This window comes from Salvia hispanica, chromosome 5 (assembly GCF_029641045.1).
Source record: "Salvia hispanica isolate PSC_SH4W2 chromosome 5, Shi_PSC_v1, whole genome shotgun sequence".
NCBI classification, from domain to species: domain Eukaryota; kingdom Viridiplantae; phylum Streptophyta; class Magnoliopsida; order Lamiales; family Lamiaceae; genus Salvia; species Salvia hispanica.
The window spans coordinates 19022014-19141237 of NC_142696.1; the positions used below are offsets into that span (position 1 = coordinate 19022014).

The 119224-nt window shown below is 38.6% G+C and overlaps 13 protein-coding genes and 2 pseudogenes across 21 annotated transcripts; 6 read left to right on the forward strand and 9 right to left on the reverse strand.

The window, feature by feature from the left end:
- Positions 1-19984: 19984 nt before the first annotated feature.
- LOC125186248 (floricaula protein-like) lies at positions 19985-21948 on the reverse strand. Its single transcript, XM_048082601.2, has 3 exons — positions 21544-21948; positions 21108-21403; positions 19985-20423 (listed from the first exon to the last, which is right to left on the reverse strand). Exons 1-3 carry the CDS (start codon positions 21902-21904, stop codon positions 20058-20060), a joined length of 1023 nt encoding a protein of 340 aa, XP_047938558.1. The 5' UTR covers positions 21905-21948; the 3' UTR covers positions 19985-20057.
- Positions 21949-27071: 5123 nt separating this feature from the next.
- Positions 27072-31891, forward strand: LOC125189071 (Tetratricopeptide repeat (TPR)-like superfamily protein). Of its 3 annotated transcripts, none has more exons than XR_016130680.1 (3): positions 27072-27327; positions 28158-30890; positions 31175-31891. XR_016130680.1 is itself a non-coding variant. In XM_089058914.1 (2 exons), exons 1-2 carry the CDS (start codon positions 27207-27209, stop codon positions 29672-29674), a joined length of 1638 nt encoding a protein of 545 aa, XP_088915040.1. In that variant the 5' UTR covers positions 27072-27206; the 3' UTR covers positions 29675-31891. The 3 variants fall into 3 exon arrangements, 1 of the variants encoding a protein (XP_088915040.1); XR_016130681.1 differs by having other exon boundaries at positions 31359-31891; XM_089058914.1 differs by having other exon boundaries at positions 28158-31891.
- LOC125189072 (uncharacterized) lies at positions 30505-35264 on the reverse strand. 2 transcript variants are annotated; one of them, XM_048086263.2, is made up of 6 exons: positions 35021-35264; positions 31472-31766; positions 31362-31398; positions 31109-31214; positions 30901-31011; positions 30505-30816 (listed from the first exon to the last, which is right to left on the reverse strand). In XM_048086263.2, exons 1-6 carry the CDS (start codon positions 35168-35170, stop codon positions 30700-30702), a joined length of 816 nt encoding a protein of 271 aa, XP_047942220.1. In that variant the 5' UTR covers positions 35171-35264; the 3' UTR covers positions 30505-30699. The 2 variants fall into 2 exon arrangements, with proteins under 2 accessions (XP_047942220.1, XP_047942221.1); XM_048086264.2 differs by having other exon boundaries at positions 31472-31730; positions 35021-35258.
- A 1172-nt stretch (positions 35265-36436) lies between these two features.
- Positions 36437-39171, forward strand: LOC125190594 (putative beta-1,4-xylosyltransferase IRX10L). Its single transcript, XM_048087926.2, has 4 exons — positions 36437-36709; positions 37320-37708; positions 37855-38096; positions 38458-39171. Exons 1-4 carry the CDS (start codon positions 36604-36606, stop codon positions 38969-38971), a joined length of 1251 nt encoding a protein of 416 aa, XP_047943883.1. The 5' UTR covers positions 36437-36603; the 3' UTR covers positions 38972-39171.
- Positions 39172-39489: 318 nt separating this feature from the next.
- LOC125189154 (Rubredoxin-like superfamily protein) lies at positions 39490-40414 on the forward strand. 2 transcript variants are annotated; one of them, XM_089058691.1, is made up of 4 exons: positions 39490-39816; positions 39900-39958; positions 40044-40165; positions 40252-40414. In XM_089058691.1, the coding sequence occupies exons 1-4, from the start codon at positions 39590-39592 to the stop codon at positions 40342-40344; spliced, it is 501 nt and encodes a 166-aa protein (XP_088914817.1). In that variant the 5' UTR covers positions 39490-39589; the 3' UTR covers positions 40345-40414. The 2 variants fall into 2 exon arrangements, with proteins under 2 accessions (XP_088914817.1, XP_047942357.1); XM_048086400.2 differs by having other exon boundaries at positions 39502-39816; positions 40044-40161.
- Positions 40415-40634: 220 nt separating this feature from the next.
- CRL (crumpled leaf) lies at positions 40635-44947 on the reverse strand. The gene is made up of 9 exons (XM_048086399.2): positions 44669-44947; positions 44535-44584; positions 44167-44227; positions 44044-44079; positions 43787-43837; positions 43590-43682; positions 41231-41335; positions 41028-41120; positions 40635-40933 (listed from the first exon to the last, which is right to left on the reverse strand). The coding sequence occupies exons 1-9, from the start codon at positions 44873-44875 to the stop codon at positions 40796-40798; spliced, it is 834 nt and encodes a 277-aa protein (XP_047942356.1). The 5' UTR covers positions 44876-44947; the 3' UTR covers positions 40635-40795.
- Positions 44948-45673: 726 nt separating this feature from the next.
- LOC125187350 (uncharacterized protein At4g14100-like) lies at positions 45674-46559 on the reverse strand (annotated as a pseudogene). The gene is made up of 2 exons (XR_016130568.1): positions 46042-46559; positions 45674-45954 (listed from the first exon to the last, which is right to left on the reverse strand). The product of XR_016130568.1 is annotated as an uncharacterized protein At4g14100-like (transcript).
- Positions 46560-50809: 4250 nt separating this feature from the next.
- Positions 50810-53657, reverse strand: SDHAF2 (succinate dehydrogenase assembly factor). Its single transcript, XM_048083002.2, has 5 exons — positions 53412-53657; positions 53229-53330; positions 52955-53081; positions 51331-51399; positions 50810-51228 (listed from the first exon to the last, which is right to left on the reverse strand). The coding sequence occupies exons 1-5, from the start codon at positions 53498-53500 to the stop codon at positions 51082-51084; spliced, it is 534 nt and encodes a 177-aa protein (XP_047938959.1). The 5' UTR covers positions 53501-53657; the 3' UTR covers positions 50810-51081.
- Positions 53658-56286: 2629 nt separating this feature from the next.
- LOC125187635 (NAD(P)-binding Rossmann-fold superfamily protein) lies at positions 56287-59489 on the reverse strand. Its single transcript, XM_048084257.2, has 4 exons — positions 58057-59489; positions 57646-57904; positions 57299-57493; positions 56287-57063 (listed from the first exon to the last, which is right to left on the reverse strand). The coding sequence occupies exons 1-4, from the start codon at positions 58146-58148 to the stop codon at positions 56668-56670; spliced, it is 942 nt and encodes a 313-aa protein (XP_047940214.1). The 5' UTR covers positions 58149-59489; the 3' UTR covers positions 56287-56667.
- A 1990-nt stretch (positions 59490-61479) lies between these two features.
- Positions 61480-62253, reverse strand: LOC125189736 (secreted RxLR effector protein 161 pseudogene; annotated as a pseudogene).
- A 4067-nt stretch (positions 62254-66320) lies between these two features.
- LOC148926401 (Pentatricopeptide repeat (PPR) superfamily protein) lies at positions 66321-69136 on the forward strand. 2 transcript variants are annotated; one of them, XM_089058849.1, is made up of 2 exons: positions 66321-68586; positions 68690-69136. In XM_089058849.1, exon 1 carries the CDS (start codon positions 66349-66351, stop codon positions 67981-67983), a length of 1635 nt encoding a protein of 544 aa, XP_088914975.1. In that variant the 5' UTR covers positions 66321-66348; the 3' UTR covers positions 67984-68586; positions 68690-69136. The 2 variants fall into 2 exon arrangements, with proteins under 2 accessions (XP_088914975.1, XP_088914976.1); XM_089058850.1 differs by having other exon boundaries at positions 68776-69136.
- A 1142-nt stretch (positions 69137-70278) lies between these two features.
- LOC148926402 (uncharacterized) lies at positions 70279-71550 on the forward strand. Of its 2 annotated transcripts, none has more exons than XM_089058851.1 (4): positions 70279-70502; positions 70583-70716; positions 70781-71092; positions 71323-71550. In XM_089058851.1, exons 1-4 carry the CDS (start codon positions 70485-70487, stop codon positions 71375-71377), a joined length of 519 nt encoding a protein of 172 aa, XP_088914977.1. In that variant the 5' UTR covers positions 70279-70484; the 3' UTR covers positions 71378-71550. The 2 variants fall into 2 exon arrangements, with proteins under 2 accessions (XP_088914977.1, XP_088914978.1); XM_089058852.1 differs by having other exon boundaries at positions 70343-70502; positions 70805-71092.
- A 5162-nt stretch (positions 71551-76712) lies between these two features.
- On the forward strand, positions 76713-79080 carry LOC148926403 (inositol polyphosphate multikinase alpha-like). 2 transcript variants are annotated; one of them, XM_089058340.1, is made up of 2 exons: positions 76713-76802; positions 77960-79080. In XM_089058340.1, the coding sequence occupies exon 2, from the start codon at positions 77983-77985 to the stop codon at positions 78898-78900; it is 918 nt and encodes a 305-aa protein (XP_088914466.1). In that variant the 5' UTR covers positions 76713-76802; positions 77960-77982; the 3' UTR covers positions 78901-79080. The 2 variants fall into 2 exon arrangements, with proteins under 2 accessions (XP_088914466.1, XP_088914467.1); XM_089058341.1 differs by lacking the exon at positions 76713-76802 and having other exon boundaries at positions 77550-78108; positions 78244-79080.
- Positions 79081-85000: 5920 nt separating this feature from the next.
- Positions 85001-89516, reverse strand: RHD2 (NADPH/respiratory burst oxidase protein D). Its single transcript, XM_048086214.2, has 12 exons — positions 88711-89516; positions 88462-88630; positions 88311-88359; positions 88108-88221; positions 87592-88017; positions 87061-87444; positions 86893-86988; positions 86687-86802; positions 86502-86604; positions 86064-86137; positions 85413-85969; positions 85001-85277 (listed from the first exon to the last, which is right to left on the reverse strand). The coding sequence occupies exons 1-12, from the start codon at positions 89306-89308 to the stop codon at positions 85168-85170; spliced, it is 2796 nt and encodes a 931-aa protein (XP_047942171.2). The 5' UTR covers positions 89309-89516; the 3' UTR covers positions 85001-85167.
- A 5171-nt stretch (positions 89517-94687) lies between these two features.
- Positions 94688-103225, reverse strand: LOC148926404 (uncharacterized). Its single transcript, XM_089059119.1, has 5 exons — positions 102771-103225; positions 102209-102320; positions 101195-102082; positions 100229-100477; positions 94688-95284 (listed from the first exon to the last, which is right to left on the reverse strand). Exons 1-5 carry the CDS (start codon positions 103223-103225, stop codon positions 94688-94690), a joined length of 2301 nt encoding a protein of 766 aa, XP_088915245.1.
- Between the last annotated feature and the right edge of the window lie 15999 nt (positions 103226-119224).

The window sequence follows — 119224 nt, forward strand, 5'->3', positions numbered from 1 at the left end:
GATCATAACCAATATCCATATGTGGTAGTTGAACTACTCTACCACCCCATTACAAACTCACAAATACCTGCATGATTTCTGCATCAAAAATATTTCCGAAAACAACAATTAGGGACATTTTTCCTATAAGCCTTAATTTAATAAATTTGGTAAAACTAACAAATGAAAGTAAAATAAACATGAATAATGATGAATGTAGCTAAATTGAAGAACAATTACCGAACCTTATGGATAAAATGTTGGAAATCGACCGAAATCGCCGGACGTCACCGGAAATCGCATACACCCGAGAGAACTCGCATAACCAAAAATCTTCTGTTCTATGCGCTGATTCTTCACGACTGCTTTAAAATCACCCAAAGACGTATAACCATTATGCGTCACTACCTAAAGACGCATAACCATTTTGCGTCACTGTAAAACGCATTATTCTTATGCGTCACTAGGTAAAAACGCACAACTCTCATGCGTTTCATTAATAGTGACGTATATTGTTGATGTGTCACTCCCTGAGTCGGAATAAATCGATTGTTCTTCATTAAGATGGAATGCAATTAGCATCCTTGAACAAAAGAAGAATTCTCCCTCATTTTCTCTAAACTGATTCCCAGTAAGTGAGAGATAAGGGACTAAAGTTGGCCATATTTGCAAGCCAAAAAGGAGCTATGGGAAGTCCAAGGAATCAATTAAGTCTCCATCCCCGAAAATTAAGAACTTTTAAAACGACACGTGTTTTAATACACAATTGGTAAAGAAATAGGATAATAATTGATAAAGTAAGAGAGATGAAGAGAAAAATGAGTAAAGTAAGAGAGAGAGAGGAAGAAAAAAAAAGTTAAAAGTAGTGTTAGTGGATTGTGGGGTCCACATTTTAGAATAGAAAGTTAAGAAAGTTTCCATTTTTAAGGGACAGACAAATATTGAAATAGTTTCTAATTTTAAGGGACGGGGATAGTAGTTTATTAACTATCCCACATTGGAAGAGAGAACCTAATTAAAGATGTAGTACTAGTATTTAATTAGATGAGTTACTACATGTAATGATTCTAGTGGACCAAGTGGGGCGAATGAGCCCACACGCGCCGCCGCAACCGCCGCCTCACTTCGTTGCTGCCGCAAGCCGTGCCCTGTGTGCCGAGTGTCTTGGCCTTGGACTTGGTAATTGGTCTTTGGGATCTTCTTCGGGCCTGGTTTTTGGGCTAGGCATTTGGGCATGCCCTTGTCCCGAGCCCAGTCTAATCTTTTAGACGACCTAATGCGCTAACTGGTCAAGCGGACCAAGTGCCCTTAGCACTACAAGTGGTTAATCCACCTAGTCTGAATGAAGTAGTGAACTATACATGGCTGTCACGTAATGAAGTCCACATGTCGTGAACGAACCTCGATGCAAGGCGTGTTCAAATACGTTGCGTCCAACGTCAGCCTCCAGCTCTTGTAATGGCGAGTAACCCATGAGGGTTATTGATAAGGCTCGTTTCATGGATTGGTTATGGAATGGATTTCTGTACTTGCAGAGAGCTAATATGTAATTTTGAGTTCAGGTGCGTAGAAATCTGTCGAGTCCAGGAAAATTGTACAGATCGACCAGGCAGACGCGAAATCAAGCAGAATTTGATGTGAAGTACCACAAGCCACCAAAATGACCAAGGAGAATCATGAAGAAAACGATAGGAGCAGAAGTGGGAGAAAAAAGAGTAAATTCCAAAGATCCCTCTTTAAGGGCATAAGCGTCAAATCAGAGAGAGGGTGCCCTAGGGATTAGAGCCTCAAGCCTCCCTATATAAAAGAATGGATATTTGAAGAGCAAGATTTTCTCATGTGTGTGTGTAATAATAGTCAGACTTCGAATCCGCTAGATCACAGGGTCTAGGAACTCAGAGAACCTTTGAAACCTTCGATCGTTGGGCACACAATCTTTTCCTGTTTTTCAAAACCCTCAACCCACAGTACTAAAAACTAGTATAAGGAAGTAGGGATCGAATCCCACAGAGATGGAAGCGTAAGAAAACATGCAAGAGATTTTGGACATGGGTTTTGGCTGCTGCCACGCATTTTGGGTTGAGAACATAACTACTATACTCCGGAAATATAGTGATCTATTCTAACAGCTAGACCTAGGAGAACATAACGGACACATGCATGATGAAAATAAAAAGGCAGACAGAATAACACTCCAACGATGAAATTTTACCAGACCTAGTGAATAATTTTTCCTAAAGTGCCTAGACGGATGAAGAACAGATCGTGGGGACCATTTCGTAAAATAGCAAGGTACGAATGAAAAGCTGCAATTTACTAACTAAGGATTTAACCAACAATTAACTTTATCTTCACCAACGATTCTCGATCACGAAATGCAGAAAATAGAGTAAACCATAAATCAAAACATAGCATATCACATTAGACTATAAGATTACGATTAACTAAGGAAATAAAATAGATCTACTACTACTAGACGAGGTAAATGAGAAAACAGAAACTAAACATCAAAAAACCATGCAGAAATATAACAGATCTAAACATCGGACGCTTCATCCACTCCAGATCCAAGTCATCCACAACAAACCACAACAATTCCCATCTCCGATCATAATGATCCAACCAAATTTCAACCGATCAACTACAATTCAACACCGTTCAACTCAAACCAGCAGATCAAGTGCGAAAAGCATCCAAGGTAAAGTAATAAGCAACATAGGCATAAAATGAAAACATAACGTAAACTTCCATAGCTAAACGAACACGAATTCAATAGAGATTCACAGAATAAGGCCGAGCTTCGAACAGCGAAGACTCGGAGAATTCACGACAGAAATTAAAGAACAGAAAACGGTAAATTGTTTTTTCGCCTCTCGTAGAGGTGGTGGTACACGACGATGTTGCAAACTACAAACCCCGAATCCCTAATTGGTACCCCTAATGTGTGTGTAGAGTGTGAGAAGTGAGCTAAGAGCTAAAATGGATGATGGAACGATGCCATCAGGCGTGTTGCGTGCTCTTATTTATAAGAGTGGAGTTGAGCTTCTAGATCCTTCTATGAATTCTCCATTCTGCCCTTCGTCTAGTGATTTTTTCTTCCTTCTGCTCACTTTCTCTGCCAGACTCCTTCTCCAGGCAATCTCCTTCCTTCTTCCTGGATCTGACATTTTTCTCTACACACCTGGATTACAAACTGTGTTAGACCCAAGAAACTACAGAATTTAACCCCATAACCAATGTATGAAATTAGCCTTATCAATATTGAAAAATGAGGCATATCTCTTCTTCTTAGCTCTCCTGATGCTCATTTTCACTTCAGTTCTTAGTTTTTAGTTCTACGCACTTGGAGGGGAGTTCATTTCTGGCTGGTGGTTTGTTTTTAGTCCGTGATACTCGTGTCCCACCGCTCTGAGGAGTGAAGAAACAATCTCTACTTCCTATTTTAGTTTTAACTTTCATGTGTTGAGACGTTTGTAGTTGTTTCGAACACTTGTTAGCTGATTTACGTAGTTGTTTTCGTTGTTGAAGTTGAATGTCAACGCTGGATTATGTGGATAATTTTTTATATCTGAAGTTATGAATGTTTTTGCTGATGTCTCGTTGGATCTCGTCTTATTAAGCTTCTATTATGTTTTGCTTTGATGCGTTTAGCAACTGTAAGTGGTAGGGTGTTGGAATCTGTTGAATTCTCTGATTTCATGGATCTAAGTTTGGTGGTGTTGGATTTCGGTAGACTTATGTCAAATCGGAGTTTAAGTTGGTAGATCTAAGTTGTGTTGTTTTGAATCTGCATGAATATGGTTTGTTTCTCTCCGTACGTCGATTCCACTAGGTCAGTTAGAGTAGATCTAGTAGTTCAAGTTTTATTTTCGCATTTACGGTTAGTTTTCAAGTATGCTCTGTTTTGTTTTATTGATGATTGTTCTATGCTCTGTTGTTACTCTGCTTTCAACTGGTTACATGAGGAAGATGAAGAAGGAGGTTGTTAGAGATCCAGATTTGAGTATGTTGCATACCTTTTCACTTTTCACAACTTTTCTGTCACTTAGCTAGTTTAGAAATATTGGTCCCCACTTACTTTTGCAATTTTGTCTGTCTGAAGTTCCAGCATGATCCTTTTGTTACAGGTGCTCTAGGTAGTTTAACTTCAGTTTACAAGTTGTTTCATGTTCAGTGTCATGCATGCCTCCTTAATATTTTCCATCTCCTAGGTAGTTTAACTTCAGTCCTGTCATTTCCTCTTAGTCAAGTAGATTTAAACTTAACTCACTTGGTTTGCGTGGCAACAGCCAAAACCTTCCAAAATGTCTCAAAAAAATTCTTAGCACATTCTTCATCGTGGGATCGATCCTTATTTTCCTATACTAATCAATAGTATTGTGGGCTAAGGTTTTGATAGCAACTCTTATAGCGCGTCCGACGACAAGCGATTAGGTCTAGATTCTGCTTGACCAGTTTGGTCTGGTAAATCTGCTCGACCTGTTTGCATTCCCGCTTGTTTACTTTTAGAACGCGTAAAGAGCGAGTTTTAGTTACACTCTATTAGATGCAAACAAGTCTAATTCTTTTGCTTAGTAAACTGATTGTGCGCGTCGTTCATACAAGGTAACACAATCGGTTCCATGCAATGCTTTGCAAAAGAGAAATATAATTTCACAACCTAGGTAAAGCTTTGGCTGCCTATTGTAAAAAGTTGCAGTGTTAGTCCACAATTTCAATCGTCTTTAGGAAATAATCTAACAATTAGATAAGTATTTTTTGCTATTTACTGAAAGACGAGGTTTCAGTGATTGTTATTCTTTAATCATTGTTGACATAACATTGGTCATACGATATTGGTTATGCACTATTGACTTATCAAAAGGTGCAAATTTTTCGTAACCCAAGAGTCCTGATATCTTGGGCAGTGGTAATCAATATCTAGATGTGCTAGTATTGTTAATGCAATGAACCATGCGCTAGGTGAGTCTAGTTTGATAATATCCTCAAGAGATGTTCGAAATAAATATTTATTATTCAAGAAACTCGGCCGGTTAGAATATATTTCATGAATGATAAGTATACTTTTCGATCTAGACCACTTTTGGAAAATGATGTTAGTTAATCAAAGTCAGTAACATACTTAAATTAATCAATGGGTATTTATATATTAAGCGCGAGCAATAATGTAATTAAAAAGGAAAGCCCAAAATTACTCGTAATTTAGGATTGGACGGACAGTCAATATTATATTAGTCCCTCCGTCCAACAGATGACACACTTTCCTTTTTACTTTGTTTCAAGCAAGATGTCACATTTCTAACTTTCTATCTCCAATTAATACACTCAACCACTTTTTTCTTTCTCCTATTAAATATTCAACTCTATTTCTCTCTCCATTTAATACCTACAACCACACTTTCTCCCTCCAATTAACCACATTCAACAACTCATAAAATCGTGTGCCGACTAAGAAATGTGTCATATTAGCCAGGACAGAGGGAGTACTATAGTGGCTGATTATAATATTTTGTTTGGCCTTGAATTAAATTGAGGCTCAATCTATACATATATAAAAGGCGAGTTTTGGCCTTATTTTAAAATATTTATAAATTACGAGATAAATTTGCAAATTTATAAAACATGTCATAATCAATGTAGAGCATAAAAGGTCATAAAAATTAATTATAATTGTGCATTGATAATTCAGCCATGGATATCAATTTATAAAATAGGGTTACGACTTACGAGTCCTAAAATCAGCTACAAATTTCCAACTGCATTCTACAACACAATTATAATAAATGTGCATGGAAGTTTAGTAACTATCATTTAGATTTAATAGGTCCTATACAATTCAAAGTTTCAAACAGTGATTTCAAAAACTAGCAAAAAATAGCAATAATATGTCATTTGTCATACTTCAAAAAACAGTAAAATAAAATAATGTGGTTTAATTAGCAATATATCATTAATCCTTAGCCACATTATTTGTAACCGCCAACAATCGCAGCAATATATGTCATTTTGTCATATACAAATATATAAATTAGTCGTTTAAATAGCAATTACAAATTCATAATCCTAAAAAATAAATTTCATTTTGACTTTACAGTACAACATAATGACCATATTAATGACCATTGATGTTATAAATAATGGCTAATGTTGAATGCACGACTCTATAAATACAAGTCCAAAAACTTAACTCAAAATCATTAGGAGTGAGGTTAGCCTATCTACATAACAACAAAAATTGATGGATGCTCAACGCCGTCGCCATGGTTCGCTCAGAGAATGTGATCTCCTCAAGTGAGGGGTAGGACATGCAGAATCAAGGAAGAGTCTCAAACATGCAGAAACGAGTAATCGAGAAAAAACTCCGATAATGATCTCCTGAAGAAAGGACCGACGGTTTTAGCGTCCTACCTACGTTGGGGAAACAAATATGAAGAATGAAATGACAGTGGTGGTGGTGCAGAGGTAGAAGCCGTGAGTAAGGGCTGGTGGCAACGAGCTTTACCTATTGCCGGCAGGTTGGATTGGCGATGGAGAGAGAGTTTTGAGAAATAGATGAGATGTAAAATTTGAGATTCTATATAGTTTTGAAATTTGAGATTTTATTTTTTTCAAAATAAGACGGATTTAATGGATGAAATGTTGACTGATTGACAATTAATGAGATTAGTGGGTGTCAATCCATTCTTAATTTATGGGATTGATGAATGAACAATTTAATATGTCCATATATGATTATATTTTGAATTTTCTATCTTCCATAATATTAATAATGTCAATTATGTTGTTTGAATGTTCTTTCTAAAGTTTTTGCCGTTTTTTATTCTCCATAATTAAATAAATTACCTTTATATATACTACTCTAGTTTTGCAATTTATTAATATTTAATAATTAATTAAAATAAATGTATTATTTATTACTTCGTTGGTGTTTAATTTAATATAGTAAAAAAACTCACCAAAATTTTTGTTAATATTTAAATTTATTTTATTTTATTTTTAAAGTTCGTATAACTATATTGTTTTTCATATTTTTTATTAATCAACAATATGAATATTAACTCGAGAAAAATAAAATGGATCGTGCAACGCACGGGTGTGATACTAGTTTAATAGTAAAAGCCAAACATGTTTGGCCCAAGTCTAAACTTTATAGATCCCTGACTGGCCCACACAAACTTTGTCAATAGGTTCATACATGAGAGACATAGAATAATTCTCTACAGTTTCGTCCCTTCTCTCTGTGATTGGCGATTTGAACTCTCCTACTTCTGTAGGAATTCTCGCTCTTCTCTATTCAAGACCTAGACAATTTTGATAGGCTTAGTGATGAGGCTCGTTTCATGCATGTGTTCTGCGATAAAACTACACCCAAATTATGTAATCTAACATCTAATTGTGAGCCAGGTGTGTGTGAAGTCCGCCATATTTAGAGAATGAACAGATTAGTTGGGCGGACGAACGGATCAAGGAGAGGGAGTTAATTTGCTGCGCAAACGGTTCAAGTCAGACTAGATGGCATGCGGCAGGAGCACCCGATTAGGGGATGGAGCGCAACACAAGAAAGATCCCCAAAGGAAAAGGGCAATCGGGACTTTTCGAAGGGCAGTTGCCCTAGGGATCAAGACCTCAAGCCTTCCTCTAAATGGAAATAGAGAAGGAGGAAGGAGCAACACTCATTAGACTTCAGCTCTCTCCTGGGGTTGAAATGGGGGCTCCCAACACTCCAAACTCCTGATTTTCGTCGCATGCACACTTGGTTTTTAGTTTAGTTTAGTTTAGTTTAACAGTGGTTGGGTGTTGGTCTAGCATTTTCGTTAACTTGCTTCTATAATTCTGTTCCGAGAAGGGACAATGAAACAATCTCTGTTTTGAATTTTACTTTGTTTCATTTGGGTTTACGTTTATGCTGTAGCAAACTCTGGATGTCCCTAATGCAATAGATTTGGTTTTATGATTTTGGTTCACATTGAAATTTTTCGTTTAGCATGCATGAATCCTCTGATTTACTTTTGATTTCCGATTTTGATACTGATGCACTATTTCTTAGCACTATTAATACCTGCAAGTATACAGAATAGAAATAGTATAGCCAAAGGTCAGTACTGGATATCGAACACGGGGAAAACAAACACAGACTGTCTATCTTCTACTAAGACTTAATTACTATGTGGAAGAACCGAAAGGTTTTGAAAACTTTTGAAAACAGAAAACAATTGAAAGTAAATAATAACTAATTGCGAACAAATCACGGAGATAAAATATAGAGATAAGGGAGTTCCAGGGATGTGCGTTCACAGTTATGGTTATACAATTTCCAAACTACAATACCCTAGCACAGTTATTACTTTGATAGGACGAGTCACCTAGCTTATGCTCATGCGATACAAACGTTGATTACAATATTAGGATTGTCAATCCTAACACGTAACTCCAAAAAGCTCCTAAGTCCCTTGAAAAGTCCTCATTCTCAATTAACAGTGCCGTTTTAAGGGAAGCTAACTGTAGCGTCTATTAAGTGGGTCTAACTCGCTAGAACTCTCTCACAGTTATGAAGCAAGTTATATTAAATCATGCAAGATTGTGTCACTCAATCATGCAGCATCATAATTACTTAGGGAAGAAATAAAGTAAAAAAAAAAATGGATATTAAATAGAAAAATGGAAATGTATAACCAAAGTCGTTACTAACACATCCCTAGAATCCTATGAGTTTAGTTACACATAACAGAATAAGCTAAACACATAGATTGAAGGGAAAACAATTTGAACATAAAACTAAAGCAAATAAAACCCGTAGGTTGAATCCTTGTCGTTCTTGATGTTATTGAAATCCTTCTTCAACTCCTTGCACAATGACGTACTCTAGCTTTTAGTCTCTGGGAATTATTTTGCAAAAAGAAGCTCTCATTTGATGAAGCTTGAGGTCCTATTTATAGGGGAAAGTCAATCCTCATTATAGAAGGAAAAGATCTTCAAAATATGGTAAATCTTGGAGCAGATCTAGGGCAAATCGGATTCGCCGCCTTTCTCCGGTGGGCCGCCGCACCTTGGCCGGCGGTCGCCACGTTAGAGTCCAGAGACTCTGTCCTTTCAGCGGCGGACCGCCGCATGACTTCCGGCGGTCGCCGGGCGAGACTCGATTCCAAGCGTGAGTTTGTGAGGCGGGCCGCTGCATAACTCTGACCGCCGGGCGCCGGCGGTCGCCGGTCGCCGTCTGGACTCCGAATTTCCAGACTTTGCGTTTTGACTCCCTTTTTCGGCTCAAATATGCACATTTCTCACAAAACACGTCAAAATACCAAAATAGATAAAATATGCAAATAATCGACATGTAAAGTGACTTTAACATAAAAAACGGACCAAATAATGGCCTTAAAACCGTGTAAAATCCGAGCGTATCAGATACGTGCCTTAGGTGAGTGTTTTAGCTACTGTTTAATCTGTTGGATCTAAGCTTCAACTTACGAATTCTACTTGACTGTGAAGAAATCGTAGATGAAATGTGTTATAATGTTTAGATCAGGGTGTTTACAGAATGGTAGAGTAGATCTGATGGTTAAGTTTTAATTTCTGCGTGAGCATGACTCGATCTGTTTGTCTACATGTTTATAGTCGTCTCTTTCGGCTTTAATTCGGAGTTATGCGTTAGTTTTGTAAGTTTGTTTCTTCTTGTGAGGTTTGTTATGATGGAATTTTCTACAGATCTGTTTTACTCTGTTATTTGATTTGGATGAAAGGAAGACGATTTTGTTAGTAAAGTTTTGCTTTATCGTACATTTTGCAGAATTCTTACACTAGTTCACTTTTATTCTGTTTGGCCATTTCAGGAAATTTTAGTATGAGTTGATCAAACAGATTTTTATTCCGTTTAACAAGTGGATTAATTTAGTTAGTTCAGTCTTCCAGTTCGTAGTTAATCTAACCCACCCTGTAAAGCGTGGCAGCAGCCATTCCCATTTTGTCCGCAACAAATGTAGAACACATCGTCTCGGTGGGATCAATCCTTACTTCCCTATTCTAGTTAATAGTATTGTGGGTTAAGATTTTGAAATGCTCTGAGTTCCTCCATTTGAGCACTCACGTCGGATTAAGTCAAGTTGATCAGTTTGAAATTCCACTGGATCCACTCACCGACATTCGCGTAGAAAGCATACATTTGGCCAGCTGGATCAGTTTGACAATCTAACTTGAGCAGTCCACAACGACATAAGTAAAGCAACCAGATAGTCGAACAAAGAGAAAGAAAACGCATTTCACTCAGCCCATCCTAAGGTCAAAACTAAAGTATGGGATACAATCAGAAGATCTGTGGTCGAGTTCGGAAGGTCATCACATGGAGGAGGCGCAAGCAAACCAAAAGGATTGTGCAATCAAGCTTGATGATTCCTTGTGGGCATATAGAAGGACCTACAAAACGTCTATCAAAATGTCACCCTATTAATTGGATTTTGGCTAATCATGTCACCTCCCGGTTGAGCTATAAACTTATCTTATTGGGCGGTGAGACAAATGAACATGAATTTTATAAAGGTCGGAAAGGAGGGGATGCTTCACTTCAATTTACTTAAAGAATTTAGGAATGAAACTTAAGTTAATTCCTCTATATACAAGGCTAGGATGAAGACTTACTATGATATGAGGATTGAAAAAAGGGAATTCTCCCGGATGATACAGTATTGCTCTTCAATCAAAAGTTGAGGTTTTTCGCGGGAATACTTCAATCTAAAGTGTCGGGTCCTTTCACAATAAAGAAGAAGATGAGCAATGGAACAATAAAGATCATAGGACCCTATGGAAGTACGTTTACGGTTGATGGTCACATCATCAAGGGGTTCTTCACCGAGGAGCAACAAGATGAGGTCTTTGCTTTGACCTTAACCGAGTAAATTGAAGCTTGAGGAATGTCGGACAAACGACATTAAACAATTTCGCTTTAGGGGAAGCAATCCCTAGTAGTTACTTGTGTTATTTCAATTTTAGTGTGAGTTAAAATGTGTTTTTCCTCAATTTTTTAGTTTTGTTAGTGCTAATTGTGTTCGTTTCATTTTGCACTTGTTTGTTATGCGCAAATGATTTTGAATTGGGTATGTTTTATTTTATGGTTGTTGGAACAAGAAAATAGGTCCGTGATAAGGCTCATTTCTTGCATTGGATTTTGGGTGGCTTTACATGCTTGCAGGGGAAATAATGCACAAATCGTGAGTTTAAGAGTGCAGGATGGCTGCTGGATCAGTTAGATAGTGCAAACTAGCCAAGCAAATGCAGATGATGCAAAATGGAGTGGAAATGCAGAAAAGCCGCCCAATTGATCAAGAGGAGTTATTATAAGGAGCGGACACATTGCAAGGAGTACGAGAGAATAGAGAGAATTCGAAGATACCCTTTTGCTGTAAAGGTAAAAATGTCAAATCATGGAGGGTATACCTTATGGATTGGAGCTTCGAGCCGTCCTATATAAAGGAATCAACACTGAAGAAGAGAAGTGGGTACACAGAGAGCTGAGTTCTTCTTTACACTGGAAAACTTTTTTCCTCACTTCATACTGTAGATATTCTCTGCCTCCTAGCTCGGTGGGGGAAGCATACGGAGTGAAGATACAATCGTTTAATTTCTGTTTTGAATCACTTTAGTTTTTATTTTTCCAAGTGTTTTGAACATCCTTGTTTGAGAAACTCTTCCGTATATTTATTGTGCTAGTTAACAACTCATTGTTCCGAAGTTGGATCTTGTTTTATTTTGAGATTATGGAAGATTTTGTTGGATTTTGTGATGTTTGGTTCGTTTCTGTTTTGTGGGATGCTTGGTGCAATTGTTAGTTGCTTGATTTCGTAAATCTAGTATATCAGCGTTTGATTTAGTATATCTGGTTTACTCTGTGTTGGAATGCATGAGTAGGGCCCATTTCCTGTTTTATTCGCTGTCTAGTTAGTCAGTTAGTTTAGATCCAGTAGTTTCCAGCTTTAATTTTTTTACATTTGGTTATGAAGCATACTCTGTTTCTTAAAGTTCGTTTATCAATGGTGTCTCAAATGCTCTGTTTTGCTTAGTTACTTGAAGAAGATAAAGTAGGAAATTAGTGAGAATCATATCTGAGAGTTACTTTATGCTTTTGCTTTTTCAGATTTTTTCTCTCCACCTAGGAAATATGATCTCCATTTACTTTTTCACCTTGTCTGCCTATTTTAGGAAATATACAGTATGGTCTGTTAGCTGCAGGTGCTCTTAGCTACTTTAGTTTAGATTTAAATATTCACTCCCTTTTTCATTCTTAGTCGTTTATTCATGCTTCCGTACATTTCTAGTCTAACTGATCAGTATTGGTAGAATCCAATCTTTCGAGTCAAGTAGATAACTCTTAACCCACTTTAGTTGCATAGCAGCAGCCAACCCTCCCAGAATGTCACTCGCACATGCTTTAACACCTCCATCCTTGTGGGATTTGATACTTACTTCCCTGTGCAAAATTTTAGTTTCTTGTGGGTTAAGGTTTTAAAAGTAGTCTCAGATTGCGTGTCCGACAACATGTGGATAGGTCTAGAGAGTCTGTCTGGAAAATTCACGTATTTTTCATGCACATGCACAAACGTGGATTGGTCTAGCTGGGCTACTTGATCAGTCTGCAATATTATTTTAGCATACGCATCAGAGATCACGTAACTTTCAGTCTGATAGGGTGAAAAAATGAAGATGTGTCGGAAATGAACCGGAGTGCAGAGAGTTTGTCATGTCGGGATTTTTCAACATGGCAAAATGCCCGACCGAGCATTCTGGCGGAAAATTTTTTGAAGATACAAAGAATATGCCCGGGTCAAGCGTTTTGGTAGCATCACTTCAAAGACACAAAGAATTACCCGGGATGAGCGTTTGAGTCGCTCGGTCGGGCATTTGGAGAGAAAAACAGGGTCCGGAAAGAATGCCCATCTAGGCATGTTTCAAGTGTCCAGCACACCATCATCGATCCGCTAAAAGCGGGCAGCGAGAGCAGTTTGCCATATTCCTATCCAAGACTTATCGTTCTGAACCAGAAATAGTATCATGTGGAGAAAAACGCCCACAAGTCCATATATACTCTGCATACTTTCATCATCGAAGGAGAAATTGTTTTTACCTAAGAAATTCTTTCTAAGAGATTATTAATTGAGAAATCAAATATCATTCTACACTTGAATAATGGAGCAAGAGAATAAAGAGGAGACTAGAGCCATCAAGATTCTACTTCGGGTTTTATCATAGATAGTTTTATGCTTTCTTATTTTAATATAGATATTGTTACGTCATTCATGAGTAACTAATTTGTTAAATTATCAGGATTGGAAAATAACTTTTCATGTATATTTGATTCCTATTTTTTTATATCCAAGACTTATATTTACTTTGTTCAATTCTGTTGTATAATGCTTCAAGTTGTGTGACACATCTTGTCGATTTATTGGCATGTGGAGGAATCGAGAGAAGATCCATATGTTCGATTCTGATTGATGAAACTGTAGTTAATATCCAAAAAAAGGGAAACCTAATTAGAGTGAGGGCATTATAAAGGTCTATTTGTGGTTTTAGGATTTACTAATAATTAAGATTAACAACCTTAATGCTAGTAATCCACGTTGTTCGGTCAACTGAAAATTATTAGGTGGCTCACCCTAGTAACTCTGAAGTTGTTTGGATATCATAATTGTGTTTTGAATAAACTGAAGTAATGAAATCATATCCCTGAAATTCCCCTTTTTCAAATCAATTCATTCTCTGCATTAAATTGTTTTATTTATTTAATTACTTTTCTTGTTTTAATTGTGTTTTCAAACCAAATTCAGTTTGTCCAGATAGTATTTGAACCTAAGTACTTGGTAGTCAGTCTGTGAAACTATTTTCCTTGTTCGATATCTTGTACTAACAATTAGCTATACTATCTCTACATTGTATAATTGCAGTTAGTTTTAGTCTAAGAGCATCCACAATGGGGCGGAGGATGCGACAGACGATGCATCCTCCGCCCCTTAGTCCACCACTGCAGCACCACGGACTATGCAGATTTTATCCTCCGCGCCCTATGCATCGTCTACAGACTATGACACGGAGGATGCATCCTCAGGCCTATCCTCCGCCCCTTAGTCCGCCATTGCAGGGGGTGCGGACTATAGGGCGGAGGATGCACAAATTTTTATTTTTATTTTTCATTTTTTTGTATTTTCTTCTATATATATCATCAATATTTTTACTTCATTTCACACCTTTGACTCCACTCTCTTCCTCATCTCAATTTCTCTCTAAATTTAATAATGAATTCCGACAATTTTTCATTTTTGTAAGCACAAAAAATAAAAATTAAAAATTAAATATTGACAATAGGATTTGCCTTTAATTTATAGTGTTTTTATATTTATTCTTGCTAATTGATATGTTTGCAAACATAAAAAATAAATATTGTAGTATTTATATATTTAAATAATAAATAAAATACTTAGGGCGGGGCTTAGGGCGACCTATAGTCCGCCCCATTGCAGGTAGAAGGGGCGGAGGATAAAATGCTGATGTAGCAGCGCATAGGGCGGGAGGGCTTCGCATCTTCCGCCCCATTATGGATGCCCTTAAGTGCATCAATAGGTAATGAACTCCATCAACTATGGTATGAAATGTCACTTTGTCAATAAAGAATAGTATAGAGAGAGAAAAAAGGAAGATGCGAATTTGATACATAAATGCCAAATTTATTTTGCATTCATTGAAAGAACGTAACATTCCATTATAGTACAACATAAGCATTTTAGGTCATTCATTCATATAAACAATTGATGTACAATCAATTTAACTACTCCACAAAAGAATAATTTCAAATGCAAAAGAAATCATTTTCCATTTAAAAATCACCAATTATAGGAGTAAAAATGCATACATACAATCTTAAGCTGTCCAACCATACGGGTAAATCACAATCACAATCACAATCTAAACTAGGCAAATAAAATCTAAAAATATCTACATACACTAATTTGGAGGAGTAAAAATGTTAAAGCGATTGGCCCATTTAAAACTCTGACAACAATTAAACAAACTCTAAAAATCAAGGGTTGGGATCCCCTGCTGTGATGAGATACGCAGCAGGGTGCAATTCCTCACACCCTATTATTTTATTAAAAAAAAAGTTAATTTTATATGATGAATAAAATAATGGGTGTGAGAAACAGCATCCCCTATTGTGCACCGCTCCACAGCAAGGGATCCCATCCCATAAATCAATCTGTGCAAAAAAGGAAAATCCGAAATAACAAACATAAATCTAAAAAATAAAAAAACAGTCCACATTTCCACTCAAAATAATAGAAAACTATACACAAAGTCCACATTTCCACTCAAAATAATAGAAAATTATACGAAAGAGATAAACTTGCGTAAATTGAGTGATTGTTACCTGTGGTGATGGAACGACAATGTTGATTGAGATGCGAAGCCTGGGCTAGGGCGGGAGCATAGGGGTTAGATGGAATGGAGAGAGAACCAATTGTGTAATTGTATTTTTATTAATTTTGTATCTAGAAATTCTTAATTAGGGATAATATTTTAGAAGTTTTTTTAATTAATACTTTATAATTATAGGCGCAGCCATTAATACGTTTTGGGTCTTCAATTTAAATGATTTGTTTAAACGTGAAACATCATTTTTGTCTAAGACTACCATATTTGTTTAAACAAATACTCGTACAATAAGTTTGGACGGGATTATATTTATGTAAAACTTAAGCCAATTGCAAAGTTTATTTCTATTTTAGTTATCTACTAATCTCAAGAAACTGTTGATTATTGATAAAACTTACTCCCTTCGTCTCAACTAAATTGAGTCATATTCCTTTTCGGGTATTATTATCGTCTCAACTAAATTGAGTCATATTCCTTTTCGGGTATTATTATCATCTAAAATACTCCCTCCATCCACGAATAGGAGTCCCGTTTTTCCATTTTGGTCCGTCCACAAATAGGAGTCCCGGTTCATAATTATCTTAAATAGTAAAAAGACCCCACATTCCACCAACTCATTCCACTCACATATCATTTAAAACTATTATATATAAGTGGGACCCTATTCCACTAACTTTCTTGCACTCACTTTTCTTAACATTTCTTAAAACCCGTGTCGGATAAAAATGAGACTCCTATTCGTGGACGTGGACGGAGGGAGTATTCAATATAGCTATGATAATAGTAGTAGATTTTTTCGTCCAGTAAGTACAATACAAGTTATAAGAGTATAAAGGCACTAATTTGAAAGGTTATTTTATTAACTGTCTATGACCCACAGCATATGCGATGAAAATAATGCAAATATATACTTAGAGATACCATCCATTTAAAGCGTCCTAAATTTAAATACTAAGAGATGCGATTGAGGTCATCCACAATGGGACGTCCTAAGCGACGCTCTATACACCGCGACGTCAGCATTTTATCCTCCTTCTATTCCACCTGCGTCCGCCCTAAGCGACGCCCTAATCATTTCACTATTTTGTATTTATATTTTTATTATATTTGCAAATGTAAATAAAAATAATAAACAAATAAAAACAACACAATTAAAGGGAAATTCTAATTTTACTTAATTAAAAAAAAAGTTACAAAATAAGAAATAAAAAAAAGCACTAAATAAAAAAAAAGGAGGCTAGTCTAGAGAAGTCCCAACTTGCAGCTGAGGCCATCGATCATCCGCTGGATGCCCTCGATTTGAGCTAGGTTGGTTGCCTGCATGAGGGCGGTGTGCGCGTCCAACAACGTCCGGTAGTCGGAGGAGGCCGCCAAATCCGCATACGCATGGACCGCGGTCGAAGTCGCGGACGGCGTCGAACTCGGGGTCGGCGACGGGGCTTGCTCAGGCGGCGCGACGGAGGAGGATGTGGCCTTGCCCTTGCCCTTGGCAGCCTTGACGCCGGGGGACGCCGTGAGGACATCGGTGTGCCGGAACTCTCATCCTCGAACACCGGACTGTTGAGGTCCATCGGAGACGCGCCGCTATCGCTACTTGTATAATCATTGAAGGTGCGCTTCGACGCCCTCCTCCTCGCCGCCGTCGATTGGGGAATCACACCACCAACGAACTTTTGCTTGTCCCTCAAGAGCGCCCAGGACTGGTAGTGCTTGAAATCGCCGTACAATGAAATGTACGACTGCATCGCTTTGTCCCGCACATCCGCGAGACTCTCGCCACTGGCCTGCTCCCTCTCGCACTTCTCGTACTCCGCCGCGAACAAATTTACCTGCTTCTTTATTTGATCCCAGTGCTTGCGGAGCTGCTCCCTGTGGCGCTTGTACGCGTTCGCCGGCTTGGCGGCGTTGTATTTCTCGGCGATGCGCTCCCAATACGCAGTCACCCTCTGGTTGTTGGCGTACACCGGATCCTCCGAAACATCAATCCAACATCTCGTCAAGACGATGGATTCAGGGTCGGAGTAGTTCGTCCTTCCCGGGACGAACTCTTCACATACCTCCGTTGTAGGCAACTTCTGGGCTCGTGCCTTGGTCCGCTTCTTCTTGGAGGCGGACCCAGAAGCGGCGGCGGCAGAGGGAGCGGCGGCGGCGGTGGCGGAGGGGCGGTGTGGAGACGGTTCCATGTCGGACAGCCCATATGAGTCGGTGGAAAAGTCGGGATCGTACTCGGCGTTGGTGTCGAATGGCCGGTATTCGTCGGGTTCTGTACCCGGCCATCGTGCACCATCGAACATCGGACTATTCGGATAATCTCCGGAATCCATTTTGCTTGAAAATGTAGTGAATTTGATGAGAGTGAAGTGAGAAAAATGAAGTGTGAAAAATGAAGTGAAAGAGGAATATATAGGTTTTAAAAATTTAATAAAATTAAAAAAAAAACTAAACCGTGTCGCATCGTCCGTGACCCATCGTCCCCCTCATCCACAGTGGCGGACGATGCGACGGACGATGGGTATCCTCCGCACATCGTCCGCGACGATGCATCGGGCGCGGACGATGGGTTACCCATCGTCCGCGATGCTGCAGTGGCGGACGATGCATCGTCCTCCCCATTGCGGATGCCCTAATTAATGCATTTTTAAAAACTAAGAGATGCAATTAATTAATGCATCTTTAATTTAAGGATGTTTATTTCCGCGTTTTCAATTTGGTTAGTTATAAACAATTTCCATTGTGTCCTTATAAAATATATATACTCCACGCATTTTTATAAAATATAAACTTTTGAAACTAACACTGATTTGATATTACTACAAAATTGGAATCACTACAAAATTGGTAAAGTAAGAGAAAGACGCAAAGAAAAAAGTATGTTAATGAAAAATGGGTCCTACCTCGTAGAGAGAGAAATTTTCTAACTAGAAAGTTCTAATTTTAAGGGCGTGTTTCATAAATTAGTAATACCAAGATAGAAAATTATATATATATGGACATTTCTGATTGTTTGATATCATAGTTATTAGTTAAACTTAACTCAAAGCCCAATATAAGACAAGGGTCCTCCCCAATCTTAGGGGTGGGGAATTATACCAAAATATCGGAATACCGGACTTACCGTACCGAAAAATACCGAAAATACCGATTTTTCGGTATACCGTAGTTTTCGGTACGGTATTATACCGCACCGAAAAGATTCGGTACGGTAACGGTATTAGATTCCCTATACCGCGGTATATCGTGGTATACTGAATCTTCGGTATACCAGTATATACCGTCATACCGAATCGTCAATATATGCCGACACTTTGGTATACCACGGTATATCGGTATACCGATTGATTATTATATATATAAACATACTATATGGAGTATATGTTTATGTTATATATGTATACTCAAAATTTAAAAATAGAATTCTCTATTATACAAAAATAAAAAATAGAATTGTTTTTTTTTTAATATTTTGGGTATAAATATATTTTTTCCGGTATAATAGGTATAACGGTATGTCGTACCGCATTTTGGTATACCGTACTTTTGCGGTATACCAAACTGCGGTACGGTATTATCGAAAACACGGTATGGTAACGGTATCAAAAACTACCTTACCAAATTTCTGGTATACCGAACTCCGGTATACCGAAAAGTTCGATACGATATCGGTTGGGGTTTTGTCATACCGTAACTTTCGGTACGATATACGGTATGACACTCACGGTACGGTATACCGTACCGAACCACCCCTACGGCCAATCTTACCAAAATTATAACTTTAATCATGTTTATGTAACCCATCAATTTGTCAAGTTAAGCCATGTTATTTAATATACTATATAAATTTAGATAATTTCTGTTCTATCAAACAACAACGAAAAAAAAATCATATCTTTGCATATCTTGATATGAAGCCTGTATTTCTTATCTTATTTTATATATCTTCTCATATCCCATCTTTTTTATCAAACAAGTCCTAAATATATAGGCATGTAGTCGTTTACAAAATACTAGTAATATTATTTCTTTGGATGATAATTGATTACACTACAAATTAAACTAAAAATTTTGTATATATATGATGCACTCATTTTTTATAAGTAGAAAAATTATGCATTTAATGTATGTTATATATGGAATTGTAAAAATTTTGCATATATATGTTATATATGGAATTGATTGCTAAATCGTTTCCTAATTGTGTAAATATTGATTATGCTAAGCTTAATTTTCCTGAATGATATGCATTATGTAATACATTAAATTAAGTAATAATCATAAATTCATTATAAATATAAAATACATAAAATATCCAATTTCATATATACAAATTTTGTTAATTTATCACTACTCTTTTAATAACCGGATGGAGTATTTGCTGTAGTGTTAGTAGACTATATTTAAGGGATAGAGAGGGTATATTTTTGTGATAAGTAATTAAGTATTAAGCTTTCTAGTCATTTAGGGGTATTTGTAAACTGTAAGTTGAATAAATAAGTGCTGCATTATAGGCATTACCAATTGCAGACATATAACTGGAATGGGAGTTTGGGATTGGGACTAAGTGATTAACAAATCTAAGTGGATTGCACTACTAATAATCAGCAATTTCGAATATTTGAAGCAAGCAAACCTCAGGCAGAAAATGTAGTAGTAATAAATACTCCTACTAGCTAGAAGGGTAGATGATCGACTCCGGCGGCGGTGATGGAGCTGGATGCGGCGGCACTGCTCCTCTCGGCGTGGCAGAGCTGGCGGAGCTTGGTGGGGACATACCAAATGGAGAGGCGAGGATGGGCATTGAAGATGGCGTCGATGTCCCATCCCTGCCTCGCTGCAACCGCAACCAACGGCTTGTAACACGCTTGCCTCCACGCCCCCACATTCTCCCCGCGCTCCTTGAATGCACGACGCAGTGCGTTCGACGTCTCCTCGTCCAGGCAGTGCAGCGCGTAGCAGTGCACATAGTGCCGCATCTTCGGCTTGTTGATGTAGTTGGCTCCCGCCTTCTTCGCATACCGGAACACTTGATTCGTCACCTGTTCGTTCCTCAAAATTAGTTCACTTTTATTTATGAAAAGTTTTTCACCGTACATAATACTACTAATAATATGAGTGTCACTATCCACTACTATTATTTTGTGATATTTTATATTTAATCAGGTTATATTTTTTTATGATTTCAGTTATTAATTCACAAAATAACATAACATAAAATCTTAAAAAAAAACAAATGTTTCAATTAAAATTGGTAGGATGAAGTATAACCCTAGAGGGAAGGGGAAGGTAAAGAGAGATAGTAGTAGGAACTAGGAATCATTATGATTTTCAATGATAGACAGAGTGATGAGAGAGAAACAGGGGTCAGTAATGTGCGTTTTATGGATTGATGTGCATTGAATTGATTCTTGTTTGGGCCCTTTTATTTTTGTTGCAGAGAGGCCCAGCAGTTCCGTACGCAACCTGTCGAGTTCTCATGTGGACACCTGCTTCTGCAACCTGACTTAATCAGGCCCTTTTTCCCCTAAGCCCAATCCTAAACTCATTTCTCACTTCCACGATATTATCAATTTTTTATTACAACCTTGTACTACTACTAATATTTTTTCTCAAATTCAAAATACGACTCCGTTCTACCTACATACCAACATTTTTAATCAAAAAAATAGCAACAACAATGATAATTAATTGAAACTTAAAAGTAGTAGTATTAACTGAATTACCTTGGTGGGACACTTTTCTCCTCTGTCCTTGGCTATGTTTTGGACTTGGATCAAGAAATCGCGGCATTGCTCATACAGATGGAATAAGTAATCGAGGCCGTTCTTTTTCCCACGCGCCACCTCCCCCGGCTCCGTCACGATGAACGGGTGCTCCCTCTGCCGCTCATTCCCTCCATCGTCCTCGGTCTCATCCGCGTCGTCCTCGTCCATGGACGCCATCCTCGACCTCCGCCTCTGCTTCGCCACCACCATCTCCCACACTCCGCTCCCCGCCGCCTCCTTCTCCTCCGACAAACCTACACCCCACTCAAACCCACACATTATTTTCTTCATGCACATGCAATTATTATTATAGTTATAATAAAACGGATCATTATCAAGTCGATGAGAGATAAAAATGAGATTTTTTTAGAAGAAAAACCTAATATGACCCGACCTTCTTGTGAAAGCGCGTCGAGAGCGTGGGACGCGTCGGCGGAGAGGAGGTGGCGGCGGCGCTCGGCCCGGACGGCAGCGCGGATGCCGTATCTCTCGCCGACGAGAAGGTCCCAGCGGAAAATCTGGCAGAGGCTGTTCATCATGTCATCAAGCTCCTCGTCTCGCATGTCCAAGAGAGTGTTGACGGTGAAACCGAGCTCGGCTATCTTAGCAGCTGTGAAGTATCGTATCCCGTACGCTTGGAAAAGCTCCTCCAATCCGCCCAGCTCCCGCGGGGGAGGAGGAGGAGGAGGAGGAGGCTGTGGCGGGGCGAGACCGCCCCACTTGAACATATTCGCCGCGAAGCCATCAGGGTCCATTTCTTGATGATATGGTGATAGCTATAGTTGGAGTTGGAGTTGGAGTTGGAGGTTTGTGGTTGGGGTGTAGGGAGAGGAGCTTTAAATTCTTAGTACTACTTCATTTAAAGTACTAACAAATGGGATTTCAAAAAAAAAAAAAAAAACTATATTAAAATATGAGAGAGCAAATTTGAGTGTGTTTTACTAGTGACGCGGTCTTAAAAATATAATTGGACTAAAAACATTATTAACTTATACTAACATTATTGGAAAATTCTGAGTTAAATTTGCAAACATGCATTATATATTATATATAGTACTAGTATTATACTCCCCCCTTCCATCATATATGACCCACTTTCCTCTTTGGTTTGTCCCAATCAAGATGACTCATTATAAAAAAGGGAAACATTTTTCTCTCTACTTTATTCTCTTTCTCTTACTTTACTCTCTCCACTTCACACACAAAATAAAGTTGCATAAATTCTCGTACTGCCCAAGGAGGGGACCATCTTCCTTGGAACGGAGGGGAGTAGTAATACTAGTAGTAATACGTAACTAGGGAGTATAATTTGGGGGGTATTTGAGTTTTATTGTTTGTGGTAGTAGGAGGTATAAGTGAATAGGAAAGTGCTTTATTTCTGGGGTTTGCATGATCTGATGAAACACTGTACTGTAGCAGTGAGCACTGTTGTATTGGCTGGTTGAAAGGTGTGATTCAATGTGCCTACTGCATACTATAAGTGAAATTGTCCTTGCTGTAATTATTCTCTTCACACTTAATGTACTTGCTCACTCCATGCATCTTTTGCGTTGTCATTTATCTCTCTCTCTAGTCTCCACTAATCCTCATCACTTGATGCTTCCTTTCAATTTAAATCTATTCCAATCTTTAAATCTTATATGCACGTGTAGTTGATTAAAATATACATGTAACAAGTTGATTTCTATTGAGGATGGTCTCCTCATTTCTAAATTTTTCCAATGTAGTACTCTCTCCGTCCTAAGGAAGATGACCCATTTCTTGGGCGGCACGGGATTTTATGCAAATTTATTTTGTGTGTTGAGAGGAGAGAGTAAAGTAAGAGAGAGAATAAAATAGAGATAAAAGAGTTTTTATTTTACGTAATGGGTCATCTTAATTGGGACAAACTAAAAAGGAAATTGGGTCATCTTCAATGGAATGGAGGGAGTATAAAGTTGCATAAATCAGCAATATGCTGCTCATCACTTAACTATTTTGTTCTAATACGTCATAAATTGTTATCAAGACCATTAAATTTTACTAAGTAAATAAAAATGAAAACAAAGTTTCATACTTTCATTTCATAATTATTTTCCTCTAACTTAGTGATTAATAAATTAATGAATTAATATTTGATTTTTACGTAATTTTTAAATTTAATGATCTTGTTAGTAGTTTAGGAGGCCTTACAAACTAAAAGGAGTATCCTAGAGAAAAAAACTTTGATCACAAGGTTGAATATAGTAGGAGTATGTCATAAACCTAAACCCTAACATGTATAGCCAAGTACATGATTCTTTGTTAGTGGTGTAAATCTGTACGTAGCAAAACACAAATCAATGGTAAAGTAGACTAATCAAAATATTTTCGCAAATTAGAAGGCTTGATATATAAATAAGAAAAGTAATCAAAATATTTCGGCAAATTTACATAGATGTTTGAAAAACTTAATTACTACTCCAGTTTTCGAATTTAATTAATAGTAGTTACCAAAGTAGTTCATGCACTACACTAGGTACGTTTTTCTCACCCTTGATGTTTGAAATTGTGTCGACTGTTAATTTGAGTTTTTATGGTTAGCAAGCACCGTTTTCACACCCATATTTCAAATATGAATAAAATTGAAAAACAGTGAGATATTGAGGAGGAGGGATGTTGAATACAAAAGGGACATTTAAGAATTACTATTCCTTGGCAACGTGATAGCAGACAGAGTACAAAAGAAAGTCAGAATTGTTATCAGCCAACAAGACAGTGAAGAAGCCAACAACTGGCCCCCCTTCTTCTTATTCCTCCCTACATCCCATGCATCTTACCATTCTTTATTTCTTTCTATCTATCACATATTCTGCTTCGTACTGCTCCCTCCTTCCACCATTAGAGATCTCATTTCTTAGCAGCACGGGTTTTAAGAAACTTTAAGAAGAGTGGGTAGAAAAAAGTTTGTGGAATAGGGGTCACACTTGTATTAGTTTTAAATGAAATCTAAGTGAAATAAATTAGTGGAAGGTGGAAACTCTATTACCATTTATGGTAAAAATGAATCGATCGAGACTCGTATTTGCGGACGGACTAAAATAAAAAAAAATGGGACTCCTATGGAGGAGTAGTCATGTGTTATTATTACTCATTCTACACTACTACTATTACAAAAAATGAAAGTTATATGAGTAGTATTTAGTTTTATTTAGTTTTCACGAGAACCTACTCCTATATCTATATTTAGTGTTCCTTTGCAGCCAATTTAGAGGTTAAGCATATACTCCTCTATCCGTCTATAAAAAATAGTCTTATTTTGCTATTTTGAAGTGTCTACCAAAAATAGTCCTATTTTTCAACTATGAATACTTTCTCCCATATTTTAACCAATACTTTGCTCCTTCTCTCTTGAATTACTTTTTCTCCTTCCTCTCTTATTTTATCTATTTTTCTTCTTTCTGTCTTTCACTTTACAAATTTCTCACGACACTTAGGTCATCATAAATTGAACTATTTTTCGTGTAGGGATGGAGTATATCTCTAAAGCTTGTGCATGCACTATTTGAATATAAGTATATATAAAACGCCAAAATAGATCTAACTTTTACATAAGTCTAGGCAGCAAATTTGAATCCAGCTTTTGCAGGGGAGATTATCCTTAAACAAGATGGGTCAAGCTAGGTAACATAGTTATGATAACGGTCTTTTGCATCATCTGTATTCAATTGCTGATATCTGTTTTCTTCCACCTCGGACTTAACGATCACAGCGATCGGATATAAACTACTCTCTCCGTTCACAAAAAATAGGGCAACTGATGTATAGCACGAGTTTTAATGTAGAATTAGTAAGGTAAAAGAGAAGGAAAAAAAGTAAAAGCGAAGGAGAAAAAGTAAGTGAGAGTAGTGTTAGTAGAATGATGTGTACGGTTATTATTTGTGGAAAACTTTCCATAAATGAATGTGTTTTATTTTTTGTGGACGACCAAAAATGATAAATGTGTCCTATTTTTGTGCACGGAGGGAGTATCTAATTAAATTTTCTATTTTATCACTTATTTTAACTATTGAATTGTTGCCATCAAAATACGTACTAGATCCTAGGAATCACTACTTTTACGGAGTACTAGTATAAATTAGTAACAAGGAGTTATAATTGGTCTCACCTTATTAAATTGAAAGGAGTTTTTAAAATTTAAAAGTGTATATTCTAATGGAATAGAAGGAGTACTAATTAAAAGAAGTGCTTCAACTTTGATACTGACTTATCTACAATATTCTCGCTTTTACTTCACTATATCTCCACTTTAACTATTTATTACTCCGATTTTTTCAAATCGAGTGCAGAAAAGAAGCGACTCAACTTTCTTGGGACAAGGGGAAGAGTACTATTCATGGTTATTCTCGCTTTTACTTTACAATATATCCACTTTAACTATTTATCACTCCGATTTTTTTAAATCGAGTGCAGAAAAAAAGTGACTCAACTTTCTTGAGACCGAGGGAGTACTATTCAAAGTGCAATTGTTTTTGCTATAATTGACATGAAAATATGCAATAATTTTTAATTGTAATTTGGACTAGGGGTGGGTAGGTACCGGTATACCTTATCGAAAATTCGGTATGCGACAAAATCATACTTTTACCTTACCAAAATTTTCGGTATACCAAACTTCGATATACCTTATTTTTTGTATGACGAATTTCCATACCGATACCTTACCTCATTTTCGGTAATACCATACCGAGATCCGGTATACCGTAATTTTCCGTATACCTGACTTTCAACATCAATGAAAATAGAATATTTGAGTTTTTAGAATATTTGTATTTTATAATTTGATAAATATATTAAACATAATTTATTTATTATTTATATTTCGCAATAGATTTTATGGTTTGTGTTAAAATGACAACCCCTCTTAAAATGACACCGTGACACCACTTATACAGCAATATTATAAACGCTACACAGCAATATTACAAACACTACACAGCAATCTATAGATTGTTGTATAGTGTGTCCGATATTGCTGGACAAGAAATATTGCTGGATAAAGACCAGCAAATTGCTGACCGTCTTTTTCAGGTTTTTTTTTTTGCCACATGGCAGCTTATTATTCGTCCACGTGTACAAATGATTGGCTAGGAATGGTGGTATGGTGTTATTTTAAGGGGTGGTGGCACCCTAACATGCCCCTAGATTTTATAATTTAAAAATATATAAAGTATATTTTATATTTATATTTTACAGTATATACCTTAATTTACGGTATATATCGAATTTCGGTATGTCGCTATATACCGCGGTATATGAAAATTCATACTGTTATCTTACCAAAATTTTCCGTACTGAAAATCACGGTATACCAAAAATTTAGTATTTTTCCAGTACATGCAATAAGGATGATATTTTAGTATTTTGGTATTTTTCCCTAGCTCTGATAGGACCTCACTATAAATCATGCTTCCGACATTTTAGAATTAAGCTACAGGCAGGCAGCACACAAGTTTCCTGATATTACACAAATCATTAGAATTGAGCAATAACCCAATCCAATAAATTTTGATTTCTATAATATATATTTTGATTTCTCATTTAGACAAAAGAAGTAGAAAATTCTAAAGTTCATGTTTTTTATTCAAAAATAAAATTTGAGAAAAAAATCAATAGGAAGACTAGAGAAAAATTAGGTGAAATGAAAATAGATGGAACAAAGTTGATTTTGAAAATTGAAAGATATATCAATGGAGTATTGAATATTTGAATATTATCATGAGCAGATTTAATCCCTAAAAGCAGGCTCAAATTCAATATATCAATTACATGCGTTTATTTTTAAATTAATTGAAAATTAATCATGATCAATTTAGAGGGAAAATTTGATGGTAGAAAAAGAAAATAGCACTGCTTATATTAGATGTGGCCTTGTTTACATTTTTTATGATCCAACTATTTCGATCCAGTAAAGAATAAAAGCTCACGCTTCGCCTATCCTAATTCTCTCTCCTCCAAATCTAAGTTTGAGCGTTCTCTCTCAGATTTTCGGCGGGAAGCGGCAATCAATCACGATTATGAATCAAATAATTCGGTAGAATGGAAGTTGTGAGGAGATCACATTCTCTAATGCGCCCATTCCATCGGGGATATGCCGCCATTTTCAGCCCTAATTCTTACTCCACTGCTGCTTCTCCTCAAACCCTTTATCCATCCACAGGTTGTTCTCTTCCTACTTTTCTACTTCACCTTTTGATTTGATTTTATTTTGAATTATGCATACTACTTTCGCTTATTCATCTCTGATTATGTGACAATGGTGGATATATTATTCAAGTTTCATAAGTAGCTCGTTCTTTTGCATCCTCCTTTATACTAGTCGGTGGGGTGAGCCTATTTGAATTGGCTAATTTCCTAGTAGAACAAAGATACTTAAACCAGACATTTATTTTATTTTGTACTTATAATTATTGGCAAATAGCCTCTTTTTTTGTTCATTTCTCATTTTATCAAAGTAATTAAACCTATGAACTTGAATACTAGTAATCATCCTTTTGAGATGATCTAGCTATGTTGATCTGACTTATATACGCACCAGGCAATTTCCAGAAGTTACCTATGCAATCTTGTTGTTATACATGCTCAAATTTTTAAAAACCTAAAATTTGAAAATCCGGTTTGATATTTTGTGTTTTGGTAGTGGCATGACTTTTGTAAGTTGTAATCTGTAGCCTCTGTTAGTATTTGTCTACTTTAATTCACAAGAGTATCATATTTCAACATTACACGTGTGTCCCTTTGGGTTGAGAGCTCAGTATAACATTCTTAGCTATGATAATATATAGTGATTTTTGTTACTTATTGTAACTTGTTTCATTCTAACATTCTTAGCTATGATAATATATAGTGATTTTTGTTACTTATTGTAACTTGTTTCATTCTAACATTACTAGTGTTCTATAATTCCATTTGCTCAATATGAAAGAGCGCAATACATTGCAGCTTGGCTAAGCTCTGAAGTGATTTTACCTTTTCTGATGATTTCTTCAGATGATCAAACCCTTTTCTGCATTCTTGAATCATGCAAGCTTCCATCCAGTATAAGAACTGCAGCTACTGTGCACTGTAAAATCTTAAAACAAGGATATGAAATGTGCCCCTCAATTTTGTCCAGTTTGATGAAGGCATATGCAGCTTGTGACAAACCCAAACATGCTCACCGACTGATCACTGAAATATGTTCACGGAGTTCTAATGTGAACTCTGCCAATCTGTTGATTGACAGTTTTGTGAAGAATGGAGAAATTGATACTGCCAAGAAAGTGTTTGACGTGTTACCCACTCGAGATGTGGTGGCATGGAACTTAATAATTGGAGGTTACATAAGAAGCGGATTGTTTGTGGAAGCAGTAGGTATGTTCGAAGAGATGCTGGTAGCAAATATTGACCCGGATGGATATACTTTTGCATCTGTGTTAACTGCATGCTCAAAGCTTGGCGCTCTTAACCATGGAAAGTATGTGCATGGTCTAATGAGGGAGAGAAGGATTGAACTTAATTACATATTGTCATCTGCCCTGGTGGACTTGTATTCAAGATGTGGAAGAATTGAAACGGCAAAATCTATATTCGACACTGCTGATAAAACTGATGTTTCAATTTGGAATTCAATGATAAATGGATTAGCAATGCATGGTCTTGCTGCAGATGCAATTTCAGTGTTCTCGGCCATGAAAGGGGAAAATATTACACCTGATCCTGTAACATTCATTGGAATCATCACAGCATGTAGCCACTGTGGTCTTGTTCAACAAGGTCGCAAGTATTTTGATATGATGAAGAAGGATTTCTCAATTCAACCACAACTTGAGCATTATGGAGCAATGGTTGACCTGTTCGGACGGGCTGGACTTCTTGAAGAAGCTAATACTATTATAAGTGAAATGCCAGTGGAGCCTGATGTGGTTATATGGAGGACTCTGCTTAGTGCTTGTAGAACTCACAAGAACTCTGCGTTGGCTGAATTTGCTGTTGGAAAAATGAAGCATCTCTCTAGTGGAGATTATGTCCTGTTGTCGAATATTTATTGCTCCGCTAAGGAATGGGATAATGCGGAAACTGTAAGGTACTCCATGAATAAGAAGAGAGTTCATAAGAGTGTCGGAAAAAGTTGGGTTGAATTGCATGGTGCCATTCACTACTTCAAGGCAGGCGATAGGTCACACCCAGACACTGAACCAATATACAGAGTATTAGAAGCTTTGTCACATCGCTCTAGAATGGAAGGATATGTCCCTGCACCAGACTTAGTTTTGATGGATATATCAGAGGAAGAGAAAGAAGAAAACTTGAACTATCACAGTGAAAAACTAGCTTTGGCCTTTTCTATCCTAAAATCCAGTCCTGGAACTGAAATCTCAATTTCTAAAAACCTGCGTACTTGTCTCGATTGCCACTGTTGGATTAAAATTGTATCGAAGGTACTGCATAGAGTAATCACAGTGAGGGATAGAATTCGATTTCATCGGTTTGAAATGGGCTCCTGTTCCTGTGGAGACTATTGGTAGCTAATATTTTAATGTTGTAAGTCAGCCATGCTGTTTCGAATTATGCATATGAGGGGAAACGGAGACCACAGTGGCCATCAGATGTGGTACTCTAGTATAATTTGTAAACTACGTAGTTGAGGGCCTTTTCGTTGGTTATGTGATAGCTGCTGCAACTAGGACCACCAACCATGGCTAGAGTCATAGAATCTATGATAAATCATGTCGCTGTTGGAGCTCAATGAAATGTTTGGAGGTCTTGAGCGGAATGAACTTCTCATAAGTAGGAAATGTGGTCGTCACTGAAGAAAATAAATCTACAGTGATTGCAAACTGTAGTACTTCATACTGTGACCAACAAGACTGATGAATAAATGAATGGTTACCCTTCACCTACAATAAATTTGTTTACCCCCAGGCCCATCCTGCTAATGCAGGATACAAGGTCTGCCATTACCAACATACTTCTGTCCGAAACTCTTCTTCTTGTGTAGTTTGAGTGAACACTTTTCTGCCACCCTGGCACTTGTAACCTTATGGAATAGTCTTATTTCTGACAGAACAAGTGATCTCTTACCAATTGGCATAATATTTTTGTGTCTGGCGGATCTTAATTGTATAATAGGAATATTAAATGTCGCTGAAGATGCAATCTGCATTTGTTTAGAATCAATCTAGATTGCTCTTTGTGGTTTTAACTTTTAAGTTCCATGTAGGACTTCATGATGCCTTCTTCATTGTTTAGAAAAGCAATTAGCTTTTGCCTCACCTGTATTAATCCATACCACATCATACTTAGCATTTACTACAATTTAAAGTCAGATTCCTGGTCTTGTTTAAGTCAGTGTCCGGATGTCCAAGTAGATACGTAGTTGTGCATATAATGCCAATATCTCCGTTTACAATATCATTCAACATATACTGCTACTTTTTTGTTTCTGGACTAGCAAAGGAAGCTGGAAAACAACATCAAAGGTACTCTATCGATATAGCCATGTTCCAAGTACGAATTACATAATTTGTGATCTGGGATGCATCGGGATCAACTAGGCATTTTGAATTGGAACTAGCTGCAATTTACCTCCATAGATCTCCGGCAGCTGGTTTTCGTCTATGTCCTCCAGCAGAGTCTCATGCAGTCTCTTATCATCAACAAACACGACCTTGTACAATGGGACACCAAATCAAATGACCGCGCTATGCACTATGCAGTAGAAGAAGCTTTCAGTAAAAACAGGTACTCTCACCTTCTTCCTTGTTTTTTTGTCGATAAATGGGTAGACAAGCTTCCACATCGTCATAAATATATATGGTGCGTGAACAATGAAGAGTTTCCCTAGCCTTTCTGGGTAGTATTCCTGTGTTGAAAGATCAGTATTAGGAAGAATCATTCTTCTTTTTTATCAACAGCTATATATTTCGATTTGACATGTTAACTGGTAGTATAACTCTAACCTGTAAAATGGTAATAGCTGCGAGGTTTGCACGCAAGTCGCTGTTACAGAATCCGTATCCTTGCAGGTCTCCGATGATCGTGAACTTCTCCACTCCATCAGGAATCCTGCTTTCAAGAAACAGACTCAAGCTTACTGTGTTGATTATTCTTCAACTATAAAAGAATTCATATGCCTATGTGTGATTTTGAAACTTGCACCAACAATTTCGTTACAGTCAAACGAACTCATTGTGTGATGGAAAAATGCAGCACCTTTGACACAGCTTATCAAGGGCAAACACCAAGAAACCTAGAAATCGAACCACGGCATGTCAGAAACGAATAGTTGAAGAGGAAGAAGAGTAAGAAGAAGCAAGACGCACGCTTGAATTCCTCGAGGCCCCCTTTCCTGGGAAGATGTCTAGAACCAAAGACCAGGGAAATCGGGCGGCCTTTCTTATCTGTTCCCTGCAGAAACATCTTGTTCTGAGCAAACTCATTTGGCACCTCCGATTCTGAAATGAAACCCTTTGGAACGAAGGATTGTCTCCAGCATAAGCACTTGATTAGCATTGCCAATGCTTTCTCCACGTCCAGATCGCGCGCCCGGAGAAATCTTCTCAGCGTTGACTCATCTACATCCTGCAGCTTATCACACTTATTGCTTGCATCTTGCAACTGCCATGACTTAGTTGCATTACAAGCTCTATCGATCATAAATTAATTTGCATTTTTGTATCATCTATTCTATCATTACAAGCGTATCACATGCGAAAGTTATGATTGTCTATTCATTTTGCCAAGATCAATTGTTTTAACTTTTACTCACAAATTGTTTTTCTTTAATTACTTTAGGGGGAAAGTTAATTTCTAGTTGATCCCATATCTGTATATGACGTTCAAATTACCACCAAATTTATGTTTGTGATTAAATCGATCGAATAGGGCCCGTTCGGTCTGATTATAAAAATGTTAAATTGATAGCCAACATTTATTCATACTATGTCAGTATAAGGGGGAAGTAAATAATTCAACTTAAGAGATCCAAAAATATATGTGCAGAAATTTCCATGATTTAAGTGGAACTTATTAAAAGACATTTGGAAAAAACTAAGAAATTCAAATATAAAATACTATCAGCGTATATGAACAATTTTGAAGGGCGTATCCACCACAGTGAATATTAACTTTTTTATGATTGCGTTTCTTCATGTATTCAATTATACGTTTTTGTTTTGGTAATGCTTCTTCATAAATCGTAATTATAGTTCTTTTATGATAATAGCTGATCATAAAAAGATCAATGATGCAAATTTCTAGAAAAATTGGTCTATTGGTCAAAGAAATTTGCTCACAACCAATTCCTAAAAAATAAAAACTCATGTATTTATGAAAAAAAAGTTTGGCTATAAAAATTAAATTTTGGGTGTATTTCACTTATTTATATTAGTATAACTTAATTTTTCGATAATTTGAAACAATCACTTAGAAGTGACTAAAGGGTGGTAAGCTAGCTAGCAAACCCCAATGAAGAAATTTAGAACACGATAGAGCAAAATAAATAGGTGATCCAATCCTCACAAGCTACTTCGAAAATGATATGTATAAGTTCATTTCAAATAGTTAGTTTTGATTTTTCATAATTTACAGGAACAGTTGTCATTTAAATAACAAAGTTTTATTATCTTCTTATCAATTCCATAACTTTTGAAACTAGATAATAAAATCATAAATTTTTTATTTTTTCAATTGTACTACAATCAAAATTGAAACTAATATATAAAATCAAATATGCTAGAAAAAAAAATAGCGTTATTATATTTTGAATGTTAATTAAAAGGTGACCATATATCTAAAGAGTAAAGGCCAAAATTGGTCCTGAACATATGGTCATTTTACGTTTTTGGTCCTAAACATTATCTTTTGGATTTTGTGGTCCTAAACATATGGAAATTTGATCATTTTGGTCCTCCGTCAACATTTCTGTTAAAAACTAACAGTCAACGGGTTTAATCCCGATTTTGACCAAATTAATCTTTTAATTCTGATTTTTTAATCCCTAATTAATTCCCTACTTATTTTTACACTTCAATTTCATCCTCTTCCTTCTTCTACTTCTTCCTTCCTCTTTTAATGTGTTAAGGAAACGTTTAATTGTTTTCCTCAATTTTGTCTTTGGAAACCAAACCAAAAAATTTAAGTTTCCAAAACGCATTTCTTCGTCAGTTATTCTTCCAGGATACAGAAGATGAATCCAAGGGTTTCCTCTGAAGTTTCCTAGATATACTTAAATGGTGTGGCACGTGACAGAAGCTCAACAAATAAAGAATTTTCAGAACCCAATCTGTAGTAATTTATTGGACAGAAGTTTAAATCAGGACCCATAGCTTTGAAGTAGTAGGCAGGGGTGAAACATCGCAATATGAGTTTTTTTTATATAAATATGTGGTCAAACAAAAGCAACTGGAGGAAGAAAACAAATAGTACTAGACCCAAATTAAATTTAAGGAAGAAGATGAAAGATGAGAGGAAGGAAGATGAAATTGGAGTGTAAAAATAATTAGGGAATTAATTAGGGATTAAAAAGTCAGAATTAAAAGTTTAATTTGGTCAAAATTGGGATTAAACCCACTGATCGTTAGTTTTTAACGGAAATATTGACGGAGGACCAAAATGATCAAATTTCTATATATTCAGGCCACAAAATCCAAAATATAATGTTTAGGACCAAAAACGTAAAATGACCATATGTTTAGGACCAATTTTGGTCTTTACTCTATCTAAAAATGATTACTATTTTGTGGTCATATAATATTTGATTTTGTCATATTAATTCAATTTTAATTATTATGAGATAATTGGAAATTAAAAATTTATATTAATTTTAAAAGTTATGAAATTGACAAAAATATTAAAATAATACTCCCCTCCGTCCCAACTAAGTTGAGACATAACTTTTGGACACAGAAATTAAAAAATTGTATTGAAAAGTAGGAGAGAAGAATAAAGTAGAAAAGATAAAAAAGAGTAAAGTAGATAGTGGAATAAAATAAGAGTAATTGAATATTTTGTTTTTATATTAAAAAAAAAAATAACTCTAACTTAGTTGGGACATAAAAAAGAATCGACTCAATTTAAATGAAAATAATGACTCAACTAGTTTATCATATTAATTCGGTGGCCTCCACACAAGTGGCTAAAATGTGATATCCACCAACCTATGGCTGCAACTAGTCATACATTGTACAAATATTGGTAGATCATTTTTATACTATTTTTTCTCTCTTTCCAAACATCTAGGAAATAAATACTGCAAGTAAAAACATAATTAATTCCACATTGGATCTTTTACTGCACATAAGTCAACCTCTTGTTCGTCCTACATAATACCCATATTTCGTTTTGCACAATTATTTATTTATTATTTGAATTACCAGGGTTATTTATTGGCAGACCTGATAACTATTTTCCGCGTTGATTTATAGGTACCTCAATGAGTGAAAGATGATGACCCAAGGATTTAAGGTTGATTCATACCCAAAGGCAGGGATAGATCCTCTTATACCTTTTGCACAAGTTTTTAGAGTGTAAAATAAATCTATAACATTTCAATATCGTATTTGGTACTATAACAATTTTTGTACTTAAACGTCCATAAATGCTAGTACTATACTAATGAATTTTGCATACCTCCTCTCCCGTGATATAAAAATCCTAACTATAAGTATCTTTAATTTTAATTAATAATTCTGTCAAATAATTTATAATACGGAAAATATATTCAATACTTTTGTCTTTACAATTGTCACTTTAGTTCGCTAGTAATAATGTTTTCATGAAATGAGTTATGCTTTCAGAGTTCAAACCATATGCAACTAAAAAATCACATAATATTTTTCTTTTATATATGAACAAACATAAATCTATTGTACCTTGAAGGAGGGAATTTTCATTTGGAGAGCTGTTCGCATAAGCTCAAGCTTCTTCTTTTCGTCTTCATCATCAACTTTTTCATATCTATCTTCCATTGGGTTTTCTGGAGCATGAAAAACATCCTTGTCTTCTTCCATCGCACATGCCATATATTTAATTTCTGAACCAAACTCTAGTCCAAAAGAAAAAACTAATACTTCTTTGAGGAAATATAGCTGCTATTGAATATATAGACCAAAATAGATGGATAGAAAGCTGGTGCAGTTGACGAATTTAATGGCTTTATCATTATTATATAATTATAATAACAATAATTCCATATATATTAGTACTTTTTTATTCTTTTGGTCTTTTGGATGATGAATCTAAATATCGTCTTAATTTGGTGACTTTCCAATCGGATGTCAGTCTTGATCTGATCTACTGCTCTATTCAAAGCATGTAGTATTCATTTTAGAAAATATTGATCACTTAGATTGAATATTAATTATATGGAAAATTCTAGAAATATTAGTTGGCCCAATTTACTCTGGCTGCCGGTATATGGTTCGAGCTAATTAAGTACTCCACTACATTATCTCTAAATACTACTATTAAAATTTGAATCTTAACCTCTTTTTCTTGGGTCAACTTGTTTGGTTCAAGTTGAATTGACGTCTAAAAGCCAACTCATTTGATTGGGACACTCTAACTGATAAAATTAAAATGACATCTCCAAAAAAAAGTGATGAAATTTGAAACTTACATATCCAAGGGATACATAATACTGTATTGTAGTAGTAGACTAGAAATAATATGACAACTTCATGTCTTTTTTTTTTATTGAATTTGATATCAATACATGATTTTACTTTTGGGACAAGTTTTACACAACCAAAAAAATTTAATGATGGAAAAATCATCATTTAATCAAAACAAACTTAGCACGTATGTTTCCGGTGAAGGAAAGAAGACGCCGTGAAACATCTTGCTGTTTACCGGCAGATTCTGCACCCAACATTTATTAATGTTATCGATGGACTAGCGACAACCTTTTCCAATAGGCAATAGTACGTAAGCATGACATCGCTACAGCTCGCCGACAGACTACGTTCGATTTCCTTAATTTTGTTAGACGATATGCCCATCATTTTACAGATGGTGTCTAGACTTGCCCAATTTTAATTAGATTTACAGTTAACTCTGATTCTGATTAAAACGAAAATCTAAGATCAACAGTCATTGCACTTTTTAATTATCATAGATGACAACTTCTATCTAATTTACAAATAAAACACTGTTATATATAGTGTTCTTGAATGTTTTAAAAAAATATAGAATAAAATAAAAATAAAGAATAGAATTAATAAAGTTATTTTTTATTTTGAATGAGATATCTAAAATATGTGCAGTGCGACAACAACACATTGGCAAAATAGTCAAATAAGGAAGTGTTTAGCGGTAATTACAGATTAGTTACAGAGTGGTAACAGCTGTGGAGCTGCGGTGAGTTCCACAAATCGGAGTTTTGAGCTCTCTTATAATTGTTCATCGACGCAGTCTTCTGCTTTTTGATTCGTTCAAGACAGGGGAGATTTAAAAAATGAGGAAACGCAGATTGGTATTTGCTTTGCTTCTTTGTTTTTCAACCTTTTGGAGGATTGAAGCTTTCAAGTTCCACAGAGCCCAGAAAACTGAGAGAATCTCCGGTAAGGATCTCTTTCTGCTGCATAATCGATTGCAATTTCGTGCCTCGCTTTGTTGAGATATGATGCTGAATCTTTACCCTAATTCTGGTGCTTGCCTCTGAAATAGTAGGTCGGGTTTCCGCTCTGATGCGGTCTAATGTGATGTGATTTGATGCGATTGGATTGAAATTAATTAATAAAACATCCTAGTACCAAAGAAATTATGCAGATTCTTCATATCACCAAGCTTTTATGTTTGTTGCTTAATGAAGATGTAATTTCTTATTCACACTGGACAATCAATTAGAGATTGCAGTGTTTTACTCTACTTAGTTAGAGCTGTAGCTAGTTGTGCAGTTTCAGTTATGTTGCATTTTTCTTCAATAAAATGACAACAAGTTACTACTTAGTTAGTTATATACTTGAAGTTTTGCATCTTCTTCAATAAATTGACAATGATACAATTCAAATCATGCTCCATCGGAGCACTAGTTTTGTTTTCCGATCATTATCTTGTTTCAGCAGATAGGTTAGAATATAAGGATGATGTAGGAATGTCAAGCAATCTGGTTTTGTTGCAAGATTTAAATTATGCAACTCATGCATTTTTTGTTGCATTTTCATATTTTAGGGAGTGCCGGTGATGTACTGGAAGATGATCCTGTTGGAAGATTAAAAGTTTTTGTTTATGAGCTTCCTAGCAAATACAACAAAAAGATTTTACAGAAAGACCCAAGATGCCTCACCCATATGTTTGCAGCAGAGATTTTTATGCACCGTTTTCTCTTGTCGAGTCCAGTTCGTACTCTTAATCCCGAAGAAGCAGACTGGTTCTACACTCCTGTGTATACAACTTGTGACCTGACACCAAATGGCCTCCCACTGCCATTCAAATCACCTCGTATGATGAGAAGTGCTATACAGCTGATCTCTTCTAACTGGCCATATTGGAACGCAACTGAAGGAGCCGATCACTTCTTTATTGTGCCTCATGATTTCGCGGCGTGCTTTCACTATCTAGTAAGTCGCATGGTCTCTGGATCAATTAAAATCACAGAGTTCTCACTCATTGTCAATTTACATGCATGGATTATACAAAATCTTTTACAGATAACGCTCTTTGGAATTTAGATATTTTCTGATCGAATGTACTATATGTTCTGTAGGAAGAGAAAGCTATTGAGAGAGGAATCCTTCCGTTGCTCCAACGTGCTACCTTGGTTCAGACTTTTGGACAGCGTAACCATGTTTGCTTAAAGGATGGATCAATCATAATCCCCCCATATGCCCCTCCACAGAAAATGCAGGCTCATCTAATTTCTCCTAGCACTCCTAGATCCATCTTTGTTTACTTCCGAGGTTTGTTTTATGATGTTGGGAATGACCCAGAAGGTGGTTATTATGCAAGGTATGTTTCATAACCTGCAAGTTGATGTAATATGGTGGTTGTTCTCATATTTTACTGCTCTGGTTCTTCTTCTACTCAATGCTTAAACAAAGCGCTTGTTATTTGATTTACATAATGTACTTTAGGAAAGAAGAAAGTGCTTGTTTAGTAGAATATTAATGCCCAATGAGCACCATAAATAAGTCCTGAAGCAGAGTAGAGGCGCATGATATTTGATTACTTAAGTCTCTTTTGCATAGTTGAGTATCCAGTCCGTTTGAGTGATATAACACATCTGCCACTATCTTGCAATCCCAAATTTCGGAAATAATGGATAGCCCAAAAACTGACATGTAAACTAAATTTGCTTTGGATATTGCAGAGGTGCACGAGCATCAGTGTGGGAGAACTTTAAGGACAATCCCCTCTTTGATATCTCCACGGAACACCCAACTACATACTACGAAGACATGCAGAGAGCTATCTTCTGTCTTTGCCCACTCGGATGGGCCCCATGGAGTCCTAGACTGGTTGAAGCAGTTGTATTTGGCTGCATCCCTGTTATCATAGCTGATGACATTGTCTTACCTTTTGCTGATGCAATTCCATGGGAAGATATTGGTGTTTTCGTAGCAGAGAAAGATGTCCCTAAGCTTGATACAATACTAACCTCAATTCCAATTGAAGAGATACTAAGGAAGCAAAGAGTACTGGCCAATCCATCTATGAAACAGGCGATGTTGTTCCCGCATCCTGCTCAGGCACGGGACGCCTTCCATCAGATATTGAACGGGCTCGCTCGTAAGTTGCCACATGACAGGAGTATTTACATAAGAAGTGGTGAGAGCGTATTAAACTGGACTGCAGGACCTGTGGGTGACCTAAAACCTTGGTAGCTAGTCTTCTTGTCATATGTTCAAACTCACCTGTATCAAATCCATTTCCCATCAAATGTACTGATTAATGTAAATTTCCCATTCAAGTTCAAATCTTGATGTAGCTGTGGTTGGTTTGTTTTAGAGACAATACTGATTTTGATGTACAATTAGTTTTTACTCAATTTTTATGATCTATTACATCGTGAGATTCATTATCAGTAGAGTTCTGGGATTTAATTAAAATTATTAATGTTATACCACAACTTTCCAAACAGGCTATGATATCGTCCAGGTGCAGAAACCAATTCTTGAATGGCTTCTAAGGTGGACAGCCAGTACAATAAATGGCTTCAGAACCAAATAATAACAGCCACATGTTTGTAAACACAAGTTGAATTTTGGAAGGGCATTTGGGTATAAGAAAAAAAACAAAAAAGGTGGGTTGAGAAAGTTGTTGAAAGAAAAGTAAAAGGTCCAAAATTGGAGGTATGTGGCCAGTTTTGTGAGGGAGTATGACAGCCACGCTTCCACACAATATTACATACCTAAGTTTTCTTATCATCATCAATATCCATCACACTACATTCATTATTCACAAACACAGACTCAGACTCAGACGTGCTACCAAAAACAGAAATGGCCACAAGTCTTCATGGAGCCAAGACCATGGCGCCACTATCTCCCCCGCCGGGAGCTACCACCGGCCTACGGCGGGCGGCCGACCGCTTTGCGCTGAAATCATCCTTCTTCTCTCCATCCGTTCACCTATTCATGCCATCTCAACTCTCAACTGTCCCAACCACTGCGCCTAAATTCTCTATGCGTGTTGCTTCCAAGCAAGCCTACATCTGCCGTGATTGCGGGTCATCTTTCTTTTTTTGTTTCTCCCTTTATGCTATGTACATGTAGTATGTTCTTAGCTAATATGATTAATATCCTAATGCAGGTATATCTACAATGACAGAACGCCTTTTGAGAAGCTGGCTGATAACTATTTCTGCCCTGGTATACTTTTACTAGTCTTAGATTGCCTTGATGAAATTATCTAGGACTAGGAGCATTTATATAAGCATGGATGTGTTGGTTGTAGTATGTGGTGCCCCAAAAAGGAGATTCAGGCCATATGCGCCAGATGTTTCCAAAAATGCAAACAGCACAGATGTTCGAAAAGCCAGGAAAGAACAGATTAAGAGAGACGAAGCTGTTGGGTATGTGAACATTTTCAAATACTACCAAGTACTATACTTATATTGTTAGTTTCAAAAATCCTTTTTTGAAATGCAACTCTATTTTTGCAGGCAGGCATTGCCCTTCGCGATAGCACTTGGAGTTGCAGCATTGATTGGCCTATATTTCTACCTCAACAGCACCATCTAAGATTAATAGGATAACTCATTGTACTACATTTTTGTTACACTTGTGCATTCCTCTATTTCAATTCATCTTTCAATTCCTTTTTCACCATGTTGAATTCCTTTACCCCCATTTATGAAAAATAGGGAGTGTTACTACTACCAAAGTTTACTATCCCGCAAAATTCCCAATGGTAAAAGGGCCTCAAGTCCAAGCTGCACGCAATAACATGTACTGTACTACAAATTTAATCAACTAATGTATGCTCATATCTGCGCAACGCCGAGAAACATATGTAACATTGTTCACAAATGATAAGAAGAGTCTGTTAATTGTAAAATTTTAGATGAATCTTCTATAAGCTAGATGGAGTCGAACATTTCTGTACACATATTGAAAACAAATAAAAGGTGGGAGAAAAGAATATGTATACTAGGGTACCTCAAAGGCTAAGTTAATATACATTGTGTGGTTCTATGACAAAAGGTGTCAATTTTGGAGGACAAATGAGCCCTCGATCCGTTTCTCTGTGAATTGGGGAGGGATAGTTAAAGAGGAGAATGGGTCACTAAAACTTGATGCCGGAGCAGGTTTAAACTCGTATGGACCACCCTTTACGCCCCAAACCTGGAAATGAAATGAAAGAGGGGATCCAGGTGAAACAAATGTGTTATATATGTCGAAAAGATAATTTCAAAGAAACAATATAGCTGAAACTCACTTGATTTCCCTCGTAATCATAGCCTCTGTCGGACGTGTGTATTTCGCTGTTTTTCAATACTGTAAGTTCAGAGGTACAATATGATGCTCCATTCTGCAGTATATAAAAAACATGCTCAGAAAGGAAATTACTAAATTGGTAACTTTCAGGGAATGGAGGGCGATGTTGATGTGAGGCAGTGAAGAATGAAAAGGTGGGCATACCCATGTATTAGGAAACCCATCTGCAGGAGTTGAGCCTTCATATAAACAACGCTTTCCTCTATCGCAGCGCTTGAGATATATGGTAGTCAAATGCTCTGCAATATCCTGCATTAAAGTTTCAATATTTGATGTTTTAAAGCTTGCCAATCCATAACAAAGGTGACCAAATATCTAATGCCTGAATCAGTAACTGAGAAACCAGAAAAATAAAATAACATAACTGATGCACAAACAGTACCTTCTAGTTTTAACTACTAAAGCTCACCAGAGACGAGCATTCTGCCATATATATACATATAAAGGAATGCTACCCTAGACACACCGGGACAGACACCAATATGTGCACATAGTGTAGAGTAGTGATTAAAATGTCATCAATGCACTAAGTACTCACAAGCTTCCCAGACTGCGTCTGTAGGCTAACATTACACTGACACACTCACACACACACATATTTATACACACACATAATTAGATACATATGAATGACCTTCAAGGGTAGTTAAAAGCAGAAAAATACAGATAATAAGAGTGTATGTGGCATAATAATTTTTACATGTAAAAGGACAATTTAGGCTTTACAATTCTACTTTATACAAGCTAATCTGAAATTTGAAAATGCTCAAACTGTTGAATGCAAGTAAAAAATCGAAATTTCTGTTTATTTAAGCTTGAGTATGCACTCACTTAATGGAAATAGACTAAAGTTTATCACTTAGCCTTGATATGGATGTTCTTCTCTTAACCCACGTTTACCTTGAGACCTAGGATTGATAAATGAAAATAGTCCAAGCTAATCCACTATAGTTTGAAGGATTTATTAATTTTTCACTTGTTTGACCATCTTATCGTTCAACTAGTCAATCTTATGCATTATCAATCTATCCAATCACTCAAAGAAAACACCCTCTAGGGACATTTAAATATAATATAGGTTAATCCATTGTTTACCAAGATAGATTGAAAACTTGGGATATCCTGATCACCTTGATAATAATTTGCTAGATTCATATCCTCTTGAAAGGGGTGGGATTGGAGAAATCCTTGTGATGAGGATAAAAAATACTCAATTATGTATATTATCAATCTTGAATAGTAAACACGCCCTACGGAGTTATTCCGATGCTGCATGAAAAACTACAACAAGAGTCTTACAATTAAAAGAATCTAAGCCTCAGGGTCTTGTGGCAAAAGATGTTCACATGTTGAAAATAAGAAGGTCCTCATTACACTTCTCTAATAGGGTGTTTTTTAAAGAAAGTGTTACATAAACTCTTACTACTATTATCTCAAGCCTTTGCTGCAGGTATCTAACCTGCACACTAGGAGCATAAGTGACCACATCACTTCATCCACTATTTCTAGAACTCTGGAGCTTGTGTTGCTTAACCACTATTTCTATAACTCTGAAGAAAGTGTTTTTTACTTGACTCCGAAGCTTGTGTTGCTTATCCAAAATGGAATTTATGCTACCTTACACAATCCTTACTCTTTCCCACAACACAATGAGGCAGCTCTTGGATGGACTAAAGGGAATCAAATATGAACCGAGAATATAGCAGCAGATGACTGAAGTTGTAAGAATATTGGAGTATGGTTTTCCATAGGGTGTACCTAGTATGTTGTTATCTTATGTTTGATTTGTATATACTCCTTGTCCACCAAGAAAGGAAACTGGTTATATTCTCCTAACAAAGACAGATATTGAGAGGTACACAATAATATTTTGCAATATTTGACGCCACCTACAATTTTCTCTCTAAACTTCATGTGTCCCAAAAGTTATAGTTTCCGCTAACAATGTAGCAGTTACCACAATTTGCAACGAGCAACTATTGAGACAAAAGTCAAACCCACCTATCAGTACGTGGTGAATTAACTACCCTACAGTGCCATTTCAGCTATAAAATGCCATTCTCTAATTGCAGTATTGCACTAAGTTGTACTTGGTTTCCTTCAATAAATTTGCAGCTCTGTTTATTCAATCAAAAGCATCTCTATCTCCTCTCGCGGAGAGGAAGATCTATATCCGGCATATTCTTATTAAATGACGAAAATATAATAAGACTGCTTTTCTCTCTCATTAGACAAGTTATTCCAGATGAGACCTTTTGAACCTGATGAGCTAAAGTTAGATGCACCTAATTATGAAGAATGATTTTACATCAAAGAAACAAGTAAATAGATGAATTTGTGTAGATTGTAGAATGATTTTACACTATCGAACATAACACACAAGCCAGTAAAGATGGTCACTAAGACTAACAGAGGGGGACTACAACAAAAATTCATATGAATATGGTACACTTTGTCAGATCCAGATATAGCTTCAATCAGTCTAATATGTAATCGCACTTACACCAATTACTTCTTCAGGCTGTGGCCTTTGATCCCTCGACCGATCACAAAAATTCCTGTACTCCTCTGAGTCCCGGATAGCGTAAGTACTCATCTATCCAAAGGGAAGGGGTAATTTAATGAACATCAAATAAGAAATACTCTGTAGCAGCTTATAAAAGCAGATAGATGAAAATAAAATTACGCACTAGGCCTAACCTCAACATCACATTTCATCTCCTTTGAGCAAGGCTTTACCATGAAAAATCTCTGCATCGAGATTTCTGTTAGAATAGTTAATTAGTAGAAAGATATGCAACATATCCAAACTGACAAAACATTCATATTTTCATCAGTGAGAATGTTCATTTCTATATGGGATGAATTCCCAGGATGGTCGCTAGACAAAATGCTGCCAAAACATAGACATCAACAAGATCTAAGGTTCAAACTTTCAAAGTAGTTTGATCAAGTACCTGTCGAAAAGGTTTGTGAGGAGTTCTCCAGAATGCCTGTCACAAAGTAATCTATTGAAAATCTTGAAGATAAAGAAATCTTGCAAAGTTAAACACATCCAATACAATATTGACATATTCAACCTGTTCAAAGTACAAAACTCTTGAACCGTCAACCATTTCTGCTGCTGGACATGAGAGCCATCTAGAAATAACACAGAAAAGTGTAAAATCATTCTACAATCTACACAAATTCATCTATTTAAACAACAAAATAAAGGAACACTTATGCTCAGTATAATCAACAAACCAATAATTCAGTACAGGTAAAGAATCCTCGGAAACACGCGACACTGACATACACTCCTCCGCAGCTCGGAATTAGACTATAATTTACCCTAATTTCTTACACCAACAATCCTTAGACATTATATTCCATACACTAATCATCACCTCGTGCAATCAATCCCATTCCAAAGCAGATAACCGAAGACGAAGCAACAGAAAATCACCTCAAATTGAAATAGTTGTCCGGGTCCCTCGAAGCCTGCTCCCTTGAAAACTAGCAATCCAAAATAAAAATAAAAATCAAAATCAAAATCAAAACAAACAAGTTGAATTTTGGAAAATTGAATAGAAAAGTAACCTTCTCGCCGGCGAGTGAGTCGGCGACGATGCGCGCATGGTCCCAACGGGTGGTGGACTTAGTGAGGCGCTTCAGCAACAACGCTCCGCCCATTAAGACCAGAGTCTTGAGCACTACTCCGCGGGCTTTGGTCCATCCGTTGGAGCCCGAGTCCGAGCTGGTGCACATGCTGGGTGTCGCTCGCTCTGCACTATCTGAATCAATCATTGATTCTTCTTCTTTTTGGGGGAAAAGTTAAGGGATTTTTTTAATTGATTTTGCTACATGTTGTGGCTGGCGTTGCACTTAGGGTTATCATAACTAGTATTTTCTTTTTCAATATATAATTAGATAAAATTAATTTGGGGCTTCTATAAAATACTGTCATCCATTTCCTTTTTGTTAGGTTTTTATTTAGATCCTAAAATCAAATTGATGAATAAGAAGCTTGAGCAAGTTTTGAAATGTTACAAAATGTTTCTAGTAACATTATCTATCTAGTATCATAAATATCAAAATTAGGAATAGTTTGTTAGTATTCATTAACACAAATATATTCACCGTTATGCCATATCAATATAATAAAATTCAAAATTTTCATGAATTTTATTATCTAAACTTTCATTTGCTACTAAATTAAATTGTTGGTGTGTAATTTGAGCTCATAAAATAGTAGTAATGTATATTGATTAATCAAGTGTAATTAAAATTTTAAGTTACAAGAACTCAACGGTTATCTTTTGAATTGAAGTAGCTTAATGGCATAAGCATAAGCGCCGGAGAAACCACAAATGCAGGTTTCTTAGACAGACTTCTCCGATGTAAGTCCTCTCCCTTCTCTCGCCTAGGTAGGGCGTGGGAGAAGGAGAAAATGCAGTTGATTTGAAGAAATTTTAACGGTATACATCCCAAATTGAGGAATAATTGTTCAATGCACCCTCTTTGTTTCTTTGTTTGCTAGCACAATGGTTTTATGATGTCAACCTTGTCAATGTTTAAGTTATTTGATTAATTTATGGGCACAGATTATCAGAAAAATAAACATGCGAATAACAATTTCAGTTGAAAGTTAATCGAAGCTGGTGAAACTGATACAGAAGCTAGAGATAAACAGCAGTGGCATCAGAGGAAATTAGAACTGAGTTAAATAAACCCAATCAGGAATCTCTCTCATCAAAGTCAAACCATACGTTGATTGACGAAGAAGAGGTGCGTCTCCTTGTTCTCGAAACAGTAAACAGGGGCCTGCCAATTGGGATCATCAAGCACTTTCCCAACCTCAAATGTCATCACATGTGCCCTCGTTCCTACAGATTACACACAATCACCTCATCAAAGATTTCTAATTCATGTGTGTAATTGGGGGAAAATGGAAACACAAATAGGGTTCTTACCGGAGGAGATGAAAGTCCAGGAAACGGGCCTCTTGGTGTCGACATCTTCATAATAGCGGATGAAATCGACCTTCTCCCACACATTGCAAACGAATCCGTCAATGCGCTCTTGGCCGGTGTAGGCTGCGCCGTCGAGAAAATTAGGGCGGAGAATCCCCACCGGAAAATGCACGATTTTGCACTCCTTGTTGGCGTCCAGCGTGTAGTAGAAGGAGGTGCCGTTGTTCCACTCCAAATCGTAGACCTTCTTCCCGAGCTGGTGCTGGATGATGTTGAAGTTGCGGCCGTTAGGCCAGTCGTACCAGAGGTCCGTCACTTGCAGCCCGCTGCTGCTGTTGATATACAGGATCGAGTGGAATTGGAGCGGCCATGGCGATGGCGATGGTGATTGTAGCGGCGACGCAGCTGCGCGAGTTGACAAGAGAGAGAGAAGGGAGAGGGAGAGGGAGAGATTGGGATAAATGCGGATTTTCTCCGCCATTTTCGACTGTGGATGAGATTTCGCGGTGACCGAATAAATACTCGTTGCAGTCCCCACACCTTTTTTTTTTTTTCCCACAGTGCTATACTACTCCTATAGTATTTTATTAATATTTTAATAATTTCTACTCAGACACTCGAAGTAAAAATAATAAGCTTTTATACTTCCTCCGTTCCATAGTAATAGAGGAAAAACTTTTCGTCACGAAAATTAAGAAAAATTGTGTTAGGTGAGTTAAGTAAAAAGAGAATAAAGTGGAAAATGAAAAAGGTATAGAGATGAAGAGAGAAAAAAGTAAGAGAGAGTAAAATAAGCGTGGAAAAATGTAAAAGGGAAATGACTCTATTACTATGAAATGAACGAAAATGAAAAAAATGCTCCTATTACTATGAAACGGAGGGTGTAGTACTAATACTAATTAAATGGTGGACTGAGGAGAGTATTAACCTTCTTACAAATGAGTGTATTGTGCAAATATATTTTAGTCCCTTAAGCGACCTAGTATTTGGCGTCTTTGTGAAGCCAAAAACCCAAATTTGACTATCACTAACAAGATATAATGTCTGACTATCGAACTAAAATGGAGTAAGTTTATTATTTGATAACACATGATCTTTGCATATATAAAAGCCGTTTGAGCTTTATTTTTAATATTTAAGAATATTTGGCTAAATTTTAAATATTTTAGAAATAAAATTGGCCGTAACCAATAAAGTTGCATTTTCTTTTAAAGTAATTAATACAAATTGAACTATGACGTGTAACTGTCAGAATTGTATTTGTGATCGGATTATTACTTCTATTAATTCTTTATGAATATTTAATAATAATTCCGTTTGTCATTGCTGCATAATTCGTTGTTATTTGTAAAATGAACTAAAAATAAGCAATGGAAGTATGGAACGGTTACACAGCTACACTAATTAGAAATTTGTAACAGCTCCATTATTTAGATTTGTATTGACAATAATTAGAATAGCTTCTTCATATATTAGGCCTATAAATATATTAGTTTATTTCTCATTACCATATTACCTACTCCGGTTGCATTATTAAATTTTCAGCAATTTTTTTTCTAATAGGATTTTTACTTTTCACCAATAGTAATACTTTAATATTCATATATTCACATTCCTTCATTTCTTCATCAGTCATGGCATGTTGTCTTTAGGTTTGGACATAAAAAAACGCGAATGTCGTCAATTTGGGATGTGTTTTCATGACCATATGGTATGTATTTTGTTATTTCTTATTTTATTTAATTTTTTATTACTTATCAAAAACCATTATTGTTACTCTTTTTTCCGCACATGGCATTAGTATTCAAGGAACATTTTTCCACAATTTTAATTTCTATAATATTGCACTCAAGTCCTAAGAGCACTCCCAATGGTTTGGGGATAAACTCCCTTATTTCTCCCTAACTCCTGCCACATCAGCGCCACATCAGCACCAAAATTTATCCCCAGTTTTTAGCCAACTTTTAGCCAACCTCTGCAATGGTTTCTCCCTTATTTCTCCCTTATTTCTCCCTAACTCAACATTTCATTTTTACATCATCACTAATTTAATTGTTTTATTTTTATATATAATAAAGCTAGCTTATTTAATTTATAAGATAAAATAAATAATAGTAATAAAGTTCGTTGTATTAAACACGGGTACACATTACAACGAAGAAAATTAAAAAAAAAAAGTACACGAATGGAAAAAAAAATCAAAAAAAAAATTCAAAGAAAAAAAAATTCAAGGGCAGTGGGCGCGGTTTCTATTTGCCCACAATTCTTCGATGATATCGTGTTGTAGTGCTTGATGGGCCTCCTTCTGGTGTATGTCCATGAACGCCTGGAACCGTTCATGTTCGTTGTGCGGTACACCCTGGCGGGCGGACTCGGTTGAGACACCGTGACTCGATGATGCAACACTTGGGTCGTTGGTGACGTCGAGGATGCCTTCGTGTTCATCATCGATGATCATGTTATGCATGATGATGCACGCATACATGATATCGGCAATATCCCCCTGGTAGAAAAAGCGCGTCGGGCCCTTTACCAGTGCAAATCGCGATTGGAGCACCCCAAATGCCCTCTCCACATCCTTGCGCGCAGACTCTTGCGCTCGGGCAAAATACCTTCTTCTATCTCCGAGTGGGCATCTGATCGTCTTCAGAAACACGGGCCATTGCGGATAGATGCCGTCAGCCAGGTAGTACCCCATGTTATGCACATTGCCATTGGCCGTGAATTCGATGGAGGGGCCTAACCCGTTGATCCGCTCGTTGAAAAGGGGCGAGGAATTGAGAACATTTAGGTCGTTGTTCGACCCGGCTATACCAAAATAAGCATGCCAAATCCAAAGCCGTTGGTCGGCAACGGCTTCAAGAATGATGGTGGGATGCGTACCTTTGTAGCCGGTAGTGAACTGGCCTCGCCACGCGGTTGGGCAGTTCTTCCACTGCCAGTGCATACAGTCGATGCTGCCGAGCATCCCCGGAAAGCCGTGGGTCCTCCAGTGCCAATCCAGTAGGAACTGGCAGTCAGCTGCGTCCGGCGAGCGAAGGTAGTGCTCCCCAAATATCTCTCACACGCCCTGACAGAAATTCTTCAGGCACTCGTTGCCAGTCGTCTCGCCGCATTGCAGATACTCATCGAACATGTCGGCGGACCCTCCATATGCCAACTGCCGGATGGCAACAGTGCATTTCTGTAGGGGCGATAGTCCGGGCTTCCCTGCTGCGTCTCGCTGGAGCCGGAACTCGGGGTAACGCGCGGACAACGCATTAACAATGCGCAGGAAGAGGGAGCGGCGCATTCTGAACCGGCGACGAAATACATCTGCCGGATAACGTGGTTCCTCCGCGAAATAATCGGCGAACAGCCGATCGTGCGCACCAGTGTGGTTGCGAGGGATGTATAGGCGCCGCCGGCGGATTGGCCGTTGGGGGGGTGGCTGCTGCATTCGAGCGATCTCGCTTTGTATGTAGCGGGAGATATAGTTGTTGATTGGGTTGTTGGCGAAACCCGCTACATCCCATCCGGTGGGAGCGGGAGGTACCTCTTCTTCGGAAGAAGAATGTGATATTTCCTCGTCGGACTGAGCACGAGACGATGAATCAGAACTCATTTAATAAAGATGGAGAGAAAAAAGATTGAAAATTTGTGTGAATGAAGTTTGTGGGTGATGAATGGAGGAAGAAGATGAAATATTTATAGGGGTGGAAATTAGAATATGACCGTTGAGGAAAAAAAAAAAAAAAAATTGATCATCGCCGAACAGCTCCCCACAGTGGCCGGCGATGATCCGGCGATAGCCCGGCGTTAAAACGCCGCTTGGCGTAAAATCGGTAGGAATTTCGCCGAAAAATCGCCGAACTCTTCCCAATGGCCGGCGATAAGTCGGCGATATCCGGCGAAAAATCGCCGGATTTTCGCCGTCGCCATTGGGAGTGCTCTAAAGCTTAGTTTATTTAAAATAAAGAGATAGGGAAGATATTTATCTTGCCGAAATGTAGGAACTGAAGAAGAATTCGCTGGAAAGAAAGATGAAGAATATGAATAGTGCGGCGCATTAAAGGAGCATATAACTCATGTGTATGGTTGTATGTCTAGTTTTGTTATTATGGATGCTTTTCATTAATTTAATTTAATTTAATTCTTTATTTGTTTAATGGGTAATATTTATGTTTTTTAAGAGTATTTGTATAATGTTATTATTATTATTTTATCGCCCCATATTGTTTTTTTAATGCATATAAACTCATGTGTATGGTTGTACATCTAGATTTGTTATTAATGCATGAAGCATTATTTTAATTTAATTTAATTCTTTATTTGTTTAATGAGTTATTTTTAATTCATTTAAACTAATTTTATTTAATTCTTTATTTGTTTAATGTTATTGGATTTGCCGATAGTAATTTTATTTAGTGTTTTTTACATAATTCATCTCAATAGATTTAATATTTTTAATATTTTATTTGTCTAAAATTTTATTGAATAATGTTTATTAATTATTGTTTATTAGTGAACTATAAAGCAAATTAAGATATGTGCATCACACAAGTGGTACACCAGTTTATTTTAAGATCTTTTTAATTCAGTCTTTTTCTACAATGATGTAAAACGGTCAAATAATGAAGTTAGTATAAAATGAATAAAACAAACTAAAAATGAAATATATCATTTGCAGGATTTGTTTTATCCACTAGATAAAAAATCTTATCTAGATGCCTAAGTATAGACTCTAGTTTGGTTTTTAAAATTAGAATATGCATTTAAAATAACAGAATAGAAATAAACCGATGAACTTAAATCATACTCTCTTCAACCATTACATCGAAAGAAAGGATGGTGCGGTGGGATATCCCACCCTTCGATTATTTAATTTTTTTCATTCCCTATTTTATTTATAGGAGTACATAAGAAGAAAGACTAAGTCTAATAGTTCAATTCAAATTTTTTCCCTTATTCTTCTGAAATCAAATTTTATGCAATGAGATTTCCTCACACAATATATATAGAGTTCCTATCTGCTGCTCAAGACACCTTGAACTTGTGAAGCTACTGGTTTCCAGAAATAGGGCTGTCTCGACCCTTCTTGAAATCATCCCAGCCTCTCACCCAAGACTGACCAGGCGTAGCACGAGTTCCTGGTGCAGCATGATTCTCAAGATTGCTCGTCACCTTTTGCCACACAGCAATGAATACCTAACACAGATAACGAATTTGGTAAATGAACAATCTATTGGAAAGCATGAAGAGAAAAAGAAAAGAAAAACAGTTAGCTCGGTCTAAACTTCCTCATCTTACAGGATTTACTTTCACTGCCTCAGGGGGTTCCTCCTGGCTGGTCAGCCACTTCCACAGATCGGGATTTTCCTGTAGAGGATAAAGAACAGATATGATTAAGCAAGAAGAGAAGTGCTAGCTACCACAAGTAATCTTCAGAAGGCCAAATGCGGACTTTTGAGCTAGTTGGGGCAAGTTTTCTAAAACATGAAACACATTTTTTGTACCTTTCATAAGACCAAACAGTTACAAACATGGACAGATAAATCTACATCCCTGAAATGAAATCTATAGTGGCTTTCAGCCTTGGGAGACATTCTTGGAACTTCAACAAATTACAGATGGCATTCAGTTGATGGGGTTAAGCAGATGTTAAAAGGGGAGCCATGGTCTTTGAATGACAAGCAAATCAATTGTCTATTCTTATATTCTCAGCAAGTCAGATGGGATGAAGGTAGGAAGGAGGATGAGGTTAAAGTGAGCATCACTGTGACTTCTGACTACCATTGAAGGAGTCTTCTTCTCATGTAATAACTTGCAGCAAGAGAAGCTTTGGCTAGAGTTAGAGCAGTTATTGGGAGACTTTGCTGATATCTTTGAAGAGCCAAAATCTTTTCTGCCTCAGAGACTACATGACCATAGGATCACCTTGATAGAATGAAGGATCTGAGCCAGTATATATACGGCCATATAAGTACGCTGCCTCACAAAAAAATGCAATTGAAGGAATGATCAAAGAGATGCTAGAAGCTGGAGTGATCAGGCATAGCTATAGCCATTATGAACGTCCTACTGTGCTAGTTAAGATGATGAATCTGACCTAGAGGATGTGTGTGTGGATTACAGAGCCCTATTACTCACTGTTCAGGATAAAATATCCTATTTCTGTTATAGAAGATCTACTGGAAGAGGTGGGGAGTGCTACAAGGTTTTCAAAGATTGGTCTCAGATCTGGGTACTGGCAGGTGAGGATGGCCCGTGAAGATAAACCCAAAACCACTTTTAAATCTCATAAAAGTCATTATGAATTCATGGTGATTCCCTTTGTACTTACATATGCCCCAACAACCTTCCAGAATTTGATGAACTCCATATTCAGATCATTTGTGAGGAAATTCTTCTTGGTCTTCTTTAATGACATTCTAATATATAGTGGTAGCCAAGAAGAGAATATTCCACACCTCAAAATTTTCTCACAACTAATTAGGGATAATAAGCTTTTTGCTAAGAAGTCTATGTGTAACTTTGGCAGCTGCTTATATAAGCCGAGAGATGGGCTGCAGAACGGCATTCATTTTCATGTTTATTGTGTGAGCTTAGATCATTTCGAGAGTCAGGAGATTCTCCATTGAATGTATTGAGGGTTATCGTTCCTATTGTTTTAATTTATCGTTGTTATTAAGTTCTATCAATTTAGGTCCTATTTTTGCTGCTGATTTTTGTGTGAAAGAGTGATCACGAGAGTATCATATCATATCATAAATTCATAATCCATAATGAAAAGTGTAACTGAAAGAAATTTTGGAACATGATACTCAAGCAAATCATATTAGGGGAAAACTCAGAATATAGCAGGCTAACATTTCCCTTTATGATCAGGCAACAAATCAAGAAAGGTAGTAAAGTAGAGAATCAATTGTTTTACCAAGTCAAGGAGATGAACTAGGGATTTAATTCCATTTTCATCAAGAGAATGAATGTGAGCTTCCACCCATTTCCCCAGAATCAAGTCCAGCTCAAGGTACCCCCTTTGTTTACTCCTATACAGCAACCTAAACATTTTCCATAGGCAGAAAATTACATATTAAAAAAAAAAAAAAAAAAAAAAAAAACTAAAGTAGAAGAAAAGAAGAGAAGTTGTAGAAGAAAAGAAGAGAAGTTGGAATATGATCGCAGGCGAAAAACAAAAATGAAGAAACCTGTTAAACAAGCGCCTTTTGCTTTCTTCATCGGAAAGATCGATATTAAGGGAATTGGCGCTTCCATCTGAGTAGAAACGGGCGAAGGAACCCAAAATAGGCCTAAAAGCATTCCAAAAGTTAAATAATTAAAAAAAGATATAAAAAATCAATAAGAAGAAGATGAAAGGAAATTGCAGTTACCTGTGAAGAGTTTGGGGGTTGGGGAGCGGCGAATTGGAGCTGAGGATGCGAGGGACGGTGGAGAACAGGATTCTTCTCAAACTCCCCATATCGGTCACTGAAAACTAATCAATAGTGATTAGTTATCAAATTTTGGTTGAAGAAGAGGAGAGGATGAATTGATATCTGGACAAAATTCTTCGACGTATGAGGCTTGCTGGCCCCTAATTGAATTGTGCTAATTTAGAAATTGATGGGCTGGTCCAATGAATTAGCCATTGATTATTTGTTATTCAACCACCTTACCTATTTTTAGATTTGATACTTGACATACTTCTGCCATAATTTTTGCGTTTTGAATAAAAATGGTCTCTCATTTTTTTTATATTGTTTTTGGTATCTCGTCACTAAAATATTCTTTCTGAATGAACCTCCAACTCCGACGAAGGAATCTCTCTCTGCTTTCCTTCTTTCGTTTTTCTTTTTTTTTTTCCGACTGGATTTAATTTTTTCTTAGCAATGTGTTCTATATTTACAAGATAGAGTTTTGTATCATGTGCCAACAGTGTAATTTTAGATGTTTGGTCTACTAGTTAAAGGCCCGAGAAATGACCATGGCCTGTCGCATCAGCGTTCATCTCTTACCTCTATACTCAGTTCACTCTCCCATCTCCTACCATGGATTCCGGCAATAGGAGTGACTTCCGCGACCACCGTAACTCCTCAATCAATTGAGTTTGCAATTTGCATGAAGATTAGGAGGCTATGGTTTTGATTATGAATTGTCGTGAATGAGTTGATTGGTTGTTAGTTGGAGTCAATGAGTTGAATGATTGTTGGAAGTTAAAATTGAATTGAATTATTTCATACAAAAAATATCAATGGGCATACCCACACTCCATTATAATAACATTTAGACTGAACTATGCAAATAGTCTCTGATCTTGTCAAAAAATACATGATCCCTAAAAAAATTTTATATCCTTTTTGATTCATTTAGACTAAAATAACCCTAAGCACTAATAATGTATATATTTGATGTCTGAGGACATATTAGACCTTTCAGTTTAAAAAAATACTGCAATTTATTTTGAATTGCAAATCTTAAGAGTCGTAGGATTCCTTCTCTCTCTACCAACACTAAAACTCCATAGATTTATTACCGTATATGTTTCTTTCTTTGTTTTGAGATTTTCAAAGAAAATGGTGAACACCACTATAGAATTCACGCTTCAATATACGGAGGATTTGAAAAAGGTCAATTTAATTTTGAAAATGGATGTGTATGTCGTCGTTTACAAGACTAAAACACCGGTCGATCACGGCGGCGACGCCAATCCCACCTGGAATTTCCCGATGAAGTTCGCCGGCGGTCGAGGAGCTCCTTAAGCAACAGACTCATCGGCCGCCTCGTGCTGGACTTCAATATCAAGTCTTGTCGTGCCTTAAGCAACAGACTCATAGGCCAAGTTCATGTCCCTGTTAAGGATCTTCTTGGTTTTCCGACTAAGGCACGCGCCGCCACTGCCAAGAATTTCATCAATCAAATTAGTTTTTATCAATCAAATATTTTTCCCATCATTGGGTCTTCACCAAAAGTATTAGCACAAACTTGTTGAACTACTAACAAGGTCATAAAGGATCACCTACCACAGTTCCTCCTCCATCTCCTAATACATACACACAAGCACGTGTGATGGACCCACCATCATTTATCATTGATGGACCCACCATCGGGGAGAGTTGGAGAGAGAGAGGGAGGCATGGAAATACTGTACAAAAACTAAATGAAATGTCCAAAAAATTTGCACAACCGAATAGGTACCGAAAATGTTATTTTGAGAGACTGAAAATACCCTCCATGTCATTTAGGAGATTTTTCAAATATAGAAGGGTATAAAAGACCTGCAGGTATCAAAAATGTAATTTCTAGGGACCAAAAATGATATAAATTTTTTTTAGGAACCATTGATGTATTTTTTGACAAGATCAGGGACTATTAGCGTAGTTCACTCTATCATTTAAATGTAGTGTAAAAGAACAAATATCATATACAGATGCGTACTATAAATATCATTTCTGATATCCACATCATATGTGTAAATAGTACAGTACCAAAAGTATATTGTCTTGAATACTACTCCCTTCGTCCCACAAAAGATGTCACACTTGTGGGACGACACGAGATTTTAGGAGGTTTTGTTTTGTGCGTTAAAAGGAGAGAGAAAATATAATTTTTATATTCATGTGAGTGAGAACTTTTTTCAAAAAAGGAAATGTGACATCTTTTGTGGGACAAACTAAAAAGGAAAGTGTGACATCTTTTGTGGGACGGAGGGAGTAATATTCATGTGAGTGAAAACTTTTTTCAGAAAAGGAAATGTGACATCTTTTGTGGGACAAACTAAAAAGGAAAGTGTGACATCTTTTGTGAGACGGAGAGAGTACGATACATTATTTTCTCTCTTACTTTACTCTCTCTCCACTTTAACTATTTAGACTCTCTCTTACATTTTTTTTGTAAAATGCAAAGATCGAGTACTAGTTTAAATTTACAATTGATTGGAATTTTGTTTAGCAATTGTGTACTAGTTTAAATTTACAATTGATTGGAATTTTGTTTAGCAATTGTCTTTGCCGTTGTAGCATAAATATCCAGGGTCACATGTCAACATTTACCGCTGTCTTATGGAGAACCGAGAAAGGATGAACGATTGTTCTCTAAAAGATATGACAAAGTATGGGATAAAGGAATTTAGGGGGAAGAACGACTTCGGATTATGGAGATGTAATATATGTAAATGAATAGATAAGCTGTTGTAAAAGCAAATCATAATCATCTTGTCACGTGGAACACATCTGCTGAAGTTACTGAAGCAAGCAGTATAGGCCAAACTCACCAAAATAAAACCTCAATAAATTTGTTTCGACATATTTCAAATTTGAGCCTATCAAAATGCAAAACAAAATATTAGTATCAAAAACAAAACAAAAAATGACCTTGCTTCCCTTGTTGTAATTGACTGTTGTTCCAGCATCAAAATCAGAAAAACAAAGCTACCAGTTCTAAGTCTACTGATGCAAAGGAATCTTGATTTCAATAGTAAGAAGATCAGAAAAGATGCAGATAAACCATGTTGCTCTTGCTTCTTCTCCCAACTCTTCCCATAATCAAACCAGCCAGCAAAATTCCACTCCTATGTTGCCTGTTTCCCTGAATGCTAAACTTGGAAACTGGTGCAACAGAAATGTGGTCCACAGAACACCATCTTGTGCCTCAGAAATTGATCTCACGCCTCTCGGAGAAGAACTTGCCAGTTACAAACTGATCGGGAAGCAAGGCGAGCCACACGGCAGTGTCAGCCCCTTCCTCAATGCTAATGTGTCCGGCCCAACTAGTCATAGCGGTCCTCACCCACCCGGGGCAGTAGCAATTTATGTATATCTTTTCGCCTTCTGGACGACTAGCAAACTCCCTCGCCATCAGCCTCGTGTAAGTGTTAACCGCCAGTTTGGACAAAGAATAGTCTGTGAATACATGAGGCCAGCCACCTTCTTTCCAAGTCCCATCCTCTGCTTGTTTCAAGAAGGTAGTCATCACTTCATCAATCAATTCCTCAGACAGCAACTCGTCCTTTTCTAGCTTTTTTCTTATTTCAGCATTCTCAATTCTCTGCACAATACAAAAGAATGAAGGCCATTTCAGAAATTCAGAATCACAATGTCTTCGTTTGACCCCTGAAGAATGCACAAGTATAAACACCACAAATTGAAGTGACAACCAGATATAGCAGAGATGCTATGTTCGAATACTTTCTATAAAAGTAGGGATAATATTCGACACCATGAAAATCAGTTACAAGCATGAATACGTGTATAAAGTTTAAGAAGCTTAGGATGCCACTTACATTTCTCCGGCCACTCAATCTTCCCAATTTGGAACTGACATTTACAATCCGAGCACCAGGTTCCGAAGGCCTCATAAGAGGAACCATTGCTTTAATCATATTTTTAGTTCCATAATAGTTGGTCTGAATAACTTGTTCAGCATTTTCCACAGAGTTATCTGATCCAGCATTGTAATTCACTCCAGCATTGTTTATCTACGAATTCTCACACCATCAATGAAAAAAAAAAAACAACTAATCAGAAACAATAATGCTACTATTTGACATTTCAGTGCTTGATATCATTTCATCATCTAAACACCCCAATCTAACAATGGTAGAGTAGTTAAGGGAGAGAGGCACAATACCAATACATCTACGCCACCATATTCTTCCTTGACCCATTGAACAAAGGATTCAATTGATGCAGGGTCAACGATGTCCAATTGGTGAAACACTACATTCAAACCTCCTTCCTGCAACACCTTTGCTGCTTCTTGTCCAACACCAGTCTCGCGTGATGTGAGAATGACTGTGATCCCGTGCAACGCGAGCTGGTGCACGATCTCAAACCCGATCCCCCTATTCGCACCCGTCACCACAGCTATAGTTTCCGAGGTCCACCATCTGCACAATAAATAGAAACACACAAATTATGATCAATATTATACTCTACATAGATGTAATAGAGAATTGAAAAGTAAAGCAAACAAAGGTATCTGATTTAAGCCCTAGTTAATGTAGCATTAAATTGAGCTAAAAATTGGGAATGTGAATACCTTTGATGATCGGAGTAAGGGATGGTACGGAGGAGAGAGATCTCTTGGCGCCTCTTTTCCTTTTTCTCTTTTGCCTTTTCTTTCTTATCCATAATAACTACTGGAGATCGATTCTCGTTTTTTCTGATTTTTTCTTCTTTGAGTTATGCGTGTAGAGAGAGAAATGGAGAAAATATGGTATTTGTGTTGTTTTCCGGGAAAATTGGAGGGAGCCAAACTCGGGTCTCATGTTTGAACAATCATATGCCACGTGGCAACTCATTTCTAATATTTAACATGATTTTTTTTGCATATTAACATGAAAATTATAAACTCATTATAATCTTGGACTGTTCAAATGTTTTTACTTTAACTTCATCATCTTTATATTCACTATTCACGGATCCTACGATATTTATTTTTCATCTTATATTCTATTCCCTCTGTTCCATAGTAGTAGAGTCATTTTACCATTTTAGTATGTTCCATAGTAATAGAGTCATTTTCCGTAAAAATCAACACATTTTTTCACACCTATTTTACTCTCTCTTACTTTATTCTCTCTTCATATCTCTACCTTTTTCATTTTCCATTTTACTCTCTCTTTACTTAACTCACCTAACACAATTTTTCTTAATTTCCGTGCCGAAAAGAAACGTCTCCATTACTATGGAACGAAGAGAGTATATTTTATAATTTTCTTGGACAGTACTATCAGCTAAATATCGTATCAACATTATACATGAACTTTATCTCATATTTCAAACATTTTCATTAGTGAAAATGTGATTAATATAATCAAGATACGTTAGATAGGTTTTCAATTTGTTATAGATTTTCAATTTGTGGAATGAATTACAATAATAATTCCAATAATTGGAGTCACCCATCCCTACACAAAAATGATGGGGAATTTATTAAATTTCTTTCATTTGAACTACAATATATACACTCCTAATTGTCAAAATAAACAAACAGAGTCTCGATTGATAATGATATATATATCCAATAGAAGGAGACGATGTGTAACTCTGCAAGTGCAGGAAAAGATAAAATGACAGTAATTAATCCAACTCAAGCATACATTAATTCAACAAACATATCCCAATATAATAGGATATCATACACTAAACAAAGTAGGGAAACAAACTAAGAGAAAATTAGAAAAAGCCTGGAAGAAAGGCATCACCTTCCCTTTGCCTCTATTGACTTGCCTTGAGTGAGAGAAAGAAGAGTGTAAATGTGTGAGATTCATAACACATATACACTCATCACTCTCCATTGTCACCATCTAATTTCTTCTTCTTCCTCCTCCTCCTCATGTTGTGTTTCTTGATATGGTTTTGTTGTTGTGGGAAATCCTAGTAGGTGTGTGGATATATATAAATAACTTTGTGGTTGTAATCACCGGAATCATATTAGATTCTTTCTTAGTATTATTAATTGTGTGTTAATCCACGTCTCATAGCAACTAGTATTTGCTAGCACTTAAATAATTCACAATGATTATTTTATTTTGATTAATTGGTTAATGGTGTCATGGTCCCCTACCCCTCTCCCCTTTCTCTGGTTAGTCAATATGATTATATAATACTAAAACGTCGCACTTATCCACTACTACACGAATACTTTTTTGTTCGATTAAATCACATTAAGAGATGGGTCTCATTCCTTCATGTGGAATAAAGTTAAGAAAAAGCTATTTGGATTTATCGACTATCGAGGGAAATAAAGGGGAAGATAACACGTCTTTAAAATGTTTTGTACTATTGTATGGAATGCATTATTCTGGATAATTACATCTTTTATTCCACCATCAACATTGTTCTTACGTTCATTTTAAAAACTAGATTTGTCCTTAAGTTTTTAAACAATTGTTTAAAGGACGAAATTGGCAATTTTTCTCTTTTTTATTTTATTTTTAAAATTATTCCAATGGTTTCCTTTAATGTTGTTAGGGTTTTGTACCACTTATAAATCAGACAATTGTCTTTTTTGAAGTCAGACTAGATATTGAAAGAATTACTTATAAGATTTCTAGAAACTAGGATTTCCTTAAAAATTTTGTTAATCGTTCTATCTCGTGGTCGATTGTCATCATTTTATGTTTAGTACATGATTGTTTTTCGGTCCATAAGTCTTTTCCTATAGAGCCTCTTGTCATCGAGACATAATTTTAGTCTTGTGAAATATTTAGTGAATTATTGTTTTCTTTAAGATATATAGAAAATTTTTATTGTCAAGTTATGGAGATTAATTATTGGTTTCATTAAATGTTATTTCTAAGCACCATGGAAGTAACTTTAGTGATTTAAACAAATGGTTGGAGGTGTTAGTACGTGTAAGTATGAAAATTTGAGAACAAGATTCGATCAAATTAATGATGATGAGTTGGGTCGGTTTGGTGGATTTTTAGGATATGTCTGTTTTGCTTGATCCGATGAGTTTTGAGTGGAGCCAAATGAATGACTCGAAAGCAAGTATGGTGACAACCATCTCACATGGATTCAAAATTGGTAATGAAAGTCTATAATAAAGTGGTTATTAGTTTATATTCTTGAGCATATCGACACTCTTTATCCTTCAGGGACATAGTACATTCACAAAGCACCGCAAGTTTGTGGACACCTCATTCTCAACTTATAATGAGAATCCAAATCAAGTATAAAGATGAGATTGTGTGGAGTGGGGGCATTAGATTTATCCTACACCCTCTTCATGGACCTAACTCTCAAATAAATTACGACTAATAGATGACAAATCTATTTATCTATCATATTGTTTAAAGATGGTTTAGACTATCATAGACTTTATATTAACATATGTGGTAAGATAAAAAGATGGATTTGTTTTTCTCCACATCTTTTGGCGCGCAGGACTCGAGATGAGTTTTGCTGATCTTCTAAATTAATTCTCCTGAACTTTCGTCAAATTCCGATTTTGTATATCAGTTTTAAAACCCACTGATGAACGAGAATCTTGATTCGATCAAATGTAAACGACACAAAGAATTAACGTGGTTCGATCCACAAAAGGATCTACATCCACGGACGAAGGATGGGACGATTTTATTCCACAAACACAATCAAAGAACAAATTACAACAGCTCACAATTCCTCAAGCTAACTACTCAATCGAAGAACACAGCTCGATTGTGAAAACTCACTTAGCTAACTAATCTTGAATTGTAACTGAGATACAGAGAAGAACTACTCTAGAAACCCCTAATTTCACAGATTATATACCGTAGGAGAAAAAGGGGAAAACTCTCTCAACTGATGTAACTAAATGAGCTGCTTAGCTTACTTCAACAAACTCTCTGACTTGGGCCCTAAGTCTGGGCTTGTTGCTATGGGCCGAATAAAATGGATCAGTCACTCTAGACCCAACAAAACTCCACCTTGACTGCATCCATGAACCATCTCCACCTTCATCTAAGTACCCTCATCTTCGAGCAATCAAGTTAACCAAGTCTAAGCAATGCTCAAACTTGGCACTTGGTAGAGCCTTTGTCATCATATCTGCTGTGTTTTCTGATGTGTGAACCTTTCTCACAGTCACCACACCTTTTCCAATCTCATCTCTCACAAAGTGCAGCTTTATATCAATATGCTTACTTCTCTCGTGAAAAGTTTGATGCTTGGCCAAACTTATAGCGCTGTTGTTGTCACAAAGTATTGTCACTGCCTCTTGAACCACCCCAAAGTCTCCCAATATCCCCTTCAACCATTTGACCTCTTTGACTGCCTCTGCCATAGAAATATACTCTGCTTCGGTTGTGGAGAGGGCAACCACTGATTGAAGATTGGACTTCCAACTAATGGCAGTCCCAAAAAGCTTGAATATATATGCAGACTGAGACTTTCTACTATCAATGTTGGCTGCATAGTCTGCATCACAATACCCAATAAGACCATCTTCACCATCCTTTGTGCAAAACAACAACCCAAGATCCTGTGTGCCCACTAGATACTTCATTATCCACTTCAGAGCTTGCCAATGTTCGTTACCTGGATCAGCCATAAATCTGCTAGTCAAACTGATAGCATGTGACAAGTCAGGCCTTGTACACAACATCATGTACATTATACTCTCTACAATGCTTGCATAAGGGATCTTAGACATCTGTTTCCTTTCCATCTCAGATGATGGCTTCTGACTGGTAGAAAGCTTGAAATGTTGGCTTGTTGGAGTTGATACCTTCCTTGAATCGATCATCTGGAATTTGCCAACATCTTCTTGATGTAGCTGTGTTGTACCAGCCACAACTTTCTAGCACTTCTCTCTCTAATGATATCCATGCCTAGAATTCTTTTGGCATTCCCCAGATCCTTCATTTCAAAAGCTTCTTCCAAATCTCTCTTTACTCGATTGATTTCAGCCTTGCTTGGTCCTGCCACAAGCATATCATCTACATAAAGTAGTAAGTAGGCAACAACAGTACCCCCCTTGTATCTTATATATACACAGTTGTCAAAGGCTGATTTTCTGAACCCCGTTATTTCCATCTGCTTGTCAAAAGTCAGATACCATTGCCTGCTGCTCTGTTTGAGCCCATATAGGCTCCTTTTTAAACAACAAACCTTATCTTCATCTCCTGGCTTAATAAAACCTTGTGGCTGCTCCATGTATATAGTCTCTTCCAACTCACCATGCAAGAAGGCTGTCTTGACATCCAATTGTTGAAGCTCCCAGTTGTTCTTGGCCACAAGTGCAAGTAGGATTCGGATAGAACTGTGTTTAACTACAGGTGAGAAGACTTCAGTGTAGTCAACACCTTCCTCTTGAGTGAAACCTCTTGCAACTAGCCTTGCCTTGAATCTGACATTATCATTTTCAGAAGCCTCCACCTTCTTCTTGTAAATCCACTTACAAGATATTGGCCTCTGCTGAATCTGTGACCTCAAAACAAGAACCCAGGTCTTATTCTTCAATAAGGAATCTATTTCCTCATTCATGGCCTTTATCCACTTATGCTTGTCTTTGCTTCCTACGGCCTCTTTGTATGTACTAGGCTCAGAAATCTCCAACTCCTCAGCAACACATAGAGCATAGTAGACAAAATCAGCATCCATGTATCTAGCAGGTGGCCTAATGTCCCTTCTTGTCCTGTCCCTGGCCAGCAAATAGTCACTGAGATTCCCAGCACCTGATGGGTCTTGGTCTGATTCAGACAAATCTGCAGGTCCATTAGGTTCTGGTTCCTCACTTTCCTCTCCTGAGAGGATATCTTCTTCCACTTGAGCAGATGGTTCATTACCCTGGTTCTGAGAATCATGGTGCTCAAAATCAACTTCTGAATTTGTTGGAGGTTGCTGAAATCTTTCATTCTGATCAGCAGTCTTGTATGGCATTGTTGACTCATCAAATACCACATCTCTGCTAATTATAATCTTTTGATTTCCAGGCTCGGTGCTCCATAGTCTATAGCCTTTTACTCCATCTTGATAACCCAAGAAAATGCACTTTAGAGCCCTTGGCTCCAATTTGCCCTGTCTGATATGGGCAAAAGCCCTGCAACCAAAGATCTTCAGTTTCTGATACCCACCAAGGTTTCCATACCACCTGTTGTCTGGTGTGTCATGAGCTATGGCTGAACTCGGACACTTGTTGATTAGCTTAGCTGCAGTTGATACAGCCTCTGCCCAAAACTTCTTGGGTACACCTGCAGTGAGCATCATGCACCTCACCCTCTCAAGAAGGGTCCTGTTCATACGCTCTGCAGTCCCATTTTGTTGAGGATTGCCTGGTGCGGTTCTGTGCCTTTGAATACCCTTCACCTTGCAGAAAGAATCAAATTCCTTTGATAGAAATTCTAAGCCATTATCTATCCTTAAGCACTTTAGACCATAGCCTTTCTCAACCTCAACAGCCTTGCACCATGTTTTGAACCTATCAAAAGTTTCTGATTTCTCTTTTAAGATCCATACCCAGACTTTTCTGCTGAAATCATCAATGATGCTCAAGAAATATCTTCCACCCCCTGTGGACTTCTCAGAACTTGGTCCCCAGAGATCACTATGGCAATAGTCAAGGGGCTTGGTGGAGGTGTGCTTGCCAGAGCCATAGGGCAGCTTCTTTCCCTTTCCTAGCAAACAAGACTCACACATTTTAACAGTTTCTTGATCACTGAACTTGAAAATGCCCTTCTTAACAAGCTCCTTTAAGCCCTTCTCTCCTACATGGCCAAGCCTCTTATGCCACAAAGCCATACCAGAATCCTCAGAGAAACAAGAATTCCCAACAACAACATCAGCATCAAGATAATACAATCTATTTCTTCTAGAGGCCATCATAACAATAGTGCCCCCAGACAATACTTTCATACATCCACCAGAAACCACAAATGAATACCCCTTCAAATCCAGCATGCCCAGAGACACAAGGTTCCTTTTAATACTAGGTATATACCTCACACCAGTCAACACCTTCACTGATCCATCATGCACTTTAAAACGAATATTACCAATCCCTTTAATAGTACATATCTGATTGTTGCCTAGCAACACTGTCCCATCAGCATCAGTGAGGTCTTCAAACCAATCCTTGTGCGAGCATATGTGGAATGAGCACCCGGAGTCCATGATCCAGGAGTCTGATATCTGCTTCTCAGCCACATTCATAACATGGGCTGGCTCCAATTCCGCTGTACAATCGGCAGTGTTCTGATCATTATTGGACTCAGCTTGTCTCTTCTTCCATGCGAAGCAATTCTTCTTGAGGTGGCCGGGCTTTTGACACCAGTGGCATTTTCTTGTCTCCTTACTTTCATCCCCAGACTTTTGATTAGAGTGTTGGGGCTTGAAACCTTGATTCTCCTTTCCCTTTGATTGCTTCTTGTGCTTGAATTTCTTCACAATGAGGGCCTCTGGAGCCTGATCAGAGCTTACATTACCAGAGGTCTTCTGCAGCTCCTTGGCCTTCAAAACGCATTGAACTTCATCAAGGGTGATGGCCTTCTCTCTCCCATATAACATAGCATCCTTTAAGTGATCGTAAGATTTTGAGAGAGCATTCAGAAGCAAGATGGCCTTGTCTTCGTCTTCAATCTTGACATCTATGTTTTTAAGGTCATCGATGGCCTTGTTGAATTCATCGAGTTGCTCTCCCACCGGCTTAGATTCAAGAAACCGATAGGAGTATAGGCGCTGCTTCATATAAAGGCGATTCGCGAGAGACTTCGTCATGTATAGTGTCTCTAGCTTCGCCCAGACGCCCATCGCGGTAGTCTCCTTCGCGACTTCTCGAAGGACTTTATCTCCAAGGCAGAGAACAATGGAGCTGTGCGCCTTTTCCCAGATCTCTCGCTTCTTCGCCGCAACCTTCTCATCTACTCCTTCCTCGATCACCGGCGATTTCGATTTGATTGCATCGGCTAACCCTTGTTGGATTAGCAAGGCCTTCATCTTGATGCGCCAGAGCCCAAAATCGTTGTGACCCGTAAACTTTTCAGCTTCCATTCTTGGCATCGTCATCGTTCCCACAGACGGCGCCAATTTGATGAACGAGAATCTTGATTCGATCAAATGTAAACGACACAAAGAATTAACGTGGTTCGATCCACAAAAGGATCTACATCCACGGACGAAGGATGGGACGATTTTATTCCACAAACACAATCAAAGAACAAATTACAACAGCTCACAATTCCTCAAGCTAACTACTCAATCGAAGAACACAGCTCGATTGTGAAAACTCACTTAGCTAACTAATCTTGAATTGTAACTGAGATACAGAGAAGAACTACTCTAGAAACCCCTAATTTCACAGATTATATACCGTAGGAGAAAAAGGGGAAAACTCTCTCAACTGATGTAACTAAATGAGCTGCTCAGCTTACTTCAACAAACTCTCTGACTTGGGCCCTAAGTCTGGGCTTGTTGCTATGGGCCGAATAAAATGGATCAGTCACTCTAGACCCAACACCCACTTATAAAGTACTCCATCAAATTATTGATTTTTTTCTGTTTAAAATTTCATCACTTAATATAAATCATAAATCAACAAACGAATACGAAGTTGATTTGCCATATGACATCGTTTTGAGGATATTTGATAGTAGCACATAAATATGTCATCAATTTATGTTAGTGCATTTCAATGTTAATTAATTGCAAAAATCAAAAGAAATAATTAGTTTGATTGCAAGTTAAGAACAAATCAATCGTTTTGTAATTTGTACAGATTTTAAACAAGAATTGAACGAAAGTTAAAGAATTTTTAGGGAAAGAAGTCTTAGATTTATTTTTATGTACGGACATTTACTCAATATCTCCAATCACAAAAAGAAAAGGGAATGGGGATTCATGAGAAATGAAAACTGAAAGCATGGAGCAGAAAATCCAAATGCAAATAATATGCATCCAAACATCTCATCTCATATCCACACTCAACCGTAGCTGCAAAACCATCGCACACATCCACCAAGTCCACGCTCAAGCCATCACCAGAGGCCTCTTCTCTCTCCACCCCTCTCTTCTCCTCTCTCACATCCTCCATTCCTTCTCCTCTTCACTCCTACATCACTCCACTACCACCAATCATGACCACACCATTTACTTCACCAGGATTTTCACTCTCATCCCAAACCCCTCTGCTTTCAACTACAACACCATCATCCGGGCACACACCGCCCTCCGCTCTTCCCGCGCCGCCTTAAATTTCTTCCTCCACATGCGCCGGACACCCATCGCGCCCGATTTCCACACTTTCCCCTTCGTACTCAAAGCTTGCGGGGCTCTGCACAACTCGCTTCCGCTTGCGAGGGCTCTCCACGCTCAAATTGTGAAATTAGGGTTTTTAATTGATGTGTTCGTGCGAAATTCGCTTTCTTCCGTATACTGCAGGTTTGGCGATGTTGATGGGGCGGAAGGGGTTTTCGAAGGAGGCTTGTTGAGGGATGTCGTGAGTTACAATGTGATGATTGATGGGTTCGTTAAGGCTGGTGACATTGATCGTGCTCGGGAACTGTTCGATGAAATGCCTGAACGAAATGCGGTTTCTTGGGGTACACTTTTGGCTGGCTATGCGAAGCTGGACCGGCCCGCTGAGGCTATTGAATTGTTTGACAGTATGATTGCTTTGCAGGTGCGATTCGACAATGTTGCTCTGGTTTCGGTGCTCTCTGCGTGCTCGCAGCTCGGGAAGATGGAGAAAGGGAAGGCAATACACGAATACATAGAGAGAAATGGGATTGAGCTGGACGCCTATATAGGAACCGCGTTGGTTGATCTCTACGCAAAGTGTGGGCTGGTTGAGACGGCTAAGGAGGTTTTCGCGTCGTGTCGTGAGCAGAATGTTGCTCTGTGGAATGCGATGCTCATGGGATTGGCCATTCATGGCGATGGCTCATCACTTCTCCGTTATTTTACAAGAATGCTAGAAGACAGGGTGAAGCCGGATGGGGTGACGATTCTGGGCGTTCTGGTTGGATGCAGCCACTCGGGGATGATCAGTGAGGCTAAGAGTATTTTCGCAAAGATGGAGAGCGCGTATGGCGTTCCAAGAGAGCTGAAGCACTACGGATGCATGGCGGATCTTCTGGCGCGAGCAGGGCTGATAAGAGAGGCTGTGGAGATGATAAGGGGGATGCCGATGGGAGGGGACGTGTTCGTGTGGGGAGGGCTGCTGGGAGGGTGCAAGATACACGGAGACGTGGAGGTGGCTGAGGAGGCTGCGAAGCATGTGATGAGGGTGAAGCCGGAAGATGGCTCGGTGTACTCTGTGTTGGCGCATATGTATGCGAATTCGGGGCGTTGGGACGACGTGGTGAAGGTGCGGAGGTTAAGAGAGAGCAGATGGGGGATCAGGAAGAGCGCTGGGTGGAGCTTGATCGAGCTGGATGGGATGGAGCATGAGTTTGTTTCTGGGGATTGCTTGCATCCTTGCACCGAGGAGATATACTTGGTCTTGAATGGTTTGCAGCTCCATCACTACGAACAACTCTGAGAGTCAGAGAAACATTTTATTGGTGCGATTGATGACAAGTGTTGACGAGATAACTACTGCATTGTCAAATGGAGATAGAAAGCATTTACTTAATTATATAAATCAAAGGCCTACTCTGAGAGGGGAAGGTAGTTTTCGGTAGGTTTTAATGCGTAAAGCTACTAACGGTATCAGAAATAATCATACCGAATTCTCGGTATACCGCGGGTATGACATTTTCCTATACCGCAATTTGCAGTACGATATGCGGTATGATATTCTCGGTGCGTAATACCGTACCATCCCACCCCTAACTGGACCCTTATCAGGCGATGGATCATTCAATCTCCAGCAGAGAAGTAATTGTCCGTTCAAGCAGAGGGTTGACTGAACCTGGGACACTCTTCAAGAATTTGATAGCAATCCTTAGAGATGTTGTCATATGCTATGATGGTAGTGTGAGGAATACGTGCAACAACTCCATCGTTCAGTTTGATTATTGCAAGTGAATTCTGTGCTAGTGATCCTGTTAAAGTCTTAGCTGCAACTGTCATGTCCAATCCTGCTTACAAGGCTGTGCTAGATTCATCTCTAAGTAGCAACTCATCCAGGGATATGATGAAGGTAATTGAAGTTTTAAGGAGATGTAACATGGTTATATAACAATATTTATATTCTTTACTAGACTCGTGAGAAAATGTTTCATTAAATATATGTAACAATTCAGGAGATACTGCTTTGTGGAGTCGGATTCAAGAATGATATTGCTGGTCGTCCGGTGATTCTTTATCTGATTAACTGTGATTGTGGCAGGAAGCTGCCAAGAAAATGCTGCACTCATAGTCAAGAATCACTTGAAGAAAGTTAGTCTAAAGGACCCAGCAATGGAGTTCGTGATAGAGTATCTCTCTCTATATATATGTTTATGTCAACTTAACCACTCACCAAAAGAAAATTCTCTTGAAGACTAAATTGTCTTCATGTTGTCTTTTTTGTTTGGGGAGTTCATCTGCTGTTCCGTACATGAGGAGAGAGAGTTGGATTTGGTTACTCAAAACATGTCATAGTATAATAATGATGATTTTTTATTTTTTTGTAAAGAACTACTAACATTCTGTACTGTTGCACAACGTTTATCAACATCAGTGACAATGGTTACGAAAGGTGTTCTCAAGGATCATCTTGTTTTGCTGGGTAATAGCATGAACAATGATTGGTTTTAATGCTGGTGGTATCAAGTCGCTATCCAAATCACTTGGCGTTCAAGTACCATTCATGAATGCAACATTATTTGTAAGTAGTCTTGCTTGTTCGTATTTATAAGTACTATGTCCACGGCTCTTCTTTTTAGTTAATCTTAATAAACATTTTTTGTTATCTATCCTCAGACTCCTAGAAAGAAATGCAACACTGACAATTTGTCAAGTATTGTGGGTTCTTGTGCTTGGGAAAAGCATGAATCTGTGGGAACTGAATCTCCTTTCGAGATTGTTTGGGAGCTTAAACATGTACAGTAACTGCCTATCTTCTTTCATCAATCCTCCGCTAAACATACTGCTGAAACTGATTCATGTTTTCGGTTGTCTTGTTAGGATGAGCTGATGGAGGATGAAGAAATTGATGTATACAATATCCTCCGCACTCAAAGCTGGAAGATACATGCACTAGTTGCTTGGGAGCTGAAATTCAAGATTTGAACCAGGATGAGTATATGGATTTTGATCTGTCTCCGATTAATGCAGAGTTTTGACTAAAGCCACAGGCAGCAACATTACTGCTCCCACTGTCCACCGATGATCGCCTCATTTTTTATTTTCCCCTGATTTATTCAAGATATCTACACTCTTAAATATAGAAAAGTGATTATATATAAGGAGATAAGGAGATAGGAATTTATTTCTAAATATAGAAAATGAATATTTTGAGTGGGATAAATTAAAAAGGAAAAATGAATATCTTGAGTGAGATAGAGAGAGTACTATTTTTGGTCTATTCCTCAAAATTACGTCTAAACTATAAAAAACTTTTAACCAATTACTCATCGTTAATAATGAGGACTCTATGATACATTAATACTATTTTCACTATTTTTTTTCTATTTCTTATTATTTGTAAATTTTATCTTTTATTTTATCAAGTGTACGTTGAGACTGTCTTATTTGCAAATCTGTTTAATTTTAGCTGACGGCGAAATACTAAAATTGTTGCTATTTTTAGAATTTTATTTTTAGAAAGGAGGGAGTATGTATTTTCGGGCATTCGGCACATAAAACATTAATTCAAATATAAAATCACGAGTTATGCAGTGTGGATGTAAAAGTGACGTGTTGGTCGGACGTGCATCCACAGCGGCTGTGTGAAGTTATATGATTGACAAGTGGCCCTCTCTGCATGCTCACTACTCACTAGAAACTTCCACATTGATCTACATCCAACACTATAAATTGCTTCACTAATCCTTATCCAAACTCCAACTCAACCACAATTATCAATTCTAAATCACACTATCCAATTTCTCAGCAATGGCATTTCGCACAGCGGTATGTATATTTGCGCTTGGATTCAATTTTGTTACCTCACACGATTCGGTTACATCGTCGTTGATCTTGTTAATTTGCAGAGCCTCTTGAAATCAATGGCCAAAGCACTTGGCGGAGGCCCCAGCCAGAGTTCGAGTTTCACGACATCAACTCTGCCCAAATTGAAAGCCTACGCCCCTGCCGCCGGCCATGTTCACCCTGAAGCTAAATCAAAGTAAGCTTCTCGTTTATTGTAATGAAATTGAGTTTTCGGTTGTAATTGAATAAAAAGAGGTCAGTCTTGGATTCTTGAAAATGTGTAGGTGGGGTGTGAAAGGGGACATGTTTCCGGTATTCATGGCGGTGGGGATGATAAGTTTATCGGCGGGTTTTGGAGTGTTCACAGCGTGGCATCAGCTGGGCCGGGGGCCCAACCTCTATGTGAAGAAATCAAGGAGGGAGACCGTCCCGGAGGTGGTGGAGCCGGAGCACGTGGCCGAGGAGGCCGACAAGTTCGTCAAGCAATCCTTCTTCAGGAAAGTTGCTCATATTCAGGACATTGACCGCCAAGAAATCATGCATGATCCCCTTCGTGGAGATATTTTCACAAGGTACTATATTAGTGTCATCATATAGTATTTGTCTTGGTACAACTTCTCTAATGAGAACATTAGAGTGTCCATTTCATCCTAGACAAATTAGTCATTCCTATGTCTGATTTAATCTAAGACAAATTCTATTGTAGATTATTTTTTATTGCGTCTCAATTGTTATTTTGCTTGAAAGCTGAAAACTATTTTCTTGTTATTGTGATATGTTGAATGCATCTTGGTGGTTGCAGGCCAGTGAAAGTGGAGACACTGAGGGACGTTGGTGTGGATCCTGCAGCCAAATAAAATCCAGTTGCTTTTTTAATATTTGAGACATATTGTAAGGTTTGCAGATGTTGTTTGAAATTTTCTTGCACACGTCGTGAAGAAGTTGTTGTAGTTGTATATAAAGCGACTTAGTTTCTCGGTCCTTTTTTTTTAATAGTAAAGGGCAAAGTACAGCATGGTTTCAATGATTATCTTCATTGTCTTATATATGTGACACCTATACGTTGTCTTAAGAATTTTCAGTTGTTTAAAAGAAATAAATCATCTAGTGCTAGATAGAGTTGGTTGATCTATTCATCGCTCAGAACAGTTTCTTAAAATTCCACGTATAATTCATTAAAATATTAAATAATTTGTGCTAATATAAAGGACATTTTTGGAACTATTTTCAGAAATACTAGTAAGCTTTGTTTGGGGAAACATCATAAACAATTTGGTAATTAGTTACTGTTATTCTCTTTATTTGTTTGTGAATATGAATTTCGTTTTTATGTTTTAGTCCATTAGTAAAATGTGAGTCATGGCAACCTTCCACTAATTTAACATATATTTATTTAAATTTAATTTATATAAGCGAGATTAATATTTTATTAATTTTAGTTCAATTACTTTTCTTATTTTAACTAATATTCCGTTTAAATTTAATTTTATATGAGTGAGATTAATATTTTATTAATTTTATTTCACTCTTTTCTTGACACGTTTTAAAACTATTTCATTTGAAAATTTAATTATATACTATTTCATTTAAAACGTGAGATTAATATTTTATTAATTTTATTTCATTCACTTTTCTTAAAATTAATCCCACCAATGGGACTCCTATGTGTGTAATAATTATTTTGAAGTTGAACTATAGATTTATCAAAAGAATTGGATATAGATTTATTAAAAATAGGGTCTCGGTGTGATTAAGCAGAACCACTGTCGCGGAATTAGGCAAGAAAGATAACATGTCTGATACGTAGTATAATTGGCTTTCTAAATAAGTTTTGAATCTTTAGAAATATCATACTAAAAAAATGAATAGGAACATAATATATAATTGAAACCAAATCAATTTGATCATAAACAACATCTAAAAAACTAGATTAGAATACTTGGATCAAAGAAAATCAATTTGATCATAAACCCCACGAAAAAACCTAGATCAGATTAGATTGAAGAAAATCAATTTGATCATAAACCACACGAAAAAACCTAGATCAGATTAGATCGAAGAAAATCAGTAATTGTTATACTAGTACATCACAAATCGATTTGATCATAAACAACACGTAAAAAAAACTAGATCAGATTAGATTGAAGAAAATCAGTAATTGTTATACTAGTACATCACAATGAGCCTGGCAAAGTAGGCTAACAGCGAGGCAGTGTGAATATGGCGAAGCAGAATGCAATAAGACAAGGTATGGCGATGTAGTAGCGAGGGAGGCTAACAGTAAGGCAGTGAGGTAGGCAAGGCTGGACAGAGGGAAGATAAAAAAAAGAGAATGTCTTCTTCCGATATAAGAAATTCTTCCAATAATTCTGAGCCTAATATGTGGTGGGTGAGACAATCTTTATAAGTTTGAAGTGGTAGCATATATTTGAGAGCGAAACCTATTTTTTTTTGCTTCGGAGAACCTACTTCATCTATAATTTTTTGATTTTTTTTTTGGAAAGAATGATCAATAATAGTTTCCTAGTATTTATTTCCGATGACTTGAAATTCTAAGATTAACATCTACTAAGCTACGCTTTTTATCTTCTTATTTTAGTATGTTTATTGTACGAAATGTGTTCAAATAAGTAATAAGCCTGATTTTTGAAATTAACATTTGAAGATAATTTATAATAGAAGTATCTAAGAATAAACTAAATATATAAGAAAAAAATAGAGAATTCTAGAAAAAAAAGTAGAATGAAAACTTTAGAACAAATATATATGTGGCCTATATATGCTTATGGAAAATATTTTGTAGATGTTAAGTTTTGCGAGCTTAATTTTTTTTTTCCAAATTCAAGTAATGATACTTAAATTAGTTTTCAAAAAGTTAATTGAATTAATCGCACAAGAGCAAATGCTAGCTGGTAATAACCGACTGTTAGATCATAAGTTTATTCGTTCGAAACCTAATAACCAAGATCTACTAATACACACTGTCATTGAGATCATAAGTTTATTTGTTCATATCCTAATGAACAATACCAACTAGATTCACCCTCATTAGCGCTTGAAGCCGGTATAATTAAAATGCAACCGTCCCCTTTGTTCTATTTTGTTTACTCACATCTTCCTGAACTCTTTTATGATATGTCACTGAACTCTTTTATGATATGTCTTGGGCCTGTTGTCCATGTCCTGGACTCCAAGATGACTAGATGAGTATTACAGTTAACTTCAATGTGCCTCGCTAGTCTTACCCTCGTTTCACTTCAATGTGCCTACTTACCCCGCTAGCCTTACCCTCGTTATAAAGTCCATATGCGATGGCTGCACTAGCCTTACCCTCGTTATAAAGACCATATGCGATGGCCGTCAATGTAGGCTCATTGAGGCAATAGGGTGGCCTAACATTGTGCGTCACTAAAATAAGCAGGCACATCTTCCTCTTATTAACAATGTTGGACAATTATGTAAAAAAATTATGTAGCAAATTTTTTATAAATTATGATTCTTTATTTTGCTTATATTTCTTTAAGCTTGACATGCTCATCAAAATACAAATACAATACAGTAAAAGATCTTATTATTAAAGTATTTGACTTTAATAAATTTTCTGTACACAAAATTTACAAGATCTTATTATTAAAATATTGACATTAATAAATTTTCTGTTATACAAAATTTATGTTGTTAGGGCATTTTCAACCATCCCTTAAAACGCAATTTTGTAGTTGAAAATACCTCCTACAATACACTAAAATCCATCCCAAATTGTCCCTTTTTTTTATTTTTTAAGAGTGCTACACACTTTAGAGTTTAGAGTATCACTTTAGCATGACACAAATCTTCTGAAAACTGCAACTGCTCCCTTTCTTTTAATTTATATTCGAAGAAGATTACCTGGTAGAAGACCACTGCTTGAACAAGAATACACATAAACTAGGAATGGAGAGACGCGATTAGGAAGAAAGTGTTTAAAGCTTCGTATATTATTTTAGGTTTTATTAACTATTTAAATGGGCTTCAAAGTGATTGATAATTGCGGTGTTGGGATAATTGAGTAAATTGAATTTAAAGATGAATTAAGTTATACCTATACCGCTACACGATTATATAATTTTAAAGATGAATACATATTGTATCCAATTGAGTTATTTGCGCTTATTTATGTATTTGTCAAAATGTTTTCTTTTAGAGCATCTCCAATAGCAGCTAGCCCACTGGCTAGCCGATTTGCAGCGCTAGCCGGTCGGCTAGCCGAACTACTGCGATCGGCGAGCGCCGAATCGGCTAGCCATTAGGCGAGTGCACGCCGATTTGAAGACGCTGGCCGATGCGCTGGCCGCCATTGCAGGCTAGCGATCGGCGAGCGATCGGCCAACTGTTTTTTTTTTTTTTGAAACACTATATATTTGCGATTTTCACGTCATTTTCATTTGCACCACTTGTTTTAAGGAGTTTTTTCTATATCTAAATTTTTGTACAAGAGCAACATCGAGAGATGGACAACAACAACCAGTTTACTCCGGCGACGAGCGGGTCTCAGACTCCCACGGTACCCGTGGGGTCTGGATGGGGGCAGATAGGCGGGCAGATGGGCATGTACCCTTGGCAACAGTTGATGGGATTGATGGCGGGCGGGCAGGCGATGCCGGGCAGGGGGCAGGCCAGCGGCGGGCAGGGAATGCCGGGGTGGGGAGGTACGCCGTAGATGATGCAACAGATGATGGGTATGATGCCGGTATGGCAGGGGGGTGCAGCCTGGTATGCAGGGGTCACCGGGAGGGGATACGGTCTATCGTCCCACTTTTGACTTTTTGACGGCTTCGTCTCACACATCGACCCCAGTGGAGACGCAGTTCACTGGCAATGACCGTTTCTCATTACAGGAGTTGGGGATTGATGTCGAGGAGGCGGACACTCCCGTTCCAACGGGGGGAGCAGAGCGGGGTCGGGCCGCGCCGAAGAAGAAGAAGAAGAACAAGGGGAAGAGCAAGGTGGTCGGGGAGTCGTCGCAGCCGGCTATTGACGACACCACCGCACGGAGGAAGTGGACGGACGATGAGAACGTCGCCCTATCCAAGGCGTGCTTGTCAGTTTGCGATATGTGGGCTAAGATTAGAGTAGCCTACAAGAGGAACTGCCCGTATGGAAAGGACTTCACCGGGGAGGAGTGCCGGAAGGCGTGGGAACGCATCAGGGCCGCGGTTGGCCGATTTTTGAGCTTGTACGCCAACGCCCTGCGCATGCAGACTAGTGGCTAGACTAAGGAGGACTGCCGGAGGATAACGGAGAGTCTGTTCCCCAAGTCGGGGGTTTATAAGGAGTTCACCTACTGGAACTGCTATTTGGTGTTGAAGGACTTCGAGAAGTTCCGGGCGGGGGTCGCAGCTGGGAGGCCGAAGAAGCAGAAGCTGAACTATTCCGGCGATTACAACGGGCGCAACGGGCAGCGAGGGGATCCTCCCCCTATCGCCCCAGGAGGTCCAGTCAGCAACCCCCCCACCCGCGCTCACCTTCTTCTCGCGTAAAAAAATGCGGGAGCAGATGTACACGGTCTTCAATTATTGGAAGGCCGCAACTGACCCCGTGGAGAAGAGGTTTCTTCACTCGATGCTCGAGAGCATGCAGGTCGATTTGGATGCCGCGAGGGCACAGTTGGGGGGCTCAGACGTGGGCTCAGACGTGGAGGTCCCGGGTGGCGGCGGCGACGGAGGCGGCGACGACGACGAGGAGTAGAGAGAGGCGGGGCTCGTGTGTGGAAGCCCCTTTTTTTGTTGATTATGTAAATTTTTTTTATTTAATGTAATTTTTTTAATCAATGTACTTTTTTTTATTTAAATGAAATTAATGAATTTTTCCGTATATGTCTCGTAAATTTTAATTCCGTAATTGTCATAAATTTAATTCCGTAAATTGAATTTTTTTTTTATTGTGGCTAGCTTATGGCTACCTATTTGTTTAAAATGATAAAGTGACATGTGGAATTTTATTGCTGATAACGTGGCAGCAACATAGAGTGGCTAGCCTATCTCCATGGGAGATGCTCTTGTTAACGTCAAAATGACACTTTCAAATTGAATTGAAGTGGCAGAAACTAAAATATTTGTTCAATTCTTGGGTTTAGGTAGCAATACAAATTACTCCTCCATGCACAAAATTGACAAATATGCTCCTAGATTGGATTATTGACTTAGGTGGCAAAAACCCTGAAAGGCAAACAAACCCCTTTAACCTCGTCATTTTCGAGGTTTTTTTAACCCAGCAAATCTTCTTTCACAATCCAGGAAAAAGGTGTGCACTAAAAGCTTTTTTATAAGTACTACTCCATTTTTTATGGATTTGGGAAGTAGATTCTCTTGTGAGTGGATGGAAAGGGATCTTATTCAAAGTGGATTTGTGCTTGGTTTATGTAATCTGATTAGTTTTCCAAATTGTCTATTTGATGTATCTTTTCATGGGATACGACTACGATTCCTTGTAATTAGGATAAAAAAGTGATCTTGATTTGCTTTCATGTGTACTGACTGAAATTATGTTGTTTTGCACGTGTTCTTGCTATACTTTTGAGTTTTGACCATGATTCTTGTGTAGTGCAACTTTAATCTTTTGAATTGGTTAATTCATAAAAAAAAAAGTATATACTACTCCCTCCGTCCCCCAAAATTCGTCAACATTTTACTCGGCACGGATTTTAAGAAATGTAATAGAAAGTTTGTTGAAAAAGTTGGTGGTATGTGAGTCCTACTTTTATATAGTTTTAAAATAAAATGTGAGTGAGAATGAGTTAGTGGAATATGAGATCCATTACCAAAAATGGTAAAAGTGAAAGATGACAAATTTTTAGGGACGGATGAATAAGGAAATATGTGATAAATTTTCAGGGACGGAGGGAGTATTTGATTTATATGTATGATTTCACTGCATATGTGTGGAAGTATGGACATTATATTGTTGACAATCTCATATATGTATATTTGTGAAGACATACATGTATATATAGGTGATAATCTCAATGCCAAACCAAAATGTGGAATATGGAAAAATTGTGGAAAATTCAGCTCCTTTTTCTGTTGGATTTGAGTATTTTACCCATAACTAGATGACTAGAATTTTTGTGAAACTTCAAATTTAAGAAATTGATGATAGCCTATGGTTGGAATAGCATCTTTCAAGAACAGGCAACTAGTTTCATTTTCATTTGGGCCACATGTGTTTTACTTTGCATCCGACTTTAATGAAATCCTCTTATTCTTCCTGCTGGAAAATAGGAATATTTGGATAAATCTCATGCCCCATATTGCTTTCAGGATTCTGCTCAAGTCTTTTATTTATTTTTCGTGCTCTGCTTTTTTCCTGTTTATGTATGTTTGAATGTGTTGGGTCACATTCTGAGATCATGGCCAGGGTTTGAAGGGTTTTGATTTTTTAATAAAATCGAACTTGTGCAGAAAAAATCATTCTACTAAGCAGCATGCTTAAAGTCCCAGATCATCAGGTTGCTGGACACAGGGCTCGTGATGGGCGGCTTGGGCCACTTATTGACGATGCAGGGCGTTTCTACAAGCCTCTTCAGGGTGATGAGCGTGGATCTAACGAGGTCTCTTTCTATACATCATTCTCTTCAAACACTAACATTCCTGACCATATCAAAAGCTTCTTCCCCGAGTTTGATGGTACTCAGCTCGTGGAAGCGTCTGATGGATCAGGTATGCAACGTCATCTAGTTTTACAGGATCTTACTTTCGGCCGTGTAAATCCATCTATAATGGACATCAAAATTGGTTCAAGGACTTGGCATCCACAAGCTCCAGAGGACTACGTTAACAGGTGTTTGAAGAAGGATAGGGGAACTTCCAGCCTTCCGCTAGGATTTAGAGTGTCGGGTGCACGAATCTTTAAAAACACAGAATCAGGATATTGGGAGCCGGAGAACAGATTGTCGATCCAGACTCTTTCAGCTGATGAAGTTAAGTTGCTTCTGAAAAGCTTTGTTTCTTCTAACACATCAGAAGAGCCACATACGAAACCAGATTGTGCATTTGCATCAACTGTTTATGGTGGCTCCAATGGTATTTTGTCACAGTTACTGGAACTGAAGGCATGGTTTGAGGATCAAACCATGTATCATTTCTATTCTTCCTCAGTTCTTATGATGTTTGAAAAGGAGCTTGTATCGAGTGGGAAGAGCCCCCGAGCAGAAATCAAGCTTGTGGATTTCGCCCACGTTCATGAGGGCAATGGTGTTATTGATCATAACTTCCTTGGTGGGCTTTGCTCTTTTACCAAATTCATCTCTGAGATCCTCTCAACTCCAGAAGACTCTTCTGCTGATTCCGTAGTAGAAGATGCTCAAAGAAACCACATCCATTCTGAAAATGGTTCAGTTTGAATTTACTGAATCACTATGATGTCAAGGCCTCTGGCTCAATTAAATAATGTTGCATTTAACCAACTTTCTGATGCTTGGTATCTGTTATGCTGGTTTCCACGAATGTATTTCTAACCAAGGTTCATGATACTTTTGCTCTTCAATTATTTCCAAAATAGGTATAAATTCAATTGTTCAGAAGCACCACGTCGTTTGGGTTCTTATATCTTCTGCCTCTGCATCTAGTTTCTTATCCTGGTGTTTTATTCTCTGCATAACCACATTTATTTTATATCTTCTCGAAGCTGTGATGATATATTATTAATACCAAATACTTTTATTCTTATTTTGATAGAAAAGTGTTTGTCTAATGACTTTCATGCTAAACTTCTTCCCCAACTGACAACATATGCCTTTATATTTCTGTTTACTAGTGTTTAGTTTGAATGCAGAGAATGATTTGATCCCAATACTCTTTACAATACTTTAGATATTGATTGCTTCGACTTTTGGTGGAATGTCATAATTTTGATTCAGGCTGAATGCTGGTTAACTGAAGACTTTCAGGACCCTTTTCAAGATTCATGATTCTTTCTTTCTCAAATATTTTTGAAGCTCGGTGTGATTTTCTGTACTGAACGTTTCTCGTTGTAGATGGTTGCTTGTATTGAACGGTATTTGTGATAAATTGGGATTGCATTTTTTTTTTTAATTATGAATGGCTGTGTGACCATGTCCAACATCCATAAATATCTGCATCTTCTAGTTGATACTACCGAACCACAATAAACATGAAACTTTCATGCGAAGAGTGGGGGAGTTCTATTTCGCTGAATGAAATTAAAAAAAACTGGCTTCGTTTTGGAGTTGGTGGCAAATTTAAATTTCGAGGCTGCTTCATGTATTCTGGACCAGTAAGTATGAGACTGAGTCTCCATCGCTTGCTCTTCTCTCGTGAAATGTTGTTTCTCATCTCCTTCTGTCGCATATATGAGCTCGAGTTGTTGCTCGATGGCATCCTGTCTTTGACTCTTGTCGCCAAGCAGATTTGTGATCTGCAGATTCTACACTAATGGATATTGGTTTCATCCAGAATCTGGTTGTAAGTATTCTGTGTTGGTTTTGTTATGTATGATTCTGTTTCCATCTATTGCCAGCAAGTATAAAATAGTGTATCTAATTTTGTTTGCTTAGTTGCTTAGTTGCTTAGTGCTAGAGATTGGTATTAGGCAGAGAACAGATTTAGAGGTTTCAATTTTTTTATTAATTAAAAGCTAAAACCACAAAATGTAGTGAGCATTAGAAACACAAAGTTCAACCCAATCAAAACAAACAGCAAAATCATCACCATAACGAAATCAAAATAAGACTGACATCAAGCCAAAAAACTAAGGAATAAGCGAAGCGCATAACAAATCATGACCAACACACTTCCCGCCAATAAAAACCAACAAAAGGGGCAACTAGCAACATAACCACCAAAAGCCAAGAGCTATCCCAACCACACGCAAAGAGGGCAAAAAGAAGAAGTTAGAGAAGCGGGGTGAAGTTCACTTTTGTGTCACTCGACAAGTAGTATTGATTCTTTCATAACTTCTAGACCACCTAACTTTGAACAAGTCATCATACAATTCTCTATTAGAAAAGGAAAGTTCGGGCACCACCCTTTAGTCCATGAGCCGAGTCTCCAAAGAATAAGTCTTCTTTCAACATCTCAATTTGGTTCAAATTTTTGGAAGGTCACTTTGTTTCTAAGCCACCACATGGACCACGAAATCACATAAAAGAGGGATGTCCACATATTCTTATCAAACTAGTAGAAATGTGCATTCATCCAAGTGAGAAAGCACAACAGAAATACCACAAAATACTAGAGAACTTACACCCGAACATGATATGATTGATAGTTTCTCGCTCCTTTTTTTTTCTTTAATTTTTCTTTTTTTTTTTACAATTAAATATTAAAACTATTTATATTTTAATTAAAATGTTAAATGCGGATATCATACTTGGCTATAGTAGTTAATAATTAAACTATATCACAAAATCTAATTAAAACTCAAAGTTCATTTTTTAGCAAAAAAAAAAAATAGTCGGTCAAAAGTATTATATGGATATATCTATGGACAATCATAAATCATGGAGAAATAAAAGTACTCAATCAAATTCTAAGTGAAATGTACAAACCCTCAACATCTCAAAATAGTCGCTTAGAAACCAAAAACCTTAAAACACTAATCTTCGTCCCCCAATACGTCTCATATTGACTTGATCACTTCACACAAATTTTAAGAAATGTAATAGAAAGTGAATTGAAAAAGTTAGTGGAATGTGAGTCATACTTCATATAGTATTATTTTTATAGTAAAATGTGAATAAAAATAAGTTAGTGGAATATAGGATACGCTACTAAAAAAATAGTAAAAATGAAATGGGACAACTAATATAAGACGAATCAAAATAAAACACTATGACAAATAACGGGGGATGGGGGAGTATATAGAAGTTATTTTAATTGAGAACAATAGATCACATACAAAATTTCTTAAAAGTTTATGCCAACCATCTCTTTAAGGTAACTCCAAAATATTTTACACTTGTACGGTGATCAAATAAATGTGAATTGTTATGCCTTCTCTTCTTTTGTATAGTTTGTTAGTAACTTGAAGAAAATGATGATATTCACGCGTTTTCACCTACCGTCGCCCAAATTTAAAGTGACTCAATTTTTTGTACAACATTTAAATTAACAATCCTAATTATGATATAATCGCCTTTAACTAGATGATCATTGGAGTACTCCATAAATACTCTTGCGCGCACATAAGTTTTCTCCAAAAAAAAAAAAAGCTAATCATCCAACGTATAATATGGAATAGCAATTTCACCTAATTCACATACATTCAATTTGCATTTAGAAAAATTATATAAACAGAAAATTGATTGGCCAATCCGGAATTTTTTTTGCTGCTTACACATATGAAGTGAAGCATCAGTTTCATGGGTTCCGAAATATGCTATAAGAGCATCTCCAAGGGGAGAGATAAATGGAGAGGAATATAACTATCATATTTATCTTTTTTTTTTTAATTAAAATTCATTCTTTAAAGGAAGAGGTATTTGAGAAGGTATTATACATTTTTCCATTTTGAAGAAGTATCTTTTACCCCTCCAAGTAAAATTTTATAACTACCATATTTGTCTTCTTTTCATGAAAAACCATTCTCCAAAGGAGAAGATATTTGAGAAGGTATCACACTTTATGTTTTTTTTTTACTATTATTTCATATTTAAAAAATCATTTACCTTTTTATATAGCTTTTTCCTTTGGAGTATGTTTCTTTTTAGAAGGGTATATTCCACTTTTTGAGGAGGTATGATATACTTCCTCCGTCACACAGAAGATGTCATACTTTCCTTTTTAGTTTGTCGCATAAAAGATGTCACATTTCTATTTTTAGAAAAAGTTATCTCACACATTAATATAAAAATTATATTTTCTCTTTCCATCTAACATACAAAACAAAATTTCCTAAAATCTCGTGTGATCCATAAGTGTGACATTTTTTATAGGATGGAGATAGTATCCTTTTTAATTAACTCTTCCATTGAAGATGCTATAATGAATATCTTGATTTCAAGTTTCAACCATTTAGATGATTGTAACTACAAAATAATGTTGGAACCATCAATTGATGTATAATTGAAAGTTATAATGTGTTAGGCCATTTTCAATTAAAGTTGATAAATTATTATAGTCTTAAATGGTATAATTGCAACCACCACAATCATACCGTGTAATACACAATTCTCAGTTGACTTGAGCTAACAGTTTTTGACGAAAAATTTTGAAAAAAGAAAAAGCACAGAAATAAACATAATTATGATAACAATTAAGGCCTTAAGGGGTTGGTGGCTCGAAAACAGAATGTACAAGAAGTATTAGAGCATCCGCAACACTGTCTCGTTGCGGACTCGATCTCGTCTCGACGAGACGAGACGGTATCGAGACAGCGTTGCGGCTCCCGTCTCGTTTCGACGAGACGAGATGTCTCGACGCCCGACGCGTCCCGGCGAGGCAAGTCTCGAGCTCGCGAGACACGCGCATGGCGCCACGTGGCGCGTGCGGGCTGCTGGCGTGACGCCCACTCGCCGACCCGCGTGTGGGCGTCAGATTTATGACGTCATAATTCATTTTTTTTTTAAAATCAGATTTTTCAAAAAAATAAAAAAAATAAAATTAAAATAAAAAACGGTAATATTACCGTTGAACGGTAATATTTTTAATTTTTTTTTTTTTATATATTCTATATATACTCTTCTCCATTCTCCATTTTACACACAAACACACATTTATTCTCTCATCTCTCTTTCTTTCCTCTCCAATCACTTCTATAAAATCATTCCTTTATTTTTTTCTTCTCCCAAATTTAATCAATTATGGATCCATTTGAGCAAATGCGTCGAATAATGGAAGAATCGCTAGTAGCAGATCGACGTAGGGAGGAGGAAGCCGCCGCGCCTCCTAGGCAACGCCGGACATACATCCACCGTAACCGGGAGGAAGCCGCCGCAAGGTTGAAACGTGATTACTTCAGTCCGAACCCGGTGTGGGGAGATATCTACTTCCGTCGCCGTTTCCGCATGTCACGCCCGCTATTTTTGCATATCGTGAATACATTGGCGGCACGGGAAGAGTTCTTCAGAGAAGGGTTCGACGCTGTTGGCCGTCCTAGCCACACGACGCTCCAGAAATGTACTGCGGCGATCCGTCAGCTTGCTACTGGACAAACGGCGGATGCGTTCGACGAATACCTGCACGTCGGAGAATCCACTGGGCGACTTTGTTTGTTGAACTTCTGCAAAGGCGTCCGGGCAGCCTTCACAGCCGAATTTCTGAAGAAGCCAACCACCGCAGATTGTCAGTTTCTGCTCCGTCTTCACGAACAAGTGCACGGATTCCCCGGGATGCTCGGGAGTGTCGATTGCATGCATTGGCAATGGAAGAATTGCCCTGTGGCGTTGAAGGGGTCATACACGAGCGGCCACAAAGGCACCCACCCCACCGTTATACTCGAGGCCGTCGCCGACTACCGGCTATGGATTTGACATGCGTATTTCGGGGTCCCCGGCTCGAACAACGACATCAACGTGCTCAACAACTCCGACCTCTTCGCTGAAGTTCTGAATGGTAAAGCGCCGGCCATCAACTTCGTCGCTAACAATCGCCAGTATAAAATGGGGTACTATCTTGCCGACGGCATCTATCCGAAGTGGCCAACCTTCGTGAAGACGTTCAACAGGCCTACGGACGAAAAACAGTCTCTTTTTGCGCAGAAGCAAGAGTCTGCTCGCAAGGATGTGGAGAGAGCTTCGGGGTTCTCCAAGCTCGATGGAACATTATCAAAGCCCCAGCTCGACAGTGGTTTATAGAGAATATGGTCGACATCATGTATACGTGCATAATCTTGCACAACATGATTGTCGCCGACGAAGGACCTGAGGCGGGAAATTAGTTCGACCCTGAAACCCCGGGAAGCTCAACCGCAAGTAGTCCGCCTCGAACGGGAGTGCATCCGTCTTTGCAAGAGCGGTTGTCTATTCGGGCAAGGACACATGATTCTACCGCCCACGCCCAACTCCAGGAGGATCTAATGGAGCACATTTGGGCAAAATTTGGCAACCATTAGATGATCGTCACTAGAGAACTCCTTCTTCTGCTCCTTTGCCCCATTTTTTTTTATTTGAGTTTAAGTGTGCAATTTGTAATTTCTAGTTTTTTAATTATGTCTTTTTTATTTTTTTATGTATTTTAAATTGTAATTTTATTTTATTTATAATGAAGTGTGTTTTTTATTAATTGCATTTGTTGGAATTAAAAATAAAAAATGAAATTGAATGAATAGTTAAAAGATGGTTAAGAGATGGTTAAGAGATGGAGGGTTGCAGGTGTTGTCTCTTAGTTAAGAGATAAGCTGAAAAGTATAGTGGGGCCTATGATTAGTGAAGAGATGAAATGGTTAAGAGACGGATAAGAGATTTCCAATCTGATTCAACCATGCTAATGCAAGCATGATTCTTGATGACGTCACTTCTAACAATCTATACTTTCTAAACAAAATAAAAAATAAATAACGGTTTATTATAAACTAAAATATCTGCTGTTGGGTGGTGGTCCATATCCATGATATTTTGTGACGGATTAGAGATTAGACTTATCTCTTCAATCAGTTCAAGAAATTTTTAAAAATAATAAAAATAAAAATCTATTAATGAGTTTGTCATTATTCAAAAGTTCTCTTTGTGAAATTCAAATTTGGTGTTGGTCTTGTGAGAGAAATCAGAAGCCAGTTGTCTTAGCTCCTTCACTGGTGGTGGTGCCCCACAGTAAAACACTCCTGCAAAATATCAACCACCACAATTATTAGAATTTCATAACACCAACTTGATAAATTAAAATCTCACACGATGCAAAAGTTGCACCAGCCTTATAGCTAGGGATTTAATTAATTTAAGCAAAATTAGAAGCTCACCGACTCTACTATTAGGATGATTGAGCGCGATGCGCTTGTACACGGTGCGCCAGTTAGGCTTGGCGAAGTGGGACTTGACGCGCGTGCCTGACACGACGTCGACTCCGTTCTTGGCGTGGTTGAGGGACTGCAGCATGGTGATAAGGGCGGAGCGTGCGTCGCCCTCCTCATAGACACTTGTACAATAGTTGTGCATCTCGATCACTCCTTTATGGTCCATCTCACTCACCTCATTCATCACGCCCTTGAACCAATCGAACGAGCCCTGCTCACGTGTCACCCAATAGAAGTAGGCCCTCTGGGTCTTGAAGTTGTGTCGTCCGCTACCTGAGCCCGTGCTTTGCTTGGGCGTGGCAAGAGGGTTTGGCCCCGCGCTTCCTTCCTCCAATGCATTTTCCTCGGAATCCATTTCTTTCATGTTGTTGACAATGTCTTTGACCACACTGATCATGGGTGTCGCACCTATGCCCAACCCAACCAGCAACACAACGTCGTAGCTCTTGTAGTCTTGGGTTGGTGCACCGTATGGACCGTCGATCAACACTTTTATAGGAAAGCTGCAGCATTTCAACAAATATTATTTATTGATTTATATTGCATATAACCCTATTAATTTTATGGTGAGGTGGGACAATTTAATTGATTACTCACTTGGAATTACTCTCTCCTTGCAAATAGTCAGCACGAAGTAGTCCACTTTTTCCTGTGGGCGGAGGCTGACAAGCCTAACAAAGATCAAAATCGCACTTTATTAGAAAAATCTTTATCTTTTGGTTAGTCACCAAAAAAGAAGGTGATGGCCATTGCTATAATTCTTATTTTGGTAAAACATTGCTAAAAAGTAAAAATTATTAAGGATATGATTTGTATACATATGGGAAGCTAAAAATACATAATTTCTCTAACCGACAGCATAGGTAGCTTGATCTAGGCAAATAATGCAGTTGTGCAATATTTATTTCAATGGCAAATAAATTATAAAGCAATGATAAACAACCAAATTTTGTATGACCAAAATAAAATTATATTAATAATTAACTTGTAGCAAATTGATGATGAATGAATATCAAGTATAGGAAAGTGGGGTACCTTAGAAAAGACTTCTTTCAATTGCCTGGTCCAATCACCAAGTGTTCGGATGTGAACACTCACATAATCGTCTCTGGGTGCTGAGGTAATGGAAAATGGGTGCCTGCAATCACGTCAAAAATAGACCAATCAGTTTTCCAAAATTTATAGTAATATTTAAATAATAGTAGTAAGACGGCAAGTACCACTCGAATGGAGAAACAGCTGCACAATTGACGAAAATGTATTGCCCACTTTTGTATTTAAATCCTTGCGGCTTAGACATGTGAAGCGTTAGCACATTCCCGGGGTACACAGCCACCTTCACCATATATTTTTATATCAATAATCGAATAAGAATTTAAATCATGGATGGCTCAAAATGGCCCATGTGGACATTATCTCGTGATACCTTCAAGATCTTGACGGCCTTGATGCTCGACCTAAATGCCCTAATCAATCTTTCGCAGGCATAGAGAGTAAGCGGAACAGCCAAATACATCCACGTCTGAAATAGAAAATTACATGTTTAATTATCGAGTGCATGTATGTATGTAAGTAAATAATGATAAGGACTTACCGTTTTCTTGTACCATTCTTTGGTCAAGTAGAGCTTGATGCCGTGAATAATGAGGCAAGCGTATACAATCACAAATAGATGATGGGAATACCAAAAGGCGTTGAACCCGGTGAGCTTATTCAAAGGCTTTGGTAGATTAATTTTCCCTCTCCTAAACCACGGCGAAGCAAGTGTGAAGGCTATTGCCATTAGCACAACCATCACAATTCCGGTCACACCTTCCCACCCTTTGACGAAGACCCAATAGCTCGTCGCCTGCTCCCCAAAGAACTTCTCCATGTCCTCGTACTCATCGGGTGTCGCGCTCAAGAGACGGGGAAAATCACACGCCAGATGGCTTATCCCATGTATTCCCACTCCCATTGCAATCGCGATCGCAATAATCTGTTAATTATTATCAAAATAATTGTCATTAGAAATTACTGTTTGATGTGATATTTATCGTTAATTATTACCAAAATAATTGTCATTTGAAGTTACTGTTTGATGTGCCATTTACCGTATTTATTTCAAATGTTGGTAATTGCTTACCTTGTGAAAGTTGAGATTGTCGTCAAAGGGGACGGCGGCACCGAGCCTGGTCTTGTTGCGGAGCCAGGTGATGGTGTTTCGACAAACGGGGAGGAGAATGAGAGCCATGTTGAGCTTGAGAGTCTCAGCGGCGCCCTTGGCCATGCAGACGCAGTGGCCCATCACCTCGAAAGCCTCTCTATTCTTGTATTGGATGTATTTCCAAGTGAAGAGAACAGCCATGACTCCAATCCACAAAACCATCACCCAAACTCTCTGCCAATTATCAACCAAAAAGTAACGACCATCTCTGTACCACCTCTTTATGGCAATCTCTTCATTTGCCTTCAGTTTCTCACTCAACATCTTGCTCAGATTCCGGCTCTCGCGCTCGCCTCGAACCGATTGGCTCGGCCCTTGCAGCAGCAGCATCTCCAAATTCTCAATCTATTTTCAAACAAAATACATTATTCGATTACTTTATTTAATTTTTTGAAAATTAACTAGCTACATCTTTTTATTAGATCATTAATATACCATGATATATCCCATCTCGTTAGGGTCCAATTCTTCCATAATCAATCTTGCATATTCATCCGCTTGCTTCTGAATATTCGACAGCTTATTTGCCGAGGCACTTATTGTTATAATCTGCATTTAATTATAAAAAGTCAATGTATATACATTAATAAACCTACAGTAATAATACAATAGTATAGTGGATTATTATTGCTTCATACCTCTCTGACTTCCTCCTCTGTGATTCTGCCATCAGCATCTTTATCAACCCTGTGCGGAAAAAAAATCAATATAAATAAAATAAAATGTGATGTGCAATTAATGATTTTCCCATCGTGACATAAAAATGAATTCTTCTCTTTCACAACTTACATGTCGAAGAAGGTTTGAAGGCGCGTATCGAAGCTTTGATCAGCAACTTGGTCCCAGAATTCCCTCAGCTGCCCCTTGTTGATACACCCGCCGGTGATGTTCCTCCGCCGCGCTAGCGCGTCGAAGAGCTCGCCGGCGAAATCGCTGGACTCCTTCTCCCTGTTCATGCCTGATCAAAACCAACATTTTATTAAAAAAAAAGTTGTGGATAATAATAAAAGAAAAATTGAAAGGAAATTAAATAATTACCGATGCATTCGCCAAAGCGGGCGCGGGGGAGCAAGCCGTTGGTGTCTTTGGTGATATCGTCGAAGCGCTTCTCCACGCCTGCCCAGGCGGCGGCGCCGTCGGTCTTGCTGATGAACTTGAGGCCTTTAAGAGCATGCGCGGCGGCCGACTTGGTCCGGTCGAACCTCCCCGGCGGCTGGGGGCGGCGCGTCAGGGAGGCGAGGCGCTTGAGCTCGTGCGAGACCTGCCGGATTCTCGACGAGGCGTTTCGGACGACGGAGGACCCGAATGAGGACCGCTTCTCCAGGCCCCGGGCCAGCAGAGCCAGCTCCGGATCCTCCACCTCGCCGCCGCCCGCCGCCTTCACGCTGTGCACCGCCACCGAGTCCTCCCGGACGTCGAGCGTGATCTCCACGTAGTCATCGCCGGAGTTGGCCGCGGCGGGGGAGTCTCCCGGGATGTTGAATCGGGCGCTTTTCCTTCCCCCGCCCGGCCTCTTCAGCGGGCCGCTGAAAGAGGCTTTGTCGCTGCTCCCGACAATTTCAGTGTCGGAGTGGCGGTGGTGGTGATGGTGGTGGCTTTGGTTATTTTCCGAATTTTGCATTTGGGATTTGTACATGTCAAACTATACAACAATAAGTTGTAAAATGGGTTATGAATGATTATGAACAACTAGTTCTTGTAGTACAAAATTAGAGCTTTTTGAGGTATATAAATTGGAAAAATGGATATGAAAATATATGCAGAAAAAAGAGAGATTCTTCCAACTATAAAAAAATCTCCCTTATGACTAAGTCTTCTAACCACTTTAGAAGAAAATGAGAATGAGGAAAACTCCAGGCCTTAGCTATATAAGTAGGAAAAAAAAGATGGTCAACACAGGGAGTGGGTTTGTTTGACCGGCTAATTTTGTGATTTTGGGTCATGCTAATAAGCCGCAGAGATGGATGCAAATGCAATGAATTTTATTTCACACGTTTCCACTTTTGTTGTTTTTTCTTGTTTACACAGCCGTCTTCATATATAGTTCCACGCGCTTTTATTAAATCCAGAAACAGTTATGATGGATTTAATCATTTATGTGTCAAGAACAGAAATAGTTTCTGAAAATAATTAGTTATGTTGTGTGTTTATTACTACTATGTGGAATATCCACTTTAGGTACAAGTCTATTGCTATTGTACGAAAAATGTGTGAGGCTATGAATTTATACTCACTTGTTTTTCTGTACAACTATTAAGGCCATTTATGTGCTTGTTGGTCCAAATATGTGCAACTTCATGTAGCTGAAAGCAAATCTGAATTTTACCAACACATGAAAACAAAGTTATGCAACGTAATTTTTAAGGCATGAGTGATGAAAGCAGTAAATTGAGGTCATGTGTCGCATCATCCAACTTAAAAGGCGGGATAGAAAATGATCATACAATGCGAACCCCCACGGCAAATAAAGGTTGTCTCGCCCTTGCAAAGAAAACTCAATACCAAAGATAGATTTTTTAGATTTGGATGTGATCTCTGCAAGGAGTAATCATCGATCAAGGAATGCATTACCTTTTATTATAGGTTCATTAGTAGTCTGTGGGCTTATTGTTGTAACTAGTGGAGAACCATTACACCGAAAGGGAGTTCAAGAAGAACCACTCTTTTTGCGACTTGACATGTGTATCAAAAGATGATGTCCCAACTTTTCATTTTCTGTCGACAATCAACATTTCCCACAATTTAACACTGTCACATGGCTAAACACATCCATTAATTGAATTTTTTGTATTTAAGGACCGGACTGACCATGCATTAAAAATTGTTTCAATAAGATTGAAAAGTCATATGAAAAAATAAAAATTAAAAAAAAACCCAAAATTTAAATAAACTTAGTTAAATAATCCTATATATTATAAGTTTTAGTTACATATGGGTAAGGGCAATGGAGAAGCTACGTTAGGGGAAGGGGGCTCTTGGTCCCCCAAGCAGAGATTTAGTGTCAGTTGATTGGAAACGTCGTTTCGTGACCTAGATGTTCTGAGTCTGAATCCCTTTGGCGACTTTTTTTCTCTTTTTTTTATATTTATGCAGATGAATATGTACATTATGTTTCTATTTGCTTTTTGATTTTTTGGAACATAATTTCTATTTATCCTCTTTTACACCACTAATTATATTAATTTGAAATCTTTATCATCTTTATAATTGTTATCTTCCATTATTATACTTATGATAAAAATTTTAATTATTCTATTATATTTTTGTTATAAATTACAGTATATTTTTATTTATACTTTTTCTATAGTGAACATTTAAATATCATAAAAAAATCGTTTTCATATATTATACTTATAAAAATTAAAATATTAATTATTTCAAACTTCCGATGCCACAATTATTGAAAGAATCATATAACTATTAACAGTGATTTGGGCTCTCCATCATAAAAATCCTTGCTTCGCCACCAGATATGGGTAATATGTATGAGAGTGTTAGTTTGTTGAAATATCAATTTCAAAATATTAATAATTATGATTTGTTATTTAATACGAATATTTTTTAATTTTATGGATAATATCTTTTTATAAAGTAAATACATAGACCTTTCTATCTCCAAAACTTAATTTGAGACGTCAGTTGAATGCCTAGTTTATCAAATTAATTTATAATCCACGTGAAATGCAATAATTGACCATGTGTTACGATGTAGGAATAGTTAGTTATTACGATGTACGAATAGTTAGTTATAAATGATGAAATTTAAAATTTAGTATGAATTCGAGAGAATATATGGAGTAAAAGATATTGTAAATAAATTGGACACCAGTGACGTATCGATAATGGTCATGTAAATTCCGAAAAGAACCCAAGTGGACTATAAAAAATGCTATCCACTAGACTTTCTAATCCTTAGTTAATATGACAAATGACTAATAATGATTGTTAATTTGGATTAAAAAATAATTGCCCTTTGAATTTAATCATGAAACGCCGTTCATTAATCCTCCATTTAGATTACTATTGATCATGTTAGTATTCCTAAGGAACAATTATTGCTAGGCAGGCTTATATTTTTATTATTATTATTTTTACTTTTAACTACAATGGTGTCTACATTTTCTTGAATTCAAATTAGACTTTGGTGACTAATCAATTACGCAAAATGTCTCTAACCTCCCACTTTTGTTTGTCTCGTTGATTTTGACTGCTCAAGTAAAATTTTATGGATAAAAAACTCGAAGTTTCATCATCTCATTATTGTTAAGAATAATGATTAATAATTTATCCAAAATGTGCAAGTGGAACGAGTTGTAAACAATGACCAAATTTGTGACTGTAGATAGCATCGGAACGTGATTAAATAACAAATTAAGCAGTCCAGTTAGTTGTCACGAAAAATGCAGTGAACTTTCAATAAATTATTCTAGTAAAATATACACTCAATCTATTGTTTAGAGTTCGAGAAGTGCCACCCTATTTTAATGATATCTTACAACTGAAATCAAAGAACTAAAATATGACATTGGTGTGTACATATTCCTTCTGAAAAAATTGTATTTGTCATTTTCATCAACTCCATACCAACTTATACATGTCGTATTTTAATAGTTTATGTAGTATCAATTATTTTCCAACTAACACAAATCCAATTAGGGCGTTCATTCGTAGTTCATACTTCATAGACATAGTAGATGTATCATATTCAAATACAGTCATCATTTCAATCTCAAGATATTAAAATAGCTTCATCAATTGACCACATGACACTTCTTTCATTTGTATTTTTTTCGTCATCTAAGCAGAAGAAAAGAAGAAACAGAGGCCCCACACAATGATTCATGATTCACGATTCAATCTTTTGACAATGGACACAATATAATTCGTTCCTGAGGATTATATTTGGATATATTTTGAAATTCATAATTTCTATATATATATATAAATAAATAAACACTCAATTTTCTCTTTTCTCGTCTATTTATAATTTAATAGTTCGTGCATCTATTTGTAGTTGTACTACAAAATATTTGGCTTTAAGCAAGCATCGTTTAACTAGCACCGACTTTCCTCGCTAAGTACTAAGCATTCGTATTGTGGTGGACGACTCTTCCAGTAATGCCAAGAAGAAATAGAAGAGGGGACATGATACGTGAGATGAAGAGAAGACAAATAGATGTAATTTTTGTTTTATATTTTGCTTTTAAATTTTATTTCTCTTTTATTTATATATGTGGCATATCATGTAAGCAGTTATTAGAATACATACCACGTAGGAATCGATTTCATCAGAACTATCAAGTATCAATCATGAGAAATTTCAAATCTGATCAAAGTTCAATATTTGTATAAATTCATTAGAAAATCCAGAATTCGGCCAAAGTTAGCGATAGCGGCCTATTTCCGTAACCTAAAATATGAGCTCTGTGATTAAGCTCCAAAAAAGTAAAATAAAATTAAGACCCTCTCCGAGATTACAAAGTGTCATTAGATTTTTGTTTATCCCTTCATAATTAGGCTACAAAGAATGTAGTATGACCTATTCAAGTCTATAAAAAATTCAATTTGACATCTATAAAATTATCCTCTCATCACAAAAAAAGAAAGACAGAAAGATGATAGTTGGTCAGTTTCCACTTTCCACCGAGCTTCGAGTTCCGTAACTAAACAAAACAAAAAATCCAAATGACAAATGTGTACAACCATATGTACTGTTTGATAGTATATCACAGTCAACACCTAAGTTGCAGCCGTTACACACTGTGCATGGACCAAAAATCATAAATATCATTATCAACTAGTTGAAACATATACGATTAATTATGTTAAGCTCCAAACCATGATGCTGACTTTTCTGTATTGTCACTTTCTTCGAACCACCCCCTTAATTAACTTTTCATTATATCTTAAAAGGAAATGCCTAATTCTAACTTTCAAATCGATCAATCATTTAATTGATTCCATCAATAAATCTAAACAGGAATACAAATTAATGACGGAATTAAATCTGTGGATGCCCAATATAAATAATTAATGATGTATGAACTTTTGTTCCGAATCTATTGAATGGAAAGAATGAAAAGTATAGGAAGGGGTCGGATCAGAGACATTGTGGAAATTGACGTCGCTTTGTTTTTCCACAATTTATCAAAGTAAGATTAGAAATGTATACAATTGTCGACGAAATATATTGCATGAGGGTTATATTAAATGACCTTTGACTTTGATTTTTTATGGAAGACTATCAAAAACCAATTTTGGTGGGTCTAAGTCAACCCTCAACGTGCATTCACAAAAGTGGGATCATATAAATGTTGGATCCATAATTTTCTAGGTTTCACGTCCTTATGTGATAATTTATGTATTTTAACAATATTTATTACTATAAAAATATAATTTTTATCCAACTATATTTTGGTTGATCATGACGTATTATGTGATAATAAATTGTATTTATAACAAATGTTATTAAGATAGTGAAATTATCAATGGACATCGTGTGACAAAAAAAATTATAGGATAGTGGATCTAATTAATCTGCGTTGCATATAGAAGTACCCAAATACATATAAAAAATAAAATCATATGGTAAGTCCATGACGGAGAAGAGATTGCAGTGAAACCAGACGGCTATTTACTGGGCTGAAAGCCCTTGATTTGTTAAATTGGGCCGATTATCAATTTAAATGCATGGGGCTGTTATTCTATCCAGTGAGCCAAAACTCACTCCATAACAGTAGTAGATTTTAAATAGCTGGGCCGCCAATTGTTAGATTGGTTTTATTGTTTTGGAGTCCATCGTAGACTATACTATATAAACAAATTGATAATTAGTTTTGAATTAGTAATATAAATCCAAATCACAAAATTAATTTACTAATTAGATTATTAAAGTTTATTTAGTGTTATTATTTTTTTAATAATAATACTGAAGAAACAATTGAGGATCGTATTGTATTGCTTGAGTCTTTTATAGGCAGGAGATAATTTATATAAGAGTAAATCACATTTACTCTTATGATTTCTTTCCAACACTCCTCCTCAAGTCAAGTATGTGATTACCAATACTTAACTTGTCAAATACTACTCTGAAAGATTTTGAATTCACGGCTTTAGTTAGGAAGTCTGCCAGCTGGTCTTCTGATTTAACATAAGGCAATTCAACAATCTTGGCTTCAATTTTCTCCTTAATGAAATGTCTATCCACCTCCACATGTTTAGTTCTGTCATGTTGGTCTGGATTCTCTGAAATGCTAATGGCAGCTTTATTATCACAAAATAACCTGCATGGTTTTGATGTGTACAGATCGAGCTCTGTCATGAGCTTCTTTAACCACAGTATCTCAGTGAGACCACTCCTAACTCCCCGAAATTCTGCTTCAGCACTTGAGAGTGCTACCACCTTCTGCTTCTTGCTCCTCCAAGTAACGACATTTCCTCCCACAAATGTGAAATATCCGGCGGTGGACTTTTTGTCATTCGGAATCCCCACCCAATCTGCATCAGTAAAACCACTAATCTCTAAGTGCCCATGTTTCTCGAATAATACTCCATGCTCAGCAGTCCCCTTTAAGTACCAAACAATCCTCAGTACGGCTTCCCAATGATCTTCCTGTGGTGAGTGCATAAACTGGCTTACTGAAGAGCGAGATTGGGGGTGCTATGTGTATTGCTAAGTAAAATGGAACTTCCCCGATCCAGAGAATCCACTAGACACTTGGTCTAGGAACTCAGAGAATCCTCGGGTTAACTGTCGTTGGGCACATAATCACTTCCTTCTCCTTTCAAAATCCTCAACCCGCTATGCTAAAAAGATTAGTACAGGGAAGCAGGGATCGAATCCACAGAGACAAATGCGTAAGTAATCATGCTAAAAGACCTGGAAACTATTTTTGGCTGCTGCCACGCAATTTTCTCGGGGTTGAGATTTAATTCCTAGACTATGGAAATGAAATGTTCTATCCTAACAACTAGATCTAGGCAGAGATAACAGAACATGCATAATGATGACCGAATGCGCTTGAAATTACTACAAGACCTGGTAAACAGCTTCCTAAACTATCCTAGACACAGGAATGAACAACATGTGGGGACCATTTCCCTAAACGACATAGTACGACGGAAAAGCTGCAGATTAACCAACTAAAGGACTAACTAACAGCGACATCATCTTCTCTAACTTTTATCACAAAATAACAGATGAAAACAGAGCAACGCAAGGATCGAAACAGGGCAAACGAAATTAAACCGATTAACACAATCAACTACTGAAACTAAAGCAGATCTACGATTACTAGACGAGGTAAACAAGTAAACAGAATTTAAATATCGCAACCATGCAAGCATGAACAGATCTAAACGCTGGATGCTTCATCCACTCCGGATCCAAGCCATCCACAACAAACCAACACAATTTCCATCTCCGATCTTCACAGATTCAACCGATCAACTACAAATCTCCATGCAATTTGAACTCTACCTCAGATCGATCAACAATAACCACCAAAAACAAACAGGTAATGCAACAATAACATAACCGAAACCAAAGTAGCAAATTCCATAGCAAAATAACGCAATATCCAACGAGAATGTAGCAAAACACGACCGAGCTTCGAACATCGAAGACACGGGAAATCTAAAATATAAACAAAAGCAAATAAAAGGATTGTATCTTCGCCTCCCTTGGAGATGGTGTTACACAACGACTGATCCTAAAACGTGAACCCCTAAGATGATTCCCCAAAAGTGTGTGTAAAGAATGAGAAAAACTGAGCTAAGAGCTGATGATGCAAAAGGAGGACTCCTTTCATGTTGAATGTGTGCTCTTATTTATAAGGGGCGGAGCTTCTAGACTCTTCCTAGTATTTCCCATTTTGCCCTCCTCGTGGATGCTCCTTCGTCTAGTACTCTTCCCTTTTTTTCTGCTCACTTTCCCGCCAACTTCTTCCTCCAGGTAATCCTCTCTTTCTTCCTGGGGCTGGCATTTTCTCTACACACCTGGCTTATAAAACTTCGTTAGACCCAGGAAATCACAGAATTTATCCCATAGCCAATGCATGAAATTAGCCTTATCAAACTGCTCACACTTAAACCATACTTGTCCTCAAGTATAAAGACAAGAAAAAGAAATAAGGCGAATTTCAATGCATGGTTATTCCATGACCGATGACCGACTCCTAGACCTAGACTCAAGAAAAACTAAGAAAATATAAGGAAATCACACAAACATGCAAAACACACATACATGAGCTAGTTTCAATTTTAGGCATCTGTCCCCACAAGATTAAGGTCATTCCAATAGTTTGCACTCCTCCAAATAGGCCCTTTCCCTTCCTTTACCTAGCCAATCTGTCAGCTTGTCAAGATAGCTTTCTACTTACCTAATTGTTAGATTCACTCGATCACTCATTCCTCACCAGGGATGTTAGGATCGATTCTCTCTTAAGTTAATGCTACACCACTGAAGCGTTGGGTTATGAGAGTTTCTCCTTCCTGGGTCAGGCTATTATCATTCCTTTTTTTAGACCATTCCCCCTCTGGACTTCGTCCAGCTTATTCCTCCTTTTTTTTTTTTTTTTTTTTTTTTTCTTTTTCTCTGGACTTTGTCCAGCTTATTCCTCCATTTTTTTTCCTTTCTTCTAGACTTCGTCCAGCTTATAACGCCTTTCCCTGGACTTCGTCCAGCTTATACCTTCATAACCCAATTCCCAATTTTTTCTCCTTCGTAGCTCTTCTTCCCTAAGCATTCAGTGGTGGCCCTTAAACATGTGTAAGCTCAAAGTTATCTGAGGTTTATAACTCACTATATAGTAGGGCTTCACAACTAAGTAAGTAGAGGCATTCTTTGTCGTTCTCGCTTCACTCAAATTAACTAGGCTTATTTAAGGAAAAAGCTTCTAAGTTGAAATGCCTCCTATCTTCAATTACTTTCACTAAGGGAATCATGCCGTATTATATCCACTGGCTCATGTGACAACACTTAAGACTAACAGACTCTTAATATGCAACACGGATAATGCATTGACTCCTCTCCCCCTCCCACTTCACTCAAGCTTGTCCCTAAGCCATCGTCGTGAAGGGGGGAACAGAGAGATCAATGCAAAACAAAATAATAAAACTTCTCACACTTAGACCAAGCAATGGGCTAAGTGGGAGAAAGACACAGAAAAACATAGGAAAACAAATAAAACAACAGAAAACACAAACTTTTCACACTTAGACCACGAAGTGGGCTAAGTGGGAGAAGATATAACAAATGTTAAACACATATATAACAGGTAAACAAAACAAAAAACGAAAAGAATGACAAATAAAAATTACTTGGTCAAGAGATGATTGATCATTTCTGGGGCTGGCTCCCTCGAGAGCCAGACTGGGGTGGGATTCCGGGTCGGGTCACTTTCACCTTCTTCTTAGCTGGCTGCTCCAGCTCTCCTTCCTCCTGGGTCACTTGTTCAGGTACTGACTTTCTCACGATAGACTTTGATTTTGGTGGGGCTGGAACTTGCACGGGAATGGTCGGGGAGATCAACTGCAGCGACTGCTGTGGTCGCTTGACGGAGGGACTGCTCTGAGTGGGCTGCCTGACTTCACTGCTGGACCCAGGAGTTGTCCTCAACTGGGTCAAGGGGAGCGTCTGCTGCATCCACTTCAACATCTTCATTGAAAGCTCCACCGCTTCCGTCATCCTATCATTCTGTTTGGCACATTTCATCGCCAAATCAGCAATATTTCCCCTCAGGGTCTGCACTGCCTCCCGATTTCCCCTCAATTCGTTCCTTATCCCACCGAGTTCCTTCATCATATCTCTCCTCATCATCTGCATCTCTTTTTTCACGTCCTGGACTTCCTTTCGCAGCTCCTCGATCTCTTCACTCGGCATGGCTTCTTCGGCTTCCTCCGGCTCTGCCTTCACCTTGTCTCCCAATGAATAGAAGAGAGTTTTGGTGCCTTGAGTCTGCAGCAACCCCTTGTTGAAGAAATAATCAACACTAAACACCTCCGGGGGGTCGCACATGACTACTAGCGGAGCGGCCTTAGCAATTCTCATTTCTATATTCCTCTGAAGGTAAGCGCCGATGAGGTGGCAGGTGTACATATGACGCCCCGGGTTGCTCGTCATCTGGTGGCACGCCTGTGCCATCCAATATCCGAGGTGCACCTTAACACCCTCCGCCATGCACCATGTGAAGTAGAGATCGGTAGTAGTGAGAGCTGAATTCGCACTGCCCATCAAATTGTAGCTGATAAATGTTTGAGCAAAACGGAGGATCCGGTCTTCGATGTGGGAAGCTTTAGAGTAGCTGGATTTAAACGCCCCTGATTTAGAGTGCGTGACCAGTTCCCATGCTGACTGTACTTTGAAATCAGGCGTGTACTTTGGCATCCCCACCATCCTGTCGTTCCATGCCCCCTCTTCATCTTCTTCCTTGGTGAACAACCCCATCCGTAGGGACCACTCCCTAATGCTCAACTTGTGCTCCTGATTGAAAAGCCTGAATGTGATAGAATCCGCGTCCAGGTTAGTGGTATTCTTCAAACGAAAAGTGGAGAAAAACTCCCTTGCTAGATCCACTGGTACCCTCTCTTGGCTGTGCTGCAACAGCCACTCAAACCCTATTGCTTGGATATAGGCGCGGAATTCTTTATCACATGCAATCATCTTGAGCTCCCTCTTGCTATACTGTTTTCCTGACTTGGCCATCTTCCCTGCGCTACATCTCTCCTTGTATACCGCGATCCTCTTTTGGTCGTCAAACTGTCTCATCTCCTCCAACAAGCTTTTAGTCAGCCAAATTACCGGGCGTCCGGGAATCGGCTCTTCTTCAACCTCCTCAGAGTTATAGCTGGGCTTAGGGATGGGCTCGTCGTGCTCCTCGACAGAGGGTTCCTCGGTCACAGGGGAAAGGGTCTCCTCGACCTCCTGGACGGAGGGAGCTTTCCTTGACCGGGTAGATGTAGTCGCCAGCGCCTTTCCTTTTCTTGCCTTCTCCTTGGCCAAGCGCGCCTCTGTCTCTGTCGCGTCAGGTATAAAGTCATCGACTTCGTCAAGGAGGCTTCTCCTAGTGCGCCTCCTTTCTGCCCTTCCATCAATCTTGGGCTCACTTTCTTCCTGGTCATCAACCAGGTCCACGATCAGTTTCAGCCCTTCTTCGGGCTCCGGTACTACCGTTGAATGTAGATCTGACTCCGCCAAAAGCTTTTCTGGGGTTTCCCCCTCTTCAACCATCATTGGGGTTGCCCCCTCGATATAAATGGGGTTCTCCCCCCTGACATCTCCTGGAATAGGGGTTTCCCCCTCAGCGATTCTCTCCAAATTAGGGGTTTTCCCCTCAGCAACCTTCTCAAACACAGGGGTCTCCCCCTCAGCAATTTCAACAGAAACAGGGGTTTCCCCCTCACGAACTTCAACTGAAATCGGAGTTTCCCCCTCACGAACTTCAATAGCAATAGGGGTTTCCCCCTCACACATTTCAATAGCAATAGGGGTTTCCCCCTCACACATTTCCCTAGCCTCAAGATTAGGGTTCTCCGTTTCATTTCCTTCTGTCTCTACCAAGGTCTCGTCATGTGTCGGTTCACCATCCTCCGACTGTTGTTGTAATGCCTCCACTTCCTCCGCCTCCTGCGAAACGACCTCTGCATGCGGTGGTTCTGCGACTAGCGATCCTTCTTCAGAGAGATTTGCCGGTTTCGCAGCCGAATCCGCCGGAATTTCCAGTGACGGTGCATTCGGCGCAGATGACATCAGACTGGCGGCGAATAGGGCATACACCTCCTTCGCTTTCTCTAAACTTCCCAACTTCTGTGTCAATTCGGCCAACAAAGTTGGGTCATACTCAGTGCCCTTGGTAGAATCCATCGGTGTAGATCTGAAAAAATGAAAAAAAAACTGGGCGATTTTTGGTTAGGGTTTCGTCCGTGTTTTAGAGAGAGAGTGAATGAAAAGAGAAGAAAGAGCAAACACAAATTTTTGTCTAATTAGGAATGATGGAGAGAGAAAAACGACGGTTGCTTTTTCTGGTGAAAGGATGGTGCGGTTGCAGGCGTGATGTAAGCAACCGTACGTCTCCCATAATTATCGGCCAGAATTTGAAATTCAAAATATCTTTTCCCTCCTTGACTCCTTCCTTCAGACTCTCCTCCTAGATAATCCCCTCGACCATGTCCTACAAAATAAAAATTGAAGGTTCCAGACCCCTGGGTCGAGGTTAGGGCATAAAATACGGGTTCCCCTAGGAGTCTGGTACTTCGAAAATATATACACATAAGTATATTTTTTTATCATTTTTTTTTTGGAGAACAATTAAACTATTTACATGTTGTATTTCCGAGATTCCCTGGTTCTGTTGTGAAATTTCAAAATTATCAGCTTACCCCTTGACCCAGGAATTCATCGGAAATTACCCCTGTCCTTTTAGGCAATAATAGGGAGTGTGTGTAGTGGAATCTCGTCCACTACACACAACTCGGAATTATCCCTAAAAACTTTCACTCTATGACCGTTTACAAGGAAAGGAACAGAGTTTGGAGCACTTTCCTGGATCTCCACTGCTCCATTTGCTCGGATGCCAACGATGGTGTATGGGCCAATCCATTTAGACTTCAGTTTCCCTGGCATGAGCTTAAGCCGAGACTGAAAAAGGAGCACCTTCTGTCCCACATAAAGTTCCTTGACCCAGAGGTTTTTATCATGCCATAACTTCGTTCTTTCTTTGTACCACATGGCAGACTCAAACGACTCCAGCCGAAGTTCCTCCAACTCTTGCAATTGCAACTTTCTCTCTTCTTCGCAAGCTATCGGCTTCATGTTCATTTCTTTCACTGCCCAGTATGCCTTGTGTTCAATTCCTACAGGTAAGTGACACATCTTACCAAACACAAGTCTGTAGGGTGACATTCCAATAGGTGTTTTAAAAGCAGTTCTGTAGGCCCACAATGCATCCCCGAGTCTTTTGCTCCAGTCTTTCCTTGACGGATTAACTGTTTTCTCCAATATCGCCTTGATCTCGCGATTAGAAATCTCTGCCTGGCCATTAGACTGAGGATGGTAAGGAGTTGACACTCGATGGTGTACATCATATTTCTTCATCAAGGCCTCGATGGTGCGATTACAGAAATGCGTTCCTTGGTCTGAGATGATGGCTCTAGGAACTCCGTATCTATTGAAAATATTGTACCTGAGAAATTTCGCCACCTCCTTCGATTCGCAAGTTGTGGTGGCCTTAGCTTCTATCCACTTAGATACATAATCCACTGCCACCAGTATATAAGTATTCCCACATGATGACGGGAACGGTCCCATAAAGTCCATTCCCCAAACATCAAAAATTTCGCACACAATCACTGGGATCAGAGGCATCTCATCTCTCCTTGAAATTCCCCCTGTCTGTTGGCATCTCTCACAACACTGGCAGAATTCGAAAGCATCCTTATTCAATGTTGGCCAATAAAATCCGCTGTCGAGAACCTTCCTCGCTGTTTTCCTTGGCCCAAAGTGGCCTCCACATGCTAACGTGTGGCAATGATTTAACACATCTCTTTGTTCCCATTCGGGAATGCAGCGCCTAATCACTTGATCTGAGCACATTTTCCACAGGTAAGGATCATCCCAAAAATAAAATTTGGATTCGCTTCTAATCTTCATCCTCTGGGCCCGGAAAACTTCTTCTGAAATCGGCATCTCTCCCGTGACCAAGTAGTTGGCTAGATCAGCAAACCACGGTTCTGCATTCAGCGTGCGCTTCCCTTTATCCGATTCCCCTAGACCGGTCAAGGCCAAAACTGCTTCCCAGTCAGGTGGTCTAGGAAATTTCCCCAAAAGGTACAAATGTTCCTCGGGAAAGGCATCGAGTATGGCCTCTTCTGTTTCTCCTTGGAAGATTCTGCTCAAATGATCTGCTACCCTATTCTCCGTTCTTCTTTTATCTCGTACTTCCCAATCAAACTCTTGTAAAAGTAACACCCAACGGATTAACCTTGGCTTCGACTCCTTCTTAGCCAGTAAGTACTTTATTGCTGCGTGATCCGTGAAGACTATAACCTTTGACCCAAGAAGGTAGGGTCGGAATTTTTCAAAGGAATACACGATGGCTAACATTTCCTTCTCCGTGGTGTCATAATTCTTCTGAGCTTGATTTAGTGTTTTGGAAGCATAGAAAATCACATAGCTTTTTCCATCAATTTTTTGTCCTAAGACAGCTCCCACAGCGAAATCGCTTGCATCACACATTATCTCGAAAGGATGGTTCCAGTCTGGTGCCCTGATTATTGGTGCTAATACTAACCTGTCCTTAAGTAGCTGGAACGCCCTCTCGCATCCTTCGTCAAAGACGAATTCAACATCATTTTGTAGCAACCGAGTGAGTGGTTGAGCGATCTTTGCAAAATCCTTTATGAACCTCCTATAGAACCCTGCATGGCCTAGGAAACCTCTCACCTCTTTTTGATTCGTAGGGTATGGTAATTTTGATATCACATCCACCTTTGCCTTGTCTACCTGGATACCCTTCTCAGAAACCACGTGACCCAGGACAATGCCTTCAGTCACCATGAAGTGGCACTTCTCAAAGTTCAACACTAAATGCTTTTCCTGACATCTCTGCAACACTAGATCAAGGCTGGCTAAACAAGCATCAAATGAGTTCCCATAGACGGTGAAATCATCCATGAATATCTCAATGCACACTTCCAACAGATCCGAAAAAATGCTCATCATACATCGTTGAAAAGTCCCCGGTGCATTACACAATCCAAATGGCATTCTTCGGTATGCATACGTACCAAAAGGGCACGTGAATGTGGTCTTCTCTTGATCCTCTGGATTAACGTAGATTTGGAAATAGCCGCTGTATCCGTCAAGAAAACAAAAATACTGTTTGCCTGCCAATCTCTCCAGCATCTGATCGATGAATGGTAAAGGAAAATGATCCTTCTTTGTGGCTTCGTTCAACTTCCTGTAGTCGATGCACATCCTCCACCCTGTCACTAATCTGGTGGGTACCAATTCATTCTTCTCATTTTTGACAACTTGTATCCCAGACTTCTTTGGCACCATATGGACAGGACTGACCCACTCACTGTCAGGAATGGAGTAAATGATTCCTAGAGCAAGAAACTTCAATACCTCCTTTAGGACCTCCTCTCGCATGTTCGGGTTCAGCTTCCGTTGTGCATCTCAATGAGCCTTTGCACTTTCTTCTAAACGGATGTGGTGCATGCAAAGATCCGGACTTATTCCCACCAAATCTGAGAGAGTCCATCCTATTGCCTTCTTGTTCCTTTTGATAACCTCCAACAACTCCTTCTCTTGTCCCTTGGTCAAGTTGCTGTTGACTATTACTGGAAATGTCTCGTCCTTCTCCAAGTAGCGTACTTAAGGCCTGGTGGAAGTGTTTTTAGCTCTTTTTTTATTCCATTAGTCTCCTGGGGCAAGGGATTTTTTTCTGGATTTTCCGGTAAAGTCTCTTTCCCCGACCCAGGAGATTTTTCCAAACTGGCCACATAAACTGATCCCTTGGACCTAGCTGATTCCGGGTTTCTGCAGAATTCCATAATGGCCTCTGTGAGCTCTTCATCTGTCAATTCCTCTGTGTTCACTGCTGCACACCACCCCACAACCTCTTTGTCAATCGAATGGCTCAACTCCGAGTTGTCGATTTGTTCCTGTATCAATTCTGTCTTAAGATATTCTTGGACTAAAGGGTTAATAACATCAATAGCATAGAGATTCTCAACATCTAAAGGTCTTTTCATCCCCTCATCTATGCTAAAGGTATATATTTCCCCATTATAGTCCAAGCAAATTGTTCCATCAAACACATCGATAATGGTCTTAGCCGTGGGCAAAAATGGCCTCCCCAAAAGTACCCCACTAGACTCAGCAGACTCATTATCATTCATCTTGATTACGTAAAAGTCAGCAGGATATAGAAATTCATGCACTTTGACTATAATATTTTCCAACACTCCTTCAGGGCAAATGCAAGTTCTATCTGCTAGCTGGATTACTACCTTGGTAGCAACCATTCTTACCCCGGTTAGCTTCTTATAGATCGAAAGTGGCAAAACATTTATTGACGCCCCTAGATCACACATGGCATGCTCAACTTTGATATCCCCTAAAGAGATGGGTAATGTGAACATACCTGGGTCGGTGCATTTCGAGGGCATCCTTCTCTTCTGTATCACAGCAGACACAGTTTCTCCAATCACAATCTTCCCATCTAGCTTGGTTTTCCCTGCAATAAACTCCTTGATGAACTTACTGAAGGTGGGCATTTTCAAGGCTTGCAAGAATGGCAAGTTGATTTTCAACTTGCTGAAAATCTCCATGAGATCCTCTGTGTCATCCTTTTTCTTCTTCGCCTCCCCTCGATATGGAAATGGTTTTGCTCGCTTTACTGCATTTGTGGAAGTACCAGCCTGGGTTTCATCAACTGCTTTGTTTTCTTCCCTACTGACTTCCTCAGGTTCGGGGTCTAGGAAGAACGGGTCCCTTGGTCGAGGTAGAGAACCCCCTAAATCTTCCTTCTGGAGGTCTCTCTGAACAATGATCTCCCTCGGTTCAGCGCCTCCCTCTTGCTGTTTCTGACTCTGTTTCCCTTCTTTAGCTTGCATAGGCGCTTCCTCATCAGTTCCCAACGTCGGCCCTTCGTAACCCCGCCCAGATCTCAAAGTGATTTGACTAATGTTTGCTCGGTCTGGCGGTTTGACGGTAACAGGAAGTTTGCCTTCATTCCCTCGCATCTCGTTCAAGGAAACTGCGATCTGGGAAAGTTGTTTTGCCATCATGTCCATGGCGGCTTTTTGCTCTGACTGAGCATCTTGTAACTTGTGCACCATGTCATTGTTGGAATGTAGGTTACCTTGCATGAGCTGCTGTGAATTTACCAAATCATGGACCATGTCATCCAAACTCCGTTGTGGTCTGAAGTTGAATTGACCAAAATTTTGTCCTTGACCTTGGTTCTGTCGAGAATTTCCTTGATGATTATTGTATTGGTTATTCGACCCTTGATTGTTGTACTGGCCACTAGACCCTTGATTCCCTTGGTGGTTCTGTTGGGAATTCTGAAAATTGCCTTGGTTATTCCGTTGGTGAGGTGGCACATAGGAGTTTCCTGGGTTGTTTTGATTTTTGTTCCCCCAATTAGTTTGGTCCTGATTCCTGTATCCCAGCTGCAATTGTCCTTCTTGGCCCTTCCCCGACCAATTGGACTGCCTCTCCGGAGGTTGTGCATAATTCGTGAGCTGCAAGGGAGGTGGCTGGCTTTGATCGTGGTCAGTCCATCTGAAGTTTGGGTGAGTCCTCCATGGAGCGTCCCTCTGTCTTCCTTGATTCCAACTTCCATCGGGATTCCAACTTCCCATCGTATTTGCTTGAGCTTGGCACTCCCCTTCACAGGGCTGACTGTAGTATGGTTGCAGTTGTCTTTCCTCTTGACCAGGGGATTTCTCATTTTCCACTGGAGCATGCGGATTGCATTTCTCGATCGCATTTAGCAAGGCCTTTTCCAGTTTATCGATCCTATCTTCCACCTTCTTGTCTTCTTGATCCATCACTGCATTAGCTGATCCTCTCCTCAATATGCTTCGCGGGTTATCATAGGCCTTCTTTGCCTCAATCAATCTCCCTAAGGTTTCCCGAGCTTCACTTGCTTTGTTCTTAGTAAAATTTCCCCCGCTCGAGGAGTTCATCAAGTCCTTTGATTCAGGGTTTGCACCCTTATAGAACAAATAGTAAGTCTCCGCTTCTATCATCCTGTGGTTTGGACAAGCATCCAACAACCCCTTGAAGCGGGACCAATAAGAACTTAGAGACTCATCGTATTCTTGTTTGCACTCCTGAATCTCCTTCTTCAAGGCATTCGTCTTGTTAGATGGAAAAAAGTAATCCAAAAATTCCAGTTTAAAATCCTTCCACGTGTTGATCGAGTCCGGTGGAAGCCTCAGCAGCCAAGTGTTCGCCTCCCCTTTGAGAGCAAACGGAATTGCTCGAAGACGGTAGTCCTCTTCTGTTGCCTCGTTGGGTCGCTTCTGAATGCTGCATAGTTTACTGAACTCGTTCAGAAATTCATAAGGGCATTCGTTCCTCCGCCCAGAGAAGGTAGGTAGAACTCCAAGTACATTCGTCTTGATGTCAATCGACCTCCGTCGTGGGTTCGAGACTATAGCATTAGCGGGTTCACCATCAAGATGTGCGGTGAGCGACCCTATTTCCGGATCGGGGTCAAGTAGATGAGCCATATATGGGTCATTCTCCTCCTCGGTCTCGAAATGCTCTGGTTCGGTTGATGTCCCTGGGTTCTCCTCTGTCGATGAATTCCACTCCTTTTCACGTTCTGACTCGAACGGGAATGGATCTTCCGTTCTCAATCCTGATCTAGTAGTGATGGTAGATGTAGATTCCTTGATTCGCCACTCGTACTGGCCACTCCCTGATCCAGATGAGCTTGCCCAACTTCCAGATTGGAAGCCCGCTTTCATAAACTGTCAGGGAGAAAGAAAATAACAGAAATTAAAATATTTACACCAAATCCCTAAATGAAATAACAACAAACGCCATCCATCCCCGGCAACGGCGCCACCTGAAAGGGTTATTTTGTGCTATGGCTGTTCAAATAAGAAAATAGCAGGTTCCCTAGATCCAGCAAGTCCACCAGATCACTCGGTCTAGGAACTCGTGGGTCGCGAGGAATCCCGGTCGTCGGACACACAAAGCACTTTTCCTTTCAAAAACCCTCAACCACTTTACTAAACCTAGTATAGGGAAGTAGGGATCGATTCCACAGCGAAGGATGCGTAAGACTCATAATCAAGGATTTGGGAGTGTTTTTGGTGTTGGCTGCTGCCACGCATTTTCTTGGGTTGAGGAAAATTAAAATTAACTTGACTTGGGAACCTAAAAAAAAACTTAACCTAACAGCTAGACCTAGGAAATAAATCTATGGTGGGGACCATGTCTAAAAAAACCAAGGTACGACTGAAAAGTTGGCAGAATAACTAACTCTCGTACTAACTGACAGTGACATCGTCTTCTACAACCAAATTTGCGTAAAAACTTCTTAAGAGAAACAGCATGAGCAAAACAAAAACAGAGCTACTGACTTGAAATCAAATTTATGCATAATAAACGAAGAACTTAGCAGATCTGCATACCCTAGACGAAGTGAAATAGAAACCAAGAAGAAATAAAACAAATCTATCGAACTACTGTCTTTCCACACGCCAAATCCAACCTCAGACGCTAAATCCACTCCGGATCCAAGCGTCCGACATGAACTCCAAACAGAAGAAACTCTCCATCACGTCAGATTTTACAAATAAGAACTCCGAATACTCAAACAACCACAGATCTGTCACCAAATTCCATATCAAACACCTTAACAACGAAATAAACAGAGATCGACATAGCAATTGAAGAATTAAGCTAAAAGCAGAGAGATCTATGCAAAATGACTTGAAATTAAACAACTAAACGCAGATCCATGAACAGTAAAACAGTTAAACATCATCAACATCAAGGTCGACTCCCAAAAGTGAAGTTCGACGGCGGAAATTAGCAAAAACAACTGAAATTAAAAGTAATTGTATCTTCGCCCTCACTAGGACGGTGTTGCCAAGCACGAAATCTTTCAGAAAGTACCCTCCCGATCACAATTACCCCAGAACCATCCCCAAGTGTGTGAAAATGTATGAGCTAAGAAGAGTGAAAAACTGTATGTCTTGCGTTGCATGCTCTTCTCTATTTATAGGCGTTTTAGTGGGCCCAGCGAGGTATAGATAATGACTTTGTTGCCCTCAGCTGTAAACTCCTCTGTCACGCCACTTTTCCTTGTAAATTCTGCTCATTTCATTCCTTTCTCTCGCTAGACCATCTCCTTCATTACTTCCTTGATCTAGCGATTTTCTTCACCCACCTGGCTTAGGAAATGTGTTAGACCCAGCAAATTATAACATTTTTCGCACATTACCGATGCATGAAATTAGCCTTATCAACCGACTTCTAGAAAAAACTCCTAGACCTAGACACCCTACTGACATACAAAAGAAAAAGAAAGAAAAACAAACACTTAAGAAAATAAAACACATCGGCATAAACTAGTTCAAACTTTTAAGCAGTCGCCCCCACAAGCTTAAGGTCAATCAAATAGTCTACCCACTCCAAATCCTCCCCTTCCCTTCATCTACCTAGTCGTTTTGTTAGCTCGTCCAGATAGCCTACAACTTACTGACTGTTGGATTCGCTCGATCACTCATTCCTCATCAGGGATGTTAGGATCGATCACTCTTAGTTATTTCCTGCCACTGATGCCTCAGGTTATGAGAATTTCTCCTTCTATCCTTCTATCCTCCTTTCCTATGTTCTTTTTTTTCTCTGGACTTCGTCCAGCTTATACCTCCTTGTTTTCCTGGACTTCGTCCAGCTTATACCTCCAAAATATTTTTCTTTATTTCCCTCCTCTGGACTTCGTCCAGCTTATAACTCTAGATATTTGATAATAATTTTTTTTTTCTTTCTCCAATTTTTCTCCTTTCTAAATTCTTATCCCTAAGCATCAGGTGGCAGCCCCTCTTCTCCCTCCATGTACAACAACCCCTTGTTAAAGAAATAATCCAGACTAAACACCTCTAGTGGCTCACACATCATCTGGTTCCGCCTTTCCGAACTTTAGGATATAGTTGCGTTGGATGTCGGCACCCAGCGAATGACAAGTAAACATGTGGCGAGAGGGGTTCGCGGCCATCTGATGGCAGGCTTGTGCTAACCAGTTACCCAGGTGGACTTTAATACGTTTTGCCATGCACCATGTGAAGTATAACTCGGTAGTGGTGAGGGCAGAGCTCGCGGTTCCCATCAAATTGTAGCCAATAAACTCCTGCGCAAATCTTAAGAGATGGTTTGTGATGTGTAGGCCCCTCGAAACACTCGTCTTGAATTTTCCACTCCTTCCCTGCGTGATGGACTCCCATGCGGTCTGAGGCGTGAATCCTGGGGTATGCTTTGGTGGTCCAAACATCCGCTCATTCCAGATTCCTTCATCATCTTCAGTAGTTGTGAACAGCCCCATCCGCAGAGACCATTCCCTAATGCTCATCTCGTGCTCTATGTTGAAAAGGCGGAAGGAGATCGCATCTGCATCCTGATCAGTGGTTGCCTTAAGCTTGATAGTCGAGAAGAATTCCCTTGCTGCTATGAGCGGTACCTCCTGATCACTATGGTTTAGCAACCATTCGAAGCCAATGTCCTTAATGTAGGACTGGAATTCCTCTTCTGACTCAATGTACTCCAGAGCCTTCAGATCAAAGCGCTTCCCTGACTTGGCCAACTTGCCCACTGCACTCCTGTCTTTGTATGTTTGGGCTCGCTTGGGGTCATCAAATTTCGCCATGGACGTCAGTAGTTTTTTCGTTAACCAGATCTCTGTCCGCTCGAAATTTGGCACATCTTCTTCTTCAGACTCTTCCTTTGACTCGTGTTCCACTGCTGGATTGCCAGGTCCAGGAAATTTAGATGGTGCACGGGGCGGCATCAGTGCTTCCTCCCTGATCGAGGAGATTCGCTGCGATTTCCTGGACTTAGGAGCAGCCACCTTCTTATCCTTTCTTTTGCGCTCCGTGGCTTTCCGGCGCTCCTCAGCAGTATTTACCTCTCCTTCAGACCCAGGAGTCTCTCCTTCCTATACGCTCCCTCCCCTTGGGGCAAGGAACCCTGATCCCTGGACTGGTCTCCTTCATCCACCTCATCCAGCATACTCCTTCTCGTCTTCCTCCTGAACTTCGTACATTTTACTGGTGAGCCATCTGGCACATCGTCCAGATCCACAATTTCTAACGGCCCGTTGTCCTTGGACCCTTGTTCTTCAACAGTAATGGGGATCCCTTTCCCCTCAAATTTTTCAGGGATTTCTTCCTCAGACATGATTGGGGTTTCCCCCTTAGATGGTTTCGGAGTCTCCTCCTCAGAATTCCCAGGGATTTCTCCCTCAGTAAACATTGTCCGGGTTGCCCCCTCAGATTCAAACGGGGTTCCCCCCTCAACATACAGACTTGGGGTTTCCCCCTCCACAAACTTCACAATAGAGGTTTCCCCCTCCACAGATTGTAATACAGATGTGTTACCTTCCCTCGCGGCTTCATTCACTAGATCGTCCACCGCCATCCTATCAATCTCGTTCGCGAAACCGCTAACGCCCTCCTGTTCCTCCTCAGGTCCACCACCCTTTCCTTGTTCTCCGATGTCTGGGCTCGATCTAGGGTTTGGGATCCCTCTGAGTGTGAAATAGGCGGCTGCGCTGTTGATTCGTTGGGAATTTGTGACGGTTGCGACGCTAGGGCTTTGGTCCCGGCAGATCTCCCCCGATGCAATGCCGAAAACAGGGCTTCTCCCCGGCTACCGAACTTTTCTTCCAATTCTTTCAAGACTGCAGCCTCTTCAGGGTTTTCAGTGGCGGTGGGCTCTGGAACTGCGGAAGCACGCCACTCGGAGCGTATATCCAGAACTGGAAAAGTCGCCTGAACCGGCGGTTGTCTGGAAGAATCGCCGGATGGTGGCTTGGTGGCGGGGTTTCCCTTCTTTGCAGTAGTATCTTGTGCCTTCTTCATGATTTTTCTGCAAAAACTCACAACAGCTAGGGTAAATTTTGGGTTAGGGGTTGAGAGAAATTGGGAGAAATTAGAGAGAGAATTGTGAGAGTAGAGAGAGAAGAGTCGGTTGAATATTTGATGTGAAAGGAAAGAGTAAAGGCGATGGGCTTTTCAGGGTGGGTAGGTGAACAGTTGCATGGTGATGTAAGCAACCGTACGCCCCTGAGAAAAGCGGATTTTGAATTTTGAATAGTAACCGTCTTCCCTCCAAATTCTCACTGTGAAAATTGTTCCTCCCCCTAGCAACTCACAATTCCATAAAAACAAAGGTGAAACACCAAATTCTCGGGTCTAGGAGTATGAGTGACAACAATTTCCCCGAAGAGTTTGGTGTTTCGAAAATATTTTTGGAATATTAAATTTTTTCTGTGTTTGGATTTTTCTTATATTAGAAAGCACTTAAACTATTTACACTTGCAAACGAGTATTCTCAAGATTCCCTAGGTCAGTGTACAGATAAACTTTTATTCCCCATTTTACCTGACCTAGGAGTTCATTGAGAATAGCCATTTGCCTGACCAATTAGGAAATAATAGCAGATGCATGCTGTGGCGTTTCTTCCACCACATGCAGATCCGCATTATCCCTATATACCTTCACCATGTGTCCATTGACTAGGAAAGAAACAGAATTTGGGGCGCTTCCTTAGATCTCCACTACTCCATTTGCTCGAAGGCCAACGATTGTGTATGGTCCTATCCACTTGGATTTCAACTTCCCAGGCATCAGCTTGAGCCGAGATTGAAAAAGAAGTACTTTCTGCCCTACTCGGAGTTCCTTGACCCAGAGGTTCTTATCATGCCAAAGCTTCGTTCTTTCCTTATACCACATTGCTGAGTCAAATGCCTCTAGCCTTAGCTCCTCCAGTTCTTGTAGTTGCAGCTTTCTTTCTTCTTCATAGGTCGGCGCCTTCATATTCATCTCCTTTATGGCCCAGTATGCCTTATGCTCCACTTCCACTAACAGATGGCACATTTTCCCGAACACCAACCTATAGGGTGACATCCCGATTGGTGTTTTGTAAGCGGTCCTGTATGCCCACATAGCGTCGTCCAGGCGCTTACTCCAATCTTTCCTCGTAGTATTCACCGTTTTTTCCAGAATGCTTTTGATTTCCCTATTCGAGACTTCAGCTTGACCATTCGACTGGGGGTGATATGGTGTAGACAACTTATGATGCACACAGTATTTCCTCATCAATGCCTCTATGGTGCGGTTGCAGAAATGTGTTCCCTGGTCTGAAATAATAGCCCTAGGTACCCCATACCGGTTGAAGATGTTCGCCTTCAGAAATTTAGCTACTTCCTTCGATTCACAGGTGAGTGTAGCCTTTGCTTCTATCCATTTGGACACATAGTCCACTGCAACCAAGATGTAAGTGTTCCCATAAGAAGATGGGAACGGTCCCATGAAGTCCATCCCCCATATGTCAAAGATCTCGCAAATCACTATAGGCACTTGGGGCATCTTTGTTCAGTGTTGGCCAATAGAATCCACTGTCCAAGACCTTTCTGGCAGTTTTCCTAGGTCCAAAGTGACCTCCGCATACCAGGGCGTGGCAAAGATGGAGCACGTCCCTCTGTTCCCATTCTGGAATGCATCGTCGGATTACTTGGTCTGAGCATATCTTCCAGAGGTAGGGATCATCCCAAAAGTAGTATTTGGCTTCACTCTTCAACTTCATTCTTTGGGCCCGGGAAATTTCTTGGGAACCCGGAATTTCTCCTGTGACTAAGTAATTAGCCAGGTCAGCGAACCATGACTCTGTATTCAACGGATGCTTCCCTTTGTTTGATGTTCCTAGACCTGTTACCGCCAACACTGCATCCCAGTTAATGGGTCTAGCAGATTTCCATAGATAATAAAGATGTTCCCCGGGGAAGGCATCAGGTATAGCTTCGTCCGTGTCCCCTTGAAATATTTGACTCAAATGATCTGCAACCTTGTTTTCCGTTCCCTTTTTGTCCTTTACCTCCCAGTCGAATTCTTGCAGTAATAGCACCCACCTAATCAACCTTGGTTTGGACTCTCTCTTGGCCAGGAGATACTTAATGGCTGCGTGATCAGTGTAGACTATCACCTTTGACCCCAGTAAGTATGGTCGAAATTTCTCAAATGAGTATACAACGGCCAACATCTCCTTCTCTGTGGTATCATAATTCTTCTGAGTCTGGTTGAGGGTCTTCGAGGCATAGAAAATGACATAACTTTTCCCATCGATCTTCTGACCCAGGACGGCTCCTACCGCAAAATCACTTGCATCGCACATTACCTCAAAAGGGTGATTTCAATCCGGTGCTCTAATTATTGGTGCAGAGACGAGTTTATCCTTCAGCATTTGAAATGCCTTCTTGCAGTCTTCATTAAAGATGAACTCCACGTCATTGTGCAAGAGATGAGTGAGCGGTTGTGCAATCCTTGCGAAGTCTCTGATGAATCTTCTATAGAATCCTGCATGCCCCAAGAATCCTCTAACCTCCTTCTGATTCGTAGGGTAGGGTAGCTTTGAGATCACATCCACCTTGGCCTTATCCACTTGAATACCTCTCTCAGAGACCACATGACCTAGGACTATTCCTTCTGGCACCATGAAATGACATTTCTCCAAATTTAGGACCAGATTCTTCTCCTGACATCTTCTCAGTACCAGATCTAAATTGGCCAAGCATGAATCAAAAGAATTTCCATACACCGTGAAATCATCCATAAAAATTTCAATACACACTTCCAGCAAATCTGAGAAGATGCTCATCATACAACGCTGGAATTTTCCCAGTGCATTGCATAAACCAAACGACATTCTTCTGTATGCATAAGTGCCGAGCGGACGGATAAAGGTTGTCTTCTTCTGGTCTTCAGGATCCACATATATCTGGAAGTATCAACTGTATCCGTCTAGGAAGCAAAAGTATTGCTTTCCATCCAATCTTTCCAACATCTGGTCAATGAAGGGTAAAGGAAAATGGTCCTTCCTGGTGGCTTCATTAAGCTTCCGGTAGTCAATGCACATCCTCCATCCAGTCACCAATCGAGTAGGTACCAACTCATTCTTATCGTTCTCTATCCCCGGCAACGGCGCCATTTGAAGAGCGAGATTGGGAGTGATGTGTGTATTGCTGAGTAAAATGGAACTTCCCCGATCCAGAGAATCCACTAGACACTGGGTCTAGGAACTCAGAGAATCCTCGGGTTACCTGTCGTTGGGCACACAATCACTTCCTTCTCCTTTCAAAACCCTCAACCCGCTATGCTAAAAAGATTAGTACAGGGAAGCAGGGATCGAATCCACAGAGACAGATGCGTAAGTAAACATGCTAAAAGACCTGGAAACTATTTTTGGCTGCTGCCACGCAATGTTCTCGGGGTTGAGATTTAATTCCTAGACTCTGGAAATGAAATGTTCTATCCTAACAACTAGATCTAGGCAGAGATAACAGAACATGCATAATGATGACCGAATGCGCTTGAAATTACTACAAGACCTGGTAAACGGCTTCCTAAACTATCCTAGACACAAGAACGAACAACATGTGGGGACCATTTCCCTAAACGACATAGTACGACGGAAAAGCTGCAGATTAACCAACTAAAGGACTAACTAACAGCGACATCATCTTCTCTAACTTTTATCACGAAATAACAGATGAAAAACAGAGCAAAGCAAGGATCGAAACAGGGCAAACGAAATTAAACCGATTAACACAATCAACTACTGAAACTAAAGCAGATCTACGATTACTAGACGAGGTAAACAAGTAAACAGAATTTAAATATCACAACCATGCAAGCATGAACAGATCTAAACGTTGGATGCAAAACACAACCGAGCTTCGAACAGCGAAGACTCGGGAAATCCAAAATATAAACAAAAGCAAATAAAAGGATTGTATCTTCGCCTCCCTTGGAGACGGTATTACACAACGACTGGTTCCAAAACGTGAACCCCTAAGATGATTCCCCAAAAAGTGTGTAGAGAATGAGAAAAACTGAGCTAAGAGTTGATGATGCAAAAGGAGGACACCTTTCATGTTGAATGCGTGCTCTTATTTATAAGGGGCGGAGCTTCTAGACTCTTCCTAGTATTTCCCATTTTGCCCTCCCCGTGGATGCTCCTTCGTCTAGTACTCTTCCCTTTTTTTTCTGCTCATTTTTCCCGCCAGCTTCTTCCTCCAGGTAATCCTCTCTTTCTTCCTGGGGCTGTCATTTTCTCTACACACCTGGCTTATAAAACTTCGTTAGACCCAGGAAATCACAGAATTTATCCCATAACCAATGCATGAAATTAGCCTTATCACTTACCACTCCGACAGCATACGCTATGTCCGGCCTAGTATGAGATAGATAAATGAGCTTCCCTACCAGTCTTTGATATCTCCCCCTGTCAGTAAGTTTTGCCCTTTCAAGTATTTGCAACCCATGATTCTGCACCATTGGAGTGTCTGCAGGCTTGCAGTCTATAATTCCCACTTCAGCTAGGAGATCAAGCACATATTTTCTTTGGTTGATAAAGATTCTTCGATCTGATCTTAGAACCTCAATCCCCAAGAAATATTTGAGGGAACCTAGGTCCTTCATTTCAAACTCTTTGAACAAGTTCTTCCTTAATTCTCCAATTTCCTCTTCATAATCCCATGTGATAATCATATCATCAACATAAATGATAAGACACGTGATCTTCCCATCCTTCTTCTTGAGAAACAGTGTATGATCAGAGTTACTTTGTCTGTAGCCGTACTTCTTCATTACTTCAGTGAATCTGCCAAACCAGGCCCTCGGAGACTGCTTTAGTCCATACAGTGTCTTCTTGAGTTGGCACACTTCCCCAGGTTGAAACTCTTCACTGAACCCGGGAGGAGGAACCATATATACTGGTTTAGGTAGCTCTCCATGTAAGAATGCGTTCATCACATCAAATTGGTGTAGGGGCCGGTCTCTATTGGCTGCAATTGAGAAAATCACTCTTACTGTGTTGATCTTTGCTACAGGTGAAAAAGTCTCAGCATAGTCGACACCATATGCCTGAGTATACCCTTTAGCTACAAGTCGTGCCTTATATCTTTCAATCGACCCATCTGGTCTCCGTTTAATTGTAAATACCCATCAGCATCCTACAGCCTTGACTCTCTCTGGCAGCTTTCCCTTCACTCAGGTATTGTTTTTCATTAATGCCTTCATTTCTTTAAACATGGCCTCTCTCCACTGTTTGTGCCTCATTGCTTCCTCAGCAGTCTTGGCAATCTCTTCTTCTTCATAGAGTGCTGCTTCAAATGCACGTGCCATTTTGGTCAAATTTCCCTGCACAAAATTTGCCACTCCATATCTGCTCTTCGAACCAATTTTCTCTGGAGAATACCTCTTTGGGGGAATACCTTTGGTACTCCTATGTGGAAGAATATATCTCCAAGTATCACTATCCACAGTGTTATCCTCAGTTTCTGCGTTGTCAGTATCAACTGTAGTATTTTCTTCAGGGGAGTTTGGTACGGGACATACCTTGGATATTGGTTGAGGAGAATCGGAAGGCGATGGCTGAGCTGACTCCTGTGGGGCTTGCTCGGTGACAGTGACAACTGTCTCTGTTGGATCCTCACAAAGGACTTGGAAGTGACACAAACCAACTTAGACAGTCCCCGTGATTATTATTAAGATTTTGTTCCCCCTGACTGCTAAGGTGGTGAGGGCAAAAGAATTCGGTTTCCAAAAAATTGCAATTTATGGTGGTGACAATTTTTTTAGTGTGTGGATCAAAGCATCTGTATCCCTTCTGGTTAATCCCATACCCCACATTTTGTGTATAGGTATTTAGTTTCTATATTGGTTTTGGCCTCTTGGCCAAGAATTGGGTATAATAAGGCTATGATGAGAATTCTCCGAGCTAGAATTCTTCCTGCTCTGACGCCATGAAGAAACAATTGAGGATCAAAATTGTGTGTTGTATTGCTTGAGATATATGTGCGGAGAGTACATCCTTTTATAAGCAAGAGATAATTTACATATGGTAAACACAATCACGGGGATCCTATTCCATTTATGGTAGATGATCAATTGAGAATAAATCTCATTTACTCTTATGATTTCTTTTCAACAAATACAAATGTTTTTATCATATTAATATGGAATGTATATAATTTATCAATTTCAAGAGAATAAAATTCGATTTTATTAGTTGAGCATTACTTTTTTTTTTGTGATAAGTATACTCTTTGATATTGCTATTGTGGTTAGAGATCGCTTTTATTATTGGGTAGATGGGGGCTCAATGTGTGCGGTCTGTGTTAGTAGTACTATATTTGGATAGGCAGCACTCAATATGTGTGATAAGCATTTATGTTTGGATAGGTGATGCCCAATATGTGTAGTCTGTATTACTATACTAAAACAAACTCCAACTAACTAGGTTTATGTACGATAAAACTTTATCACATCTCTTGGGAATAATATCAACTCCTGGCATAGACCGAGATATGATTCTATAAAATAATTTTTCTCATGTTGATCATCATTATCTAAGATGTCCATTGTATTGGTTTGCAAAAAAATATATGCACATTATGACAAGTCAAAGTAGAGTATGACCAACATTGTAAACTCAATATTACTTGTGTAGATAAGAAATAAATGATCAATGAAACCTAATACGTAGTTTAACCAGCAAGAAGTATTTATCTCATTGTATCCCATTCAGTGAAATACCTCACTCCAATGTCATATGTCGTCGAAGATAAGAAGGGGCGTCAGATCCACACTAAAAACCGTTCATTATAGATTGTCTACATCTATCTAGATTGAGAATATAAACCATTTACTTATGCAAGGTAGATTTTCTGTAATCATGAGTCTATACAATGCAAAAGAATTACTTGTTTGTCCCATTATTTATTAATTTTTATGAATTTAATTTATAAGTAATAGTACATGACAAATTACGTCATAAATAAATTTTAAAAAATGCAAGTAACCTAAAACATGAATTTTTGTATATACCATGATAGTTTTCCATTTATACTAAAAACATAATTCGAAGCTATCCAAAAATTTCATACTTATACTCTAAAAAAGCTATCGAAAAATTTATAAGTAAAAAAAGCTACCCAAAAATTAAAAATTAAAAAATGACAAAAATTTATAAGTACGGTATGAAACCAAATAAATTTAAACCATTTCTGTGCTCACTACCCTTTTCCACTCATCATACACCTATATAAAAAGTTATGAACATCTATCCAAGATTGAGGGAATAGATAGCCACCATCCGATTAATTAGTGTGAATATTGTAAGCTAATATGGAATCAAGGATTGCGGAAGAAGGGAGTTTTGATTTCGAGAGAGAAAAATCTTATTGAATTGTAATTGGAGAAACTGAATTACAAAAGTTGAGCCCTAATTTTTCGGCTTAAAAGGAAAGGAAAAACTAACTAACTTTTCCAACAGTAACAATCAACTAACTAATTGTTCTAAAGGTTACAATTCAATCCATCAACTATCTATCCAATGGTCCAGATTTAAACCAACTATTAAATCCTTCCTTCTCAATTCTAACCAAGTGCTGGGCTCGGTTGACTTGAGCAAAATACACCTTCAAATCTCCACCTTGCTCAGTTATCCAGCCTCATCACATTTCTGCGGCATGATTAAGTCTCTGCACAGCTCCACTTTATCCCTTGGCAAAGCCTTTGTAAGCATATCAACTGGATTAACCTCTGTGCTGATCTTGAACACTTCAACTTCTCCTTCTTCAATTTTTTCTCTGATGAAGTGTAAGCGCACGTCGATGTGCTTACTGCGTTCATGAAATACCTGATGTCTAGCAAGTGCAATAGCACTGCTACTGTCACAGCCAACAGCAATACACTTCTGATTAACTCCAAGCTCTGTTGCAAGACCCTTCAGCTAGAAGCTCTC

Excerpts from the sequence above, each read along its gene's own strand:
- LOC125186248 (XM_048082601.2), bottom strand. The coding sequence starts at position 21,904 with ATGGACCCTGATGGCTTCGCGGCGAATATGTTCAAGTGGGGCGGTCTC. Across the intron at positions 21,404-21,543 it reads CGACGCGCTTTCACAAGAAG|GTTTGTCGGAGGAGAAGGAG; the intron begins GTCGGGTCATAT and ends AGTGGGGTGTAG. Across the intron at positions 20,424-21,107 it reads GAGAAAAGTGTCCCACCAAG|GTGACGAATCAAGTGTTCCG; the intron begins GTAATTCAGTTA and ends AGGAACGAACAG.
- LOC125189071 (XM_089058914.1), top strand. The coding sequence starts at position 27,207 with ATGGAAGTTGTGAGGAGATCACATTCTCTAATGCGCCCATTCCATCGG. Across the intron at positions 27,328-28,157 it reads AACCCTTTATCCATCCACAG|ATGATCAAACCCTTTTCTGC; the intron begins GTTGTTCTCTTC and ends TGATTTCTTCAG.
- LOC125189072 (XM_048086263.2), bottom strand. The coding sequence starts at position 35,170 with ATGGCATGTGCGATGGAAGAAGACAAGGATGTTTTTCATGCTCCAGAA. Across the intron at positions 31,399-31,471 it reads GGGCCTCGAGGAATTCAAGC|GTTTCTTGGTGTTTGCCCTT; the intron begins GTGCGTCTTGCT and ends TTCGATTTCTAG. Across the intron at positions 31,012-31,108 it reads CAGCTATTACCATTTTACAG|GAATACTACCCAGAAAGGCT; the intron begins GTTAGAGTTATA and ends CTTTCAACACAG.
- LOC125190594 (XM_048087926.2), top strand. The coding sequence starts at position 36,604 with ATGAGGAAACGCAGATTGGTATTTGCTTTGCTTCTTTGTTTTTCAACC. Across the intron at positions 36,710-37,319 it reads GAAAACTGAGAGAATCTCCG|GGAGTGCCGGTGATGTACTG; the intron begins GTAAGGATCTCT and ends TTCATATTTTAG. Across the intron at positions 37,709-37,854 it reads CGGCGTGCTTTCACTATCTA|GAAGAGAAAGCTATTGAGAG; the intron begins GTAAGTCGCATG and ends TATGTTCTGTAG.
- LOC125189154 (XM_089058691.1), top strand. The coding sequence starts at position 39,590 with ATGGCCACAAGTCTTCATGGAGCCAAGACCATGGCGCCACTATCTCCC. Across the intron at positions 39,817-39,899 it reads TACATCTGCCGTGATTGCGG|GTATATCTACAATGACAGAA; the intron begins GTCATCTTTCTT and ends ATCCTAATGCAG. Across the intron at positions 40,166-40,251 it reads GAGACGAAGCTGTTGGGTAT|GCAGGCATTGCCCTTCGCGA; the intron begins GTGAACATTTTC and ends CTATTTTTGCAG.
- CRL (XM_048086399.2), bottom strand. The coding sequence starts at position 44,875 with ATGATTGATTCAGATAGTGCAGAGCGAGCGACACCCAGCATGTGCACC. Across the intron at positions 44,585-44,668 it reads ACTCACTCGCCGGCGAGAAG|TTTTCAAGGGAGCAGGCTTC; the intron begins GTTACTTTTCTA and ends TTGGATTGCTAG. Across the intron at positions 44,228-44,534 it reads GACAACTATTTCAATTTGAG|ATGGCTCTCATGTCCAGCAG; the intron begins GTGATTTTCTGT and ends TGTTATTTCTAG.
- SDHAF2 (XM_048083002.2), bottom strand. The coding sequence starts at position 53,500 with ATGGGGAGTTTGAGAAGAATCCTGTTCTCCACCGTCCCTCGCATCCTC. Across the intron at positions 53,331-53,411 it reads AACCCCCAAACTCTTCACAG|GCCTATTTTGGGTTCCTTCG; the intron begins GTAACTGCAATT and ends GAATGCTTTTAG. Across the intron at positions 51,400-52,954 it reads TAGTTCATCTCCTTGACTTG|GAAAATCCCGATCTGTGGAA; the intron begins GTAAAACAATTG and ends TATCCTCTACAG.
- LOC125187635 (XM_048084257.2), bottom strand. The coding sequence starts at position 58,148 with ATGGATAAGAAAGAAAAGGCAAAAGAGAAAAAGGAAAAGAGGCGCCAA. Across the intron at positions 57,905-58,056 it reads CCTTACTCCGATCATCAAAG|ATGGTGGACCTCGGAAACTA; the intron begins GTATTCACATTC and ends TTTATTGTGCAG. Across the intron at positions 57,064-57,298 it reads GATTGAGTGGCCGGAGAAAT|AGAATTGAGAATGCTGAAAT; the intron begins GTAAGTGGCATC and ends TGTATTGTGCAG.
- LOC148926401 (XM_089058849.1), top strand. The coding sequence starts at position 66,349 with ATGAAAACTGAAAGCATGGAGCAGAAAATCCAAATGCAAATAATATGC.
- LOC148926402 (XM_089058851.1), top strand. Across the intron at positions 70,717-70,780 it reads CACCCTGAAGCTAAATCAAA|TCTTGGATTCTTGAAAATGT; the intron begins GTAAGCTTCTCG and ends AAAAGAGGTCAG. Across the intron at positions 71,093-71,322 it reads CGTGGAGATATTTTCACAAG|GCCAGTGAAAGTGGAGACAC; the intron begins GTACTATATTAG and ends TGGTGGTTGCAG.
- LOC148926403 (XM_089058340.1), top strand. The coding sequence starts at position 77,983 with ATGCTTAAAGTCCCAGATCATCAGGTTGCTGGACACAGGGCTCGTGAT.
- RHD2 (XM_048086214.2), bottom strand. The coding sequence starts at position 89,308 with ATGTACAAATCCCAAATGCAAAATTCGGAAAATAACCAAAGCCACCAC. Across the intron at positions 88,360-88,461 it reads CTTCAAACCTTCTTCGACAT|GGTTGATAAAGATGCTGATG; the intron begins GTAAGTTGTGAA and ends TTTTCCGCACAG. Across the intron at positions 86,989-87,060 it reads AAGAATGGTACAAGAAAACG|ACGTGGATGTATTTGGCTGT; the intron begins GTAAGTCCTTAT and ends TTTCTATTTCAG.
- LOC148926404 (XM_089059119.1), bottom strand. The coding sequence starts at position 103,225 with ATGGTGACTGAAGGCATTGTCCTGGGTCACGTGGTTTCTGAGAAGGGT. Across the intron at positions 102,321-102,770 it reads GACACCACGGAGAAGGAAAT|GATGAAGATTAGAAGCGAAT; the intron begins GTTAGCCATCGT and ends CCGGGCCCAGAG. Across the intron at positions 100,478-101,194 it reads AGGAAAGTGCTCCAAACTCT|AAGTTGGGAAGTTTAGAGAA; the intron begins GTTCCTTTCCTT and ends GAATTGACACAG.